Source organism: Rhinolophus sinicus, chromosome 18 (assembly GCF_057876585.1).
Source record: "Rhinolophus sinicus isolate RSI-liver-muscle chromosome 18, RSI-T2T, whole genome shotgun sequence".
Lineage (NCBI taxonomy): Eukaryota > Metazoa > Chordata > Mammalia > Chiroptera > Rhinolophidae > Rhinolophus > Rhinolophus sinicus.
In genome coordinates, this window is record NC_142518.1 from 7,823,973 (window position 1) to 7,968,151 (window position 144,179).

The 144,179-nt window shown below is 41.1% G+C and overlaps 1 long non-coding RNA gene and 1 pseudogene across 3 annotated transcripts; both read left to right on the forward strand.

Moving 5' to 3' along the window:
• The first annotated feature begins 42,950 nt into the window (after window positions 1–42,950).
• Window positions 42,951–99,960, forward strand: LOC109454989 (uncharacterized). Of its 3 annotated transcripts, XR_016019932.1 has the most exons (6): window positions 42,951–43,127; window positions 43,724–43,819; window positions 51,668–51,798; window positions 73,276–73,391; window positions 96,138–96,443; window positions 97,508–99,960. It is a non-coding gene; the product is annotated as an uncharacterized LOC109454989 (long non-coding RNA). The 3 variants fall into 3 exon arrangements; XR_016019933.1 differs by lacking the exons at window positions 96,138–96,443; window positions 97,508–99,960 and adding an exon at window positions 95,392–96,131; XR_016019931.1 differs by having other exon boundaries at window positions 42,952–43,127; window positions 96,138–99,960.
• Window positions 56,949–68,136, forward strand: LOC148754554 (glutamine synthetase pseudogene; annotated as a pseudogene).
• Window positions 99,961–144,179: the final 44,219 nt, after the last annotated feature.

Sequence of the window (144,179 nt, forward strand, 5' to 3'; positions counted from 1 at the left end):
TACTAGCATTTGACCTAGGAATTCTGTAAGATTCAAGTGTTGTTGAGGGGTCCCTAAATTGACCAATAGAATTTGTAGATGCCCAGGTAGAATAATACATGTATTAAACACATTTTTTTAACAATGTGTTTTTCAGGTTCAAATCAAGAGACCATAGAGAGTTTATCAATGGTAGGCAACATGGGACAATTTTGTATCCAGGTAAATGATGATGTGGGCCTAAACCACAGCACCCACCATCTGATCTTCACATATATAGGTAAATGATGATGGAGTCCCTAATATTTGTTAACATGTTCTTATTGTAGCTCTTTATGTAAGAAATGAGAGAGTCTTTACCAATTTTAGAACCCATGAGTTTTTACTTTTTATACTTTAGAGAAAATTTATTTTACCCTTCACATGTTGAGAGATTGCAGGTATATAGGTAATTATGATGTGGCTTGCCATGGTAGTAGCCATGGGATTTTTTGCAGGTGTACAGTTTGGAAGTGATGGTCTTACCTGGAAGCAATGTTGACCTTGGAATGCTGCTAGTATCCAGGTAAAGTTGATGTGTCCCATAATGATGGAAGTAAACAAGGTTATGTGCAGGTATTCTGGTAGAATAAATTGTGTTCTTTGACACACATTTCATAATATATTTTTCAGGTTCCTATCAAGACATCGTGATGACCCTAACAATGCTCATTAACAATGTTCCTTAATGAGCATTGTGATGTGTGTACATGTGATGTGGGCCTAACCACAGCACATACCGTCTGATCTTCAGAAATGTAGGTAAGTGATGATGGAGTCCCTAACACTTTTTGTGTATTTGTTACGGCTATTCCATTTAGAATGACATAGTCCTTATCAATTCTTATAATCATGAATTTTCACTTTTTTATGTTTTGGAGAGAATCTATGTTCAGCCCTATGAATGTTGAGGGATTGTACATATCCAGAAAACTATGATGATGTCCCATCACACTGTCTGATCCTCATATATCTAGGTAAGTGATGTTGGTTTGCCTAAACTTATTTTGCCATATGATTTTTCTTGCAGGAATTCAGGTAAGACATGATAGTGATTTCCCAATTCTAGTAACCACATTATCTTACTGTTTTATATTTTAGAAAAAAATGTATGTTTAATACTGTGACTGTTGAGCTGCTTTCAGGTATCCAGGTTATTATCATGGAGTTCCACACCAGAGTAGTCATCATGGGAGTTTTGCAGGTGTGCTGTCAAGAGATGATGGTGCCTCTAATGATGGTGCAGACCCTGGAGTACAGCAGGTATCCACATAGAGTTGATGGGTTCTTCCGTGATGGCAGTGAAGAAGGTTATTTGCAGGTGTCCAGGTGGAAAAGGTGTGTTCACAGACACATTTGTCACATTGTGTTTTTTTAGGTTCAAGTCAAGAGAACATGATGACTTCGTAATGACCACTGACAGGGACTTTGCTTGTATCCAGGTAAGTGATGATATGCGTCTTAAGCACCCTGCAGATCATGCGATCTTCTCATACTCAGGTAAGTCATGATGGTGTTCTTCACATTTGTATGACCATTTCTTTCAGGTATTCGGATAAGAAATGACATTGTCCCCACCAATGCTAGAAAGCACTAGAGTTTAGATATAATGTGTGTTTAACCTAAGCAGTGACTGAAGGATATGCAAGGTAAGTTATCCATCTATTCCACACCACAGTATTGACCATGAATTTTTTATAGTCAAAAGATAATGATGTCACTAACAACACTGTTGGTCCTGAAGTTCTGCCAGGATAAAGGTAGTGTTGATGGTTAACACAGTGATAAAAGTGACCAAGATTATTTGCAGGTCTTCTGATAGAACAAGTTGTGTTCTTAAACACATTTGTTGCATGAATGTTTTTCAGGTTCTAGTCAAGAGATCACTATAAATCTAATAATGGTTACTAATGGGACCTTGCTATTGACCAGGTAAGTGATAAAGCTGGTTTACTACAATGCAGACTGTCTGATCTTCATTATCTAGGTAGTTGAGGATAGTGTCCCTAACAGTGTTACCATGCTTTATTTTGCGGGTATTCCATTCAGGTCGTTGCTGGTATACACATATGAGATGATATGATAGCAAATGATTAGAGACTATCTTATTTTCAGATGTCTAGGTAATTAGTGATGTCCTCAAGAATTTTATATTAACTTTGTTTTTGACATGAAATTAAAGAATCAATTTGTCCCCAACAATGCAGAGGAAGCATGAGATTTGACAGTATTATTTTTCAGAGATATTGTGTATCTGGCATTCAAAGTAAGATTGATATGCAAATATCCAGGTAATTTATCATATTAACCATGGGAATGCACGTATCCCTTCATGAGAAGGTGTTTCTTACAATGGTTGATTACAGAGTTCTGTAAGTATTCAGGTAGTGTTGATGGGTCCTGAAATAATACAAGTGACCAAGGTAATTTGCAATGTTCAGGTAGAATAAGATGTGTACCAAACAAAATTTTCACAATGTGTTTTTCAGATTCATGTCAAGATAATCACAGTGAGCTTATCAATGATAGTTGATGTGGGATATTCTTGTTATTAAGGTAAGTGGTGATGTGGTCCTAAACCGCAGAACAGCCCATCTGATCTTCATATATATAGGTAAGATTGGTGGTATCGCTAACACTTTCTGTTACTATGATTTTTAAAAGTATTCAGTTAATAAATGATAAATTCCTAACAATTCTTTTAACCATTAGTTTTCACACTTTATATTAGAGAAAAATTGTATTTAACGCTGAGTGTTGAGGGATTGTGCATATCCAAGTAATTGTATGATGTTTCCCCCTTGTCTTCGTGGTAGTACCCATGGGATTTTTACAAGGGTCCTGTCAAGAAATCATGGTGTTATCTGACAACGGTGTTGACCTTGAATTAGTCCAAGTGTCCAGGTAGATTTGACGTGCTCTATAATAGTTGAGTGACTGTGGTTATTTGCAGATGTTCTGGTAAAAACATGTTGTGTCCCTTAACATATATATTTCACAAAGTGTTTTTCAGGTTCTTGTCAAGCTACCATGATGACTCTAACAATTGTCATTATTGAGGGGCAGGAGATTTCTGGTATCCAGGTAAATAATGATACGCACATCACCAATCATCTGATCTTCATGTATGTGGATAAATGATGTTGGATTGCCTAAATTTGTTTTACCATATGAGTTCTAAGCAGCTATTCAGGTAAGAAATGATAGTGTTTTGCCAATTCTAGCAACCATGTTATCCTATTTTATGTTTTATAGAAAATTTGTGTGTAACTATGTGAGTGTTGAGTAATTTGCATTTACCCAAGTAATTATCCTGGAATTCTGCGTCACAGTTGTAACCATAGGATTTTACAGATGAGCAGTCAAGAGATGATGGTGTCTCTGAATAGGGATAGACCTTGAATACTGCAAAAATCCAGTTAGGTGGATGGGTCCTGCAGAGATGGAAGTGAAGGAGGTTATTTGCAGGTGTCCATGTGGAAAATGTTTATCCATAGATACACATTTCCCACAATGTGTTTTTCAGGGTCCAATCAAGAAATCATGGTGACTTCATAATGATTGTGAACAAGGACTTTATTTATATTCATGTAAGTGTCAATGTGGCCTTAAGCACCCTTTAAATATCTGACTTTCAGTTGGGAATGGTTTTCTTACCTTTGTGTACCATGTTTTTTTAAAGATATAGGAAATTATATTGTTGCAACCAAATCTAGTAAGCATTAGCATTTACAGTGTAAGTATTTATTTATAATGTGTGTTTAACGTAGGTAGTAATGGAGATATATGCAGGTAAAGTATCCTACTATTCCACACCAGAGTATTGATCATTAGATTTTTACATGTGCCCCATCGAGAGGTGATGGTGTCTCTAAGAATGTAGCTGACCTTGAAGTACCGCTGTGATACAGGTAGTGTTGGTGGAAGAGACCAAGATTCTTTGCAAGTGTCATCATAGAGCAAGTTGTTTCCTTAAGCATATTTGTTGCATGTGTTTTCTTCATATTCTAGTCAAGAGATTACAGTGAATCTATTGGTAAGATATTATCAGGACATTGCTCATAATTAGGTAAGTGGTAAAGTGGGTCTTACCACAATGCACACTATCTGATCTCCAATATCTAAGTAAGTGAGGATGTTGTTCCCAACACATGTGTTATCATGTTTTTTGCAGGTATCCTGTTAAGGTCTTTGCTAGTAAAGAGATATGATATAATAGGACATTAACTCACTTAAGACTTTTGTTATTTTCAGACATCTAGGTAATTAATGATCTTCCCAAGACCCTTACAATAAACTTGTTTTTGGCATGTATACAGTTAAGAAATTAATTTGTCCTGAGCAATACTAGTAAGCATAAGAATTAACTGTGATCTTGTTTAAAGATAATGTGTTTTTTTATAGTCACAGTGATAACAGATATGTAGGTATCCAGGTAATTTATCACAGTGTCCATCACAACAGTATTGACTATGAAATTATTGCAGGTATCCCTTCAAGAAAGGAAGGTATCTCTCACTAGGGTTTAGCCTCAGAGTTCTGCAGTTATCCAGATAAAATTGATGAGTTCCAAAATGATATAATTGACCAAGGGATTTTGTAGGTATATAGATAGAATAGGATGTGTACTGAATATTTTCCATGACATGTTTTTCAGGTTCATGCGAAGACATCATGGGAAGCCTATGTAGTTAACAAGGTACATAACAGTTATTGAGGTAAGTGATGATGTGGGCCTAACCACAGCACACACCAACTGATCTTCACTTACCTGGGTAAGTGAGGATGGTGTCCCTAACATTTCTTGTTAGCACGGTTTTGTTGTAGGTATTCAGGTAAGAAATGATAGAATCCTTACCAATTTTAGTAAATGCAAGTTTACACTTTTTATATTTTAGAGAAAATGTATGTTTAACCCTGTGCGTGTTGAGGGATCGAGCATCCAGATAATTGTGGCATTTCTCACCATAGTAGTAATGATGGGATTTTTGCAGGTATCCAGTCAAGAAATGATCTCTGGTAACAATGTTGTTAACCTTCATTTAATGCAGGTATCCAGGTAGAGATGATGTATTTGATAATAATGAAAGTGAACAGTGTGATGTTCCTGGTAGAACAAGTTGTGACCTTGAACACATTTATCCCATGTTATTTTCAAGTTTCTATGAAGAGTGCACAGTGTACCTAACAATGGTTGATGACAGAATCTTTCTCTTAACCAGATAAGTGAAAAGTGGGTCTGACCACAGTGCAGACTATTTGATCTCCAATATCTAGATAAGTGAGGATGGTGTCCCTAACACTTGTATTACCATGTTTGTTGGCAGGTATCCTGTTAATGTCTTTGTTAGTCTACAGGTATGAGATGATGGGATATTAACTCATTAGAGACTTTCTCATATTCAGATATCTGCATAGTTAATGTTTTAAAGTCTCTTATATTTATCTTATTTTGGGCATGTATGCAGTTAGTAAATTAATATGTCCCTAATAATACTAATAAGAATGAAATTTTGTTGTTTCTTGATTAGAAATACTATATTTAGCACTTTTAATGATAGAACAAAATGCAGGTATCCAGATAATTTATCATATAGTGCACCACTGCATCATGGACTACGGGATTTTCACATATATTCCTTCAAAGAGGAGGGTATCTCTTCCTGGGGTTTGGCCTTGCAGTTCTGCAAGTATCCAGGTAGTATTGATGAGATCCAAAATGATACAATTGACCAAGAGAATCTGCAGGTGTACATGTAGAATACAATATGTATGAAACACATTCTCCACGATGTTTTCAGGTTCATGTCAGGACATTGTGGTGAGCCTATCAATGGTAGTTAAGAATGGATGTTGCTGGTATTAGGTAAATATGATGTGGGCATAAACCACAGTACAGACCATGTGATCTCCAGATATATAGTTATGAAGCAATGATATCACAAACACTTCTAACATGATTATTTTTGCAGACATTCAGGTAAGAAATTATAGTGTTAGCAACTCTAGAAAACATGATTTATGTATTTCAAAAAAAGTTATGTTTAATATTGAGAGTGTTGAAGGATATTGCACATCTAGTTATTGATCATGGTGATCCCCAACAAAGTACCTACTACTCATAGATTTTTTTACAGGTGTTCAATCAAGAAATGCTGGTTGTATCTATATTGGTCTTGACGTTAGATTACTACAAGTATCCAGGTAAAGTTGATATGTCCCATAATGACAAAGTGATCAAGGTTATTTGTAGGTATCCTGGTAGAAAAGTTAGGTTCTTTAATGCAGATTTCGTAATGACTTGTCCAGGTTTCTGTCAGAAGATCACCTTTTATACTTTAGAGAAAAAATTTTTTGTTTAACCCTGGGAGTATTGTGCAATGCCCATACCTGAGTAATTTTCATTATGTCCTCAACCACAGCAGTAACCATGGAAAGTTTGTAGGTGTCCCATGAAGAAATACTGTGTTATCTGGTAGTGCTTTGACCCTGGAGTACTGTAAGTATTGAGGTAAAGTCAATGTTCTCATAATGATGAAGTGACCAAGGTTATTTGCAGGTGCCCTGCTAGAACAAGTTGCATCCCTTTCCACATCTATCATAATGTGTCTTTTAGGTTCCTGTAAGGAGAGCACAATGAACCTGATAATGGTCATTAAGGGACCATATTTCTGGTATCCAGGTATGTGATGAGATGTACCTTCACTACATCGGACCGTCTGATCTTCATGTATCTAGTTAAGTGATGTTGATTGCTTGAACTTGTTTTTACCATGTGTTTATTTTCAAGTATTCAGGTAGAAATGATAGTATTTTTACCAGTTCCGGCAGACTTATTATCCTACTTTTTTGTATTTTAGAGGAAATTAATGTTTGACCATGTGAACATTGAGCAATGCATTAAACATGGAGTTGTGCGTCATACAAGTTACCATAGTATTTTTGTAGGTAAGCAATGAAAATGGGATGGTGCCTGACATGATGTAGACTTTGGAGTACTGCAAATACCCAGGTAGAGTTGATGAGTTCTGCAATGATGGAAGCAGACAAGGTTATTTGTAGTGTCCTGGTAGAAGAGGTGTTCATAGACACATTTGTCACAATTTGTTTTTCAGGTTTGTATCAATCACAGTAAACCTTGTAATAATCTATAATGGGACTTTTATCCAGGTAAATGATAATGATGGGATTAAGCGCCCTATGCAGATAAGTGTGGATAGTTTTTCCTAACTTTTCTGTTAATATGTTTTTATTTATAGATATTTGGGTAAGAAACGATATTGTGCCAACCAGTGCAAGTAACCATGCTAGTAATCATTTTGGAGCTTAGATATAATGTGTGTTTGACCTTAGTGGTGACGGAGTGTACGCGGGTGTTCGGGTAAGTTATCCGACTTTTCCACACCACAGTATTGAGATTTTTATAAGTACTCAGAGAAGAGATGAAGGTTTCTCTAACAATGGCATTGACCTCGAAGTTCTGCCAAGATGTGGGCAGTGTTGGTGGTTACTCTAATGATGAAAGTAACCAGGATTAATTGCAACTATTCTTATTTTTCTTCAGGTCAAACAAGTGTGTTCTTAAATACACTTGTCAAATGTGTTGATTTCAGGGCACAGTAGTCATGACATTACAGTGAACATAGTAGTGGTCCTTAGGGGGACCCTGCTAGTAAGCAGGTAAGTGATAATGTGGATCTTAAACCACAGTATAGACCAACTGGTTTTCAGATATCTAGGTATGTGAGGATTGTGTCCTAAACACCAAACAGTATTGCCAAGTTTTTTTTATGTAGATACTTTGTGAAGGTCTTTGCTAGTGTACAGGTATGAGAAGGTGTCACATTAATTTATTAGACCGTCATAGTTCCAGATATTAATGTAATTTATGATGTTTTAGAGACATAGTAACCATATTTTTGGCTTGTATAAATTTAAGATATTAATTTGTCCTAAGAATACTAGTAAGCATGACATTGTACTATGTTCTTGTTCAGAGATAGTGTTTTATACACTCCTACTGATAAAATGATATGCAGGCGTCCAGATAATATCTCATATTGTCCATCACCATAGTATTGACCATGGAAATTTTGCAGGTATCTCTTCAAGAGAAGAAAGTGTCTCTCATTAGGGTTTAGTCTTCAACGTCTTCAAGTATCCAGGTGGGTAATGGTGATGAGTCTCAAAACGATGCAACTGACCAAGGGAATTTGTAGTTGTCCAGGTGGAGTAAGAGGTGAATAGAACACATTTTACATAATGTGTTTTTCGGTTCATGTGAGGACATCACCAGGAAGCCTATCAATGGTAGTGATTGAGGTATATCGCAGGTATTGAGGTAAGTGATGGTGTGGGCCTAAACTACAGCACAGACCATCTGACCTTCGTATGTATAGGTAAGTGATGATGGTGTCCCTAACACTTCCTGTTACTATGATTTTGTTGCAGGTATTCAGGTAAGAAATGATGGAGTCCTCACCAGTTCTAAGAACCATGAGTTTATACATTTTGTATTTTAGAGATAAATTATGTTTAAACCTGTGAATGCTGTGGGTTGATCCTATCCTGGTAATTGTCATGGAGCTCCCACCCCAGTATTAACCACAGGATTTTTGCAGGTGTCCACATAAAAGATGATGGTGTCTCCTGGCAAATATTATGACCTGAATTATCAAGGTGGAATTGATGTGTTTCATAGTAATGGAAGTGAGAAGGATTATTAGCATGTGTTCTGGTAGAACAAGTTCTGTCCTTAAACACGTTTGTCGTATGTGTTTCTTCAGGTTCTTATCAAGAGAACACAGTGGACCTAAAAATGGCCATGATGGGAACCTTGCTCTTAACTGTTAGATAAGTGATAAAGTGGGTCCTACTACATACAGACCATCTGATATTCAAGGTGAAGTTAAGTGAGGATGATGCTTTGAACACTTGTATTACCATGTATGTTGGCAGGTATACTGTTGCTCTTTGTGAGTGTACACATAGGACATGATAATGACATTAACTTATTAGAGACATTCTTATTTTCAGATATCTATGTAATTAATGTTTAAGACTCTTACATTTATCTTGTTTGGGACATGAATTCTGTGAAGAAATTAATATGTCCCTAATAATGCTAGAAAGAATGAGATTTTTATTCTTGTTTAAAGATACTGTGTGATTAACACTTGTAGTGCTATAGGCATATGCAGGTATCCAGGTTATTTTATCATATAGTCTATCCCACCATTATCGATCAAGGCATTTTTGCAGGGTTCCCTTTAAGAGAGGAAGTTATTTCTTCCTCAGCTTTAACCTCAGAATTCTGCAATTATCCATGTAATGTTGAGGCACCCTGAGATGATAAAAGTGACCAAGAGAAATTCCAAGTACAGAGGTAGAATGATTCCTGCAGCAAACACATTTTCCACCAAGTGTTTTTCAGGTTCATTTCAGAACATTATGGTGAGCCTATTGTTAGTCGTTAATATGGGACATTGCTGGTGTCAAGGTAAGTGATGACGTGGGTCTAAAACACACCACAAACCAACTGACTTTCATATGCATAAGTAAGTAATGCTGATTTACATAAACCTTTTGTTGCCTTATCTTTTTTGTTTGCCATTTGTTTTTTATATTTTTTAGGTATTTAGTTAAAAAATGATAATATCCTCATCAATACTAGTAGCCATGAGTTCTTACTGTTTTATATCTTAGAGAAAATTTATGTTGTACCCTGTGAGTTTTCAGTGATGTACACATATCCATGTCATTATTATGAAGTTCTATGTCAATACTAATCGTGTATTACTTGCAAGTAAGCAACTCGGAGATGATGGTGTCTTTAACAATTGTATAGACCTTGCAGTCCTCCAGCTATTGAGCTAGAGATGAAATGTCTCGTAAAGATGATAGTGACCAAAGTTATCTGCAGTTGTCCTGGTGGAAAACACATGTCTGTATATACACCATATGGTTTTCAGGTTCCTGTCAAGAGGTCATGGTAAACACATCATAATGATCTCTGAGACAGACATTGCTTGTGTCCCAGCACATGCAGATAAGGCCCTTAAGTACCCACAGACCTTCTGACCTCAGATTACTACATAATCGATGAAGGTGTTCCTAACATTTCTGTTACCATGGATTTTTTAATAGGTATTCCGGTAAGAAATAGTTTTGTCTCAAACAATGCCAGTGAGCATTAGCCCTTTGAGGATTAGTGTTTACATATAATGTGTGTTGAATGTAAGTAGTGACTGAGATATATACAGGGAAGTTATGCTACTGTTCTTTACCACAGTATTGACAAGGAGTTCTTTATAGGTGCTCAGAAAACAGATGAAGTTTGCCCTAACCACGGTGTTGACCTTCTGTTCTGCCAAGATCCTGGTAGTGTTGACAGTTCCCGTAAAGATAGAAGTGACTAAGATTGTTTGCACGTTGTTTCTTTTTGTTTTTTTTGTTTTTTTTCAAATTCAGGTAAATCAAGTTTTGTTCTTCAACATACTTATCTTATGCATTTTTTCAGTTTCCAACAGTCATGACCATGGTGAAGCTAAGGGTAGATGTTAATAAGATCTCGCTAACAACCCAGTTAGTTGTAAACTGAGTATTTTCTCACTATAGATGATGTGATCTTCACATATCGAGGTAACTGCAAACGGTTTCCCTAACACAGTGTTACCTTGTTGCTTTCATAGTATACAGGTGTTAATTTATGTGACTTTAACTCATGAGAGAGCATCTTATTTTCTCTTTGTGTTTTTTTTTGCAGATCTGTATATTTATTTAATATCAAATATCTCATTTCAAGATAGATCATCAGTGATCGCTATGTATCTCTAAAAACCGTATTGTTTTAGACTTCTAATGGACATGGCACATGAAGGGATTTCTCATTTATAACTATATATTAGCAATTGCACAGATATTCCATTGACTTAACTTCTTCCAAATAACACCAACTAACCTTTACCAGATTATCAAAGAATGGCAGATCTGAAAGAGACGATTGCATAAAATAGGCCACAAATGACAGTGACATGAGGATTCTTCTTGCAAAAGCAACAGTTCAGAAAACTGGAAATCCTAGTTCAAGGTGTCACAGGGTTTGGAGACCATCTTATTTTAATGTATGTGACTAAGGAGGTTTTCAAGACTCTATGACCTGGGTGTTTGGCCTACATGCAGTTCAGAATTCACTGGACTAAGCAATACTACAGAGCATGGGATGTGACTGTCACCCTACTCAGGTTTTGCTCTCTATACGCATAATAATCGATGGATAGGCAGACGACAAGGTCATTTTCAGGTGATCCATCTCTGTGTTATTGACCATGGGATTCTTGGATGTATCCCTACAAGAAAAGAGGATGTCTCTTTTTTGACTTTGAACTGACATTTCTCCAACGATGCCAGTAATATTTGTGGATCTCACGTGGACCCCATTACCTTGGAAATTGAAGGTGTGCTGCTGAAAAAGGAGGTGTACAACATATACTAGCACTTTTTCTCAGTTTCTTGTAAAAACTCACGGTGAGCCTCTGAGTGGTCTTAGAGGAGGCAAAAAGCACAAGGTATTCAGGAAAGGCATGGACGGGGACCTAAGCCACAACCCAGACTACCAGATGTTGAAACCAGTGTGCCAGGATAATGTCAGACCACCTGTTTTGTCATATATACATACATATATATATATATATATATATATATATATATATATATGTATATATATATATATATACATATGTATATATATACATATATACATATATATATATATGTATTATACATATATATATATATGTATATATATATATATACATATGTATATATATACATATATATATATATATATATATATATATATATATGTATATATATATGAATTTTATTTTGCAGGTATCCTGATGCGTTCCTTGGTGTAGTACGAAGGAAGGAGATGATGTGACATAAACTGACTATAGGCCTTCTGACTTTCAAATGACTGTATAATAAGTGTTTTGAAGACACTTATTTTTGCCTCCCTTGTTTTTAGGCGGTGGAAGTTACACTAATTTCTCCTGAAAACTGCTGGCCTGCAACAGATATACCTGAAACAGATTTGTCCATCTTTGGTGACTGATTGCCCATATTCAGCGGGTTTCTTGTGCTGTGCTAACTGTGATATTAACCGGGGGTATTTGCAGGTATCACTTTGCAAGAGGGACATCCAGCGTCTTTTCTTTCAGCTCAGAGTTCTGCAAGTGGACAGGTTGGTTAAGGGTCCCATGATAATCACAGTCAACCGGGAATGGATGGGTGTGCAGGGAAAGTGATTCATGTCCCAACGTGTTCCACGCTACGTTTTTCAGGGCATCCCAGGACATGAAACGGAACCGATCTCCGACAGTTCCAGGTGGCCATCACTGGCCTTGAGGTGAGTGAGTGTGTGTGTGTGTGTGTGTGCCTAAGCACACCCGACGCCACGTGATCGTCCGATACCCAGGTCAGTTATGGCGTGGGCCAACGCGTAGCGTATGTGACCGGGAGTCTCGCGAAATGCCTCTGGTAACAAGCATATTGACTGTGAGCATGATTTGCCCATTCCCACCAGCCCTTCATGGAGACCCTCTCCATGGTGACCACGTTGGACACTGTTGCTATGGAGGTTAGTGAGGGGTGGGTGGGCCTAATGCACAGCAGCGGTCATCTCACATTCATCTCTCTCCAGGTGAGTGATTTTGTGTCCTCTCACTACTTGTTAGCAAGGATTGCGGGCTGGTCTTCAGCTAAAAATCATAGAGACCGCACAGTCCACCACTCTATTAATATGCCGTGTTATCGTTTAGAGAACATTTATGTTTCAATATGTGTGTCTTGAGGCCTCTGAGATGTCCATGGAATTGTCCTGGAACCAAAAGTCACACTAACCCCTTGTTTTTTTTTTCAGTGGAGCCCGCAAAAGATGACCGAGTCTCTACCAGTGTCCTGACACTCAGAGGACGGCAAGAGTCTAGGTGGTCGATAAGACCTAAACTTATGTCATGGAGCGGCCATTTTGAGGACCCAGGATCAGAACGTATGACTGAGACACGTTTGTCACAATGTGTTTCCCAGGTAACTCATGATAACACGCTGAACCTCATAATGACGCTTCTCGGGACATTCCTTGTATCCAGGTGTGGGATAACGTGTGCCCTCAGCACCCAGCAGCATACCAGATCTTCACGTGCTGAGGTAAAGTGCGTGTGGTTCGTCTACCACCCTGTTTTCCTTCTAGTTCTGCCAGTGTCTCGCTGAGTCTTTTTATTGTGAATATGTTTTTCCCTTTCCCACCCTCCTTCACGGTCCAACTACATTTTCACTGTTTTCTCTGTTTCTTGTGGCAACTCACTGTGAGCCTACCATTTTTCTTTGAGGAGGCACGTACCAGCAGGTATTGAGGTAAGGCAAGACGGGGACGTCAGCCACACCCCAGATTACCTGTCGTTGAAACCTCTCTGCCAGGATAATGTCCCTACCACCTGTTTTGCCATCTATATGTACATATATATATATATATATATATATATATATATATATATATATATATACGTTTCTTGCAGGTATCCTGATGCGTTCCTTGGTGTAGTACGAAGGTAGGAGGTGATGTGACATAAACTCACTATAGGCCTTCTGACTTTCAAATGACTGTGTAGTACGTGTTTTGAAGACACTCATTTTTGCCTCCCTTGTTTTTAGGCGGTGGAAGTTACGTTAATTTGTCCCGATCACTGCTGGCCTGCAACAGAAATTCCTGCAACGGATTTGTCCATCTTTGGTGACCGATTGCACATATTCAACGGGTTTCTTGTGCTGTGCTAACTGTGATATTAACCGGGGGTATTTGCAGATATCACTTTGCAAGAGGGACATCCAGCGTCTTTTCTTTCCCCTCAGAGTTCTGCAAGTGGACAGGTTGGTTAAGGGTCCCATGATAATCACAGTCAACCGGGAATGGATGGGTGTGCAGGGAAAGTGATTCATGTCCCAACGTGTTCCACGCTACGTTTTTCAGGGTATCCAAGGACATGAAACGGAACCGATCTCCGACAGTTCCAGGTGGCCATCGCTGGCCTTGAGGTGAGTGAGTGTGTGTGTGTGTACCTAAGCACACCCGACGCCACGTGATCGTCCGATACCCAGGTCAGTTATGGCGTGGGCCAACGCGTAGCGTATGTGACCGGGAGTCTCGCGAAATGCCTCTGGTAACAAGCATATTGACTGTGAGCATGATTTGCCCATTCCCACCAGCCCTTCATGGAGACCCTCTCCATGGTGACCACGTTGGACACTGTTGCTATGGAGGTTAGTGAGGGGTGGGTGGGCCTAATGCACAGCAGCGGTCATCTCACATTCATCTCTCTCCAGGTGAGTGATTTTGTGTCCTCTCACTACTTGTTAGCAAGGATTGTGGGCTGGTCTTCAACTAAAAATCATAGAGACCGCACAGTCCACCACTCTATTAATATGCCGTGTTATCGTTTAGAGAACATTTATGTTTCAATATGTGTGTCTTGAGGCCTCTGAGATGTCCATGGAATTGTCCTGGAGCCAAAAGTCACACTAACCCCTTGGTTTTTTTTTCAGTGGAGCCCGCAAAAGATGACAGAGTCTCTACGAGTGTCCTGACACTCAGAGGACGGCAAGTGTCTAGGTGGTCGTTAAGACCTAAACTTATGTCATGGAGCGGCCATTTTGAGGACCCAGGATCAGAACGTATGCCTGAGACACGTTTGTCACAATGTGTTTCCCAGGTAACTCATGATAACACGCTGAACCTCATAATGACGCTTCTCGGGACATTCCTTGTATCCAGGTGAGGGATAACGTGTGCCCTCAGCACCCAGCAGCATACCAGATCTTCACGTGCTGAGGTAAAGTGCGTGTGGTTCGTCTACCACCCTGTTTTCCTTCTAGTTCTGCCAGTGTCTCGCTGAGTCTTTTTATTGTGAATATGTTTTTCCCTTTCCCACCCTCCTTCACGGTCCAACTACATTTTCACTGTTTTCTCTGTTTCTTGTGGCAACTCACTGTGAGCCTACCATTTTTCTTTGAGGAGGCACGTACCAGCAGGTATTCAGGTAAGGCAAGACGGGGACGTCAGCCACACCCCAGATTACCTGTCGTTGAAACCTCTCTGCCAGGATAATGTCCCTACCACCTGTTTTGCCATCTATATGTATGTATATATATATATATATATATATATATATATATATATATATATATATATATATACGTTTCTTGCAGGTATCCTGATGCATTCCTTGGTATAGTACGAAGGTAGGAGGTGATGTGACATAAACTCACTATAGGCCTTCTGACTTTCAAATGACTGTGTAGTACGTGTTTTGAAGACACTCATTTTTGCCTCCCTTGTTTTTAGGCGGTGGAAGTTACGTTAATTTGTCCCGATCACTGCTGGCCTGCAACAGAAATTCCTGCAACGGATTTGTCCATCTTTCGTGACCGATTGCACATATTCAACGGGTTTCTTGTGCTGTGCTAACTGTGATATTAACCGGGGGTATTTGCAGATATCACTTTGCAAGAGGGACATCCAGCGTCTTTTCTTTCCCCTCAGAGTTCTGCAAGTGGACTGGTTGGTTAAGGGTCCCATGATAATCACAGTCAACCGGGAATGGATGGGTGTGCAGGGAAAGTGATTCATGTCCCAACGTGTTCCACGCTACGTTTTTCAGGGCATCCAAGGACATGAAACGGAACCGATCTCCGACAGTTCCAGGTGGCCATCGCTGGCCTTGAGGTGAGTGAGTGTGTGTGTGTGTACCTAAGCACACCCGACGCCACGTGATCGTCCGATACCCAGGTCAGTTATGGCGTGGGCCAACGCGTAGCGTATGTGACCGGGAGTCTCGCGAAATGCCTCTGGTAACAAGCATATTGACTGTGAGCATGATTTGCCCATTCCCACCAGCCCTTCATGGAGACCCTCTCCATGGTGACCACGTTGGACACTGTTGCTATGGAGGTTAGTGAGGGGTGGGTGGGCCTAATGCACAGCAGCGGTCATCTCACATTCATCTCTCTCCAGGTGAGTGATTTTGTGTCCTCTCACTACTTGTTAGCAAGGATTGTGGGCTGGTCTTCAACTAAAAATCATAGAGACCGCACAGTCCACCACTCTATTAATATGCCGTGTTATCGTTTAGAGAACATTTATGTTTCAATATGTGTGTCTTGAGGCCTCTGAGATGTCCATGGAATTGTCCTGGAGCCAAAAGTCACACTAACCCCTTGGTTTTTTTTTCAGTGGAGCCCGCAAAAGATGACAGAGTCTCTACGAGTGTCCTGACACTCAGAGGACGGCAAGTGTCTAGGTGGTCGTTAAGACCTAAACTTATGTCATGGAGCGGCCATTTTGAGGACCCAGGATCAGAACGTATGACTGAGACACGTTTGTCACAATGTGTTTCCCAGGTAACTCATGATAACACGCTGAACCTCATAATGACGCTTCTCGGGACATTCCTTGTATCCAGGTGAGGGATAACGTGTGCCCTCAGCACCCAGCAGCATACCAGATCTTCACGTGCTGAGGTAAAGTGCGTGTGGTTCGTCTACCACCCTGTTTTCCTTCTAGTTCTGCCAGTGTCTCGCTGAGTCTTTTTATTGTGAATATGTTTTTCCCTTTCCCACCCTCCTTCACGGTCCAACTACATTTTCACTGTTTTCTCTGTTTCTTGTGGCAACTCACTGTGAGCCTACCATTTTTCTTTGAGGAGGCACGTACCAGCAGGTATTGAGGTAAGGCAAGACGGGGACGTCAGCCACACCCCAGATTACCTGTCGTTGAAACCTCTCTGCCAGGATAATGTCCCTACCACCTGTTTTGCCATCTATATGTATGTATATATATATATATATATATATACGTTTCTTGCAGGTATCCTGATGCGTTCCTTGGTGTAGTACGAAGGTAGGAGGTGATGTGACATAAACTCACTATAGGCCTTCTGACTTTCAAATGACTGTGTAGTACGTGTTTTGAAGACACTCATTTTTGCCTCCCTTGTTTTTAGGCGGTGGAAGTTACGTTAATTTGTCCCGATCACTGCTGGCCTGCAACAGAAATTCCTGCAACGGATTTGTCCATCTTTGGTGACCGATTGCACATATTCAACGGGTTTCTTGTGCTGTGCTAACTGTGATATTAACCGGGGGTATTTGCAGATATCACTTTGCAAGAGGGACATCCAGCGTCTTTTCTTTCCCCTCAGAGTTCTGCAAGTGGACAGGTTGGTTAAGGGTCCCATGATAATCACAGTCAACCGGGAATGGATGGGTGTGCAGGGAAAGTGATTCATGTCCCAACGTGTTCCACGCTACGTTTTTCAGGGTATCCAAGGACATGAAACGGAACCGATCTCCGACAGTTCCAGGTGGCCATCGCTGGCCTTGAGGTGAGTGAGTGTGTGTGTGTGTACCTAAGCACACCCGACGCCACGTGATCGTCCGATACCCAGGTCAGTTATGGCGTGGGCCAACGCGTAGCGTATGTGACCGGGAGTCTCGCGAAATGCCTCTGGTAACAAGCATATTGACTGTGAGCATGATTTGCCCATTCCCACCAGCCCTTCATGGAGACCCTCTCCATGGTGACCACGTTGGACACTGTTGCTATGGAGGTTAGTGAGGGGTGGGTGGGCCTAATGCACAGCAGCGGTCATCTCACATTCATCTCTCTCCAGGTGAGTGATTTTGTGTCCTCTCACTACTTGTTAGCAAGGATTGTGGGCTGGTCTTCAGCTAAAAATCATAGAGACCGCACAGTCCACCACTCTATTAATATGCCGTGTTATCGTTTAGAGAACATTTATGTTTCAATATGTGTGTCTTGAGGCCTCTGAGATGTCCATGGAATTGTCCTGGAGCCAAAAGTCACACTAACCCCTTGGTTTTTTTTTCAGTGGAGCCCGCAAAAGATGACAGAGTCTCTACGAGTGTCCTGACACTCAGAGGACGGCAAGAGTCTAGGTGGTCGATAAGACCTAAACTTATGTCATGGAGCGGCCATTTTGAGGACCCAGGATCAGAACGTATGCCTGAGACACGTTTGTCACAATGTGTTTCCCAGGTAACTCATGATAACACGCTGAACCTCATAATGACGCTTCTCGGGACATTCCTTGTATCCAGGTGAGGGATAACGTGTGCCCTCAGCACCCAGCAGCATACCAGATCTTCACGTGCTGAGGTAAAGTGCGTGTGGTTCGTCTACCACCCTGTTTTCCTTCTAGTTCTGCCAGTGTCTCGCTGAGTCTTTTTATTGTGAATATGTTTTTCCCTTTCCCACCCTCCTTCACGGTCCAACTACATTTTCACTGTTTTCTCTGTTTCTTGTGGCAACTCACTGTGAGCCTACCATTTTTCTTTGAGGAGGCACGTACCAGCAGGTATTGAGGTAAGGCAAGACGGGGACGTCAGCCACACCCCAGATTACCTGTCGTTGAAACCTCTCTGCGAGGATAATGTCCCTACCACATGTTTGGCCATCTATATGTACAACATACATATATATATATGTTTCTTGCAGGTATCCTGATGCGTTCCTTGGTGTAGTACGAAGGTAGGAGGTGATGTGACATAAACTCACTATAGGCCTTCTGACTTTCAAATGACTGTGTAGTACGTGTTTTGAAGACACTCATTTTTGCCTCCCTTGTTTTATGCGGTGGAAGTTACGTTAATTTGTCCCGATCACTGCTGGACTGCAACAGAAATTCCTGCAACAGATTTGTCCATCTTTGGTGACCGATTGCACATATTCAACGGGTTTCTTGTGCTGTGCTAACTGTGATATTAACCGGGGGTATTTGCAGATATCACTTTGCAAGAGGGACATCCAGCGTCTTTTCTTTCCCCTCAGAGTTCTGCAAGTGGACAGGTTGGTTAAGGGTCCCATGATAATCACAGTCAACCGGGAATGGATGGGTGTGCAGGGAAAGTGATTCATGTCCCAACGTGTTCCACGCTACGTTTTTCAGGGCATCCCAGGACATGAAACGGAACCGATCTCCGACAGTTCAAGGTGGCCATCGCTGGCCTTGAGGTGAGTGAGTGTGTGTGTGTGTACCTAAGCACACCCGACGCCACGTGATCGTCCGATACCCAGGTCAGTTATGGCGTGGGCCAACGCGTAGCGTATGTGACCGGGAGTCTCGCGAAATGCCTCTGGTAACAAGCATATTGACTGTGAGCATGATTTGCCCATTCCCACCAGCCCTTCATGGAGACCCTCTCCATGGTGACCACGTTGGACACTGTTGCTATGGAGGTTAGTGAGGGGTGGGTGGGCCTAATGCACAGCAGCGGTCATCTCACATTCATCTCTCTCCAGGTGAGTGATTTTGTGTCCTCTCACTACTTGTTAGCAAGGGTTGTGGGCTGGTCTTCAACTAAAAATCATAGAGACCGCACAGTCCACCACTCTATTAATATGCCGTGTTATCGTTTAGAGAACATTTATGTTTCAATATGTGTGTCTTGAGGCCTCTGAGATGTCCATGGAATTGTCCTGGAGCCAAAAGTCACACTAACCCCTTGGTTTTTTTTTCAGTGGAGCCCGCAAAAGATGACAGAGTCTCTACGAGTGTCCTGACACTCAGAGGACGGCAAGAGTCTAGGTGGTCGATAAGACCTAAACTTATGTCATGGAGCGGCCATTTTGAGGACCCAGGATCAGAACGTATGACTGAGACACGTTTGTCACAATGTGTTTCCCAGGTAACTCATGATAACACGCTGAACCTCATAATGACGCTTCTCGGGACATTCCTTGTATCCAGGTGAGGGATAACGTGTGCCCTCAGCACCCAGCAGCATACCAGATCTTCACGTGCTGAGGTAAAGTGCGTGTGGTTCGTCTACCACCCTGTTTTCCTTCTAGTTCTCCCAGTGTCTCGCTGAGTCTTTTTATTGTGAATATGTTTTTCCCTTTCCCACCCTCCTTCACGGTCCAACTACATTTTCACTTTTTACTCTGTTTCTTGTGGCAACTCACTGTGAGCCTACCAGTTTTCTTTGAGGAGGCACGTACCAGCAGGTATTGAGGTAAGGCAAGACGGGGACGTCAGCCACACCCCAGATTACCTGTCGTTGAAACCTCTCTGCCAGGATAATGTCCCTACCACCTGTTTGGCCATCTATATATACAACATACATATATATATATGTTTCTTGCAGGTATCCTGATGCGTTCCTTGGTGTAGTACGAAGGTAGGAGGTGATGTGACATAAACTCACTATAGGCCTTCTGACTTTCAAATGACTGTGTAGTACGTGTTTTGAAGACACTCATTTTTGCCTCCCTTGTTTTTAGGCGGTGGAAGTTACGTTAATTTGTCCCGATCACTGCTGGCCTGCAACAGAAATTCCTGCAACAGATTTGTCCATCTTTGGTGACCGATTGCACATATTCAACGGGTTTCTTGTGCTGTGCTAACTGTGATATTAACCGGGGGTATTTGCAGGTATCACTTTGCAAGAGGAACATCCAGCGTCTTTTCTTTCAGCTCAGAGTTCTGCAAGTGGACAGGTTGGTTAAGGGTCCCATGATAATCACAGTCAACCGGGAATGGATGGGTGTGCAGGGAAAGTGATTCATGTCCCAACGTGTTCCACGCTACGTTTTTCAGGGCATCCCAGGACATGAAACGGAACCGATCTCCGACAGTTCCAGGTGGCCATCGCTGGCCTTGAGGTGAGTGAGTGTGTGTGTGTGTGCCTAAGCACACCCGACGCCACGTGATCGTCCGATACCCAGGTCAGTTATGGCGTGGGCCAACGCGTAGCGTATGTGACCGGGAGTCTCGCGAAATGCCTCTGGTAACAAGCATATTGACTGTGAGCATGATTTGCCCATTCCCACCAGCCCTTCATGGAGACCCTATCCATGGTGACCACGTTGGACACTGTTGCTATGGAGGTTAGTGAGGGGTGGGTGGGCCTAATGCACAGCAGCGGTCATCTCACATTCATCTCTCTCCAGGTGAGTGATTTTGTGTCCTCTCACTACTTGTTAGCAAGGATTGTGGGCTGGTCTTCAACTAAAAATCATAGAGACCGCACAGTCCACCACTCTATTAATATGCCGTGTTATCGTTTAGAGAACATTTATGTTTCAATATGTGTGTCTTGAGGCCTCTGAGATGTCCATGGAATTGTCCTGGAGCCAAAAGTCACACTAACCCCTTGGTTTTTTTTTCAGTGGAGCCCGCAAAAGATGACAGAGTCTCTACGAGTGTCCTGACACTCAGAGGACGGCAAGTGTCTAGGTGGTCGTTAAGACCTAAACTTATGTCATGGAGCGGCCATTTTGAGGACCCAGGATCAGAACGTATGACTGAGACACGTTTGTCACAATGTGTTTCCCAGGTAACTCATGATAACACGCTGAACCTCATAATGACGCTTCTCGGGACATTCCTTGTATCCAGGTGAGGGATAACGTGTGCCCTCAGCACCCAGCAGCATACCAGATCTTCACGTGCTGAGGTAAAGTGCGTGTGGTTCGTCTACCACCCTGTTTTCCTTCTAGTTCTGCCAGTGTCTCGCTGAGTCTTTTTATTGTGAATATGTTTTTCCCTTTCCCACCCTCCTTCACGGTCCAACTACATTTTCACTGTTTTCTCTGTTTCTTGTGGCAACTCACTGTGAGCCTACCATTTTTCTTTGAGCAGGCACGTACCAGCAGGTATTGAGGTAAGGCAAGACGGGGACGTCAGCCACACCCCAGATTACCTGTCGTTGAAACCTCTCTGCCAGGATAATGTCCCTACCACCTGTTTTGCCATCTATATGTACATACATATATATATATATATATATATATATATATATATATATATATATATATATATATATATATATATATGTTTCTTGCAGGTATCCTGATGCGTTCCTTGGTGTAGTACGAAGGTAGGAGGTGATGTGACATAAACTCACTATAGGCCTTCTGACTTTCAAATGACTGTGTAGTACGTGTTTTGAAGACACTCATTTTTGCCTCCCTTGTTTTTAGGCGGTGGAAGTTACGTTAATTTGTCCCGATCACTGCTGGCCTGCAACAGAAATTCCTGCAACAGATTTGTCCATCTTTGGTGACCGATTGCACATATTGAACGGGTTTCTTGTGCTATGCTAACTGTGATATTAACCGGGGGTATTTGCAGGTATCACTTTGCAAGAGGAACATCCAGCGTCTTTTCTTTCAGCTCAGAGTTCTGCAAGTGGACAGGTTGGTTAAGGGTCCCATGATAATCACAGTCAACCGGGAATGGATGGGTGTGCAGGGAAAGTGATTCATGTCCCATCGTGTTCAACGCTACGTTTTTCAGGGCATCCCAGGACATGAAACGGAACCGATCTCCGACAGTTCCAGGTGGCCATCGCTGGCCTTGAGGTGAGTGAGTGTGTGTGTGTGTGCCTAAGCACACCCGACGCCACGTGATCGTCCGATACCCAGGTCAGTTATGGCGTGGGCCAACGCGTAGCGTATGTGACTGGGAGTCTCGCGAAATGCCTCTGGTAACAAGCATATTGACTGTGAGCGTGATTTGCCCATTCCCACCAGCCCTTCATGGAGACCCTCTCCATGGTGACCACGTTGGACACTGTTGCTATGGAGGTTAGTGAGGGGTGGGTGGGCCTAATGCACAGCAGCGGTCATCTCACATTCATCTCTCTCCAGGTGAGTGATTTTGTGTCCTCTCACTACTTGTTAGCAAGGATTGTGGGCTGGTCTTCAACTAAAAATCATAGAGACCGCACAGTCCACCACTCTATTAATATGCCGTGTTATCGTTTAGAGAACATTTATGTTTCAATATGTGTGTCTTGAGGCCTCTGAGATGTCCATGGAATTGTCCTGGAGCCAAAAGTCACACTAACCCCTTGGTTTTTTTTTCAGTGGAGCCCGCAAAAGATGACAGAGTCTCTACGAGTGTCCTGACACTCAGAGGACGGCAAGAGTCTAGGTGGTCGTTAAGACCTAAACTTATGTCATGGAGCGGCCATTTTGAGGACCCAGGATCAGAACGTATGCCTGAGACACGTTTGTCACAATGTGTTTCCCAGGTAACTCATGATAACACGCTGAACCTCATAATGACGCTTCTCGGGACATTCCTTGTATCCAGGTGAGGGATAACGTGTGCCCTCAGCACCCAGCAGCATACCAGATCTTCACGTGCTGAGGTAAAGTGCGTGTGGTTCGTCTACCACCCTGTTTTCCTTCTAGTTCTGCCAGTGTCTCGCTGAGTCTTTTTATTGTGAATATGTTTTTCCCTTTCCCACCCTCCTTCACGGTCCAACTACATTTTCACTGTTTTCTCTGTTTCTTGTGGCAACTCACTGTGAGCCTACCAGTTTTCTTTGAGGAGGCACGTACCAGCAGGTATTGAGGTAAGGCAAGACGGGGACGTCAGCCACACCCCAGATTACCTGTCGTTGAAACCTCTCTGCCAGGATAATGTCCCTACCACCTGTTTTGCCATCTATATGTACATATATATATATATATATATATATATATATATATATATATATATATGTTTCTTGCAGGTATCCTGATGCGTTCCTTGGTGTAGTACGAAGGTAGGAGGTGATGTGACATAAACTCACTATAGGCCTTCTGACTTTCAAATGACTGTGTAGTACGTGTTTTGAAGACACTCATTTTTGCCTCCCTTGTTTTTAGGCGGTGGAAGTTACGTTAATTTTCCCGATCACTGCTGGCCTGCAACAGAAATTCCTGCAACAGATTTGTCCATCTTTGGTGACCGATTGCACATATTCAACGGGTTTCTTGTGCTGTGCTAACTGTGATATTAACCGGGGGTATTTGCAGATATCACTTTGCAAGAGGAACATCCAGCGTCTTTTCTTTCAGCTCAGAGTTCTGCAAGTGGACAGGTTGGTTAAGGGTCCCATGATAATCACAGTCAACCGGGAATGGATGGGTGTGCAGGGAAAGTGATTCATGTCCCAACGTGTTCCACGCTACGTTTTTCAGGGCATCCCAGGACATGAAACGGAACCGATCTCCGACAGTTCCAGGTGGCCATCACTGGCCTTGAGGTGCGTGAGTGTGTGTGTGTGCCCCTAAGCACACCCTATGCCACGTGATCGTCCGATACCCAGGTCAGTTATGGCGTGGGCCAACGCGTAGCGTATGTGACCGGGAGTCTCGCGAAATGCCTCTGGTAACAAGCATATTGACTGTGAGCATGATTTGCCCATTCCCACCAGCCCTTCATGGAGACCCTCTCCATGGTGACCACGTTGGACACTGTTGCTATGGAGGTTAATGAGGGGTGGGTGGGCCTAATGCACAGCAGCGGTCATCTCACATTCATCTCTCTCCAGGTGAGTGATTTTGTGTCCTCTCACTACTTGTTAGCAAGGATTGTGGGCTGGTCTTCAACTAAAAATCATAGAGACCGCACAGTCCACCACTGTATTAATATGCCGTGTTATCGTTTAGAGAACATTTATGTTTCAATATGTGTGTCTTGAGGCCTCTGAGATGTCCATGGAATTGTCCTGGAGCCAAAAGTCACACTAACCCCTTGGTTTTTTTTTCAGTGGAGCCCGCAAAAGATGACAGAGTCTCTACGAGTGTCCTGACACTCAGAGGACGGCAAGAGTCTAGGTGGTCGATAAGACCTAAACTTATGTCATGGAGCGGCCATTTTGAGGACCCAGGATCAGAACGTATGACTGAGACACGTTTGTCACAATGTGTTTCCCAGGTAACTCATGATAACACGCTGAACCTCATAATGACGCTTCTCGGGACATTCCTTGTATCCAGGTGAGGGATAACGTGTGCCCTCAGCACCCAGCAGCATACCAGATCTTCACGTGCTGAGGTAAAGTGCGTGTGGTTCGTCTACCACCCTGTTTTCCTTCTAGTTCTGCCAGTGTCTCGCTGAGTCTTTTTATTGTGAATATGTTTTTCCCTTTCCCACCCTCCTTCACGGTCCAACTACATTTTCACTGTTTTCTCTGTTTCTTGTGGCAACTCACTGTGAGCCTACCAGTTTTCTTTGAGGAGGCACGTACCAGCAGGTATTGAGGTAAGGCAAGACGGGGACGTCAGCCACACCCCAGATTACCTGTCGTTGAAACCTCTCTGCCAGGATAATGTCCCTACCACCTGTTTTGCCATCTATATGTACATACATATATATATATATATATATATATATATATATATATATATATATATATATGTTTCTTGCAGGTATCCTGATGCGTTCCTTGGTGTAGTACGAAGGTAGGAGGTGATGTGACATAAACTCACTATAGGCCTTGTGACTTTCAAATGACTGTGTAGTACGTGTTTTGAAGACACTCATTTTTGCCTCCCTTGTTTTTAGGCGGTGGAAGTTACGTTAACTTGTCCCGATCACTGCTGGCCTGCAACAGAAATTCCTGCAACAGATTTGTCCATCTTTGGTGACCGATTGCACATATTCAACGGGTTTCTTGTGCTGTGCTAACTGTGATATTAACCGGGGGTATTTGCAGGTATCACTTTGCAAGAGGAACATCCAGCGTCTTTTCTTTCAGCTCAGAGTTCTGCAAGTGGACAGGTTGGTTAAGGGTCCCATGATAATCACAGTCAACCGGGAATGGATGGGTGTGCAGGGAAAGTGATTCATGTCCCAACGTGTTCCACGCTACGTTTTTCAGGGCATCCCAGGACATGAAACGGAACCGATCTCCGACAGTTCAAGGTGGCCATCGCTGGCCTTGAGGTGAGTGAGTGTGTGTGTGTGTGCCTAAGCACACCCTACGCCACGTGATCGTCCGATACCCAGGTCAGTTATGGCGTGGGCCAACGCGTAGCGTATGTGACCGGGAGTCTCGCGAAATGCCTCTGGTAACAAGCATATTGACTGTGAGCATGATTTGCCCATTCCCACCAGCCCTTCATGGAGACCCTCTCCATGGTGACCACGTTGGACACTGTTGCTATGGAGGTTAGTGAGGGGTGGGTGGGCCTAATGCACAGCAGCGGTCATCTCACATTCATCTCTCTCCAGGTGAGTGATTTTGTGTCCTCTCACTACTTGTTAGCAAGGATTGTGGGCTGGTCTTCAACTAAAAATCATAGAGACCGCACAGTCCACCACTCTATTAATATGCCGTGTTATCGTTTAGAGAACATTTATGTTTCAATGTGTGTGTCTTGAGGCCTCTGAGATGTCCATGGAATTGTCCTGGAGCCAAAAGTCACACTAACCCCTTGGTTTTTTTTTCAGTGGAGCCCGCAAAAGATGACAGAGTCTCTACGAGTGTCCTGACACTCAGAGGACGGCAAGAGTCTAGGTGGTCGATAAGACCTAAACTTATGTCATGGAGCGGCCATTTTGAGGACCCAGGATCAGAACGTATGCCTGAGACACGTTTGTCACAATGTGTTTCCCAGGTAACACATGATAACACGCTGAACCTCATAATGACCCTTCTCGGGACATTCCTTGTATCCAGGTGAGGGATAACGTGTGCCCTCAGCACCCAGCAGCATACCAGATCTTCACGTGCTGAGGTAAAGTGCGTGTGGTTCGTCTACCACCCTGTTTTCCTTCTAGTTCTGCCAGTGTCTCGCTGAGTCTTTTTATTGTGAATATGTTTTTCCCTTTCCCACCCTCCTTCACGGTCCAACTACATTTTCACTGTTTTCTCTGTTTCTTGTGGCAACTCACTGTGAGCCTACCAGTTTTCTTTGAGGAGGCACGTACCACCAGGTATTGAGGTAAGGCAAGACGGGGACGTCAGCCACACCCCAGATTACCTGTCGTTGAAACCTCTCTGCCAGGATAATGTCCCTACCACCTGTTTTGCCATCTATATGTACATACATACATACATATATATATATATATATATGTTTCCTGCAGGTATCCTGATCCGTTCCTTGGTGTAGTACGAAGGTAGGAGGTGATGTGACATAAACTCACTATAGGCCTTGTGACTTTCAAATGACTGTGTAGTACGTGTTTTGAAGACACTCATTTTTGCCTCCCTTGTTTTTAGGCGGTGGAAGTTACGTTAATTTGTCCCGATCACTGCTGGCCTGCAACAGAAATTCCTGCAACAGATTTGTCCATCTTTGGTGACCGATTGCACATATTCAACGGGTTTCTTGTGCTGTGCTAACTGTGATATTAACCGGGGGTATTTGCAGGTATCACTTTGCAAGAGGAACATCCAGCGTCTTTTCTTTCAGCTCAGAGTTCTGCAAGTGGACAGGTTGGTTAAGGGTCCCATGATAATCACAGTCAACCGGGAATGGATGGGTGTGCAGGGAAAGTGATTCATGTCCCAACGTGTTCCACGCTACGTTTTTCAGGGCATCCCAGGACATGAAACGGAACCGATCTCCGACAGTTCCAGGTGGCCATCGCTGGCCTTGAGGTGAGTGAGTGTGTGTGTGTGTGCCTAAGCACACCCTACGCCACGTGATCGTCCGATACCCAGGTCAGTTATGGCGTGGGCCAACGCGTAGCGTATGTGACCGGGAGTCTCGCGAAATGCCTCTGGTAACAAGCATATTGACTGTGAGCATGATTTGCCCATTCCCACCAGCCCTTCATGGAGACCCTCTCCATGGTGACCACGTTGGACACTGTTGCTATGGAGGTTAGTGAGGGGTGGGTGGGCCTAATGCACAGCAGCGGTCATCTCACATTCATCTCTCTCCAGGTGAGTGATTTTGTGTCCTCTCACTACTTGTTAGCAAGGATTGTGGGCTGGTCTTCTACTAAAACTCATAGAGACCGCACAGTCCACCACTCTATTAATATGCCGTGTTATCGTTTAGAGAACATTTATGTTTCAATATGTGTGTCTTGAGGCCTCTGAGATGTCCATGGAATTGTCCTGGAGCCAAAAGTCACACTAACCCCTTGGTTTTTTTTTCAGTGGAGCCCGCAAAAGATGACAGAGTCTCTACGAGTGTCCTGACACTCAGAGGACGGCAAGAGTCTAGGTGGTCGATAAGACCTAAACTTATGTCATGGAGCGGCCATTTTGAGGACCCAGGATCAGAACGTATTACTGAGACACGTTTGTCACAATGTGTTTCCCAGGTAACTGATGATAACACGCTGAACCTCATAATGACGCTTCTCGGGACATTCCTTGTATCCAGGTGAGGGATAACGTGTGCCCTCAGCACCCAGCAGCATACCAGATCTTCACGTGCTGAGGTTAAGTGCGTGTGGTTCGTCTACCACCCTGTTTTCCTTCTAGTTCTGCCAGTGTCTCGCTGAGTCTTTTTATTGTGAATATGTTTTTCCCTTTCCCACCCTCCTTCACGGTCCAACTACATTTTCACTGTTTTCTCTGTTTCTTGTGGCAACTCACTGTGAGCCTACCAGTTTTCTTTGAGGAGGCACGTACCACCAGGTATTGAGGTAAGGCAAGACGGGGACGTCAGCCACACCCCAGATTACCTGTGGTTGAAACCTCTCTGCCAGGATAATGTCCCTACCAACTGTTTTGCCATCTATATGTACATACATATATATATATATATATATATATATATATATATATATATATATATATATATGTTTCTTGCAGGTATCCTGATGCGTTCCTTGGTATAGTACGAAGGTAGGAGGTGATGTGACATAAACTCACTATAGGCCTTCTGACTTTCAAATGACTGTGTAGTACGTGTTTTGAAGACACTCATTTTTGCCTCCCTTGTTTTTAGGCGGTGGAAGTTACGTTAATTTGTCCCGATCACTGCTGGCCTGCAACAGAAATTCCTGCAACAGATTTGTCCATCTTTGGTGACCGATTGCACATATTCAACGGGTTTCTTGTGCTGTGCTAACTGTGATATTAACCGGGGGTATTTGCAGGTATCACTTTGCAAGAGGAACATCCAGCGTCTTTTCTTTCAGCTCAGAGTTCTGCAAGTGGACAGGTTGGTTAAGGGTCCCATGATAATCACAGTCAACCAGGAATGGATGGGTGTGCAGGGAAAGTGATTCATGTCCCAACGTGTTCCACGCTACGTTTTTCAGGGCATCCCAGGACATGAAACGGAACCGATCTCCGACAGTTCAAGGTGGCCATCGCTGGCCTTGAGGTGAGTGAGTGTGTGTGTGTGTGCCTAAGCACACCCTACGCCACGTGATCGTCCGATACCCAGGTCAGTTATGGCGTGGGCCAACGCGTAGCGTATGTGACCGGGAGTCTCGCGAAATGCCTCTGGTAACAAGCATATTGACTGTGAGCATGATTTGCCCATTCCCACCAGCCCTTCATGGAGACCCTCTCCATGGTGACCACGTTGGACACTGTTGCTATGGAGGTTAGTGAGGGGTGGGTGGGCCTAATGCACAGCAGCGGTCATCTCACATTCATCTCTCTCCAGGTGAGTGATTTTGTGTCCTCTCACTACTTGTTAGCAAGGATTGTGGGCTGGTCTTCAACTAAAACTCATAGAGACCGCACAGTCCACCACTCTATTAATATGCCGTGTTATCGTTTAGAGAACATTTATGTTTCAATATGTGTGTCTTGAGGCCTCTGAGATGTCCATGGAATTGTCCTGGAGCCAAAAGTCACACTAACCCCTTGGTTTTTTTTTCAGTGGAGCCCGCAAAAGATGACAGAGTCTCTACGAGTGTCCTGACACTCAGAGGACGGCAAGAGTCTAGGTGGTCGATAAGACCTAAACTTATGTCATGGAGCGGCCATTTTGAGGACCCAGGATCAGAACGTATGCCTGAGACACGTTTGTCACAATGTGTTTCCCAGGTAACACATGATAACACGCTGAACCTCATAATGACCCTTCTCGGGACATTCCTTGTATCCAGGTGAGGGATAACGTGTGCCCTCAGCACCCAGCAGCATACCAGATCTTCACGTGCTGAGGTAAAGTGCGTGTGGTTCGTCTACCACCCTGTTTTCCTTCTAGTTCTGCCAGTGTCTCGCTGAGTCTTTTTATTGTGAATATGTTTTTCCCTTTCCCACCCTCCTTCACGGTCCAACTACATTTTCACTGTTTTCTCTGTTTCTTGTGGCAACTCACTGTGAGCCTACCATTTTTCTTTGAGGAGGCACGTACCAGCAGGTTTTCATGTAAGTTCTGCATGACCATCGCTATCCTTGACATTAGTTACTTTGTTGGCCTAAGCACATCCAATGCCCCCAGCTTGTCTTCTATCCAGGTCCGTAATGCTTGGAGCTAACCCTTCCCATTACCGAGATTCTGTTGCAAACATCAGGTAAGAAATTACAAAGTCCTTAGTGCATTTTCTTCCCAGGATTCAAAACTTTTTAGAGCTTAGAGAAAATGTATGTGTCACCCTGTGAATTTTCATTACCGATGTACCTGTGATTATCAAGGTTTCACCCACCACACCGTTACCCACCCAGCATGTGCATGTGTACAGTCTAGGAATGATAAACTTTAGGACGTTGTTCTTGAGTTCGGATTACTGCAAGCTTCCAGGTAGCATTTTGACTTCTTGGATAGCATAGGTTTATGGGTGGTATTTGCAAATGTCCAGGAAGATGAAGGTAGGTCCGGCAACACTTTTCTCACTGTCTTTGCAGCTTCCTGTCAACAGACAACATTGAACTTACCATTGCTCATTGATGGAGGATGCTGCTCTACACAGGGAAATGATGATGTGCCTTCTACCACAGCACAGGCCTTCTGATTTTCAGAAACATGCTCAGTGCTTCCAGTGTCCCTTTATGCCTTGTGACTCTGGTGTTTTTCTTTTTGTACCAATCCCGTTTAGTTGTTTTCTCGTTTGTAGATACAGCATGATGCGACAGTAACTCATTAAAGACGTTCTCAATTTCAGTATCCTGAAAATCAGTGTTTCAGACCGTCATCATTACCTCTTTTTTGTCATGTATTTACTGCAGAAATTAATTTCTTCCTCAGAATACTAGTAAGAATGAGATTTTGACATTCTCCTTTAGAGATAATATATATTTGGTACGAATGATGGCACGCAGATATGCAGGTATTGGTATAATGTATCCTCAGAGTTCTGCAAGCATTTGAAAATGGTTAATTGTAGAGGTGCAACTCCATCCTGCTAGGCATGGTCTCCCAAGGCCCAGCATTTGGCCACAGGTTGTGTTCCACACAAGGATGCCAGGCTGCAGCCCCTAAAGTAGGAGCCAAATTCTGGCTCACACTCTGCTCACCAAACCCCATCAGCTCACAGGAAGAAACACCTCAATTCAGCTTTGGTTTGCCTTTTAGATTTATGAATGTCAAGCTCCTGGAATACATGGTACCCTTGCCACAGTACATGTCAGTAAAAGGGATGTCCACTCCCTGCCTTTTTCTACAACCCTGACTCAGAAAAGGTCCATACCCAGAAGGGATGTCACGAAGGGTTCATTCTGTGCCTGGGAGCCCTATATTTTGGACACTCCTGGGGCCCTATGGCCTCTTACCCATCCCCTTACTATCTGACTCTCTCAGCAGATAAACCCTTAGCAGCTGGCAAATTCTGTGTCCTGGTTCTTACTCTGGTTTTGAAACTGTTGATTTCTTGTTTGAGCAACATCCGGGACATAAAACAAATAGAAACATTTCCGTTATTCAACCCCAGAAATAATTAGTTGCTTGAGGCTGCTCTGGATAGAAGGACTATATACAGCACGCCAGCTACTGAATGTATCATTACCTCAAGTGCCACCTTCCCTGGCGCCCGGAGTCCTGTTAGGACCTCCTCATCTCCTCTGTCACCCTTTGGTATTTCCAGTCTTTTCTGTTTCCCTCAGGATTAGTTAAGACAGATGCTAATGTGCTGATGAGATTTTGAAAATAACACTTTTCATAGCAGTGGTTTGAGTTAATGGTATTTTTCATCTCAAAAATGTTTTACAAACATTAATTAAGCTGCTAGCTCCCTGGTGGGCTTAGGCCAAGAGAATGCACCGTGGAGAGAGTTTCCGCTTTTCCCTCAAGCCACAGAAACTCCTCAAGGAAACAGAAGACCTGGGGGCTTCCGCCTAACAGCCCTTTTCTTGAAGGAGGGTTTAACATACCTTCAGAACTTTTTTTTAAAAAGATTTTATTGGGGAAGGGGAACAGGACTTTATTGGGGAACAGTGTGTACTTCCAGGCCTTTTTTCCAAGTCAAGTTGTTGTCCTTTCAATCTTAGATCAGCTTCAAGTTGTTGTCCTTTCAGTCTTAGTTGTGGAGAGCGCAGCTCAGCTCCAGGTCCAGTTGCCGTTTTCTAGTTGCAGGGGGCGCAGCCCACCATCCCTTGCGGGAGTCGAACCGGCAACCTTGTGATTGAGAGGACGCACTCCAACCAACTAGAACTTTTGTGATGCTCAGAAAACGAAGTCTTCTGTAATGTTTCATACAGCAAAACCCCCTGAAATGCTTTATTGAATGAAGTCCACCTACTAGAAACCACCATCAAAAAGTATTTTTTTTTGTTAATTGTTATGGAAAAGTGTATTATCTATTGAGTTTGTGCAGTAGGAAAATAGAATAAAGTGCAAACTTATATCAATTCAATAAGACAATACTGATTTCTCAATAGGAAGGGGTGGGGGGGAAACCCTAGCAGGTGTGAGTAAAAAGGAAGGATATGAGAGAATAGAAGATCCTTAAAAGCATTCTTTCCATTTCCTCATTCTGATGCAGGATTCCGAACAGAAAAGCTTTAGAAAAAACACCTGGAAAAACAGTATCTCCATATTCAAAATGCAGAAACACAGGCATAGTGAGGTGGTGAAATTCATTCATGGCCATTTTCTTCTAAATCAATGATTCTCAACCAGGTAAGATTTTGACCCCAGGGGCATTTAACAATATCTGGAGATGAGACATTTTTGGAAGTCATGATGTGGGGGCAGGTGGAATGATACTTACATCTAGTATATGGAGGTCAGGGGTACTGCTATAAACATCCTACGATATACCTGTACGTGACAACTCCCATCACAAAGAATGATCCAGCCCCAAATATCCACAGTGCCAAGGTTGGGGAAACCTGCCGTAAATCTTCATCTTGTCAGACCATGTCTCCAAATCCAGGTGAGGTTAGTGAAATGCCATTGATATGGTTGACCTCAACTTCCCCCAACTCCAGGCAGGCTCAACATGGTGATCTTTCCCACTGCTTGTTCTAGGATACCTTCATTAGGCCTGGGAACCCTATCTGTGCACAGAGTCTAAACTCTCACCCTTTCCCAGTTGCTACACTGTTGATTTTCTCAGAAGCCAATGGCCGCACTTTTATTTTGAAGTGATCCAGGCTCCGTTTAATTAGGAAGACATGCACATTTCTACTCAAATATGTTGGCCAGTTCATTTCATTTGAGAAGGAACAAAGTCAAGTGCCAGATCAGGGAAAGACCCCTCTGCTGAAACCCCTACAGCACCCGGTGTTAACTTGTCCATGCTGACTAATGTTGGGAAAGGAGAGTCTGTATTCTTCTTTTGCTCCATTGTCACAGAATCATCTGTTGACCTACTTCTGGCATTCTGCTTAAATAATCATATGCTGAAGTCTAGAGACAATGCAGAAAGGGGACCCAAGGGGGAAAGATAAAAGAATTATAACTTAAAGTGCATGGAACCTCTCTTTTTTTTATTTACAAATTTTACTGTGACACAAAAATATTCAGAAGTGGTGATTTCAATCAAAATTACATTCAAGTTAAAAAAGATCTGGGACCCAATCCCTATTTATATTTCTCATTCCATTATAGTCAAGATTCGTACACTATCTAAATTACAAAGACAATTAGAACAAAATTTCAGTCTTTGAGTCCAGCTAAGCTGGGAGCTAGGTAATAAAACAGCTGTCTAAGACAGAAAGTAGAAGAGAGATTACCAGGGACTGGGGGAGGGGTAAATGGGAAAATACTGCTTCATGATTAGTCTCTGGGGTGATGAAAATGTTTTGGAAACAGATAATGGTGATGGCTGCAGTTTCAGACTAAGAATGTTTTGGCCCGATCAATGGGAAGTCTTCCATCCTGTCTCCTCTTAAAGAAGTGTCTTGTCCCCCAGCAATGGGCCTGAATGAGTTTCTCTAGTGTGCTTCATTGTTGGCTGCCTGTGGCCTAGGGGAAGTGTCACCTCAGTACACACGCAGTGGGGGACCCAGAGGGCAGCAGCCAGTGCTGTGAAACACTTATCTTACTGCAGCAGGTTCTCTAGAAGGAGCTCTGGCTGGTACACTTCTGTGTCACTACATACCTGTCCTATTGACAAGCCATAACTCCTCTTCCAAGCATTTTATTATCTCCAGTTAGCAAAAGGAGAAACTGGGCTTAAGTAAATTGCCCCAAAGCCCATGCATGGCTCTTGACTGGTCAAGCCAGCTTCCAAAGCCACGTTTGAAAGACCTCAAAACCAGTGTTTTGTCTCCTCTAATATGGTAGATTAAATTATTGTTCAGCAAGTATTTAGTCTCCCACCCCCACCAATCTCCATGGAAGGGATCATTCTCTGCCCCGTTGACATGAACTTGGTGTGTGGCTTATTTTCACCATGGAACTTGGGTGTAAAGGACGATGGGACAGTTCTGAGCCTCGGCTTTGAGAGGCATAATGTGATTGTACTCATCTCTTCCAGAAGAAGGCCATGTCAGGAGAAGCTTACAGGCCAAGAATGAGAACAGCCCAGTCAACCCCCAGCCTGAAGCAGAGCACCATACCCCCCACCCAGTCAACCTGCTGACTCAAGAGTATAAAATAAAAGCTTGTACTTGTAAGTCATTGAGGTTCATGGTGATTTGTTATGCAGCATTCCTTTGACAAGAGTTGACTGATACATACTATGTTGCCTTTACAGGAGTAATTGGTCCTGCCTGGGGGAGCTGGCAAAGACTTCATGGAGGAAGTAGTATCTAAGCAGATCATTCTTAAAAATAATACAATAATTCTTAATCACATTTTTTAAAAATGCTTTATTTTCATTGTCAAAAATTTGGAAAATATGGAAAGTATTAAAAGGAAAGTCAAAGAGGTTAAATCTATGGATTTTTTTTTTATATCAGAATCCTTCTCCATGCACACTAGGCCTGTACATACTCTGGAACTTTGCCTTTTCTGCCTAACATCTTATCATCGTCAGTCTGCATTCTTACATATGATCAAGTATTCTTTGAAAACATAGTTTGTAATGGTTGCATAGTATTCATTGCAGCAATAACTTGAGCTTCAGGGAAAAGTTGAAGCATACCAGAAGGATGTTCTTTCATTCCTTTGTTTAAAATTATTTGTTGAGTACTTACTATGTGCCAGGCACTGTTCAAGGCACTAGGAAACAGCTGTTAAAACGTAGACAAAGTCCTAATGTCTACCAATAGGTCATTGATAAACAAATTGTGGTCTATCCATACAATTGAATACTGTTCAGCAATAAAAAAGAACTAACTACTGATACATAGTACAACACGGATGAACATCAAAAACATGCTGAGTGAAAGAAGACAGATACCAAAGCACATATACTGTGATTGCATTTTTATAATACTCTGGCTAATTCAAACAAATCTATAGCGATAGGAAGGAAACTAGCCGTTGTGGCAGGAGTTGAGGCAGGGAAAGGAGAAAGGAATTCTAAGGGGCATGAGAAACTTTGGGGGGTGATGGATATGTTCATTATCTTGACTGTGGTGATGTGTTCATGAATGTATACATATGTCAAAACTTTAAATATGTACAGTTTATTGCATGTCAATTATATGTCAGTATAGCTGTTTACAAAATCAGAGGAGTAGGTGGGGACTGACGAAGTAGAGGATAGGCATTTGAGCAGAAGGAAAAGCACATACAAAGACATAGAGGCATTTTATTTAATATGCACATAGGACTTACCATCTAGTACTAAGCAACGTTCCAAAAGTCTTTTTTTTTTTTTTTAATATTTTATTGGGGAAGGGGAACAGGACTTTATTGGGGAACAGTGTGCACTTCCAGGACTTTTCTCCAAGTCAAGTTGTTGTCCTTTCAATCTTAGTTGTGGAGGGTGCTGTTCAGCTTCAAGTTGTTGTTCTTTCAGTCTTAGTTGTGGAGGGTGCAGCTCAGCTCCAGGTCCAGTTGCCGTTGCTAGTTGCAGGGGGCGCAGCCCACCACCCCTTGCGGGAGTCGAACCAGCAACCTTGTGGTTGAGAGGACACGCTCCAACCAACAACTGAGCCATCTGGGAGCTCAGCGGCAGCTCAGCTCAAGGTGCCCTGTTCAATCTTAGTTGCAGGGGGCAGAGCCCACCATCCCTTGCGGGACTCGAGGAATTGAACTGGCAACCTTGTGGTTGAGAGCCCACTGGCCCATGTGGGAATCGAACCGGCAGCCTTCGGAGTTAGGAGCACGGAGCTCTAACCGCCTGGGCCACCGGGCCGGCCCCCAAAAGTTTTACAATTATTAACTCATTTTATCCTCACGACATCCCTATGAGGTAAGTATCATTAATGTCATCCCCACCTTGCAGATAAAGAAATTAAGGCACAAAGTTATTAAGTAACTTGCCCAAAGTAACAAGTGGTTGTCATAGCTAGGCTTTGAATCCACAGGCCTAGATCTAGAGTTCATGCTTTTAACTACAATGCCACGCTGCCTCCACAAATCTAAGAACACATTTAGTAGTATTTGCAGGTATACTTGGAAAAGCCACATGACGTAGCCAAAACTGAAGGGAGAAGAGAAGAAGGAGAAGACCTTGGAAATGTAGGTTGGGGTAAATTCATTTAAGTATGAAAAGTCCAGTCATACAACGTGAAGATGCGTTGGAAGCATTCTGAAAGGTATCTTTATTTTGCATGGACTAATTTTCATTATCAAATACTAACGATATTCTCAGTGGAACTCATCTGAAAGCAACTTTTTCACCACTCTTATAAAGGACTTAGTCTCAAATGCACAAATTGATCAGATAGTGTATTATGCCCCCCAAGTAGCTTAAGAATCCGGTGACACTACTCACAAAAAGAATCATGTTCCCTTTCAGAGCAGGCATGAGCGTTCGCAGGCTGTCCTTTATACCTACTTAGGGAGATGCAAATAGGAGGAGAAAGGCAAAAGCACAAAGCCTCCCCATTAGCAATTACGGAACTGCTATTGATTTTCTCTGGCTTTAACACAGAACACTTACAAAATCTCCTTTGCTTGCCTAAAACCCTAAGAAGGACGTGGCTGGAAATTGGGCTATTAAAGGCTATTAACCAAAAAAAGCAGGCTGCCAATGTTCTTAAAGTTTATACCAGTTCCAGAATATACCTTTAGCAGCAGATGTGTTAGGGACGAAAGAACCTTAATGTCCTGTGTCTTCTTGAATCCAGGAGGTCAATGCTGCTCATCTTGACTGGCCTTATGTCACTTCATCAGGGATCCCAGCCTCCAAATAGAAGACTCCTCCTAAGCCTTTTTTCTCTCCTTTTCATTTCCTGCCACGACAGCTCCAGAATGCTGAAGAGGTGTACGTGCCACAGGTAGCGTGCTTGTCTTGAGCTCAGCAGCTCATCCCTCATGGGGGCCTGGAAATTTGACTAAACCCCCTGTGTTACTCTGCTGCGGCCATCATAACAAAATACCATAGACTGGCTGGCTTAAACAACAGAAACGGATTTTCTCTCAGCTCTGGGCGCTGGAAGTCCTGGGTCAGGGTGCCAGCATGGTCAGGTTTGGTGCGAGAGTTCTTCCTGGCTTGTGGACCCCTCCTTCTCTTTCCTCACATGGCCTTTCTTTGGTTCATGCGCATGGAGAGAGATCTTCCTCTTCCTTTAAGGCCACCAACCCTATTGGATTAGGACTCCCCCCTCATGACTTCATTTAATTTTAATTACCTCCTAAAAACCCCATCTCCAAATACAATCACGCTGGGGATTAAGGCTTCAATTTATGAATTTGTGGGTGACACAGTGTAGTCCATAACACTCCCCCTCCTCCCAATTCTGTGCTGCATCCATTTTACAGAGTGGACCCCCCAGCATCTGTGCCCCTCCCTGTATGAAAACCGTCTTTCCCAACTCATGCATTTGAGATTGTAAACTTGAGACCCATGGGCTACATTCAGCTTTCACATATATTTTGTTTAGCCCATAGTTTTAAAATAAATTTAAATTAGTTATCAGCATTTAAAACTTTAATATACTGATGGATATAAATGATAAACGTCTAAGTTTTGCTTTGTCTTGTGCACCTGAAACTAATTAAAAAAATAAATAAATAAATTAAAAAAAAAACAAAAAAAACACACAAAAAAACTTTAATATACTTTTTTTCTTTAAAATGTGTATGCAGTTTTTGACACCTTCAGTATATATATATGTGTTTGCTGTGACAATGAATGAAGGAATAAATGAAAACGTGTGTGTGTGCGTGCATGTGTATTCTCAAAATGTCCAAAGAGAATTCCTTATTGAAGTCAAAAATAAATATAGCGTTTGAAAGGCAACTTACTGTTTAACAAAATCTTGAAAAGAACTATAATAAGGGGGGACATATCATTAATTAATGAATCTGTATGGCACTTCGCAGTTTATAAAGCCCTTTCCCATATTTCATCTCATATGTGGTTCATATCTGTGAACCATCAGGGAAGGAGGAGTCGATGCTTATAGCCCAGCTGTAAAGATGAGCTGCAGCTCAGATAAGCACATAGGTGGTTTATCCTTATTCTCTCACACAGGCCTGAAGACGGGATCATGTCATTGCCAAGAGAAGAGTCAGGACTCTGATAAAGACAGTTCTCAAAATGTTTGTCCAAGGCTCCTTCCTTGCATATGTAAAACACCGTATCATTCAAGTTGTCTTCATATTAATCTCATTAGGGGCTCAGAGGCTAATATTATTTACATTTAACAAATGTGAAAATTAAAACAGAATTATGAATGATGTGCCAAGTTCACACTGCTATTTGGTGAAAGAGGTGGAGCTAAAATCCTAGAGACCTGACCCCAAGTCCAGTTTCACTGCAGCACCCTAGTCCAAAGTATAGCTGGGGAATAGTAGTGCTGTGGGATGCCAATTGGTGGTATGCAAAACAAAGTTATGAAAAAAATTAAAAGCTCCATGATGCAATAGATTTGGGAAGTTTTGGACTTAACAAAGTCCAGCATTTTGCAGGACTTCTCAGAGACTTGAACATGCTACTGTCTACTGCCTTGTAAGTCACAGGCAGTGCCTTGCAGCTTGTCAAGTTACAAGGGAGAGTTTGGTATATAGCATTTTCCCAAACCATAAGACCATGCAAGCTATTCGTTAGGTATGTTTCACACAACTAGTGTTCCTGAGAATGTGCTTTGAGAAACATTTTCCTACATGAATCATGGGTTATATCCAGGCATGAGTGACATCACAGCCCCATGAACTGTTCATTCTCAATGCTAAGTATTATTGGGTACAGGAACAGAGAATTAGAACAGAAATTAACTTGAAATACTGGAGGTCTTCTGTGTTCATAGTCACAACACTCTCTAGAGAAGGGTCATCCTTCTGTACACCATTCATGTCAGGCTTGGCCGTATAACTTGCTTTGGCCAATGAAATGACAGTGGATCCAACTCATGTGACTTCCAGGCAGAGGTTTTTGAGCCAGCATGTGGCTTTCTATGCATGTTTCCCTCTGCCATGATGACAAGCCGTGATTCCAATAGAGCTAGCTCCATCAGCCTGGGGCCTGGAATGAGGACATGGAGCAGAGGTGTTGCCAACCTAACTGTTCCCAATAATGAGAACTAATCCTTTGTTGTTGTAAGCTACTGAGATTTGGGGGCATTTATTGTTGCAGTATAATCTATCCCATTCTGACCATTCCAATTTCTAAAACATTTATCACCACATATTTAAGTATTAATATGGTATTTCTTCCACAAACACTTCTTCATATGCAATATTTGAAGAGTCATTAGGACTCAGCAGAAAATTCTGTGGTCCTAAATTAAGGAGATCTGTTGGTAATTTGTTCACCCTTGATAATGTCCTTGAACTCCCCTGAACTTTAAAAAAAATGCCTACACAGCTCACCTCACATGGTTGATGAGACAATCATATATATGCAAGTATTTTAAAAATTGTGAACTGCTAAACAAACATAAGACCTATAAATCAATGTGCCATCCTAGGCTGGATTTCAGACATCCTGCCTTGTCAATGAGTAATAATGACTGAAGTAACCTCCAGTGAGGAAGCAGGAAGTCAAATGCCCTTGACCCATGTCTGTGGTTCCTTTTCATTGTCTTTCATGAATTTCATATAAGAGACTTCTAAATTAATGAATATTAAACTTTCTCTATCTCCTATCAGGATGCTTTGGGCTCTAAGTAAAACAAACCCCAGCTCACACAGACTTGAAAAATAAGGGAATATTTCATCTGACAAAACATCATGCCCGGAGGTCAGGGCACTTGAAAGGTAATCGACAGCTCGAGAATGTGAAAGACTCAGGCTCTCTCTGACTCCCCTTCCACTGCCTTCAGCACCAGCTTCATCCTAAAATTGAGTTTCCTCACGGTCACTAAATGACTGCTGGAAGAAATCACATCTAACATTTTCTCTGGTCACATCGAGCAAAAGAGAGAGAGGAGATACATTTCACTCACACGAGCATTGCAAGTCCTTCAGTTTACCGAGAACATGTACCAAGGGCTTGTCAGACTAATGGGGAAGGAGTTGTCTAGGAGCGAGATGATATCAGAACAAAATCAAGGTTTGTTAGGAAGGAGGAAAGACAGACAAGAAACATACTTTGCAAGGCAGCTCAACAGGAGAAAATCTAGCACCTCATGCATTTCCACAGACCTGTGAACTGTTTAATGTTCAGATTTGCAAACCTGATAATTGGGCATAAGTAAAATCTCCTAACACTTAGCTCTACCATCTGTTGCTGACATAACAATTTTATATAATATGAAAAATGCCAGATGGAAGCTACGCATTAACCACGTCCAAGATGTTTTATGCTCACAACATACACGGAACAGAAGAAATAGCTTTGTTCCATACACTGTTGAGGTCATTGTTCTCCAGTTATAATCCTGGCCACCAATGGAGAAGGACAACCCCAGAGCTTCCTAATCACCGTGTTCCCTTGGTGGTCAGAAAGCTGCCTGCACTGATGGCCCCAGAATTTCTATCCAGGACAGATTTAGAAGTCACAGTTTGTTTAGAGCTGGGGGCGGGGAAGGGGAAGGCATACCTATTGAAACCGTTTGCAAGGCCAATTCACAGTTTTCAGCTTAGAATTTATATTATGGTAAATAAGAATAGTAAAGTTTTCTACAGATGTTTTTATTTTTACTGTATGTAAGATTGAGAAAATAGCAGTTGTGCATGTCATCAAATAAGAAGTCATCGATCGAATAGTTGTTGTTTTGAAGCAAAGGTATGGAAAATATTCTCGGGGAAATATTTCCACCGGAAACTTTATATAAAGTACAAGCAACAATTTTCCCATTTTTATTATAAAATACTTCACACATATATTAATATAGAGAGTGATATAACAGATATCACCATGCTCAAAACTCAGGTGTAAACATTCTGACATTATCTACTCCTGATTTAGCCGTTTCCTCTTTCTGTAGATATTACCCATATCTGGTATCAATTGTCCACATATTTCATACTATTGTAATATGTGCATGTATCCATAATAAGACCATAGTTTTGAAAAGGGCATCATATGAGGTGTCATTCAGCAGCTTGCCTTTTCAATCGTTGTTTTGATGACTTTCCCCTTGTTACTGTAGTTCCCTCTTTTGAATTGCTCCATAATATTCCATCACCAAATACAGTACAATCTACTTACCTGTCTTCTGCTGAAATCTACTTACCTGTCTTCCATTTTTCACCATCACAGCAATGCTGCAGAGAGCAATCTGGTGTGTTATTCCTTGTGCACAGGTCAGAGAATTTCTCTAGGTTACAAAGTCACAAAGGTTGAGTGAGAAATTCCATTCCATCATGATTTACTGAGGAACATGTATACCAGCAATGGATGAAAGTTCCTTTTTCTTCATTTTGCCCGTCTGTTGGCATTTTCCTGATCACTAGAGAAATAAAGCAACTTTTCATTTATTTGACATTCGAGTTTCCTCTTCTGTGAATTTGCTTCTGGATATATTTTGCCCATTTGTGGGTATTTGTCTTTTTCTTGCTGAACTGTAAAATTTTTTTACATATTTTAGATACTAACATTTGTTGATTGTATGCATTGCAAATATATTCTTCCTGTCTATGACTTGTCTTTTAAATTTTGTTCAAGGTTTTTTTAGTTGTATTTAGGTTTATAATTTTAGTGTAGTTACATTTGTCTACCTTTCCCTTAATTAAGGGGTTTGTTTTTTTGTGCTTGTCTATGGAATCCTCCAAAGATTCAAAATTATAAAGGATTTTCCTTTATTTTCTTCCAGAAGTTTTCATGGTTTCTTTTGACATTTAGTTATTTGGTCTGTCTGGAATTTATTTTTGTAAGGTATAAGATAGTGACTTAATTTTCTTTCCAGAAGGACAACTAATTTTCTCATACTCGTTTGTTGATTAGTTCATACTTTCCACACTGATTTATAGGGTCTTCTCTGTCCTGCGTCAAGTCTCTATATATACCGGGTCTGTTTTGTCCAACTCAAATAGTGTGCTGTCTACATTACTACATCTTTTTAATCAGTCTTGATATCTGGTAGAGCAAGCTCGCTGACTGTGTCGTAGCTATCGTGATGGTTAATTTTATGTGTCAACTTGACTGGGCCACAAGATGGCCAGATAAACATTATTTCCAGGTGTGTCTGTGAGGGCGTTTCTGGATGAGATTAGCATTTGAATTGATGAACTCAGTAGTGAATTAATTAATGCCTTCCCCATTGTGAGTGGGTATCACCTGATCTACTGAGGGCCTAAGTGGGACAAAGAGCAGAGGAAGCAAAGGTTTACTCCCTTCCTGCCTGCATGTTTCCTAACTGGGAGAAGCATCTTCTCCTGCCTGTGGACTGGGATTTACGCCATCAGCTCCCCTGGTTCTCAGGACTGGAACTACACCACCAGCTTTCCAGGGTCTCTGGCTTGCAGACAGAAGATCCTGGGACTTCTCAGCCTCCATAATTGTGTGAGCCAATTCCCAGTTCCTCATGACAAATCTTTTTTTGTATCCCATAGGTTCTGTTTCTCTGGAGACTCCTTATTATTGTGGTCTCTTTTCTGTCCTGTAGAAATGTTAAGGTTACCTTATCAAATTCCATGGAAAACCCTGTTGGAACTTTCATTTTAATTCCATTGCATTTATAAATTAATTTGGGGACAAGTGTCATCTTCCCATCTCTTTCCTTCCATGAACCTGCTATATCTCTGCATATAATCAGATCTTTTTTTTATATCCTTCAATGCTGTTTTGTCATTTTCTCCATAAAAGGTTTTCTACATTTCTTGTAAATTTATTCTTAGGTATTTTACAGTTTTTGTGGCTATGATAAAGGAGAACTTTGTTGAAAACATTTTCTAATTGGTTGTACTCTGTATAAGAATGCAAAAAATGCTGGTGTGTTCAGTTGTATCCAGCACATTGCCAAACTTTCTTATCAGTCTAAAAGTTTGTTTTAGATTCTCTTAAATTCTCTATGGAGATAATCATATTGTTTACAAATAAGGACTGTTTTATCTCCTTTTAAAAAACTCTTAGACCTCTTATTTCTTTCACTTATCTAGAACCTCCAATAGAAAATTGACTCATTCTTTCCGTCCTGATAGAATGATTCCAAAGTTTCTGAGGAAGGACGATATGTGCTAAAAAGTTAATAACAGGTATGTATACCTTGTTGGGTAAAGGAAATTCCCTTCCATTCCTGGTCTGATGGAAGCAATTATCACAACTACTTTGTTCAATTCTTTCATTAATTGAGAAAAAATGTTTTTATGTTTTAATTTTATAACATGATATATAATTTTAATAGAATTCCAAAAGTTAAAATATTCATTTAGTGCCGAGAGAACCCCTACTTGACATTATAGATGTATAATATATTAGATATTATCAGATTATAGATATACAGTATATATTATATACTGATATATACTGATATATACTGATATATACTGATACATTATATACTGATATATACTGATACATTATATACTGATATAACTTCATTTGTGTTTTGTCTGGATTCTCCAGGCAGCTGATAAGCGCCCTGTGAAGACCACCCATCCTGTGCAAACACATCTGACACTCTGGGTCTCGTCTCCACAGCCCCTGGCACCAAGTAGGAAACCTAGTCAGGGCCAGAAAGAATGTCTTATGCTGGATTCTGGGGAGGCTCTCACAGATGGGGGTTGCTTCTTTCTGGATGTGGACATGTGTCCAGATACTTCTGTGCTCCAAGAACCCTGGAGTTTTAACTCCAGCCTTGAGCAGATACTTGGTTGGGTTTTCCTCACATGCTACTGCCTGTCATTGATGACATACTCAGGAAATGGAAATTGCAACAGTTGCATCAGCAGGGCTCCACATGACAGACTGAGAAAGATTCTAAACAGAAATATTTACTTGTTATAAAATAAAATATGTGAGATCCAAGTTTCCCATCAATCCTATCACCAGAAGTAAACACCATTAACTATTTGGGGTGTGTATGTCAGGCACGCACATACTACACATAAATACATGTATTTCTATACTTGTGTTCTGTGCTTTTCAAACATATGCACATGTTTGAAAAACGTGAGTCCAATATAAATATTGTTTATTTTTTTCAACAGCTGTATAATCCTCCACCATATGGCCATTCTATAATCATCCTTTCCCTTATTAATATGTATTTTCAAGTTGTTTCCTTCTACCTTGAATCAACATATATTTAGAACAGATTTCTAGAAATCAGTTGTTGAAGTGTAAGGTAAGCATATATATTTTTCATTTTGCTTAATTTTAAGAGATACTTGCAACTAGTCCTTCGTCCCTGAATTTAGAGTCTGGTCTATGAATTGTGATTTACTGGTCCATAATGAGTAAGTGTTTAGAAATGTTCATCATAATTTGATATGCCCATGATAACCAAACATATGGTTTTATATTTTATAAAAGTATTGGACTAAAAACCTTAGTTATTTAAAAATAGTAACAATAATAATAAAAATAATAATGTTAAAACAAAAAGAATATGGAAAGAGTCCATTTGAAGAATATGGATTAAGTGAGATCAAAAGCTTTTCATTGTGAAAATAAATATAGTTTAGGAAAAGTTTCTTAAGAGACATATAAGGGATAAATGTAAAAACTTATCACAGTTTTTTAAGTATTATACTGGGATAAACATATGCTGTATTTAGGACTGGATGTGGAATATGATCAGTATTATAATACATTCTTAGCAAGACAAAGAATAAAAGAATCTGCTCCCATGATCAGTCAATGAGAGTTTGCATTTTCTTCTCTAAATCCTTGCCTGCCACTAGTTCATATTGTCAAAGATTAAAATGTCGATTAATCTGCTGGTTATAAACACTCTTATTATTGTTTCTATGTGAATTTCCCTGACTGCTAGTGGTGTTTATGTCTGTATTGGTCATGTGGGTTTCTTCTTTCTACTTAATATTATTTGTGCTGTTTTTTTAATTGATTTGGAGATTCTTCTTTCTGGTATCTGTAGATTTCACATTCATATTTTTGAACTCCTCTATTATTTTAGAAGCATTTTTGTTATAATTTATTCAAGAATTCTATGTATTTGGAGTGTGAGGAATTGGTCATTACTAATTTAATGAACCGATAGAGATTTCTGTATAGTTTCTTTTCTCTGGCCTCTCTTATTGGTGACAACAGTTTTTGAGGGAAGACAATTTTCTTTCTCTTTCTCTGTGTCCCTTCTTTCGTATTCTTTCCTCATGGTAGTACCATATTTGCTGGACATACATACCCCTGTGGACAATTTCAGTTTCCCTTGATAGCACATATCATGGTCCATAGTCTGTCGACCTGTCATCACAGTCTGTAGGATGGTACCCAAAAAATTGAAAATATAAAATTGCTGTTCAGTAAGTAGAGATTATTTGGAAAAGGAAATGGTTGGGATCCCTGTGGGATCAGTCTCTGATGTTAGGACTGTCAGTTCTCTCAAACAATACTTCAGAGGCTTCCAGATTTGGCCTTGTTTCCATTCTCTGTCCATGAATTGTTTGCACTCACCACTTCACATCCTTTCCCTAAAGCCAAATAGCAGGTCAAATGAAGCCCTGAAATATAGCCATCGGGGGGTGTTGAAGTATAGATGATTGAGGTCAGCCCTGGGAAGCTGAGCATCTGTGTCAGGGGAATGGCTGCTCACAGATTTGTAAACAACTGCTGGGTGGCGAGCTGACAGAGGGCAAAATGTCCACATGGAAGCAAATGAAGAGCTTCGAGTGATCAAATGTCAGTGTAGACAGCTGAGTGATGAGGCTAGCTGACCCTGCCAGCTGGAGCACAGCTGTCAGGGAAGGGGAGAGCCAAGTGTCACAGTCACAGGCAGTGCCAGCCCAACAGGTGAAGGCCAGGACAGAAGAGCTCGGAAGCTCTGAAACACAAGTAGGTCATGACCTGGAATATGCAATCATGCTCCGTGCCCAAAATGAAATGCCAGCAACTTTCTCTCTCTCTGCTAAAAAAATCTCTTCCCACATGTCTTCATTAATTAAGATTTAGGGTCTTGGGGCAGCCTCTGAGCCACACCAGACATGATAAAGTCTGTAGCCAGAGCCACTGGCCTGAGTTCTGGGATTACCAAGGGTTAAAAAGTCCCATATGTCCTGACTACATGATAGTCTCCAATCAAGATGAGCTGTCAGTAAGAAACAAGGAGTTATGCCAGAGACATGGAAGAAAGAGGTCAGGTTCAGGGGCAAACGTGGACCTAGCATCAAACCAGCATGGCAAAGATTGAGGAAGACGCTTCCCAGGACCCAGTATTGGTGAACAGCGAAGTGGCAGTCACCCGGCAAGTCTGGCAGTCATATTGGAAGGGGTTGACTGGGAAAACTGACTCAGGAGCTAGAGTGTCACACAGTCTGTCCACAGGCTAATTTTGGGAGGCCCAAAGTCCCATCACCATGGACAAATCTTTGTGCTTTAAGTGTGCTCATTTCTGAACACAGTGTCTAATGAATAAGGTGTGGTCTTTTGATTTATAGGACTTGTAATTAAGTTAGACATAAAATGATAAACTACTCTGACAAGTGTCTGCTTGTTTGTTTATTTAATGAAAATGCTCAGTATTGGCAAAGGAGCAAAGAAATAGATGCCCTCATACACAACCTGTGAGAAGGTAAATTGAGGCCTTTCCAGGGAATGTGGTGACCTTCAAATGTGCATCCCCTTTGACCTAGCGATTCCATGTCCATGAACTTACCTCAAGGAAATGATCAAGGGTATACATCAAAGATGTTTGATGCTGTATAACAACAAGACAGGAAACCACTGAAGCAGACACGTGTATGATCCATCCAACCCCTTCAGCCCCCTTTCTCTTAGCGTACCTGTGGTGGACAGTTCCATGCATGGTACCAGACTCCCACCCCATGTTCACCTTGGTGGCTTGAGGCTTTTCTGCTTCAGGACTTTCTTGAAAGCCACAGCAGGCCATTCTGCCTGTGTAAGATAAGCAGAGAACTGAGGGATAGTTAATGTCCCCACCAATGGGAGAAAGAGATGGAAAATGAATGCCACAACTCCTTCCTCCAGTGACACCATTTCAGGGACTATTCTGCATGATTCCTGAGAAGGACCTAATGGGATTGAGCTCCATTTGCCCACAATGATCAACAGCTAACACACCTTTTTGGCTTTGCTCTTTCCCCTGAGTCTCTCCCTTCCCCTGCTGTTCTGCCTCCTGGGATCACCTCTCATATAAATTACCTGCACCCAAATCCTCACCTCAGACCTGCTTTCAGGGAACTCAAATCAAGAGTCAAAAACCGGGATTAAATGAACTGTGGTACATCATTAAAATTACCTTGGATCCAAGGAGGTAGAAAGCATATGACCATACAGACTTGTATATGAATGTTCACAGCAGATTTGTTTGTTATGGCCCCAAACCAGAAACAATCCAAGTGTCCATTAGCATGTGAATGAATAAAAAAAATTGTGGTTTTATAAATAAACATACAATGGAATACTATTCAGCAATAACAAGGATTGAACTATTGATACATGCAACATCATGAACCTCAAAAATAGGTATGCTGAGTGAGAGAACCTAGGCAGAGTACATAGTGTATGGGTTTATTTATAGAAAAATCTAGAAAAAGCAACTAATCTATAGTGACAGAAAACAGACCAGTGGTTGCCTGGAGGAAAGCAGCAAGTACAGAAAAGGGGAAAAGTGGGATTACAAAGAAGTACAAGGAAACTTTTGGGGGTGATGTATATGTTCATATATGATGGTTTCATGGGTATATACGTACATAAGAAAACCCACTAAAATGTACTCTTTAAATATATGTGGTTTATTGTATATCAATTATATCTCAATAAAACTGTTAAAGATGAAAAATGATCTTGGATAAAAATAATGACATGAAAATTATTCATATTATATTGTTAGGGTTAAAAAGGCTCGTTTTAAGTCAGTATGTACAATACGAGCCTAGGTACCCATACAAATTCATAGATTAATGGTCGAAATGAGAACATCAGAAATGTTACTAGTGTTCATCTGAGTCTGGGGATTACAGTGATTTTCATTTTTTTCTTTTTGTATGTATCTTCCAAATTTTTGTAATGAATATATATAACTTCTGTAATATATAAAACCAATAGATAAAACACAACACAAGGTATCTTATGTTACATGCCAGAAAAATGGTAGAAACTAATGATTGTCAGGTGTGTTTTTTTCTTAGCCTTGGGGTTTTCGTGAAGGTGTCTCAGGGTTTACCCCAGGAGGAAAATGAGGATACACAAGCCAGAGTCTTCACTTCTTCTCTGAGTAGCTATTTTCATCTCAGGAGTAAATTTGAAAGTCTAAAGGGCCAATTACTGAGGCCTGGGGCAGCTGTGGAATACTTTATGGTGAAGACAAAAGTTAGTAGGTAAAGGTGAGCCTTGACTAAGCAAAGAACAGAAAGTGGGTCTTCTAGAAAAGTCTGAGTAAAGATACTAATGGAACCTGTTAAACCATCTGCAGCATACTTTTATCCTACTCCCATTACTATTCAATTCTTCACTCATGTCAGAGCTAGCCACTGCAAAATGCCCAGCTGATTCTAGGCCTGCACAAGGTCACTCAGGCTGGGCATCTGAAGAACTCAATAGTAGTGCCAAGGGTATTGGGGATGGAGGATCACTAGCAAGTGGGGAGACTTTATTTCCTTCCCCAATCTCCATCAGATCCTGTGGGGACAGAGTCCCAGAGAGCAGTTTCCAGGCTCTCGGCCTCATGTGGAAAGGTGCTGGCTCGGGTAGTGGAAGGCCACCGGCTGTGACTGGTTGGCCATCCGCTGTAACCAGTTAGCCAATTAGCCACTGATATAACTGCCGTGGCTACGTTGATTGGTTGGTTGGTTGGCAGGCAGAGGGGCGGGCGGCAGATTGCGGATCGTGTGGATCCTACTTCCTGTGGCCACCAGTGAGACTGGGGAGCAGGAAGACCCCTTGTTGGGGTACTGGCGGATGTTTGCTTCCTGTGTCTCCAATCCAGAAGCCAGCGAGAATATAGTGGTATGACTCCCCTACCTATGGCTCAGTGGGTGTTCCTTTTTGGCCTCACCATGTCCTGCGTTCTTATGCGGGGAGTGGGACCCGAGACCCTGCATGACAGATCCCCTCCCACATTTTTTATACTCTCCAGATGGGTCACTGTTGTTCCTTCTAGAGCTGCCATGGAAAGTACTGAAAATTTGAAGAGCACCACCTTGAGTCATTGCCCTCATGAGAAATTCTCCAAAAAGCCTTTTGAGATGCCAAAAAGACCTTGTACTTGCTGTCTTTTCTCCCAGGATCCTTAAATGCCCTTGGGCTTGCGTCAGTAAACTCATATAACCATTTTGGAATTAAACCAGTGGGCCTAGGGAGGGTGTATGACGTGAGTTAGTTGTGAGACATACATGAGGCAATGAGCTGGCTTTTCAGGGACACAGCCCAGGGTCCACGAGCCTACATGAACCAAGAGGGGGGAGAAAGGGACGTGCACAGAGTTCACAGTCTCCTTGATCCTCATACTCCTAGCTCAATACTGGACAAAGTAGTTTGGCTAGCTCTGAAATCTGAGTGAAGTGCTTTCTTGTTAGGTCGATGTTTCAAAGACACTTGAAAGTACTCACTCCAAGGCTTGCCAAGGTAGGGAAAAACAGCTGATTTATCTCTTGGAGGATGGCCAGCTGCAAGGCTTCCTTAAAGGACAGCAGGGGTGCAGTAAATCAGGTACAATGGGGTCCTACCCATGGAGAGTCTCTAGAAAGTGTACTTCAAGTAAAATGGTCATGGACAGCTGGACTTGAGAATGACTTAAAACGGTATTTTCATGTGCTTGAAACTGAGTTCTATTAAAATAGGGAAGTATTAGTCTAATACAGTCCTCCACTGGCAAGCTCAGACGGTGCTCTGGGAGATTTGAAAGGAAGCACAGCCGTGGACTCAGAAATGAATTTCTGATTTACTTGCAGAAAATACAAAGTTCCTTTTAATCTCACTAGAGAGAGACAATCCTGTTAAAATCACAGTTTGAAATGCAGCATGCAGGACCAAAAAAAAGTGTCAGTTGAAGGCATTGATATTTCTCAGTTTAGAAGAGAGTGAATAGTTAAATTTAGCTTTATAAAAAAAAAAAAAATCCTTGTTCAAGGAATTTCAGTAACTTTCACATAGCGTTTGCATTGGTAGCTGCTTATTTTCTAAGTTGTGGCTTTCCAACTTTCCATGTCAAAGCACTCATGGAAAATGACCACACACATATTCAGAGAACCCTGGGGTAAAGTGAAGGGGCTGCTCTCAGGAGACCCCACTGGCCAAACCAAGGTGTGGGGGAAGGCAATATGTACACCTGCAGCTGCTCAGGACCGGATGAGTCGTGATGCTTCAGGCTGGGATACATGACCCATCAGTTTCCAGCTGGCTTGATCCTGAGAGGTTTTAAAGCAGGCAGTTTCAACCTTGGCTGCACATTGGACTCACCTGAGGAATTTTAAAGTCATGATGTGAGGGTCACACCCCCCAGAGATCCTAATTTAATTGGTCTGGGATGTGGCCTGGGCACCAGGAGATTTAAAAGCCTCCCAGGTGGTACTGATGCACAGCCACAGTTGAGAAGCAGTTTTAGAGCAGGCTTCACTGGACTGTTTCTGCAAATAAAGTTTTATTGAAACAGTCACCCTTTGTTTACATATCACCAATGGCTGCTTCCCTGCTACAGTGGCAGAGTTGAGTAGGTGCGACAGAGACCTTGTAACCTGCAATGTAAAGCATACTATCTGGTCCTTTACAGAAAATACTTGCCAAGCCTGCTTTGGAGAGAAATTTCAGGAGGGTATTCAGTATTGTGTGAAAAATAATTTTAGAAGCAGTTTTGCTCAAGGTAGTGTCAGAATTTCCCTAAAGGACAAAATATTCAGAGTACCTAAATATCAAGGCACTGTGAAGGTCAATGAGCCCTCACAGCTGGTCCTGTTCTCCCCTTCCAGGAGCAGCGAGACAGAACTGGGAGGAAGGAAAAGCTAGGCGGCTTTACGTTGGAGAAAACAGGAAGCTGCTCTTCGGAAGAAGCAATTCTGAAAGGAAAAGACTGAGGCAGAGATGAGCCAGGGAGCTTCAGGTAAGAGCTAGGGGGGTTTGGGGCAGGATACTGGAGTACTGTCACCCCATGACGAGTGACACTAGAGGTGGGTGATTTGGGTGATGTTTAGAAATCTGTGCTATGAATCATATCCCCTTTGGTCTAAGAGACTTCTGTAAAGTTACATACATTTCCCATACATTTTTAGATGTCAGTTCAGTCTTTTGGCAACGCGACTCTCTGCTGTGATTGGCCCCAGTGGAAGCTGGAAATCTTTGGGCTACAGAATGAATATGCCTTAAAACCACCAATCTTCAACAGCATCATAGCAATTGGAGTAAAACATCTAGAGACTTAGCAGCTGGAAAGTAAAATAGGAATAAGATGGGGGTCTAAAATCTTACAGAAGAGCAGTGTGACATCACTGGGTCAGTTTTCCTAACTCTAAGCTCGAAGTAGCTCCACTAGGACCTGTGTAAAGGAGTATCTGCTCTGCTCCTGGTCATTGGAGTCCAAGACCACAATATTCATGCATCTCCATAGTGAGGACTAGAGCCCGGTCCTCTCAGTGATGGGCCAAGTCGGCAACATCACCACAGTAACAGCCTCAGATAATCCCCTTTCCCATCTCAGGTTTCTAGCACCCAGAGCCAAGGCTTCTAAAAGATGGAGGAAAGGAGCTGGAATGAATACAAATGCTTGCCCCGAGAAGGTTTTCTGGAATTATCAGCAAACACTTGTCAAATGACAGAACTACAACAATGTAGTAACAGTTTGATGTCCTTTATTCAAGGGAAAACAACCCGTGGACTGGGCAGTCAGTCCAGTGCGTCACACGCGGAGCGCTCTTCCCGAGGGATTTTGGGCAGGAGGGAGTTTTATAGAATATTAGAGGAGGCAAGGCGGAAACAGGGCGGGATGGGCTAGGAGGTCGGGGTTTTTCTTGTAAGGCTAGCAGGCCCTGCTTTCTAAGGTGAGGTGAGCCAGCTAAAGCTGCGTGGGAGGACTGTGATTGGTGGTTAGGTTTCCTGGACAAGTGTGTCCTGTAGGTGCAGGCTGCGTCAGGTTTAGGTTTGTGATGCGGGCCGGGCCACTGGGGTGGCTCTCGTTTTATGGGTCCCGATATATGAATTAACTTTATCACACTCCACTCTTTTCCTGGTTTGTCAATTCTCCCACAAAGAGGAGTGGCTTAGGAGCCTGCATTCCTCAAGACCCTGAAAGATCTGGTGAACATGGAGGTGACTAAAGTGAATAATGGGGCTGTCCACCTTAGGCTGTCCACCAAGGGGTAAATCAGAGGTCAGGGGCAGGAAGCAAATCTGGGCTTCCAGCATTCTGCACAGCCAACATGAGCTAGGTGTTCACATCTCCAGTTCAGAAACCAATCATCATCATTGCCATTTATTCGTCGTCATCATTATCATATTCCTACAGGTTGAATCCTGAGAGCATGTAACTCAAACAAGTATTGCAGTAAAATATCAATAGGAAACGTGCATGTATAGGGTGTATTTCAAAAGTAGAATCCTCAGTTTCAACTATTTTCCCATTTCTGTCTGTGCTTGGTTATCTCTCTGTACATGTTTATCGCAGTGTTTCATAAATACTAGAAGTCTTCATTATCCAAGGATAATTTGTATCCAAAAAAGGCTGTTTAAGACAAATCCACCTGAAATAGGAAACAAATGTCATAGTAAGCATTGAAGAAAAGATTAGACGAGGATTTCATTCTGAAAAGAAAACCAATTTGTTTTAAAAAGTAGGAAAGTAATTTTATACACTCTCATATATTAAAAATTCAGGATATAATTGCCATATATTAATTCTTGAAATGAACAATAGCACGTGTTGATTTTTCTTTTGGCATAATTGTTCTGGAAAAACTGTATGATAGTTTTGTATGGCCCTCTATTCACAGTTGACTTTTAGGCACAGACATAAAGAAGTTCATCTTTACAAAAACATTTAAGGGTTGCACTAGTTTTCTCCAAAGATCTCTCCGAAGCCCTTGATGTTCAAATCTTTTTTCACACCCCATATTCTGACCTTGTAAGGGAGAAAAAAAATCATTTCCCCTCTACCATTCTAGGTTCTTGGCTGAGACTCCACTATCACAAAAGACAGACAGACTAACAAACAAACAGAACTTTAATAACATGTATTCCTCCTGTATACATGGGAGAGACCCAGGAAAACGGTGAAACTTCCTGAAATGGCCCAAGCCACCACCTTAAATACCATCTCCAGCTAAAGAGAAAAGAAAGATGTCGAGGTATGGAGAGGCCAATTGTGGGAGGTCACCAGGAAAAGGACAGTGAACAAGGTTAAGCCTGCCTTCTCCATTGATAGGAGTTTCTCTTCCTGATACACAGAGGGAAACGCCCTTAAAAATAGAGATTTCCCTTATAAATGTAAATTCTTCTTATAAAAGAGTAAATTCTGTTTTTAGAGCTTCACTTGGGTCTGCTTTTTCTCAAAAACAACCAGCTCAAAATAATTCTTATGCCAGAGAGGCGTATTTTCTTCTGTTATTTTTCATTTGGAGACAAGGATGGGGTTGCTGCTGTCAGGTGAGAAGCAGACACAAGACATGCTCTCTGAATGACTTTCATCCTGGACAGTGTATTTGCAGACACCCTGCGTATTCCAGAGCATCCTTGTTCATTTTCTCTTCTTCCAATGTTAACGCTACCAAATCCTTATTTTGGCTTTGCCAATGGTTTCAGCCATTCTCCTGCATCATCAGCTTTGTAAACTCCTTCATGTTAACGAGCTTTGTAGTTTTGGTTTAAAAATGATTTGCATTGCATTATTAGATTTTACAACATCCACGTTCAATGACACAGTTTCTTACCAGGCTCCTTCCTTCCCTAGATTAAGAACTCTTTAATGAAAAGGATGTGACTTATTTTCTCCAGCCAACGACTGCCATAAAGTAGGCACCAATTAAAATTAGCTGAATTTAATAGCTTTTTCATTTAAGATCCTCATCTTCAAATATTAGCAAAAACACTGACACAATAGGCAAGGATATGCCTTTGTGTCAAATAAAGAGGGATGCTTAGTTGGGGACGAACTTTATTAAGTGGTCAATTTCTCAGTATGTATTTTTCATGTTGTGTTGACTTTTGCTTCTTTATTCAATCTGTGAATATTTGGGTAATAAATATTTGGACCACTGATACTGTTTAATTACCATCCTCTACCTTTTCTTCTACCTCATCTTCTACCTTTTCACTTAATATCTTCACCTTCCAATATTTCCAGGCCATCCAGTAAAGACTTTATTTTACCTACAACCTTGCATGGAAGTCTTGAATGACCAAAGTATTATAGTAATTCTTAACTCCTTCTCTCTCTGTCCTTCTCTCTCTCTCAGCATTGACATCTGAAGGACCAAGGCAGTTGCTTGCTTGCAAGGGCCAAATATGTCAATGTTTATGACAATAGACATTCAAAATGTCCCCAAAGAATATTTGCTAATCTAGGCACTGTGTGTACTTGCTTTCAGTGGAGAGATATTTTAATGTGCTGATTCATTTCTCCAGCGTTTAGGAGATTCTCCAGCCATTTGGCTTAGTTGCTGACTCTTTCCCTTTCACAAAGCAGCCATAAACGCAAAGCTCTCAAACAGGAAAGTCAAGGTTAGGAAGATGGGAGATAATGATCCTTTCCTATCCCCCTTCCATTTAAACACACAAATTAAAAAGCACATTCACTCGTTGTTGAAAAAGAAAACCACAATGTCACAAAAGGCAGGAATAATTCAGTGCAGTTTAGGCTAATGAGGGAGCTATATTCTTGCACTAGTTTGTTCTGGGATCTTTTCAATCAGTTAGCATTGGCAAATCTTCTGAACAAAGACAGTAATTAGCAAATAAAAATTGCCTTCAGTACATTGTCGAACTGTGTTCACGGTTTGGCATAAATGGATTTCTGATCCTTTTCTTCCAACAGGAACTACCAGCACTCTCTCCACTTCAAATAGCCTATTCATCTCAGCATAAAAACCGCTAAAATATCCCAGCAGAATATGCTGCCTCTGCAACCCAAGCCACAGACAGCAGGAGTCAGCTTCTTCCAGCAGGCACAAACAGAACAGGCTTTGAAAAACTACAAAACAAACACTGTAAAAAAACTCTTAAATAATTTTTTTAAAGGCAATTATTTGGTTCCAGGTCTTTTTAACTACTTTTTGTCTTTTGTCCAAAATTAAATTAATTCCATTTTGTATAAAATGGTCAAAAATGCAGATTACAGTAGGGGAATTTATGCTTAAATAATGATCTCTGGCTGCTACTCAGAATCATAGATTAATACTTTCTACTCCTTAGGGGTAAGTGGCACAGATATATACATATGTATATCATAAAGAATCTCTCTATCAGAAACAACCTAATTGGTGGTATTATCAAGCAATTCAATTCATGCATTATCTTTTTCTACCCTCTAGCCCATGCTTGAGGTAAATGTGTATATACTATAAACCACATATTAGAATCCTGGAATAGTATTCATAAAGGAAGTGTCTACAGAAAATCAAAATCTTCACACACAAATTTGTGTTGCAATATAATACAGGACATGTTAAAATGTTGACCTGAGATTGTCTACAAGTATAATGTTTACAAGATCAGGTCGCATTGGTCAATAGCACATTATATTTTCATGGCATCGTGAGCTTAGCAATTGATCCCTTTGGCTTTGGTTGTCAGCATTGCTCCACTGGATGTATACCAACTGTACACATTGGTTTTGTCCCAGATGTACACTGGACATGGTAACTATTTGGCTAACATGGGTGTATAGCAATAACAGAGTGGGGTCTTGAAAAGGGCACTCTCCCAAAAGTTGGGAGACTTGTTCGCACGCCTCAACCTGTTACTGTCTATATATGAAATCAGGTAACTCGCTACCTCTCTGAACTTCAGGATGCTATTGTTAAAAGACAGGAGGGAGTTGATCTAAAACATTCTTTTTGTCTCAAAGTATATTTCACAGAGAAATGATCTGATGAGATACATCATTACATTTGCTTGTTGCTATGCCCTTCTAGAAGAATCAAGCCTTTGGATATCCCTGCAATAAATGAGTCTGTTTAACTTCTTAACATAGTATTATATGAATTTGCATAACCAAAAAATTCCTTTTTTCCTTTCTTTCTTTCTTTCTTTTTTTTTTTTTAGTGGAAGACTCATAATATCCCCACTCCAATCGTTTCTCAAACACACTTAAGGAAGCACTAGACTAGCTTCCTTTCAGGTCGAACATTCCAGGCTTAATCTCCACTTGGTGGACCAATGACAATGGACCTCCATCATGGCCAAGACAGTCTGAGAATTTTTAAAAACTCCATGCAATTTGTTCTGTCCTCCAACATTTATAGCGGCAGAAAAGATCTCTCCTTCTGTATTTTCCATCCTCCAAGCACATGCAAAGTGTCTACATTCACCAGGCAATAGGCTAGGGCCCCTAGTCACGTGAATCCAAATTTTGCAAATATATCTTTGTTTGTAGTTCCTTGGTAGATGTAGATAAAGGGTCAACCCTGGTCATCTGAATATATATGAAGTGATAATATTTTGCCTTGTCTCTCTCCCATCTTTTGAAATCGATATAAATTATACCTTTTAAAAACCTACACAGATACCATAATCTCAACTCCTAACTTCCCAGCATCTCATGGATCTTGCCAGGACTTTGCCTGCACATCTGTTTTAAATCCTAACTGTTCCTATGTTTGCTCACTCACACTTTTCTCATTCTGGATGCACCCAGAGTACAACTGTCAGCTACCACCCATATAATAGCAATTTGCATATTTAAAGTCTAATTTTTCCCTCAGCCTTCTTTCTTCATTTACCATTTTTTTTCGAGAATTCCACCACCCTAACTTTTAATGGCTTTGATTGCTTTCTCTGAACTCTCTCCAAGTTCTACATCTCTCCTTTGAGCTAAAAGTTCCTGGTTTGAACACACTGCTTCCATGGAGATATGACTAATAATGCATTAGCTCTTAAATCTGGCTGGACATCAGAATCAAATTTTTAAACTATATGTTACTGAGTTCTACACAGCCATGTATGGGAAACATTAATTTAAATTGTCATATCGCTTTCCATTGGAATGGCTTCCTTCCAAAAGTCCAGGCCCATCTCAATTGTTACCTCTTTGGGAAGCCTTTCCTGACCAATGCAACTCGACTTAACCCACATCCCTCACTGTTTGTAAGTGCCCTTGGGGTTTGGACCATAATGCATTGCATCGCTAGCCATGTATAGTAACACACCCTTTAGAAGCTTTTAGATTGGGCAGCCCCTTACTCTTCCAATCCCAGTACTAGGAATGAATCAATTTCCATTAGAACCAATACTTGGGGCAAGTCCTCACCAGATTCCTCTGTACACATTTCAAACCAAATAGCAGCGAAAATGGAGGCTCCTTCAAGTCTGAGCACAGAGCACTTGTAATCCGCCTGTCACCACCACATGATGTAGCATGTAATAGCTATTTTTTAGTTGAAATATTTTTTTCCAATTAGATTTAAAGCATTCTGAAGGTGAGTGTTATGGCTTAGACATTTTTGCATTTCCTATAGTGACTATACCTAAAACATCGTCCTCAGTAAAGATACCAGCAGAATGCAAAAACTCAAAGTAACTTAAGGACTAAGCATTCTAAATCCTCATTTTACAGATAAGGAAACTGAGGCCCAGAGAATTGAAGTGATTTACCCAGATAAAGATGGTCTCAAACTAAACCTCAGGCTACCCTACTCCCTGGGCTCTTTTTGCTTACTCTGTTTGTCCTCTGTTAATTGAGTGGCATTGCTTGGCTTCCTGGCTCTATCTCCAAGAACTCTTAAGTAAAACTCCATCAGTGAACTTTTGAAAGGCATGTCTTCTGAAGGGTGGAATTTCCCATCAAGGAAACAGGGAAATGCCATTGGTAATAAGCTGAAGACCGATTTCGATTTCTTCTGCTAGGTATGATTTTAATGACTAACCACTTGTACACACAATATAGTCTACACCAACAAGGGGTAGATTTGAATAAATTAGGTAATCAGTTATGAAAATATAAGCACGAGCTAAGCCAGGTTCAAACACCTGGTCTCATATCAGTCAAAACCATCATATCTAGAATACTAGTAGAAAGACGATATCCATTCCATTGAATTCAGTGGGAAACAGTCCAATTTCAATTTAGCAAGATTTCATCAAAAGGTTGTCCTGCAAAGTGAGTTCCATCTTACTGTTATTTTTTGGATCCTTTGTGTGTATGTGTAGTTTGGAATATGGTATTGTTGCTACCACTGCCGTATCTATTATTGTTAGATGCTGGGACTCTTATCTCCAACCATGTTCACCCAGCTGAGTAGCTTCCATATCACACTCCTTGCTGGTGAGTCAGATCATTTAGATAGAGTCTCCAAAAGAAACACCCAGTGAGGATGGGTCAACCAGAATGGCTGCAATCCAGTCCTTGTTAGCCCAGGACCTGAGCACAAAAGGTTATTTGCTACACATTTAAAGGAATTGTGGGAACAAATAAACAGCAGCGGAATCTTTAACTTGTAGAATATGTTCTTTACAAGTGGTCCCCAAAGCTCTGCCAAACCCCCTGACTTGTCCAGATCTTGAAAACCCAAAGCAAAGCTTCTTGTGTGTGTCTCCTGTTTGGTGGGGTCAGGGAGGTCAGAGAGAGTGTGGCTCCTTTGGCAGCATATGCCTGAAAAATTCTTCAAGTCCAACCGCAAATGAGTCAGCACAGTTTTCTGGAACAGCCAAGGAGAGGATGCTTTCTTTAGGAAACTATTTATTTGGTTGCTACATAATACTGTCGATTAATTAGGAATAAGAATGAGTGAAACTATTTGGAAAAAGTGATAGCAGCTTGAAAGCTTCACCCACCCGTTACCTAATGGAGGAAGAAACATTACAGTCCCATGCAACTCATTATTTTGAGGGGGAGTAAGAAAGTGACATCAACCTAAATGTTATTATCAAATCTTTGATCATATTGATCCAGATATCAGCCTTTTAAGGTCGAGATTTTAGAAAAAGTGAATTGTTTCAAAATTTAAAGGTACAAAATTTGATATTTAAAGGTGCAAAATTTGATATTAAAAGGTGCAAAATTTGTCCAGTGTGGCCCCCAATATGTTAAAAATATGCATCAAGAGCAAAATCTAGGCAAAATATAAATAAGTATGGCTTAGAAATATCTTTTCTCATTTTCCAAATGTTTTCATATCTGGCAAAATGACTAGGGTGGAGAGTGATGTTTTCAAAATGCTCAAGATTCAAACTGAGTTTATAGTGATTGCTTGAGAGACTCTAGTCTCTGAAATCCATCTTCTGTCATATGTCCTTGAATACTTGCTTGTTAGGCCTATTTCTTCTCTCTTCTTAGTCACCAATTGCTCCAGTTCCACTACACCATTCCCATGAGCATACATACACTTTCATGTATTCATCACCAGTTGAAAACAATTATCAACTCGTGGCCAACTTTATTTCATCCGTACCCTTTCCCCTGAACTATTTTGAAGCACTTTCCAGAGATTATATTGTTTTATCCACCAATAGTTAACCATTTATGTCTAAAAAATAAAGATCATTTTAAAACGCATAACCATAATACCATCATCCCACCTAAAAATATTAGCACTTTTAATAGTCTATTACTGAGAACTAGAAACTATATGAGAAGCTAACCAGAGACGAAAGAAAGCTCACGTGGTTCTCTTCTTTGGACATTTGCTTGCGAAGCATCGCAAGTCCACCTAAAGAAGGCCCAACCCTCTGTTCCACCAGTGGAGGCAGCATGACATATGGGGATGAGGAGTAAATGGAAATGTCATCCCTCTGTAATGCTGTAATCTGGAAACGCTGATCTTAAAGGGTGGGTTTTTAGGTTATTGTTCCTTTGGTTTTTAAGAGAATATATACTGATAATTTTTTAAATGAGGGCCTACAACAAAAAAAATCTTCCCTTAAAAATTGGTTCTGCAGATTAAAGAAAATGGACCTTTGTGGTGAGACTGGCTTTGTAGAAGCTTCGTGGCCAACTAGAAAAAGAAGGCAGGCAGATCTGTGAAAACCTTCACAGGGTTACGTGTTCTTCCCAAGCCCAGCTGGTCGCACTTTTTTTTTTTAACTGAAGAAATCAATCTGAAAAGATCTTTCATTTGTTTTATGTATATCGATTCTTTCTGCTTCTTAAAGAGCATGGTTAAGCTGTATGAGGGGACTATAGGCTAAGAAAATCCTTAGTCTTGAGAAAAGCTCTGAAGAAGAAGGTGGAGACTTCAGGCCCCAAGACACCCACCAAAATTAGACAGAAATTGTCTGGCAGAACAGACAATTCTATCACCTTATGCCAGCCCCTAAATTCTGGTTGGCCCCCAGAAAGTAGTCAAGAGAAACGTAAAAGTCTGGTTTCTCAGGTGAGTCTTCACCCAGGTCAAACCACTCTGTAAGAAGGATGGCGTGATACCTGGAATCCCACACTCTCAGTCTTTCCTTTTCAAGAAACAGGGGCTCATCAGAATAACTTGTCAGCATGGCAGTGGCATGATTAATGGATAATCTACTAGAGCTGGGCTTTTCAACCTTGGCATTATTGACATTTGAGGCCAGGCAAGTCTTTGCTGGGGGCAGAGGTGTGTGTGTGTGTGTGTGTGTGTGTGTTGCTGTCTGTACACTGTAAGATGTTAAGCAGCATCCCTGGCCCCTACTACTAGACACAGTAGGGTACCACTGATCCCCACCCGCCCCCCATTGTAACAACCAAAATGTCTCCAGACATTTCTAGATGTTCCCTGGGAAGCAAAATCAACCCTGAGAACCATTGCAATCGAAGTCATATTTCATCAACTATATGAAGTGTAAAGGTTGCTAAAGTATATAAAATAGACTATTTTAGATGTCAAGTCTTAAAAGGGACCACTACAATCCTTACTGAGGGAAAAACAGTGCTAATAATTAGACATAAAATAATAGATGGAAATGACTATTGCTTTGAAATATTCCCTCAAGGAAGTGAAGTATTTGTGTAGATTCTGCCCTTTTGCCCGTGACGACTGTGATAGCAGGTGTGGTAAAAGGCATTGTTCAGAATCCTGTTCCAGATTTGCTGGTGGGAATAGTCCGTGGCTTAGGGCTGCAGCTGCCATGCATAGTTTCTCTGCTGACAGTCTTTCTCAATCACGCCTGGAAAATCCCCACGTTATTTGAACTTGAGTATTGTAATTACAGAGACAGGTTCTGAGAGCCAAAAATGAAGCAACTTGACCAGAGCAGTAGAATATAGAGTAGACCATTGGGACTGGTAAATTTTAATTTTTGTGGTTTCAAAGTACTCATAATTGTGGTCGGAAAGGGTTTTGGAAATAATCCTCAACTTGTCAGAGGCCCTGTCATTTTTTTCACCCATAGCCATGTAGACAATCCAACCCGAGTTGAAGAGTATTGTAGAAATATTCTTTATGAGCCCGGGTTGTTGTGTGTGAAAGTTAAAAGGAATAAAGTTATGTGTGTGCATACTGGTCATTATATATATATGTATATATACATATATACATATATGTGTGCATACATAGGTATACATATGTAGTATACATTAATCTCTATAAATGCCTAAGGTGATGAAAGTGATGGGGTTAGTTTAAAATGTTAAGTACAAATTGGGGCTGAGACACCGATCAGAGAAAAATGATCTGTAATGCTGAGAAACAGCCATCTGTTATGGCTGGAGGCTCAAGCTGAGAAGACATAAGTGGGGAGGTTTCAGGAACAGATGGGGAGGCTGAACCCCCACACAGAGCAGAGGGTCCAACAGCTGGGCCTGATTAATCCAGATGGCTGACTATTACGTCATGTGTCAGATTACACCCAAGTGAGCAGCTACGTTCCAGGCAAGTCCAGGCCAACATGGAGGGGCTTTACGGACAGTTTCTACATTGGAATTCCATGAGAGATGAGAAACACTGCTCAGCTCTGCCTTGGCGTCCTCTGTGGAAAGAGCAGAAGTAAGGGGTATACGCTTTTCCTGCCTCTTCTTTATTCTTTTTTTATTCTCAGGGTAAATGGGAGTAGAGAGGGAAAGAAATTGAGCTTTTAAAGAAGCTTGTTGACCTCTGTCCTTGTTCTCTGCCCACTAAATTACATTACAGAGGGAAAGATAAGGAACTTCAATGTGTGAAATTCAACCCAACAAAGTGATTCCATAGACCAAGATATGGGGGGAAGTTTCTGAGGATGAACTTGATCCACATGTGCTTCTGAGTGATCCCACAAGCACTTGAAACAACATGTCAGAGGCTGAACTTGATACCTGTCCTGCTCCAGTGTTCCCTTCAAGTCAGAAACTCAACTCTCAGTAGCCGTCTTAGGGAGTCTTGTAGATTCTATCTCCTTAGCATCTCTTGAAGCCATTTTGGCTTCTCCATCCTCATTGCAATTGCCTTAACTCCAACCTTCATTAAATCCTGCCTGGACTGTTACAATTGGTTTTTTTTTCCAGCTAGTCTCTTTGCTCCAATGCATTGTTTTCATAACTTCTAGAACAATCTTTTTAAAACTCTTATGTGTTCATATTATTTTCCTATTTACAACTTTTGTATGGTTTGCCCATTCTCAAAGGTTTTTAAACTGTATTTTGTCAGTATAGATGAAATTTATCAGAGCAACAGAATCTTTATAGGCATGGTCAGATTTTGACCAAACTCTATTATTTTTTTTTTAGGGAAATAAAGCTCAACACAGTGAGTCAAGATGCCTCATTACAGGGTATGGTGTAGAAAACATAGACTAGACAATGTGCACAGTTGCCTTTGTGCTAGGTATAACACATCACCTCGCTTTCACAAAAGGATATGTATTGGTGCCAATGTTGATTTCTTCATTTTGATAAATGTACCATGGTTATAAAAGATGTTACCATTACGGGAAGCTGGGTGAAAGGTATATGAGAACCCTCTGAACTCTCTTTGCAACTCTTCTGTAAATCTAAAATCATTTCAAAATGTTTCTATATTATCTACGTTCTATTTAGGTCTGTTATATCTGAATAGTGGAAATACCATATAATGATGTTCTATTGTGCATCTCTCCCCAACTTCACATTCAGTGTCTAGTTGGTAGTTTGATATCAGACAATATGGGGGTATTTACACCATGACAATTGGTAAATGTTATAAACATCAGCATACCAAAGCAGCCAGATGTTACTCTGTCTGCCTGAAAAATGGGAAGATATTGGTAAATATGGGTTTGCAAAAGAGTGAGGGAGAAGAGAAAATGGTAATTGTGAAAGCTAACTCTCGCTTTGCTCTGCAAGGGCTCTTTCAGACTCACTGGGCAACCTGATCACAGGTATATGGCCAAGGTCCCTGTGCTGCTCCCAGCCCCCAGGAAGGCAGGATGTGGAGCCCACCGTTTGAGATCCTGAAGAATTTGCACAATAGGATGGGGGTGGAGACAGTGGAAGGCAAAGAGGAAGATTCCCATAATTTAGCCATTATAAGGAAATCAAGAAACATTCAAAATACTTAAAATTTGGCATGGGGCAGGGCTCATCAGTTTTACAGAGCAGCTACCAACACAATACTGTCTAGCATGGATTTCTGTCCATTAAACATCTGTTAAATGTCCTTTAAATAATATTATGCTGCACCAAAATCATTAGAAAGATTTCTCTAGTGCATAGAGAAAAAAGGAATACTTCCAGGGGCCACACATCTAACAGAGTAGGATATTGAAAAGATTCACCCTCCGCATCTTTCAGGGCAAAGATGATCTGCGGTGAGGGTATATTTTGGTCATTTTTAAGGCACAAATACTATTCAACCTTCCATACGGATAAGGTTTCATCCTTGGGGAAGAAAAGGCAGGGATCAGAGGTGGGGTTAAGTATTCAAATCAACCTATAGGGCAAAAATGGTTCATAATCAAAATGACTCTCTAAAATCTCTTAAATCAGTGGTTTTGCAAAGAGGGTACACCCCGTAGGGGGATTTTAGGGTATTTTGTTGTGTGTTTCTGCTTTTTACACCAATAGGGAGGGGGAAGTTGCCTTAGATATTCATGAGCCACAGCCGGGCTTTTAGGCACCGTTCATTGTTCATGAAGCCCACAACAAGGAAAGACCCTCCCGAGTCCTGCATGACTTCTCCATGTCCTGCTAGACATTTGTGTGTGCAAAAACCTCCAGATTATCTGAAGATAGATGGCGCATCATTTTACAAATAAACAAAAAATATTTGGGGCACAGTTTTAACAAACACTAATTTTTTTCTAGAAGTAAATTACTGCATAAATCCGAAGATCGTGTTTTGTTTTATATGGAACTTTAGCACAAGTTGTTCACTGTTCCAGAAAATCCTGACACCGCCAGTCTTCAATAGGACGCACCTAGATCGACTGGCATGTGCAGCTATCGCCTTCTTGGTGATCCTACAGACAGGCACAGGCATCTGATGACTTTATTTCATTTCCTACTGCAGATTTGAACAAATCAAAATGCATATTATCTTATTATCAATTATCTTTTTATTTCTCCCTGATATAATCATAACATTATATTGATATTTTTAAATTATTTGTATAGTTTTATTATCGATGAATTTTATTTCAGTATAGAAAAAGAGCTGTTATGAAATATTTGTTATAAAAATGGAGCACTGGGTCTGAAAAAGTTGAGAATCATTGCCTTAAATTCCTTTAAATCACTGGAAACTGGGCTGCTTGAAACCAATTCAAGAATGAAATTTGCTATTTTTTTCATTGTGCATTCAGATTGTGCTCTCCTTTCACAGGGATACCAGAGGCTCTGGGTTTGCTTTATTTAAGGCAAAATTTCTCAACCTCAGGACTGTTGACATTTTGGGTTGGATAATTCCTTCTTTGGGGAGGGGCGAGATGTCCTGGGCATTGTAGGTTATTTAGCAGCATCTGTCCCTGGCCTCTCTCCACCAGATGCCAGGAGCAACCTCCCTGCAAGTTGTGACAACCAGAAATGTCTCCAGAAAATGTCTTCTAAAAGGCAAAATCACCCTGGTTGAGAACCTCTGATTTTAGGTGACACCACTCTGGTGTTTTTTCCAGAGTGAGTGGTATTTTGGTCATATTTCTCAAAGTATGATCTGCAAATGAAATAAAAAAATAGGGTCTGCTGGGATGGTGGCAAAAAGTGCAAATGGGTATCTGGAGTGCGGGCAGAAATCTGGAATTTCATGTCCCTGTCATGAGGTGGGGATATGCACAAATACAAAGCTACAAGGACCCTGACTTGATCCCAGTTCGGCCTGTTAGTAAGGGTGTGACTTTGGCAATTAAACTGCATTAAACTTGAGGTTCCTCATTGACAAGCTGAATGAAAATCATCCCACATCTCAGGGTTGTTGCGAGGATTAAATGAGATACTGTATGGGAGGGGTTCACAACCATGTGGTGTTATTTATCTTTGTAACGTCTTCCCATCCTAACACAAGCCAGGCACATACCAGAGGTCCAAGGTCAGAGACCCTGGGAGCACGGGCTGATGAGCCAGCCCTGACCTCAAAGGTACAAATGCTTTGAACTACTGTTCCTGGCCGTGGGCTGCAGTGCTTCTGAGCTGCCAGCCCTGACCTTGGAGGACAGCCGCTATTCCATTTCCTTGGGTCAAGGAGCCAAAACTCATTCCTCCTTTTTGCTACTTTCCTTCCAAGGGGTCAACTATAGCTCCAGGAAGCAAAGATGTTTGAGGTCACAGAGCTTTGGGGTCGTAACCTTAGCTACCAGGTGCCCAGCTCTCCTTTGTGACATCGTCTGCCCTTTCAGCCAGTAAACCCTGTAGCAACAGGAAGGGGCTAGTCTCATCCATCCCATGGCCATAGGCAGTGGTCACTGTTACAGGGCTCAGAACAGTTAAGTCAGCCAACATCACACAGCCAGCAAGGGGAAGAAGTAAGCATTTGAACCCCATCAGGCTGACCCGAGTCCATGCTGCAGAAGATATAAGTGAGGCAGAACTGAGAAAGGGAGAAAAGCAGAGCGCCTGAGCAGCACCCCTGGCCGCCTCTCCTCTCCTGTCCACACACCTTGCTCTCGCAGCCTGCCCAGCCTGACACCTGCTCACCACCCGAGAACATCCTCCACCATGGCCACCTCGGTGAGTTCCCACTTGAACAAACGTGTCAAGCATCTGTACATGGCGCTGCCTCAGGGCAAGAAAGTCCAAGCTACGTATATCTGGATTGATGGTACTGGAGAAGGGCTGCGTTGTAAAACCCGGACCCTTGACAGTGAGCCCAAGCATAGAGAAGAATTGCCTGAGTGGAACTTTGATGGCTCTAGTACATCTCAGTCTGAAGGTTCCAACAGTGACATGTATCTCATCCCTGTTGCTATGTTTCGGGACCCTTTCCGCAAGGACCCCAACAAGCTGGTGTTCTGTGAAGTCCTCACGTATGACCGAAAGCCTGCAGAGACCAACTTACGGCATACCTGTAAGCACATAATGGACATGGTGAGCAGTCACCACCCCTGGTTTGGAATGGAGCAGGAATATACGCTCCTGGGCACAGACGGGCACCCTTTCTCTTGGCCTTCCAATGGCTTTCCTAGGCCTCAAGGTCCATACTACTGTGGCGTGGGAGCAGAAAGAGCCTATGGCAGAGACATCGTGGAAGCTCACTACCGGGCCTGCTTGTACGCCGGCATCAAGATCGCAGGCACAAACGCCAAACTCATGCCTGCTCAGTGGGAATTCCAGATAGGACCCTGTGAAGGAATTGACATGGGAGATCATCTCTGGGTGGCCCGTTTCATCCTGCACCGGGTGTGTGAAGACTTTGGAGTGATAGCAACCTTTGATCCTAAGCCCATTCCTGGGAACTGGAATGGTGCTGGCTGCCACACCAATTTCAGTACCAAGGCCATGCGAGAGGAGAACGGCCTAAAGTGCATTGAGAAGTTCATCGAGAGACTGAGCAAGCGGCACCATTACCACATCCGAGCCTACGATCCCAAGAGGGGCTGCGACAATGCCTGCCGTCTGACTGGATCCCACGAGACCTCCAACATCAACGACTTTTCTGCAGGCGTGGCCAACCGGAGCACCAGCATCTGCATTCCCCGGACTGTCGGCCAGGAGAAGAAGGGTTACTTGGAAGACCGTCGCCCTTCTGCCAACTGTGACCCCTTTGCGGTGACAGAAGCCATTGCCCGTACCTGTCTTCTCAACGAAACTGGCGACAAGCCCTGCCAGTACAAAACCTAACTGGACTACACTGGCGGCCATGGGACCCCTTCTAATTCCTCTTCCCATTCCCACTCCCGCCCCGCTCTCAATTGTAATTATAGCTGTAACTTGAAGAGCAAAACAGCAAGGTCTCTTGTTTTATTTCTCGTGCCCACTTAATATCTCTTGCTTTCTTTGGCCAGGATAGAGGGGTCAACTTCTTAATCTCTTCACACACACACACCCTTCTCTCCAGCTATCACTGAAGCTTTGTACTGCATTAGTATGGAGGGGGGTGGGGAAACATAACACTGCTTCCATTTAATCAGGTGTGTTTGTCCAATAGGCGTAGCTATCGGGACAGTGAGCATAGTACTTGTGAAGGGAGGGGAAGGACTTTTTCTTCCAGATGGCTAAAGAGGGTGGGAGAGCGGGGCTGACTCCCTGGTGAGGTCACTACATTCCCCTCTCAGTGGGAAGTTCCAATTCTTAAAAGGTTATAACCAGCTTTCTAATAAAAGTGAGAATTAGGAGAGAGGAAAGGGTGGGAGTCCGGCAGGCAGGAAAATGCCCTTAACCTGGTGTGCTTCCCTTGCCTGGAGCTGAATGCCATCACTTGAAGACAAGCTCAGCATAAAGGGCTGGGATGGCTAGCCCTACCTTAGAAGAAAAAGTTCTCATTGCTTGGACTTCCATTTATACCGCAAAGCAGAGCGGTGTTTTTATATTTAAATGCAAAAACAAAAACATTATATACATGGGTGTGCAGATATGTGTGGCTTATTCTAAAAGAGAAAAACCGTTCTGGTCACCGGAAGCCAAATTTAAGGGGAGTAGTCTGACTAGAAATGAGGATCTCCTGTTAAGTGGGGGTGAGGGTGGCGGTGCTTGAAAAGTTGCCTGTTTGGGGCTGTTATTCCCTCACCACCACCTAAGGGTTTCTCTGTGCCCTGCCCAGCCTTCTGGAGGGAGTGGACACTTGTCAGTTCACAGATGGAAGCATGTTATAGCAGCAGCAGTCACCCGAGCTCCGTGGCTTTGCTTTCAAGTACACATGTACCTGTACACACAGGGTATAGAAATAGGAGTTGGTTGGTCACCTTGAGCATGTTACTCACAAGGGGGCATTGGGGTTATTTTCTGGAGGGACTAGCGTGTCACTAAAGCTGGCCTTTTGTTTTATATATATTTAATTTTAAAGCGCTCTCTCTATATCTATATCTATATCTATATCTATATCTATATCTATATCTATATCTATATCTATATCTATATCTATATCATCTATATATAAACAGCAAGGACAAATCAAGACTTTAGATCAGCGCTATCGATACAATAGTCCCCAGACATATGTGACTGATTCAATGTAAGTGTATATTAAATAAAATTAAAAGTCAGTTTTGGGGCCACACTGGCAACATTTCAAGTACTCAATAGCCACACTTGGTTAGGGACTACTGTACTGGACAACAGAGATACAGAACATTTCTACCATCATGGAAATTTCTATGGAACAGCCTTCTGCATTATAAATAATCACAGAAGCCCAGCTCAGTATTTTGGTCATTTTTATTAGGCCTATGTTAAACTAAAATGAAAACTTATGTTAGGAATTTGGGGGGAAACGCCACATTTGCTCACCTTTAATCATTTTTTGTCACTTTGAGGAAATATACCAGAGAGATTGACTCTTTATTAAATTAATAACTGAGTCACAGAAAAGATAATTGCTTCCACAATACTATTTGTTAGAGCTCAGTCTGTTTTCAGAGAAATTATTGCAAAAATGCCCTAGTCAGAATGATCATGTTTTCCTCAAATATGAACTTCTGTGTAGTTTTTAAATGACTACAAGTTCTACCACATCAACCTAAGGGGAATTATTCATAAACATCCATATATTGTTTTCTTCTGGTTATTTCCAGGAAGAGCAAAGAGAAACAAGGTGTATTAGATCTTCCATAACTGAAAAAATTTCCTTCGCAATCACAGTGCTAATCAAGAGAAACTATCGATGTTTACCGAGGAGAACAACTCGTACAAGTACCCAAATAAGCAAGCTGGATCCACTCACTCCATGGAATTGGAGCCTCTCAGAACTTACTGGAGGAATTGTGGTATCATAATGTGTCAGAGCTAGAAAAGATTAGAGAAAACATCTAGGGATAAAGAGATCGAGATGCAGAGTGAAGGGACACAGCCAGTTAGTAGCAGAACCAGCACTTCAGGGGCAACAAGGATCTGTTTGGCCTCAGATCACTGGTGTTTTCCTTTTCAAAGCCTGGCCAGAACAGTGAGTGGCCTTTGGCTGAGATACTGAGGACACATCGGAGTGTCTGAGGTGTCTGTTTTATCCCACGTCAGGTTCAACCACTTCTTGTAACTTCCACAGATGGTAATTGTCCAATTCCTGACATGAACAGAAAGTTACAAACAGCCCTTTGCATTCACCAGCTCTCAGTGTCAGAAAACAGAGATCAGCCACTTTTGCCCTTCAAGACCGTCTGCTGCTTTCTTCAAAGGAGGCAACAGTTCAAAGGAAAGTAGCAATGTGGGGGCTCATTGTTCTGGCAGGAGTGCGCTGGGTTTCCGAAGCCTCAAGGGAATTGGGGTTGAGGACCATGTCGACTTGATCAGGCCTTCAAACAGCCTTTCCTGATGTAATCCTTGAGAAGGTCTCACTCGGGAGCAAGGAGAATACCTTTCTCCCTGCCTCGATGCCTTTTTTAATGCCTTGCTTTTTTTGTCTCTTCTCCAGTGCAGAGGTCATGGGATATTTATGAGGAAAATGCACAAGACTTTTAATATTCCTCCAAATTTTGTACATCCCTAAAACATTTCAGTGTACATCTCTAATATTTCAATCCCCTCAGCTTTGAGATCAGGCAACTGCATCACCTACTATATCAACTACATTCTCAACTACAGTACCTACATCACAGGATTGTGGCAGGAGCAAGTGCAATCTTTTACTGAGTTGGAGATTCTGGGTTTATGAATATGAATTTCCTAAGAGACTTTCTGCTGCTAGAAAACATGCTAGCCAAGAGGTGCTCCTCCCCCAGATGGAAAATTACTTCAGCAAAAACCCTTCAGATTCAACAGGGAAGAAGTAAAGAGTTACATGTTATACCCACCAATACCAAGAGTTTGGGGATGTCTCTTTAGTGCCTTTTTCTTGTATTAAGCCTTATATTGCTATTGCATAGGTGGATGAGATGGAAAAAATTCCCAGACCCTGAAGCGTGACAACTGGACCCAAATAATGACACTAGGAGGGTCTGTATTAGTTATCTGTTGCCTTGTAACAAATTACCCAAAAACATTGTGGCTCAAAAAAATATTTATTAGCTTACATTTTCCAAGGGTCAGGAAACTAGTGGTTCTGGCTCAGGGTCTCGTGAAGTTGTAGTTAAGAAGTTGGCTGGGATTGCAGTCATCTGAAGACTTGACTGTGGCTAACAGATCCACTTCCAAGATGGTGCACTCACAAGGGTGTTGGCAGGAGGTCTCAGTTCCTCGCCACATGGACCGTCTATAGGGCTGCTTGAGTGTCCTGATGACATATGGCAGCTAAGCCATGAGAGAGACAGCAAGGAGGACACCACCATGCTGAGACCATCAGTCTCAGAAGTCACACGTCACTTCATCATATTCTTTATTTAGAAGTGTCTTTAAGTCTGGGTCACACTCAAGGGAAGGGGAATTAGTCTCTACCTTTTGAAGGGGAAGAGTTTCAAATAATTTGTGGATATACTTTAAAACTACCACAGGTACTAGACTTATAGGGGAGATCACTTTGTAAATTATATAAATGTCTGACCATTATGCTGTACATCTGAAACTAATATAAAATAATATTGAATGTCAACTGTAATTAAAAAATAAAAATTAAGAAAAGACTGCCACAGGGCCCCTGATTGGGTGGCTCACCCCTCAGCTTTCTTGCAGCACCCCATATGAGCTCTGTACCTGCCAAATCTCCATGATCATAAATGCATAAGCCTGGTCATATATAAAAGGCTTTGGAAAATTGGATAGAGAAAACATGAAATAGTATAACATGAAATAGTATAAGAAGCTTTGCATTGTTTTGTCATTCTCCTTTGGTTAGGTATTCATTGGAATGTACATATCCACAAACTCTACATATTAAAACTCCCTTTATGGCCTATTATTAATCTAAAACATATGGTGATTGAGACGGGTTGGATTATAAGATAACTTTGTCCACGAGAACAAATAAAAATGTATAAATGAGATCCAAGAAGTAGCGTTTACATACTTTCATGAGGTCATTGCTTACAGGCACTTTGTGGGCAAATATTTCATTTAATTGAATCGCAGAGGATAGATTTAAGCGACACATAGAAATGTTCATTAAAAAAATTAATCTTCTTGTACCCTGGATCTGAGGGAAAGACACTGAAGTCTTAAGTATATGCCATATACACTACCATATTTTGAGGAAAGTGGATCAGCTATTTTTTTTAAAAGCTATTTCTCTTTATTTGTTATTTTCCCTAAAATTCTATTGTGAAAAATTTTAAGCATGCAGAAGAATTGAAAGAATAGGACACTAAATATTTGTACTTCCTCCACCTAGATTTGATCATTTTGACATATTTACTTCTCTCTCTCTCCATATATATGTGTGATATATATGTGTGTATGTATGTATAGATCTATGTCTATCAATAAATATGTGTAGATATATATATATATAAATCATGCAAAAATATTGCCTTTTTTGTTGCTGACTCTATTAAAAAGTAAGTTGCAAATATAATGGCACTTCACCCCTAAATACGTCTCCCATGAAAAGGGGACATTCTCCTAGATAACCTTAATACCATTGTCATACCTAAGAAAATTAATTTCATTGTATAGTCTTCAGATGCAAATTCTCCCCATGGACGTGTTAAAAAGACACACAAGCCAGCTTGAAGGTGCTCCTACTGACAAAATCAGGAAAAACTTGAGCATCAAAATAAATAATGAAAATAAAGGATTATAATCCATTGAACAAAATAAGAAACCATGAGTTCATATTGATATAAATAAATGGAAGTGGAGGGAAGAACAGGCCTTGTCCTTATAATAATAGAAAGCCCAAAGGAATGAGAAAAATCATCAAAATAATAATTTGTGGCAAGAATCATCCACAAATACTAAAATCAGTGGATGAAAGGTTGAGGAGTATAGTCATTTTTAATTGCTGCTGTAACAAATTACCACAAATTGTGTGGCTTAAAATAACACGAATCTATCATTTCACAGTTCTGTAAGAAGTCCAAGGGGAATCTCACTGGACTAACATCGCGGTGTCAGCAGGGCTGCGTTCCTGCCAGAGGCTCTAAGAGGAGAATTTTCCTTGCTGTTTCCAACTTCTAAAGGTATATTAATCATGCTTTTTTCTTTTCTGTATTTCTGATGCTTTGACATCTTGAGACTTAGCTAACCCTAAAGAAACTGCCTCCCCCAGGACTAGCAAATTTCTAGAGGAAATAACCTGAGTACCTCCAAAGAGGCCTTTCATATGCAAATCAACCAATCCAGAGCCCACACCCCAATCACCTCCCTTACGGGCCCTTACACTCTCAGCCACTATTCCTTTGCCCTACTCACCCCTTGGCATGTACTAGACAACTAGAGACAGGCCTACACCCGAAGCCCACTGAAGTGATTCATATTAGCCAATCCTAAACCCGCCTACCCTACCTCGCCCTTTTTTTCCCCATGGAAACCACAATGAAGGCTCTTGCTCTTGTCTTCCTCTCTCTCTCTGCTTCTTAAATAACCCTGCTCCTTCCCTGTGTAACCCCCCATGGTTTGGCATGTCCCCTTCTCTTGGGATCTGTGAGGATAACAAACTATCTTCTTAATGGTACTCATCTCCTGATCTCTTGGCCTCATCGTACCTGAATCATGATAAAATCTACATTTTAAAACAAGGGTCACTTGCATTCCTTGGCCCATGGTCCCCTTCTTCCATCTTTAAATAGTAGGTCAAATCCTTCTCACACTGTATCACTCCAACCTTGCACTGTCATTTCATCTCCTTTGACTCTGACTTTCCTGCCTGCCTCTTCCATTTTAAGGATGCTTGTGATTATGTTGGGCCCACCAGAATACACAATAACCTCCCTATTTTAAGGTCAGCTGCTTAGCAATCTGAATTCTATCTGTGACTTTAATCCCCCTTTGCCATGTAACCTGATATATTTACAGGTTACAGGATTAGTACGTGGACATGTTCGGGAGGTCATTCTGCCTACCACAATGAGTAAGAGGATATTTGTATAGTCTCAACATTTCTCCCCACAAGATATTTAATTGCAAAGGGGAAAATAGTAGCTTTATAAGAGAGAACACTGTCATACAGCACTTTAATCAAATTTAACATCACCAGTAATGGGGCCAACCTGACCTATGATATGCTGCACTGAGAACTCAACATCACTTTTATGTTCTTCCTGACAAAAATGTAGAACCTGAGTCAAACCGTGAGAAAATAGACAAACTCAAACTGAAGAACACGATACAATAACTGGCCTGTATTCTTCACAAATGTCACGGTTATGGAAGACTAAGACTAAGAAAGACTGAGGAGTTGTTTAGGACTAAATGAGATTAAAGAGACAGTACTAAATGGTGTACTAATCTGGAAATTTCTTTTGCTGTAAAGGACATTATTGGGAAATTGGCAAAATTTGAATAAGGTCAGTAGATTATATAATAGTGCAGTATCCATGTAAATTACTTGACTTTAATGATTATAGTGTGGTAATATAAGAGAAGGTCCTTGGTTTTAGAAATTTTCACTGAAATATTTAAAGAAAAAGAGTGTCACGCCTGCAACAAACTTTGAAATGATTCAGGAAGAAATATATATGTATATATATGTGTGTGTATATATGTATATATGTATACATATACGTATTTACATATACATGTGTTTGTATATATTAACGTGCGTGTGTGTGTGCAGGAAAAAATTACTGTGGCAAAATGTTATATGATTTATATGATAATTTTTTGTATTGCCACTTTTTATGTCTGAAATTATGTCAAAATAACAAGTTAAAACTTTTTTCTAATTATTTTTGAATTACATAGTTACTTTTGTTCAATCCAGAATCCAATCATGGTTCACCGAACCATTTGGACATGATGCTCCTTTAGTCTTTTTTATTTTTTTTAAGTTTTCATTCAATTTATTTGAACTAAAAAAAAAGGTCACCTGTTTCTCCATGCCCCTCATGATCCCCTCCTCTGGCAACCACCAATCTGTTCTCTGTATCTGTGAGTTTGTTTGTTTATTTGTTCGTTTAGAGTCCACAAATAAGAGACATCATATGGTATTTGTCTTTGACTGACTTATTTTACTTAGCATAATTACCTTGAGGGCCATCCATGTTGTTGCAAATGGCCGTATTTTATTCATTTTATGGCTGAATAATATTCCATTGATGGATGCTTAGGTTGCTTCCATGTCTTGGCTATTGTAAGTATTACTACAATGAACATGGGGTACAGATATCTTTTCGAATTAGTGTTTTCATTTTCTTCAGATAAATACTGTGTTTCCCCAAAAATAAGAACGGGTCTTATATTAATTTTCGCTCCATTAGGGCTTATTTTCAGGGGATGTCTTGTTTTTTCATGTACAGCAATCTGTATTTATTCAAATACAGTCATGTCATCTTCTTTTGGAACATCATCATAATGTACTAAGTGCGTCCTTCTGGCTAACGATCTTAACTGAGGCTTATTTTCGGGGTAGGTCTTATTTTTGGGGAAACACGGTACCCAGAAGTAGAATTGCCAGATCATATGATAGTTCTATTTACAATTTTTTGAGGAACCTCCATACTCTTTTCCATAGTGGCTACACCAATTTACATTCTCACCAATAGTGCACAAGGGTTTCCTTTTCTCCACATCTTCACGAACACTTCTTATCTCTTGTCTGCTTGCTAATGACCATTCTAACAGCCGTGAAGTGATATCTCATTGTGGTTTTGATTTGCATTTCCCTGATGATTAGTGACATTGAGCATCTTTTTATGTTCCATCTGTATGTGTTCATTGGAAAAATGTCTATTCAGATTTCCTGCCCATTTTTTAATCACATTGTTTCTTTGCTATTGAGTTGTATGAGTTATTTATATATTGTATATACTAGCCCCTTATCAGATATATAATTTGCAATTATTTTCTCCCATTCCTTAGGTTGCCTTTTCATTTTGTTGATGGTTTTCTTTGCCGGTCAGAAGTTTTTTACTTTGTTGTAGTCTCACTTGTTTATTTTTTCTCTTGTTATTTTTGTTTTTTGTGTCAGATTAAAAAACATCACCACCAAGACCTATGTCAAGGAGCTTACTGCCTATGTTTTCTTCCAGGAGTTTTATGGTTTCAGGTCTTACATTTAAATCTTTAATGCATTTTGAGTTAATTTTTGTGTATGGTGTAAGGTAGTGGTCCAGTTCCATTCTTTTGCACATGGCTGTCCAATTTCCCCAATACCATTTATTGAAGAGACTGTCCTTTCTCCATGGTATATTCTTGGCTCCTTTGTCAGAAATTAATTGACCGCATATGTGTAAGTTCATTTCTGTGTTCTCTATTCCATTGATCTATGTGTCTGTTTTCATGCCAGTACCATACTGTTTTAATTACTATTGCTTTGTAATATAGTTTGAAATTAGGGAATGTGATGCTTCCAGCTTTGTTCTTCTTTCTCAAGATTGCTTTGGCTAGCCTTTTAAAATCTATAATAGTCTTCCCCAGTTTTTCTTTCATGACATTGACTGTCTAAAGCAGGACTGGGCAGACTCATGTCATATTCAGGGGCCTCTGAGAAGAGGAGGGCCATGTGGTCACTGCAATGTAAGACCTTAAGAACTCACATGTTGTTTTAAACTATTGGACATAAAGGATGAAGTGAGGTAACTCAGGGATGCCCCTAGAGAGCAATCAGGAATAAGGCCAAGAATGGCTTGTGACAGAAAGATCCTCAGATTCTTCTTCTACTCCAATTTCCACTAGCACCTTTCAAGCCACCCAGTTATATACATTCTTCAATATGCAAAATTGGCATTATCTTTTTTAAAAAATACATTTTATTTTGAAAAATCACAAACTTACACTATTTCCACATGACATGATATTATATATAGAAAATCCTAAAGTCTCCATCGAAAAACTGTTAGAGCTAATCAACAAATTCAGTCAAGTTGCGTGACACAAAATCAATGTACAAAAATCAGTCGTGTTTCCGCATACTACCAACAAATTATCTGAAAAAGAAATAAAACAATCCCATTTTCAATAGCATCAAAAACAATGAAATACTTAGGAATAAATTTAACCGAGGAGGTAAGAGATCTATACACTGAAAACTATAAGACAACAATGACAGAAATTCTAATAAATGGAAAGATAGCCAGTGTTCATGGATTGGGAGAATTAATATAGTTAAAATGTTCATACGCCCCAAAGCAATCTATAGATTCAATGCAATCCCTATCAAGATTCCAATGACATTTTTTACAAAAAATAGAAAAAAAATTTTTTTATTTGTGTGGAACAGCAAAAGACCCCAAATAGCCAAAGCAATCCTGAGAAAGACAAATAAAATGTAGGTTTTATTATTATTCATGTACGGTGAGGTCAAAAGATCAGGAGATGATTACCACTGAAGAGATAATTTGTTACGGCTCGCAAGAGGAGAGGGCATGTCACACCACTCAGAGCCACATAGGGAAGCACTGAGGTGGTTAGAGGCAGAGAGAGAGAGGGGAAAACAGAGCATAGCCTTCATTGGGCTTTCCACTGGAAGAAAAGGGACACGTAAGGTAGGCAGGTTTAGGACTGGCTAGTATGAATAATTTCAATGGGCTCTGGGTGTAGGACTGTGTCTCATTGTCTAGTACCTGCTCTGAGATGTTTGAGCTCCAAGTGTTAGGAGCTTCATAAAGGAAGTGCTTGGGAGTGTGGGCTCTGAATTGGTTAGTTTGCATATGAAAGGCACATTTGCAGGCAAGCCATTTGCTATCTCTAGGAATTGACTAACTCTGGGAGTGGCAGCTGCTCTATGGTTATTAAGGCCCCAAGATGTCAAAGCATCAGAAACACATGGTTAGTACATATATCCAGAGTTTGTAGCTACCTGTTTGGTCTTCCAGGATGGCTCAGTCACATGGCTGGTAGCCTCAGTTCCTCGATAGGTCTTAAAAATCTGCCTTTTCTGAACAAGAAAGACTTAAATGGAAACAGCTAAGCCAAATGGAAGACCTCCAGTTTCAGCAATTGATGCTACATCCTGCCCTCAAAGCAGGTTTTGACAGACTAGAGAAAGGACAAGACCCATGTCCTGAAAGGGAAGGGAAAGTTTGAAGAAAACAGAAAAGGGAGATTCATGTCTGCTTTGCCATTTTACCCAGGGCTCCACCTGTGGCCCACTGAATGTACTTGAACGTTATTATACTGCAGATCCCAAAATAAATTGCTTATTTTAAAATTAAAATTCCAAGTCTGTACTATATTGGTATATGGCCTTTTATCCCATTCGTCTGGATTGTCAAGATGTCTCTATGTTAGCACCGTGCTTCATGACACAGTATTCAGTCATTTAGTCAACAACTATTTATTGACTACACATCATATGCCACCCATTGTGATGGATGTTGGGGATCAAGTGGTGAAAAGACAAATACAAATATGGTCCCCTCCTCCCTGAAGATTACTTTACACTCTAGTGGGGAAGCCAGAAAATCAAGTAACCAACAACTACATGTAAGACTGCAACAATGACAAAGGCTGGTAGTCATGGTAACCACAAGGCCTGAGAGTGTTGAAGAGGTGGCTTCACCGAAGGAAGTTAGAAGGAGGGGAATATCAGATGGTGGTCTCCAAAACAGTACATCCATTACTATGTTGAAGCCACCCAGATTGACACCATGTTTGGAGGTGGGATGAAGACTGTGAGCAAGTGGCAAAAGTGTCTTATCAATGATGGGGAGTCACCAGGAGGTCAGCAGGAGAGACCGAAGGTGGTATAGCAGTAAAATGTCGTGACCTGGAAAAAAGTTTCATTTTATTTTTAATGAGAATATGGAGGAGAATGACCAGGAAGAGATCGTGAAGAACAAGGGGAATAGTAATTTGGAAAAAATGAATGCAAATTTTGTAATTTTCTAAAAATGCCCATGGGCCTCCCCCTCCCTTCATTGGAAGGTTAGGACAGTGTGAAATTGATTTCTGAAAGGACTCAGTGTTGTTAAACATGGCATTCAGCTGTTTGTTAATGATCCTCCCCATGTCTGCCCTTCCTTCCTATGACTTCATGTTTTGTCTCTCTTCCTGATAAGCATGTTTCTGAATTGTACGTTTTCCGCTGCAGATTGACATTCATAATTCTAGTGCTTTCTAATGCACAATTTGTTCCTCTATTTCAGTGTACTTCTTTCAGCAGTAGATCTGTTTACAGAACAGCAGCCTTAAGAAACACCTAGCACAATAAACGATCCATCAACCAGAGAGCATATTTCTCAGCAGCCCACTTGTATTTCATAAATCATGGAGCAGTTGTTATAATTCATTTGCTCAGAAGTCCATTTTATTTTCAATCTAGTTATTTTGATTGATAAAAGTAAGATGGTTAATGGTTTCTTTTCTCTAAACTTGTAAAAGACAGGTACATACTTACTAGCTTATTAAAACAGTGAAATCCATGGCACATTGCATCCGTGTGGTGAAAAATCATCATTTAAGAAACTAGATTAGCCTTTATACCTGGTGAGAGAAAGTGTTCAAATTCAAGACCTTGTGGCAGAAATCTTGGCTAGGCTAAATTCAGCCTTTGACTTCCTTCTTCAGTGAATCTGGTGTCTCCATCCAATTCAATGTCTGCCATTTAAAACATATACACAACGATAGTTGGAATTTTCAAGGAAGCAAGTAATACTAATGACTAGAAATGCCTCCTTATACAAGCTCTCACTTTTACACCTTGCAGGAAACTCTTATTTTACCTTCTGAAAATTATTTTAAGTATCTGTGAGAACAACTATTACATAAAACAAAGATCGTAATAGATATGGAGTTTAAGTTGCAAAAAACAGAGAATTGAATTTTTAAAGGGGACATCAGAAAATGAAAGCCTTCCTTTTTACCTAGCTTTTGGAGACAAAAAATAAATAAATAGGCAGAAACTTTCATAATCCTTATTAGATACCATCAGCTAATGTATCATTAGTACAGATGGATATGAACAAGTGGTTAGTTATGTTTATGGATACATGTATATAGGAAAAAACAGTCTTGCAAAACTATAGATTGAAACACTCATTAGAATTGAATCTGAAACACAATCCAAACTTCCTGGAAGTGTGTCCAAATAAGTGAAAGGGTTAATGAAACATATCTGGCTGTGGCTTGTAAGGACAGAGGAAGCAAACAGCCTAACAAAAAGAAAAGCAGACAGGAGAGCATAAGATTGTTGAGACTGTTCTTATTAACCTCCTGCGTTCATATTGGAGATAATCTAGAAGGGTCGAGTCAATAATTTCCTACTGTGAAGAGAAGAGGTAACCATTGATTTGTGCCTTGTGACTCAGGCTAACTGCCCAAGAACCTTTTCAGCATCCAAGAGTATATAAATGAATGCTCTGTGATGCAGGAAAAAGGTAACAAAGGATAAAGCAAGGCCATGGAGAGAAGCAAACTGCTATCATGGCAGTATCTCAAGCCTGCAAACTTGATATTCCCAACCCCATTCCAAAAGTAATGTTCAGAGACCACAGGTACTACAAGCACGGATGATTTCATACTTCTGTGTAGAAGGGATTAGCATATGGCATAAATGCATGCAGCAGCTTTGGGCCCTCACAGTTGCTGGAAATGATTCAGGGGTCAGGTTTTGGAGGCCAGGCAGGCTACACTTTTACTGGAATGCTATGAGTCATGTGTTAGTTGGCTGGGTGAGGAGACCACACTGGCCTCATTCTTATATTTCACACAATCCAGACTGGTAGCCACCTGGCCAAGATTCTAACAAGACTCACTAGCAGATAAGAAGAAATTATATAAAAGTTCAACCACAGAAGAGAAAGACTGAACATTTTTAAACCTCCAAACCAAAAACTGAAAGCTAAAACAACTTTCTACCACAGGACTTTTATATGACCAGTAACTTCTGTGCTCCTCCCAAAGTATTTAAGAAACTATTTGATTGGTGTGAAGTTTTGATTATTACCCCATTTAAATACTGTCTTTAAAAGATCTGCCCAGGTACTTGTTTAGATTGGAAAGAACAAAAGTCAGATGTTTTGAATACCTCAAAGTCCTAGCTCTGGATGTCTTAGTTATGTGACTGTCAGTTATGATTAGGTCAGTTGATTTAAGATAGCACCCAGGGTTTATCTTCTCATATTGAAAAGTCCAGAGGTGGTCAGTCCAGACTGGTGTGGTGACTTAACAAAGTCACTGGGCAATCAGAGTCCTTTCTGCTTCACCATTTGCATACATACCTAGCTTTCATCCTCACTATCACAAAATGACTGCTCCAGCTGCAGCCATCACATCTACATTCCAAGAGACAGGAAGGTAAAAGGAGGAAGGCAACAAGAGACACATCCCCTTCCTTTTGTAGGAGACCTTCTGGAAGTGCCACCCAACAGCTTTCAGGTTAGCCAGAACTCAGTCATATGGCCACACCTAGCTGGGAAATACATTCTTTGAGTTGAGTTACCACCTTGAAAAATATCTGGACCCTTTGACTAAAGAAGGGAAGAATGAATATTAGGTAGGCAACAAGCTGTCTCAGAGTGACATTTAAAGCTGTTAACTTCTCTGAGTCCATAGCCTCATTAAAATGGGTAGATAACGCCTACATCATGTTGTCAGTGAGGAGAAAAGCACCCTGCAAATATTAGCTGTTAATAGTCTCCCCAAACCTAACTTAGAATTATCAGCATCCAAGTGTACATTCAGCATTACTGCACTTTCTAGAAAACTCAAGTCTCTAGTCAGAAAGGGCACCGAATCTGTTTCCCTTGCTGCCTCATTCTAGTCCTAGTAACTGGACATCTGCTTTTTTCCTGTGATTTCATTCTTATAGAATAATTTTAGGAAATGTCTCTGTCTCCATTCCGTCTTCCTAGTTCTCTAGTTCCTCCATAACTGGGCCCAGCTCTTCCTGCTATATTGCCACCTACCTTTAAAACCTTATGGTCTCTTCCATTTTATGCACACGTTTCAGCGGTTTCTAATGCATCTCAAGTTTTCATAGGATCGTTACTTTCTCATTTTCCTCATGTCTCGTTGAACGTCCTGGGAAACCATCCGCAAGAACTTAGTAAATATATGTAATGTCATGTGTATTTCTAAATACAAACCATTACATTAGTTCCTACTTAGAAATGTGTTAGTGACAACTAGTGTGCTTTGTTCACTACCATGCTTTCCACCTGGTGTTCTAATAAAGATCAATCTGCAAATTTTTAAAGACATTTCTAATTTAAATTCTTTAATTTTCTATAAGATATGCTCTTCAGGCATTCCATGCAGTGTTAAAAATAGTTAAGATTTACAGGTGTTACAATTGTAGTTTAAGGGATTCAGTGAATTGTTTCTGAATTAAAATAGCTCATCCATGACCTTCCAGGCTACAAGCAGTAGGGTAAGACCTATATCCACTGTCTGTTTCCAAATCCATGCACTTTTCTTTATTCACCAGACAAAATGCCCAATTCCCCTTAAAGTCAATGTGAGTCACACTGCTCTTTTAAATGATGCATTGAGAATATTCAAGGTTTAAAACTTAGGGTTATAAAATCTGCTTCCATCATGATAAACTATACTATTAGCATTCATGATTTCAAACACTGAAATAAAGGGGAGGGCATGAGGGGAAAATCCATGCTACTCATTAATTTATAAGGCTTTATCGTACACTAGTCTATTTGATACACAGACAGGTCAATCAATCTTGACTATAATAAAAAAATCTTGCTTGTCTAAGAATAGGTATATCACCCAGACCACATTTTCCTTAAAAAATTATTTTCCTGTAGGTAGCTTTATAAGAACAGAGAGACATTTGTAATGTCAGAAGATTTGGGAATTATTGGTGAAATTTCAAGCTACCAAGGTTAAAATAATTGTTTCATATAACCATGCCTTGCAGGCTGGTGTGTAAGGTTGGTATATTGTTGAGGAAAAGAAGGTTCTAACCTAATAGAGCCAGACATTTTATATACAGAAGATGCTGAGGAGTAGGCACAGAAAATTGACTGCATGAATGCCTGGAGCTAAATATATTGATTGAAAAGGTCAGCATATTTCACGAGTCTCAAGCCTTCTCATCCATTAACCCAAAATATTGAGTGTAACCAGGGAAACCAAGTGGAAAATGGAAAGCTCTTAAACAATAAAAGGGTTTTTGTCTTCCTGAGATGAGACCTGAATATCTTTATCTTCATCCCTGGAGCGTTTTCACTGGAGCCCTAGAACTCTTGACTGGGGTGGCTATGACTGCATGAAAAATGAGAAATCCATTATGGATCACAGCTAAAATGTGAAAGCTTGTTGAAGTCTCACTAGCATGCTTAATCAAATGAATCACTTGGTCACAACAATAATAAATATTAGTCTTTAGAGCTAAGAATATAGGAATTTACAGATAATGACCACCAAATACGGATAATATTATACATTTATTATTTATATGTAGTGTTTTACAAATTAACCATATTTATCCAGTACATGACAGGATACAAGAGCTGCCTGTGGGAAGCAATTTATGGTCCAGGAATATTGGCCAGGACAACTCCATTGAACTGGCAAAGGGTATGGCCCTTGGCTTCCCTGGTCTGTGTGATCTCATACAGACAAGAGAGACTAAGAAGACACTGCTGGAACCAAGACATGGCTTTGCTAATTGAAGGATATGGAAGGCTTCCCTCCCTTCCACTGCCTCCCTTAGGCTCTGAAGACCTCATTGTGCAGGAATGAACAGACCAGAACATTGATTCACCACCACGCCCCAGGCCTTCTCATCTTTCAGTTCCATTGCTTGAATTACTCTGTCTTCTGCTCCTCCTTAACTAGGAGGTTTCACTCAGATGAAGTCCAAGCACATCTGTTCAGGGGTCCCATAAGTTCTCTAGAACTTTCTGGAACATAAATTCTCTGTGGGAATCATTAAATTTCATTTGTTTCGAAGTTTGTCTTAAAAATACCGGGGGTGCCAAAAAATGTACACATTTTAAGAGATGTTATCTATGTATTACTTTTCGAAGTGAATTGACTTATGATAGCAATGTGTAGTATGATGTTCGTTCAAAAGATGGCGTTAATCAAATGAATGTTAGCGTCATTCACTGTATTATAATTTTAATACAGTTTTTTCCTTTCTTAAAATGTGTATACGTATTTTTGGCACCCTGTGTATAATAACACAAGTATATTCTAGGTTATCTGGTCAACTATCTTACAGCCCTGTACCGCCATACAATTTCAAGATCCACGTTTGCATTTCTCTTGATGACTGCATTGATGCCAAGTGATCTGCTTGTGTGACAGGTTTGACTTTTGATGCAGTTTCTCACACTAGGGTTAACACAGAAATCCACATACATAATTTTAGGACCTGAAAATCCTCAGAATTCCACTTTCCCTCATTCATCCTCTCAGCCCTTGAGTGTTTTGTCCTAGACAGCTATTTGAGTTAACGTGATCTCCGGGGAAAATTTTTGATGTCTAATTAATGTCTGTCAACCTCATGTCTCACATAAAGATGCTCAGTTTCTTGATTGACACTGTGTCACCAGTGTTTTTCTTTCACTGTACTGCATTTAATGTTATAAATTTTGAAAGACTATCATGGCCAGATTTAGAGAATTGGTGATGGGAGTTGGGGATGCCACAAGTAAGAGAGAAAAGGATCAGTAAGACAATGGAGGGGTAGGTTATTTTTGTCTGCTTAGGAGGAGCAGGACAGTATGAGAGGAAATGGTGATGTTCTCTCATATTTACAATTAATATAAAAAGTGTTGAGGCGGCCAGTTAGTTCAGTTGGTTAGACCGCAGTGCTCATAACACCAAGGTTGCCGGTTCGATCCCCACATGGGCCACTGTGAGCTGCACCCTCCACAACTAGATTGACAGAACTACTTGACTTGGAGCTGATGGGTCCTAGAAAAACACTCTTAAAAAAATAAAATTGCTGTGATGGAAGAAAAAGAACATGGATTTTGGAGTCACCCAGACAGTCATGTGACTGGGGCAAAATGCTTGGCTGTTTCAAGTCTTGTTTTCTTAATCTAAATAATAGGAATAAAAATACTAATACCTTTTTAATCATTGGCACTAGAAGAATTAGATGGACATATTTTTAAAGATAAGAACTTTGACTCTTACATCACATGCCAAAAAACGAATTCAAGATGAATCATAGATTTAAATGTAAATGCTAAAATTATAAAGCTTCTAAAATAAACAGAATATCTTTATAGCCTTGAGATGGGTAAAGATCTCTTAAAGAGGGCACAAAAAGCTTTGACCATAAGAGGAAAAATTGATAAAATGAACTTTATCAAAATTAAGGATTTCTGCTTTTCAAAAGACACTGTTTACATCTCAGTAAATTTACATTTCAGTAAAATTATCCCTTTAGCACTCAGATACCCTACATCACTCTGAACTACAAAGGCATCTCCAAAGGCCAAACCCTATGATGAGTGATGCTAATGACCTGAAAGCTTTCCTTTTGAGGTGTTGATGAAAGAGAGAACAATTAGTCTGGGGAGGCAAGATTTGGGGAATGGAGTTCCTTCTGGTTGTAATGAAAAACAAGTACTTATTTTCAGTTTTATAAAACCAGTTGCATGTCACATTTTCTGAACTTGCTTTGTGTGTCTTTGCTGTGGCAAAAGGGACAAATAAAGTAGTATTTCTGAGCACAAAGTCGAAGACCTGTGGGCAGCTCAGAAGCAGACAGTTGAATACTGCAAGAGGCAGGGAGAAGAGGATTAAACTTGGAGCAAATTGCAGAACTAAATTACTGAAATATGCATACTTAATTATCCACATATAACCCTCTTGAAGTCTCAGCAGTTGCAATAGACAGATTTGCATACTGAAAGTTCCATAATGCTTCAAAATATTGATGATTTTGTATTGATATGAGGTGTGATCAAATGATATGGTGAATGTTTAAATTTTAAAAAATTATTACAGTAAAAGACACATTGCCATTAATCCCCCTCAAAATATTCCCCCTTGCTTCAAACACACTTATCCCATCATTCTTGCCATTTTCTGAAGCGGTTCTGGGAGTCCTCTTTTGTGAGTGTCTTTAGTTTTGCTGTCGTGGCTGTCTTGATATCCTGAATTGATTCAAAACGTTTACCTTTTATGACCATTTTGACTTTGGGGAAGAGCCAGAAGTTGCATGGTGCCAGATCTGGTGAATAAGGTGGATGAGAACACACCGTAATGTTTTTATTTGACAGAAACTGTCATGTACCAGAAGCGATATGTGAGACAGAACGTTGTCATGATGGAGGATGATTTATAGCACACTTCAAAATACACCTTCTCTCAACCATAGCTCACACCCAACTGACTGCACCGAACAAGCTGAAACTTGTCACACACTGTTACTAAGGTTTGACATGCTGCTTCCATATTGAAGATCCCTGCCTTTCTGTTGGATGGCACTCAGCAGCCATATTTTGTGATCACAATGAAAAGACTTTGTGTCACATATCACTTCTGGTACAGCAATTTCTGTCAAATGAAAACATCACAGTGTGTCCTCATCCACCTTATTCACTGGATCTGGCACCATGCGACTTCTGGCTCTTCCCCAAAGTCAAAATGACCATGAAAGGTAAACGTTTTGAATCGATTCAGGACATCGAGACAGCCACGACAGCAAAACTAAAGATACTCATGAAAGAGGACTTCCAGAACTGCTTCAGAAAGTGACAAGAATGATGGGATAAGTGTGTTCAAAGCAAGGGGGAGTATTTTGAGGGGGAGTAATGGCAATGTGTCTTTTACTGTAATAATTTTTTTTTATTTAAACAGTCACCATATTTTGTGATCATACCTCACATATCTTTTTTTAAGGCTTTAGATAATTAAAATGTTTCTATAGTATTTGGGAACACAGAGTGAAATAATAATTGTGTAGTTCTTGCTGTCTTGTTTGCAAATGATTATAACTATATTAGTGAAACCCTCTCCTGGGTTGGATTACATGTTTTACAAAGTGACAAGGTCAATCCCACATTTCGAAGAATGATCTTCTTTCCATTATTCTTTTTCATATTCCCATCCAGTAAAAGGTATCCAAGGGTGCAAGTTAAGTAAGGGTTGATTGTAGCAGGAATCGGTCCACTTTTACTGCTACCGGTCTTTGTGGACCATATGGTCTCCGTCACAACAACTCAATTCTGCCACTGAAGTGCAACAGCATATATAGATAATGCATAAATAAAAGGGCATGCTGTGTTCCAAAAAAACTATTTATGGACACTGAAATTTAATTTCATATAATTTTGATGTGTCATGGAATATTATTCTTTTTTATTTTTTTAAAGCCACTTAATCATGTTAAAACCATTCTTAGCTTGAGAACAATACATGAACAAGTGACTGCCTGGATTTGGCCCAAAGGGGGATAGTTTGCTACTCCGTGGTGTCCAACGAACTTAAAAGAGTCTGGAACCTTTGCTACAAATAAATGATAGAAATTTATTCAAGGGTCTTGGAGTTTGCATATTGGGAACACAGCTAGGCAAAAACCCGGAAGTGTTCCAAGGAAGAAAGAAAAGTTAAAAGTTCTTACAGTAAAAAGTAAATTCTTGAGAATTATCAGTCTTGTATTCTTAGCCCTACCATTGATCTCAGATGGTTATCGGTCATATGTCAGGCAGTCAGGATGATGGATGCCAGGTGGGCTGCTCAGTCCTGATGGCCTGGATAATAAATGTCAGGTAGTTGCATATGGGAGTCATTCAGGGGGTAATCAGGTGGCCTGGATGCTTGTCCTTCAGGTTAAAATGTTCTAAAATTAGTTGTGGAGATGGTTGCATAATTCTGTTACCTGGAGGTCTAGATGTATATCCAGGCAATGAGACTGGACTACAAGGTTTTAAAAAGTTTAAGTTCCCAGGCTAGTTAGAACAAGAATGGAGTCTTTCCTCATGCCTCAACCTTCATAATGTTAATAATTTTAGCAGCTTGTTTAAAGTGACTCCATTTTAGATATTCCTTATCTTCACCTTTTTCTCACTAGATTAGAGTAATACTGATATTTTCTAGCTGCGTGACTTTTACTAAGTCATTTAACTTTCCTGAGACTTAGTTTCTTTATCTGTACAACTTGGGTTGTCAGATACACCTTAGAAGGGTGCTGAGGATTAAATGAATAAAATATGGAGAGGTTCTATGTATGCTGAAAAGCACTTTAAAAATTAAATATTAATCTACTTAAATATTATTAAATAATGTGTTGCTATATTTATACATTGGATGTTATTATACAAGTGGTGAGCCATAATACCATTATCATATCATCTAAAAGAAACATAATAATAAAAACTAGCAATGGCGAACCTGATGCAAAACTATCCTAAATAAATTGGAATTTCTTTTTTGTTGTTGTTTGTCTTGACTTTTTTATTGAAAAAATTTGACATGTAACATTGTGTAGATTTGGAATTTCATTTTTAACAAAAGAAACCTTGAACTTTGTCCATATTCTTGTTTTCTCTCTCTTAGTTGATGGATAACATGATAAATTGGGGACATTGGGGAGTCAGGCAAAAGTGAAAGATGGGTAAAAATTGAGTTAAATTCCTGTTTGAAACTTCTTGCTCATATGTTCAAGCTGCATTTTCCTCCCTGAAATCATTTAGGTAAGAAAGAACATGTTTTCTGGATGATTCAGACCTCTACCTGCCTCAAGGCAGGATGAGATGATCTCTTAATGCCTTTTTCCTGTCAGTGGTAGACATGACCAGTTACTAACTAAAATTAAACTTAAATTGCTGAGCACTGATGAGATCACTGCACATATTGCTGTTCTTTATATAATTTCTGTTTGGGGACTATCCAAACAGAATAAGCTCTTGTTCAAAATCTTTCATGTCTTAATTTTTGAAGAGCTAGTTTTCAAGTTATTAGAATTTATATAGATGGAAACTTACCAGCCTCCTTTTTTACCTTCTGTTCTTAGTCCTCTAGCTATACAATGCCAGCACAACCAATTAAGAGAAAAATGAATTTAATCCACAGACTTATCTACTTACCCTGGAGCACCTAGGGCCTTGAACACTGTAGGAACTTAATAATATTAAGTTTAAAGAATTGCTTTTAATGAAGCAATTATTTCCTACTGAATAAATAAATCGTTTTAGAATCACGTGGACCCATACTTGGTGTCACTACCCTTTTCCTTGTCTCTTTGTTTCTTCCTGTCTTCAGCTATAGAAGTCATTTAAGCCAGAACCACTAGAACAGTTTTGCAATTTAAAATGGGCCCCCAGGCCTTGGTCTCCTGCAAACAGTCTAGACAGAGATGGATATGGAAGCCTCCAGCAAGAACTTCTTTGCTTGTTCTTTGTACTATGTTGAGAAAACCACATGGAAATAAAATCTTGATTTCAACGATTTTTCTTATTTGCATGTTGTTGCTTTTAACAAGGCTTGCTGGTATCATTTTACAACTAGAAAGCAGATTAAAGCTTTTTAAATGGCATAAATTCACTCTAGGCTTAGCGTTAGCATTTTTTATACATTAGCTCTAAAGTAGTTTTGATAATGTGCATTTCCTCTTTAGCTAATGCCATTCGAGACAAGATAATTAATCCTACAAATGGTAACTGGTTAATACAGAACTGATTAGAACCTTGGGAAACCCTTTAATGATATATATTTGAGATAGAAGTAAATAAAGGGGGAAACGCTTCAGACTTGTGGCAGACGCAGGTCTGACCTTTAATAATATAAACAATAGACTATTTATTGTAATGCCTCCCAACTTGCCCTCACACTGCCCAGGGGAGCCCCAGAGCTAAGCTTGGGTATAGTAAAACTCTCAAAAAGTGTTAGACTCTGTTTCAATCCACTTTAATTTAAAATATATGAAGAATGGTATAGATCAAACCTCACTAGTTTGGGATTGTCTTTCACAGAAGGTTGAGCCCCTCCATGACAGCCTTAGAGAATTCCCATCCATGGGGACAACAGTTCTTGACTCCTACTGACTCCCCTTTTATTTGGAGCCCAGCTCTGTGCCAGGTGATTTATATTCTCTTCACACACAAAAAAAAAGAAAAAGAAAAAAATGCACTGCAGAAACAGAGGCTTATATATGGGTGTTTGTTACATTGTTCTCTATATTTTTAATTAGCATAATAGCCAAAATGTTCAACAACTAATAACTAAACAAAGTGTGGTATTTCCATATAATGGAATATTATTCAGCAATAAAAAGGAATGAAGTAGTGATGTGTGCTACGACATGAATGAACGTTGGAAACGTTATGCTCAGTGAAAGAAGCCAGGCTCAAAAGGTCACATATTTTTTACCAGAGGAAGGGTTGGTGGGAAATGGGGAGTGACTGCTAATATAGGTACTGGGTTTCTTTGGGGTGATGAAATTGTTCTAAAACTAATTGTGGAAATGGTTACATAACTCTGAATTTACTAAAATACATTGAATTGTACACTTTAAGGGGGTGAATAGTTAGGTGTGTGAATGATACCCTAATAAAGCTGTTATTAACAAACAAACAGACTGGGACTGAGAGTTGGAGTTAGATGTGGAAGTGCTGGAATTGCCGTGGTAAAGTATTTGAACTCTACTGTCCACGGGCAGCCATCAATATTTTCAAAAAGCAGGATTGCAAAATCAGGTTTTCATTTCAGAAAAACCACTGTTCCAGTGGCATGCATGATAGATGGAAGCAAGGAAAATCTGATGTAGAGAGCGCAATGAGAATCTGCCCTATTTGTGGAGATTTTATGAAAATGTTAGTTTGTGTGTTGTTCTCATGGTATTTCCCCCTCTATATCAGGAAGGTAGACCCTCATCACTTCATTCACCCAGAGAAGCATCTGTTGCAGGGTCAACAGCAGAATTTGTTTGGAGACAACTCTCCAAACAGCTTCACCTCTTTGTCAGCACTTGGTATTGTCGTCTATTTGATTCTAGCCATCTGAGTGGGCATGAAGTAGTATCTCATTGTGGTTTTGATTTGTATTTCCCTAATGACCAGTGATGCTGAGCACCTTTTCATGTACTTACTAGTCTTCACCCTCCCTCTTGCTGGAGTGTCAGTTTCACAATTAGAGACAGATTCCTTTCCTCTCTCAAAGTGGAAATACATAAACATAGAGGTTGTCAAGCCAGGCAATTTTGGCCCCCAAGAAGGGTTGCCAGGTAAAATACAGATACCCAATTAAATTTGAAGTTCAAATAAGTAACAGATAATTTTTCAATATACGTATGTACTAATATTGCGTGGGACATACATACATATACTAAAAACTGATGAGTTGTTTATCTGAAATTCAAATTGAACTGGACACCCTATACTTTTATTTGCTAAGTGTGGCAGCTTTACCCCCAAGGAAACGTTTAGCAATGTCTGGAGACATTTTTAGTTGTCACAGCTAAAAGGGGGTGGGGAAGGAGGCTGCCGGTAAGTAGAGGCTAGGTAACTGTTAAACATCACACATTACACAGGAAAGTTTATCACAACAAAGAATCGTTTCAGCCCCAAACATCAGTAGTTTAGAGGTTGTATAACCTGGCCTTAACCACTTAATGAGACCGAGTCCGTGAGATGAATAGGGTCTACTAGGAGAAGGAGCTGATGGCATCAGGAAAGGGAGGCCCCGTGGAAAAAAGAAGCAGAGGCAAGTTCTGAGGTGAACAGGTGGGGGATTTGCCTGAATTCATTCCCTTTTCAATGAGGATTAAGACGGGCCTTGGCCGCTCTGACACAGTCAAATGACAGGAGCCCTCTGTAGCCTGCAGACAGGCAGGGAGGGACCCTCTTGGCCGTCAGAGGAGCTATCACCAAGCAGACAGAGCCCCGAACAGCATCATGTTCTCTGGCTGCTGCTGCTGCTGCATCCCAGAGCACAGCTTCGACTCTGCAACTGAGAAGGACCTGAGCCAATAATGGCGGGCAGAGTCAGCACAGCTGTCCACCTTCACCCCAACCCCAGCCCACAGGGATAATGAGCCCCCCACGTGGTTCTGTTCATGGGAAAGGAACAAGTTTGGTTTGAACAGCAGACAAGCTGAATGAAAGATTGCTTCCCCTGCCTTGTCAGAACTGCGACACTGTCATTTTGCCATTGTCAATTTTCGATCAAGTTCCTCTGGGCCTGGATCCTTCCCAGTAACAGCATCATGAACATCAGCTTCTCGTCCCTCATAGAACAGAGATGAGATGTTAATAGAGTTGATTAACCCAAAACCCAGCACACAGGTTCCTAGAAAAGTCCTTCTTAAAAACGGCCTCTGTTGGATGCTTTCTCTTTATTAGCCGTGGTTTATTCAGCATCGCCATGGTAAACTGGTTCATGTGAGCAATTCTGTGTGCAGGGACACAAACAATTCAATAATTCAAAGGACTCCTCCTCAACCAACCGTGTCAAGTTGCCTCAAGTAGTTCTGTCAAAAATAATTGAATTGCTCAGAGCCATCTTCAGACTCCCAAGATGCCAGACAATTGCTTCCGTGCAGCGATATAAACAAGCACAAAGCTCATCCATCTCGAAAGTGCTTGCTACCACGAGGGCTGTAGAAATTCTTTCGAGTGATCTTGGTATTTTTATCATACCAGTGTTTGTGGCCATGTTTCATTAGGACGTTTTGGCTTTTGTTTCACAAATCTGTTCCAGAAAGTGAAGAAGATATCTGAGATGATAACTGAGTTTTAAAAAAATGAAAGCAAGGAAGATATTCGAGATGATGACTGTGCTTTTAAAACATGAGTATCCGGTTAAATTGCTATTGATGAATCAGAAGAATTGGTGCTGCACATATCATTTTTTTAGAAAATAATTCATAATCTCTCTTTTAAGTTTGCTTTTTTTTTTTCTTCTACTAAACATTTTTTATTCCTGGCTGCCTTAGAGGTCTCATGTTTCTGTGGTATATTTGGATGACAAATTGAGGATCCTGGAAAAGTTACAAATAAATGATATTGTACTGTGCTCTGTGCTCTGCAGAGTTGCTCTTCGGAAGCAGGTGATTATTTTCTAGATAATGGAATTTTTGGTGGGACATGGAAGTCATTACATAAATCAACTGTCTCTGCTCCCACTGGCTTTCTGTTCGTGACAGCCGCACCCACTCCGTGGGAAAGTGGTGTCCGATCTACTTGTATGGAGACTGCGTTACAGGGTCAACGTGTGCGTGATGGGCTCAGGGTCCCGCACAACCACTTAGCTTGGCAATGACTTTCTACTTCGTATGAACTCTTCATCCCCATGCTACTGTTTTAGGACTTGCCAGATCTAGGAATATTCCTTTGCCCAGATGGCACCTTACTTTTGTTGCAACAAGATGGAAAATATCAGATACCTGGGGACAGAGTTTGTTGTCCCTTTATCCTCCAGCCCAGGAGGGGTCACTAGTATGAAGGGATCACCCAGGCTGCTCTTGCCTCCGGGATTCTTCCCTGCTTGAATGGTTCTGGGCCCTGAAGGAGGTGGCCCTCTCTACACAGGGGCTGAGGACAGAGCTTGCCAACACCCACAAGCACGTGGGTGGCCAAGCAGATGTTCCAAAGGCCAGGTGTGTATGCTCTCTTTCTGTTACCCCTGGGGTCCGTAAGTAGACAGATTGTTTTAGTTAGATTGTTTGCCTTTCCACAGACCTTGGGTCAGTAACCACACCAGAATCTACTAGGCTGGGAGAACAGTTCTCGACCCTCTCTGTCCTAGGAATCTACGTGTATCCATGCTTTGTAATTTTAAATTGAGTATCACCTCCAAGTACCAGTGTTTCCAACCCCATCTTTGAGCACAAAAGTACATGCTAAGGCTGGAATCTGTTTTCTCCTCTTATTTTTCCCCTTCTACCTGCGGAGAGCGGAAATAAAAATCTGGTCTACAAAAGAGTCTTCCTAGACTGGACCTAAACTTGCTACCTTTGTATAATAAAAGAAATGGAAAGAAAAATTAATTGTGCATTTTAAAAGCATGGTAGAGAAGATAGGAGGAGCCCTAGGGAGAAGGTACTGGACCCCAGCCCCTAGCCCCACCTACTCCCAGAGAGCCTCTGCCTGACAGCAAGCACAGCGTATTAAATAGGATACTGACAAGACTGTGGGAAGAGGCAATTGGGGAGGTCAGTTCCGCTGAGACAGGTTCCCATGTGAACCACCTAGAGCAACGCTACTCTTAAATTCAGGATGGGCCCCCGAGTCCATTCTGACTGAAAGTGGTGGCAGTGAATCTGCACCCCGTGCCGTGTGTCCTTGGGCATAAAGCACCTTACTCGTCACAAGAGACAGTGAGCCGACAAGGGTTGTGTATGCATTTAAAGGCCAAACTTCAAACACAGTCTGAACAATGCATTATTTTTAGAACATGATTAAGAATCATCTTTGGCTACCCAATTTCCTATTTCCTTCTCATCAGCCTGTTAAAAGACAGTACTGGATTCCTGTTGGGAAGGCTTAAGAAGTGGACACAGAGGGCGAGGGATGGTCTCTGGGACTGTTTTGACAGGTGCCAGGGGTCAGGAATCACTTAGGACAAAGTTCGCCAGTTAGAGAACTTTCTGTTGTTCTTGAGGGCCATTATACAATACCTGGAAACTTAGCACACGTTGGAGTAGATGTATTGTGTATATAGGAAGGTGGGAACAAAAGCTACCAACCAAGAACTTGCTCATTTGACCATAATGACTCTGTCATAACATTACCTAAGTAAATTAGAATTTAATACATACCCAGTAGGGACACAGATCTGAAACTGTGTGTCCTCTAAATAGAAAAAAAGAAAACATAACTATGGCACAAAGTAATATTCTAGCCAAGGAGGCAGAATTAAAAGAAGTAAGCACATACAGTGAGAATACATATAAACATATAGATGGTCACTTGCTGTTCAGCTAGGTCCTTGGGGCCCAACATACAAAGTCCCAATCCTTGAAGAAGAAACTGGGACGTTTTTTGGTTCTCCTTGACCTTGAAGGTATGACAGGATAGCCTGAGAAGAAAACTTCAATAATCCTAGAAATTTGCTACCAATCAGGAGCTGGTTGGTAGCAAAGGGTGTTAGAAATGGCCACTTTCCTTCTTGTATGCGTCCTAATTTGTGTTTCTTGATCTGTTCTTCCTCCTAAAGGTGAATTCAATATCACACGTGCATCTTAAATTTGCGTAGAATGGACACTTCCAGAGGCAAGGACTGTTTCATTTTCTCCCGCTGTAACTTCCTCACAGAAGGACTTGGCTGTCTATTTAGTGAATAACAAACGACGAGCAATTAAGTGCCAGTACATTTCAAGGAAACCCATTCTAGATGCTCATACTTCTTCACTTACATTATTTCATTATTTTTAAAAGTTCTCTGCCCTCAGGTCCTAAAATCCTGTCCACTGGGACGGGGTCTAAAAGCATCAGGGAAAGGAGGGCTGTCCAGGGTGCAGCGACTTAGTGGAAGGCCCTGGGAGGCTAAGGGAACCTGAGAACCAGGACTGTGTGAGTGGAGAGAAAATCCCACAAGATCATCTGAGCAAATTACTTCACAATTTGCCCCAAAGCCTGCCCTGCTCTGAATGCCTCAGAAGCTCTGGAAAGACACTTTGCCTAACCACGTCCAGAGATAAAGCACCCTCCATTCCCTTCCGTGCACTGGCAGCACACACTGAATCCTTACAAGGAATGGGCCGCTCTGTCCCCGAGCTGTTTCTCTCCCCAGTTGATTTTGTAAGCTTCCCTCAAACCAGTTGTATTTATTCCCAAATCTGTGTATGCCAACTGTGCTTGGAACTTTAATTCTGTCATTTTTTTCCAGCTTTATTGAAGTATGATTGACAAATACAAATATAAATATATTTAGGTTGCACAATGTGATTTTTTTCCCCAAAGGTATACAACGCAATGATGTAATACGCAGTTGGACAATTACATTAGCGAACTCATCCTAGAAAAAGTGCTACACACCTCATTGCTGAATATCACTATGGTCACCTTCGAAGTACTCCCCTTGGGAAGCTATGCACCAACGCCAGTGCCTAGTCCACCCTTCAAAGCAATTTTGGAACTCTTTTTCTGGAATGGTCCTCAGAGCTGTCGTCGTATTACCCTTGATGTCCTGAATGTCATCCAAATGTCTTCCTTTCAATATTTCCTTTATCTTCAGGTAAAGAAAGAAGTCATTGGGGGCCAGACCAGGTGAGTAGGGAGGGTGTTCCAATACAGTTACTTGTTTACTGGCTAAAAACTCCCTCACAGACAGTGCTGTGTGAGCTGGGGCATTGTCGTGATGCAAGAGCCATGAATTGTTGGCGAAAAGTTCAGGTCGTCTAACTTTTTCACGCAGCCTTTTCAGCACTTCAACATAGTAAACTTGGTTCACTGTTTATCCAGCTGGTACAAATTCATAATGAATAATCCTTCTGATATCAAAAAAGGTTAGCAGCATCGTTGCAACAAGTTTGCTAAGTCAACTATCACACCTTGTATAAATGTACATTGTGCAGTGATGACCACAATCAGGTTAATTAACACATCCATCACCTCACATAGTTACGTGTATGTGTTTTGAGAACGCATAAGATCTACTGTCCTAGCAACTTTCAAGTAGACAATACTGTCATTCTGCGCTTTTATGAAAGTGATCTGAGCGTGATTGTTCTCACACCACACAGAGGAGCACTCTGAAAGTGTTCAAAGTTTCAGAAGAGCCTGTAGTCTAACACTCACTCACCCACCTGTGGATTTTGCCCGTCTGAGGGAAGATAGACGCAGGGCACACAGAACCCAGTGGCTCTGCCTCTCCTCCCAGCATCTCTGAGAACCAACAAGAGGGAGCCCTGCCACATACCCTGGAACCAGAAGCTGAGAATCAGATTCCGAGCCCCAAATTTCTAAAACTGCAGGAAGTGATATGTTCTTTTGGAACTTACAACAACAATACAAAAGTAAATTTTCTTTGTCTTACAAATTGAAGAACAACATTTGTGTTTATTAAAATGATTCAAACTAATTTATAGCTATTACTTGGAAACTCTCAAAGGGGAAAGGTCTGTGTTTGTATTTAAAAATTCAAAATAGTGAAATACGTAGAATGCCAATCCAAATACTTGCTCTAGCAAATCGATATTAGTAAATATTTCAGCATGATGTTTCTTAAAGAAATTGGCATTAGAGTTTTTTACCCACATTCAGTATTAAATGCAAAAATTGTATATCAAAGCAATGAGTAGAAAATCATTCTGTGTTTAATTTTATTTCAGATGGATGCGAAATAAAGCATGATGTGACAAGCCAATGCTATTTATTATGGAAAAAGAAAAATTGGCCTTGGTAGAAAGACTCTTTGGTATTTAAAATGATTGCTAAAATAAGAATATGTCATAGGCATTATACTTGAGTTTTAAATACTCCAAGGTTAGCTATTTACATGCCTTCCATTATGAAAGTACCCTTGAAATTAGAAATAGAAATTTTTTTTAGGATGGTCATCTATTTCTGGGAGGTATCACGGAGTTGTTGGTGCCCAAATGTTGCCTTGTTCTTGGTACACTGTAGAGTCTTTTTAGAACAAAGAGTTATTCTCAATTCAAGCCGTACTGAGCTTCCCCAACTGTACTCTAGCATTGTTTCAGAAATTCTGTATTCACTGGGAGGATGCAACAAAATAATTACGAGATGGGGCTCAGAGACCTTCAAGGAATGATATTCTTGCGGTGTTCCCCAGTTTTTTCTTTCTATTTCTTACTCTACCTTTTGCCATCCCTCCCACCCACTCTTCCTAGAAGCAAATAGACGATCCTGGAGAATAAGAGCATTGTATGTTCACTAGTAAGTTTTCTTGGAGTTGATATCCAGGCACCACAAATCTAATCATTCTGGGGTTTCCATCAAACTTTTTGCAGCCTGCTAAGAACAGTTGCTTGTAAGAACTACTGATTCTGCTTCGTTTTACATACCAAATATAAAAGGGAAAAATGCACCAGGTCTTTTTGACATTTAGGTCACTCTGTACTAAATCAGACAACATTAGTCACTTTCAAGGTCTGGTTTCTGTCTCTGGCACATGGGTAGTTAGGCTTACACAGTTTAATTTAAATGCTTCCTTCCTGTACAGACTAGCTTACAGGGGCAGCTACATGCAACGTTACAGAATATAAAAATATGGCACTGGCTCTCTTTATCAATGACTGGTTTGAAATCGAGGCAATTCATTAATTCAGCATTTACTGAGTGTCTACTGTGCATCAGGTTGTGAAAAATTATATAACCGGAGCCATTCCAAAATGGAGTTACAGCCGCCATCCCAGAGGAACTGCCTTGTACTCCTCAAAGCTTTGAAATGTTTGAACTGGATAAAATAGCCTTTGGACTGGGCCAAACAAACATGGTACCAAACCAGTTGTTTGGACCTAACCAAACAACTGTTTGTAAAGCTAATAGGAAAGCAGACTACGAGGACCTAAAATTAAGGACATTCTTTAGAATTAGCACCACCATCCATAGCTAAAGAATAATTTTGCTTATTAGCACCAATAGAAATTCTTTCCTTCTATTCACATAATTATTTCCCTTCTCTTTCTCATAAAAACCCTTTGCCTTCCCCTCATAATTGGAACACTATTTGGGTTTCTGCCCAAATCAGTGCTTCCCAGAATTGCAATTCTTTGCATCTCAAATAAATGCTTATTGCCTCTCACTTTGGCTTTTTATTTTTAGGTTAACAAGACCATAAGCTGAGCTCTGGGGAATTTTTTTTTTAAATGCCTGGTAGTTGCAGTCTCTAACATAGATCACATTTTGATTTTGTGCTTTAGGCAAATTCATAATCCAGCTGGGAAACAGACACCCAAGCAAGTAAGAGTATTGGTGATAGTGGCGTGAAACAGGTGCTCACAGAGCCCAGAAAAAGGAGGGACATTGGCACTGGGCCTTGGTTGCATTCATACACGAATCTTTTTGTAGACATTTGTTTTCATTTCTTTTGGCTAATATCCAGGAATAAAATAACTAGTCAAGGGGTAATTTCATTAGAAACTGCCGAATTGTTACAGTCCCACCAGCAGTGTATGAGTTCCACTTGGTCCACAACCTGACTGACATTTGATATTGTCAGACTTTTTCATTTTACCAATTCTCATGTGTGTAGTGGTATCTCATTGGGTTTTAATTCACGTTTCCCTAATAATTAATTATTAGTTATATGATATATGTAATTATATATAATATTTAATGAATATAATTATATAGATATTCTATGTATTAGTTACACATCATTATATAGTTATACATTGAAATTTTCACATGCTCATCAGCCTTTTGGATATCCTATTTTGTAAGGTGCCGGTTCAAAATTTTGTCCATCTTTAAATTGTTTTTTTTTGTTTGTTTTATTGATTTGGGAACATTCTTTATTATATATGTACGAATATATATATATATTCTCCTTGAAATGAATGTCTTTTGTACTTGGTAAGGAAACTTCAGGATTGCATTTGGGCAAGCACTATTCATAAGAATAGAATACATTCTATATAGATTTTGGTTATTACCTGACTGCTCCAACGTGCCTATATAGGCCATAGGCCGTAAATGAAATGGAAGTCTGATGTGTGATAAGATATTGAGTTTTAATCATGTGCTTGGTGGCTCTTCAGTCATGTATATAGTGAGTGTTGAGCATGATTTGTTGAATAAACTAATAATTGGAAAGAAAGGTGGGGTCTTTTGTTGTTGTTGTTGTTTTAAATATTTTATTGGGGAAGGGGAACAGGACTTTATTGGGGAACAGTATGTACTTCCAGGCCTTTTTTCCAAGTCAAGTTGTTGTCCTTTCGATCTTAGTTGTGGAGGGTGCTGTTCAGCTTCAAGTTGTTGTCCTTTCAATCTTAGGGTTGGAGTGCGCAGCTCAGCTCCAGGTCCAGTTGTCGTTGCTAGTTGCAGGGGGCGCAGCCCACCATCCCTTGCGGACTGGCAATCTTGTGGTTGAGAGGATGCGCTCCAACCAACTGAGCCATCTGGGAGCTCAGCGGCAGCTCAGCTCAAGGTGCCGTGTTCAATCTTTAGTTGCAGGGGCTGCTGCCCACCATCTCTTGTGGGACTCGAGGAATTCAACTGGCAACCTTGTGGTTGAGAGACCATGCTCCAACCAACCGAACCGGTGGCCTTCTGAGTCAGGAGCATGGAGCTCTAACCACCTGAGCCACTGGGCTGGCCCAAGAAAGGTGGTTTTTAAAAATGAAGCTTACTTTAAAGTAAGCCCTCTAAGTGAAAAAGTACCATCAGAGCAGACACATTCTTGAAATTATTTTCAATTAAATCATTCATTTGTTTGTTCAATAAATAATTGAGGGCCTGCTAAGGACAGGGTACTTTTGTTAAACTCTTTAGGGGATATAAAGATACATATAAAAAATTTTTTTCTTTAAATAACAACTCACAATTCATAACATGCCCTCAGAAACTGTATTTGAACTTGAACATTAGCCTCTCAAATTCTGCATTGCTTATTTATTAATTGATAAAAAAATATCTATTATGTGCCTGCTGTGAGCCGGAACAAAAGTTTTGGAACAAGATGAACAGTAAATAATAAATATGTGAATGGTGGACTTGCACTAAAACCATAATCTCTCCATCCCTCCAATTGCATTAACCACCTGCCTCCATGACACTTGAGAACTTTGGACAAACCTTTGTTTGCTTTAATTTTACTTATTTTTTAAAGTAAGTAATACCTTCACACAATTCAAAAATCAAAATGGTATAAAAGAGTATATATTGAGAAGTCTTACGTGCATTCGTGGGTTGGTCTGTCCCATCCTCCAGCCCCGTCTCACTCCTGTCCAATGTTTCTTTATGAAAATACTGACAAATACAAATATATGTTCTTGCTTCTCCCTCACTCTTACATAAGAGTTGACATGTTACATATTGTTATTATATATTATTGTTAATGTATAAATGGGTGAACGGTGGCTCCTGCATATATCATTATATAGTTATTACATGTTGAACTTTTCACACGCTGTTTACTTCTTCGCAGCAGGCTAGGACTGTTAGCTCAGAGCCCACCAGCGCCAAATGAAAATTTTTACACAACCAATTGCTTTAAAGATAGCCCAAATGAGCATATGAGCATTTAGAGCCTACATGCTTTGCATACCCAGTGAAACGGCCCCCAGAATTTGCTAGCCATAGGTAAGATAAACCCTGGGTATATAAAAGTCCCCAACATGCGCCCATTGGAGGTCTCTGACCCAGCGACTCCCCACTTTGCTGCTGTCACCTAGACACATGAGCCCTCTCCCCAATTCCCCTCTTCCTGGGATTTCCCTGCCCTCTTTCTCTTCTGGGTGGTGGCCCCAAGCTGCTACCTCTGGAAGCTCTCCTCACAGGGACTTCCCCTCTCACACCATCTGCCCCCAAAATCTATATCTCAGAGACAGCACAAAGGCATATAAAATGAATGGTAAAGTAGCAAAGCAGTCTCACCTGCATGGTTACTGTGTACCAGGCCTGTTGGAAGTGCTTTTTGTGTACAGATTCATTTAACACAAAACCCTATAAGGCAGGTCAATTATCATCCTCCATCGTTCACAGATGAAGAAAATCGAACACAGACAACTTTCCAAAGGTCACACTCACCCACGTCTGACCTCTGGATTTCTGCTCATAGCCCTCAAACTACACTGCCTCTGAGGAAGTGCCAGAGAAATTCTAGAAGTGACAGATTACTGTTGGCTTTTGGCAGCAGGAGTCTTGAAAAGAGAACATGAAATTATGCCTAATTAAGGACTAATTCTTTCTTGTGCCATCAAAATACTCATTCATGTCAGGTAGGATATTTTCAGGGGCAGAAACTAAGTATCTAAGTAAAAGTGACTTAGACAACAGGGGTTTACTAATAAATCTCACAAAATTAGAGATCTGGTGGCAGGAGGTTCCAAACGTAGTTAACTCAGCAGTTAAATGACATCAAAGCAGCAGTGACTCATAACACTCATTCTTTGTTTTCCACCCAATTCCATCTTTTTTGTGGTTCTCCTTGTTCTTCATCATGGTCTTTCAAAGATTGCCCTAATTTCAAGTAGCAACTATTATGGGAAATGGAAGAGGAAATTAGTCCCAGAATCCCTCCTAAGACATCCCTTCTTGTCCGATTGTCCAGGACTGGGTCACACGAACTAGACGCAGGGGAAACTGGGATGATGAGTCTCTGGCATTCTCTGTCTCCATTGCGGAAGGCAGATTCTCCTGGAAACAAAAAAGTGGCCAGAGACTGGCAGGGAAAGGCAACCAATCCTGACACTACATTGCTTTAGGTCCCACACTGAAGCCTTCTTTTCTGGCTGGGCTGAAATTTGGAAAAGCCAGAACCCAACTACTTTGCAAAGACAGTCATGGGAAAACAAGTTGAGATGGTGCTCAGGATGAGGGTCCGAGACGGCACCATCTGATGATGTCATATTTTAGGGCAGGATGTCAGACAGGCGGGAAACCAGGACCAGAAGCAGTCAGTCCTGTTCCAAACAGAGAGGCACTACGTTGACCATATTTAGGAGGCTTCAGAGACGGGCTACGAAATCCAGACCAGAGCCAGGAGAAGTGGGATTGCTGAACTCAGCCAACCAATGGATGTTCGGTAAGTGTTTGCTCTGCTTAGGGCAGTATATGAAGCACTGCAGAGTGGGAGTGGGGGCTGGGGTGTGGATATTGAGATAGTAGCGGATGTGCATGCCGACTTCAAGAAAGACATAAAAATCTAATAATAGTCAACATGAATTGAGCACTTACTATCTGCAATGCCTGTTTAAAGCAATTTACATTGTTCTAGACACTAAAACATATATTTAATCCTCAGAGTAACCCGAGGAGACAGGTTATATTTATTAGCCCCATTTACCAATATGGAAACTGAGACTAAGGAAATGGAGACGTGGAAAGTTTACATAATCTTGAGGTTAAGATATTCAATAGTTGTTGAATGCCTTTATAAAGTAAAAACCCAATTAAGTATGTATTTAGCCAATTCCCTATGTTTAACAATTAGGTTATTTCCAATTTACAGCATTACAATGATTGGAGAGATTAACATTTTTGTTTGCATTTCGATTATTTTCTCAGAATAAATACCCAGAAATGAAAACATAGGTGAAGGGTCACAACAATTTTGGGATTTTTGTATGTATTAACAAATCACTGTTTGGAAAGTTTGAACCAATTTGGACTTATGGTAGCAGTAGATAAGACTACTCATTTCATCACACACTTGACAGCAGTGAACATTATTTTAAAAACGCTTTTGCCATGTTGATAGAATAAAATGTTATCTCTGTTTCAATTTGAAAAAAAAAATTTAAGACAGTGGCTGTAAACTCTCTCAAAAAAGGCTGGGTAGACTATTATATGGCATTGTAAAGATTGGGGCATACGTTCAAATTGACTTTTTAAGAGAGGTTGAGACTCAGCCCAAGACAGGTAGGCAGAGAAATCAGCACCCAGGGTGATACAACAGACAGGGTTCTCCCAGTTTCCATGACTATTATAAGGAGCTGCAAACACAGAACCTGGTTCCCTAGTTAGAGGGAACCTGGAAGGTCATTGTATGCAAGGGGACAATTTAACCTGATTCAGGGAGGCAGGACAGTCAGGAGGCCAGAGACCTTCAAAACATTTAAGAATATAGCAAAGCCCACTGGCCAGGCTCCAAGGACAATTCCCAGAATTCCAAGTTGATAGAACGTGAAATCCAAAGTAGCTTTCAGAGATACTGCTGAGAGGCCTTTAGGTTTACAGCTACCGTTGAGTTCAGAATGGAAGCAACACACAGGCTCTTCCAGCAGCACTTAACCGTTTCCTCCAAATTTAGTGACCAATTCATCCTGGCTTGCCTGTGTCTTTCCCTGTTTCGTCACTGAAAGTTCCACACTGGGAAACCTCTCAGTCCTGGGCAAATCCGAATGGTTGGTCATCCTACACACTAGGTTGCCCTGATAACCAAATGATGGATAACGGAAAAGGAAAAGTTCGAGACTTGAGAGATGGAGTTTGCCTCACCCTCAGTAAAGTTCCCATAACAAAAGCCCCTGAAGTTAGAATCAAAGAGTTTCTATGAACAGTGGGTTTCTTGCAATCAAAAGATTCTCCACTCGCTGATGTTATAGCACACAAGCTGTCCACAATGGTAGCGGTTAGCTACATGCGGCTACCGAGCACTTAAAATGTGAGAGTCAGAATTGAGATATGCTGCGGGAAATCCAGTGTAAAACAGTGGTTTGATTAGAAGACTCACTACCAAAAAAAACCCCAAAAACCCAGAAAAGAATGTAAAGCCTCTCATTAATATGCTTTATATTGATTACATGTTGATATGATAATCTGGATATTTGGGGTTCATATAAATATATTGTTAGAATTAATTTTACCTGTTTCTTTTTACTTCTTTTAATATGGCTGTTAAAATTTTTAAATTACGTGTATGGCTCACACTATATTTCTGTCGGACAGCGGCCTTGTAAAAAGATAATTCTAGGGAGAATGTGTCTATTAAGAGGGGATTCTTTGTTTGCTTGCTATTGTTTACAAAACCAAGTTAAGCATTAATTAGTTAAAATTATGCAAATCATGCAAAGGCCTGAGAGGAGGTTTGCAGTGGGAGGTTTGCATTGCCTTGTAAGCGTTGCCTTGGAGCTGTTTAAGGCAGAAATGCTGCCCAGAACACACTCATTCTTTCTTGTGACCAGTGGTTGCAGGCCAAGCTACAGCGCATATAAAAATAACACTGATGAGTTCATTGTTCTGAACTTATGGCCAAATGGACTGCTGGCTCTTTCCATACAATTTGAATCTTTTATGACCAGAAAATAACAAAACACATTTTTTAAAACTAACTAATGCAATCCAAGTCATTTTTAAAAAACTTCTGGGTATTGAGCCACTTTTGGCTCTCTAAAGATGGTAATGCCTTATATTCCTATAAATTTTTATATTTTCCAAGTTCTTTACAGTTTTTCTTTTGTTATTTCCATTTGAATGTAACTAGATATCCCCATGAGGCAGTGTGAGCTGTTGTTTGGTGCACATTTTATGGGTGAGAACTGTCCCAAGTCCTCTTATTCCTGCCATGTGGTCTTTTGGCCACACCCAGTGGTGTGATGGAGCCAGATCCTACCCACTCATGAAAGCCAGTCAAAAAAAAAAAAAAAAAGAAAGCCAGTCAAGCACATCTTTTCACAACATAGCCTTCGTATCATGTTGGTGGCTTGAAATTAGCCATGGTGTATTTATACCACGGTAATTGGTAAATGCTACCAATCAGGTTTGTTTATTTAGTTGGTTTTTTTCTGGAGAGCCAGTTATTAAACATTTAATAGCATTCCACTAGGTACATGTCCAAGAGTGAGAGAATTTCAGTATTAGAAGATGGGGGTTAGAAAACTGAGCAGATACACAAATTCTGTGAATCCAAGAACTGAACTCTATAGAAATAAATCTTTTAAAGTCAAAAGAGCATGCTATCTTCAGTTTGTACATTGTATGGAAATGGTGCTCCTTCTTTACCTAGATAAGGCGAGGCCAAAATCATTTCCACCTGAGTCAGCACTACTTCGGAAAAGATGGAAGTCACTCTCCCAGCTCCAATACGATTGCTTGCTTCTGTCTTTCTGGTTTTTTTTTCTCTCTCTCTGTCTGTATCTCTATTTCTCTCCTTTTCTATTCCTCTTTCTGTTTTTCTTTTTCTGCCTTTGTGTGTGTGTGTGTCTTGTAGGGGACAGAAAATAATTTTCTGAGTTCTTAACTCAGACTGCTGTAATAATAATAAAAAAATATTAGAAAGCGGAAAAAAACCACAGAAGTTTATTAACACGTATACCTCATCTATACATGAGAGACACCCAGGGAAAAATGAGTAACTCCCTGAGGTGGCTTAGAATTCAGACTTACATACCATCTTAATAGTGAAAGGGGAGGAGGGATGTAGGTCTCTTTGAGGAGAGGAAATGATTTTGAGGGATGATGAAGGGGCCCTTAGAAAAATAGATGGAAGATATGATAGTTTGTGACAAAGTTTATCTGGGTGTAGTGACTTCTAGTTTCCTCTCCTGTGATAAGCAAGAGTCTATCTTCCCTGGTTGGTGAAACTCCCAGGATGGGGATTTTATGACAATTGAGTTCCTTTTGGAGGCTCTATCTTGAGGCAGATAAGGGCAGTTCAGAGAAACTCTCCTCCTGCATTTGCTGTTTTTCAAGTGCCTACAGCTCAAAATCATCAGTATACCAAAACAGCATATTTTTGAGTGGCTTGTCCTGAACTTCTACCATTATATTTTGGGGTGATGTATTCTGCTACCCTTCAGTCTCTATGATACACACACAAATACACCATTTTTACTACATAGCTTACTATGGGATAGGGCTAGAAATTCAAGAAACCAAATAACACCAGTGTAATGCATTCATTCAAAAAAAGCTGGGATAAAATGCTTCATTTTCTTCAGTGGAAAAACAATCAAGCACTAAATTCACTGGTGAGGGGGAAATCTTTGAAATCAGAAAAGAAAGGAGAATATTTGAGGTAAATATATATAAATATATATATATATATATTATATATATATATATATATATATATATATAATATATATATATATATAAAAGGAAATCACTTCAATCATCTGTGGTTGTCTGATATCAAATCAAGCCCACTTTTACCTCAATTACTTCATTATTTCCCAACAAGAGAGCCAGATTAGATAATCACGTATGAATTTCAGATTGTGCTTACTAACTAGAGTTTGCTCTTGGCAGTCACTTGAAAAGAGCTGCTCTAAGACAAACTATTCTAAATGAGAGACTTTGGGGGTCATTTTCTTTTAACTCATCCCCTCCCTTCCCACACATCAATGAACTAAGCAGAATGCTTACCAGATGGTTCTAACTCTGAAATTTGGTTAATTCTGAAGTTTACGTATTAGAGAGTCTGGAAATCAGTTGATGCTGAAAAATGAACCAAGAACCAAAGGTCTCAAACTGTATGCCATCAGTCCATAAAAGTATGACCAAATACTGTTTTATTACAATGTCTTTATTTTAAAAAAAAAGCTAACATTGAAATTGATTAAAACAATTCCATATACATTTTTAAAAAGCTAACACTGAAAACTTAGGAGGTTTTGAGTAAAAATACAGATATGGAGCTTTTCTATAGGAATCAGAAGCTGACACCGTGGGCGGGTGCCCCTCAAAGCAAGAGCAGACAGAGCTTCACTCATTGCCTTGGAGACACTTAAGTTTGCAGCTCCACAATAGAACAAAATGATGCATCTTATCACCCAAAACTGAGAAGTAAAGGAATAAGTCACATCATCTATGGCTTTTTGGATTCTCAAAACCTGCTGCAATTCAGTGGCTTTTGCTTCCAACAGGCCCGTCTAAACCAGCCACGATCCAGAATTATGGTTACAGGTCCACCACCCCCATCTGCCCTTCTGAAATCAAAAGGTTCTGCAAGCCAAAAGCTTTCTCATGACTCCTTTGGTGGCAAAACCTAATGTGAACTGATGGGAGGCTGTTTATCGTCTTTATTTTTCACTTAGTGTGAACGTTCGTGTATGTACCTGCAGAAATGATGAATACATTTGACTATGATGTTGCCCCCCGCCAGCCCCTGCTGGTGGTATTTGGTAATATACAGCATAGGTACCACATTACCTTTCAAAAAACCCCCAAACTCTGCAGTCTGAGCATAGCTAGCCCTGAGGGTTTCTGTCAGGGGCCTTGGGATCTAAATATATAAAGCACTTGAAACAGTGTCATCATTTGGAAAGCACTAGATAAGTGATTGCTATTAAACAATTACAATCACACTGTTCCCAGTCCATAAGAATATCACGGATAGGGAACAGGAGTCAGAAATGTAAAAATGATAATATTGTGGCTGGAAGTGGAGTACAAGTGCTGGCCAATGGTGATTCCTTGGTGACAAGAAGAGGGATGGAGTTTTAAGCATGAGGTGGTCTAATATCCCATTTTAAGTTGCTTGCTGTACTGCTGATGCAATAACACACACTGCCATTACCCAAAGCATTCACTAAAGTCTATTATAAAGAAAACCTTGAGTTGGGGGCAGTACTTGCATTAAAAAGGAAGCAGGACCACCCAATGCAGAAAACAGTGGCCATGAGCAGGGGTGAGTAGCATGTAGAGATCATGGATTCAGCAGAGCCAGGAGCGTTAAAAGGAAGGGACACTGGGCTTCCAAAATTATATGTGAATTTTTTACTTCAGCCTTATAAAGCAAGCTGGAAGTTCAGGGGACTTCCCCTGCTGACACTTGGTTTGTTCATGCAAATAGCATCGTTTCATAACCAATGTCACTATGTGTGTAAAAACTTTAGTATTTCTACCTCACCGCACTGAAGGACCAACCCCCACCCTTCCTTAGTGCTTTGAAAGCACTTTAAGCATATTTAAGTCTAACCTGTGTTACAAATATTTGTGTTACATATGTGTTTGTGTATGTGTATATATAATATATATTTTACTATGTGTGTGTCCATAGTTTTTTCTTTCCTGGAGTAGGATAAAAATTTCTCAAGGCAGAGACAATTTCTTCATTTATCTTTGTTACTCCAAAATCTCATGCAGTGCCTGGAAGACACTTAATGTTTGTCGAATGACTTACAGAGTCAGCTTGACTTGGCCCGTCTTCATTTCCCTCCCCTTCATCCCCAAGGACCTAGCCCCTAGCCCCTAGCCCCTGAAGGACCGAGGGCTTCTCCAGCTGGTCATGGCCAGGGCCACATAGCTCAAGCTGGAACTGTCTTGGCTGGCAGCTCCTTAAGGCTCGGGATTGTTGGATCCACCCCATTTGTTAATGATCTTATAAAATAGATCCACAAATCATAGGCCTGTCTTTTACGGTCTTTGCTTCGGATGACCATCAACTCAAGTGATTTTCTTGGTTCTTCCTCTGGTTCATTTAGTCCCTCTCTTGCTGTCACTCCACCTTTATCCCTTCTTCCCCATAAGAACTTTCTTTAACACTTTTCTGTTCCTTTTGATCCCATTATGTCTTCTCCACTCTTGTTTAGTCTCTTTGTACATAATTCCTGGTCCAGTGAAAAAAATCCATCCCTAAGATCAGTATTCCTTCATTCATTAGTGTATGTAGCAAGTATTCGGCACCTACTATGTGCTGATGAAAAGTACAAAAAGCTTAGACCTGGTCCTTGCTTTTATGGAACTTACAATTTCATGAGGGATTCAAGCATTAATCAAAGAAATGCACAAATGGGTATATGATTGAAAACTGAACAAGAAGGAAACAAAAATTCTTCTATGAAAGCATATAAGGAATGAAGCTGACCTAGACTGGGAGGCTGGGCTAGGCTTCCTTGAGGAAACGAAATGTGAACTGAGCTATGAAGAATAACTAGGCACTAGGGAAGGAGAAAGAGAAGAGGATTCCAAGCAAAGGGAAGACTGTGTACTTAGGCCCTGCAGCAGGCAGGACAAAAGCATGACTAAGGAACTGAACAGTCAGTGTGGTCTAAACCCAGAAAGCAGGACAGAGAGGAAATAGGGGCCAGACGCCACTGGGTCTTGTCATCATGCTCAGGATTACTGTAAATGAGAAAGCTTGAATGTACCACAAAAGGGAGTACAGCTGGAACACACATGTAATTACTGAACAGTGCTACCGTGTTTCCCCGAAAATAAGACCTACCCCGAATATAAGCCCCAGTTAAGATCTCAGCCAGATGGAAACATTTAGTACATTATGATGATGTTCCAGAAGAAGATGACATTACTGTAACTGAATAAATGTAGATTGTTGTACATGAAAAAATAAGACATCCCCTGAAAATAAGCCCTAATGGAGCAAAAAATTAATATAAGACCGAGGCCTATTTACAGTACTTACTTTGGAAGGAAGAGTTACTAGAGAATAGAAACTCACTTTATGTATTTTGTATATAATTATGACAGATTCACTTTCCTCGTATGAAGGGAGATTCTAGAAAATTATTGTCTAACTTGCTCTAAAAGTGTTCTGTTGAGTTCTAGTGTTTTGGAAATGTTCAGTAGGAAAAAGGTTTAAAACCCACTTAACACTCCTTTAAGAGTCCAATTGAACTGAGCAGACTGTAAAATTATAGACTCTTGCAAAATGGAGACTACATGCTAATTGTCTATTGATCAAGGAAGAGCAAGAGAATTAAAATAAGCAAGGTATTAACATCTTTGCTAAAATAGTTTCTTTTCCTGATTGGAAGGTAATTGTAACAAAATTTTATATATGTATGACTATGGTATGGTTTAGTGAAAACCAGAGCTGGAAAATGAACAAACCCACATTCCCTGGTGACTTGCTCTGGACCAGTGATGACCAAGCTTTGTAAAGCAACCCTTCCACTTACAAAGATGTGTCAGGGAGGAAATCCTGGCTGAAAAATTTGATCATGTTAAAGCATATTTTGATTTCATAGCTTCTGCTGATTCTTTGTGTTGCTGGGGGTTAACAATGGGTGTCGGAGGCAATTTTATTTATGGCGTTGTCTAACTATGCAAAGTATGCCCCTAGAGCTTGTATGTAGGGAACAACGTTGTTCTGCTTAATAAAGTAAAAGTCTGTCACCATTGAGGGCAGGGAATATCCTTGTAAATTATTGCCTTTAGGAAAATGTTTTCCTTCCTTAATTTATCTGAAGTATATTGTCTACAGTCAACTTTGTTCATCCTTGGGAGACATGGTTTGTTCAAGATCTATTTTTATCTCATCCTAGTGGAGGGTGTCAACTGAGTGCCAAAGTCTGTCCATGCCAGACTGTTCCACTAAGGCTCTGTACCCTCCTGTGGTGTTATTTAAACTGAGAAAGTCAGATTTGATGAAACTTGTAGATTAGCGTATTTTATCTATGCTTACCTAGGTAGGAAATGGTGATGGATCATAAGAGTAAACCAAACCCTATGGATTAGGGAAGGGATTACCTTGGAAGTAAGGGTGGTTGAGATTCATACAATAAATAATTAAAGGAGGACTCTCTGAGGATGGAAGGAAGTAGTCTTATCTGAAGGTTCAACTGGAGAAGGATTTGTTTCCAAGCTCACATTCAGTCTCACATTTCACAATGAATGAGAAAACAGGAGAGAGATACTCAGACTCACCTCTCCTCTGAAAATAGAACCATCCTATCCCATGTCTGACCTTGCTGACTCTTAGATCCAATTCATTGTTGCCCAGATTTTGTCTGACTTTCAAGATCTGATGGTATTGCTCATCCATAAGGTGATGTTGCATACTAGTTACTTACATGGACTGTGCTGCCCACTGCTTGGTTCTTATCCCTTATTTCACCTCTTATTAGTTGGGCAAATTATTCACACTCTCTGTGAATGCTTATTGACTGTAAAATAGAATCATAATAGCAACTACTTCAATAAGTTGATGGAATGAAACAAGTCGCAATATGGAAAACACATAGAACTGGTACCTAGACTCAGTAAATGGGAGCTACTACTGTTGTTCTTTGAACAAGGATCGATTGGGTGTCTGTTATGTGTACAATTAAACAATCTCTTTCACAAACCTATTATTATAGGACCGCTTGCAAATTTCATCATGTGTTTCCCTATGTGACAATGCCATTGTCATGGCCTTAGTAATGCAGTGTTTGACTGTCTCACAATTTTATTTTCTTATAAAAAACTGACTCATCGCATCATAAAGTTCTATATTGATCTAAAATTACTGTAATTCATGCAATAGCACTTAATGGATGTGGTTCAGGCAATTTATTTTACCCCTCTTCAAAAAGAAAAAATAGGATCCATAATCCCTCATCTGTCATTAGGCGTGTAGTCAGCCTCTACAGAATGCCTGACCTGTAATGCAAAACCACTCACATCCATAGTGGTAGTCACCCCTTCTGCATTCTGACCATGAAATCCAACCTCATATTTATCCTTCATTTTCTGTCTCCCTTATATTTAAAACTACAGTCATGATAATGGTTCCGGTATGTTAAAACATTTAGTCATAGTAACCCCTAGGGCCTAAAGAAAGCTATGAAATCTGATGATTGTTACTCAGTTTGGGGATATATATAACTCCTGACATAGCACCTCACTGCTCAATCTGGTAGCTCTCAGATTACATTCTCTGCTATATTTTTGTCTTTGCTTTACAAAATCCTTCACCTATTGCATTTTTGCAAAGATCAGTTTAAAGCAGTTCTTCTCCAACTAATTAATGTGCACACAATCGCCTGGAAATCTAGTTGAAGTTCAGATTCTGCTTCAGTAGGTCTGGGTGGGACCCGAGATTCTGCATTTCTGAGAGCTCCCAGGTAATGCCCATGCTGCAGATCAAAGGACCACACTTTGAGTAGAAAGGATTTAAAGGACAGATGCCAGGAGCAGTTACAAAATCAAACGTGGATGAACCTCTTGAGAGATTGCAAACCACTCTCAACCGTGAAGTCAGTTCTCAACACTGAAATTCAATCCTGGCTACTTTGTGAGCACCACCTGTCATGGCGTTGCCTAAACAGAGGTGTCCTATGGGTGATGGACCCTGAGAAAGCGTGTTGGCCTCATCTATAATTAGCCTTTTAAAAGCAAAAGTTCTCTTCAAGCCAAAGAGGATTCGCCTCATATTTATGGTTGTAAAAATTGGGTTTTGTTGGGGGACGTGAGGGGAATAGAGAGAAATTATCATTGATCTTCTATTTATGCTCCGAAAAGATTATGCATCCTATCCCCCAGCTCTGATCTTGAGATTGTGTTTCCTGAGGGCATGTGTTTTGTTCACCTTTTGCCAAGAAGGACAAATGACCACAGATGGGCCTGGAGATGGCTCTGAGCTTTGATCTTCCAGAGCCTGTATTAAGCGCTTGAAAAAAATGCCCTACGAAATCAACGAGTTTAATAGTTTTGAAATGAACTCCTGAAAATGGGAAAGAGACAACTAGGGCACAGACATGATCAGCGTAGCCCCATCTCCATACGCTTTGAGAAGAAAATAGAACCCAGCTGTGGGGACAGAGCCAGGAGTACAGTTTCCAGGCTCTCGGCCTCACCTGGAAACGTGCTGGCTCAGGTAGTAAATGGCCATCAACTGTGATTGGATGGCCATCAGTTGTAACCAGTGAGCCATTAGCCAATAATATAACTGCCGTGGCTACGCTAGCAGCAAATGGGGGCTAGCAAGAAGATGGTGGCTGAGCTAGCAAGCGCGGATTGCAGTTAGCTCGGAGGATTGCAGTTAGCAAGTGAGGTTGGTTGCCAGAGAGAAGTGGGCAGCAGGTTGCAGATAGTGTGGCTCCTGCTTCCTGTGTCTCCAACCCAGCCGCCAGCGAGAATATAGTGGTATGGCTCCCCTATCTATGGCTCTGTGGGTGTTCCTTTTAGGCCTCACCTTGTCCTGTGTTCCTATGTGGGGAGCGGGACTAGAGACCCCACCTGACACCCTGCATGACACCAACTGTCTCTTTAGATCTGTGTCACAAGTTTGTGTGCATGTCCGAATCACTGATGCCTCAGTCCTAACCCCAGACTCCGTTGTCAGTGGTCTGGGGTGGACGCAGGTGGTTCTAATATGTAACCAAGGCTGAGAAACACTGTTCTCGACCAGTGAATCTCAAAATTGAGCAAGCATCCCAATGACCTGAGAGTCTCCTTAAAACAGATTCCTAGATCCTACCCCCAGAGTTCCTGATTCAGGAAGTTTGGAGTAAGCCTGAGAATTTGCATTTCTAATAAGTCACCAGGTGATACTGCTGCTGCTGCTGCTACTTTAGAACCATTGTTATAGATCAGAGGCCAGCCAGTTATAGCTCTGGGGCCAAATCCTGCCCTCCACCTGTTTTTGTAAATAAAGTTTTATTGGAACACAGCCTCACCCATTTGTTTACATAATACCTGCGGAAGGGTTGGGTCCTTGCAACAAAGACCATTAGGCTGGTAAGTCCTAAAACACTTACTATCTGGTCTTTTACGGAAAAAGTTTGCCAACCCTTGCTCTAGGTGCAAAGGGTTTTCCACAAGGAAACTACATTATCCGTCTTAATATTTTTACTCTATAGGGAGATGGGTTACGACAAGTATTGGTAGACAAGGGGAAATGGAATGGAAAGGGGAAGAGGAGCCAGGGAAAGGGATATATTTTACAATTTATCAAGCTATAGTACCATCCTCTCTCTCTTTAAAGAAACTCATAATTATAATATATTTGTTCAGCCCAGTGGTTCTCAAAGTGTGGTCCTTGCCTCACCGCATCACCATCGCATGGAACTTGCTGGAAATGTGAATTTTTAGTCCCAACTAAGACATACTGCTTTAGAAGCTCTGAGGGGGGAGCCCAGTAATCTGTTTGAAGAAGGTGATTCTGATAGACGCTCAAGCTTAAGAACCAGTAGCATAACACTCAGATTATAACGGACGTGCACTTCATTTAAATTATAATCACAAGACGAAAACCTTAGTATCACTTTGCTCTTCGAGTTAATTCAACTCTAACTTAAACTGGAGTATATCATTCTTTTATGGAAATATAAACAAATGGTATGACCTTTTGAAGGAATACTTTGGTTAATCCAAACAAGTTAAAGGAAGTTAATCCAGAAGTTAAAGGAAGTTAAAGGAAGGTACTAGTGAGAACAGTGTCTCAAATGTTAGGGTATCAACATCAGATGAAGGCTTTGTGACACACAGATTACTGGGCCCCAGCCAGAGTTCCTCATTCGGTAGGCTTGCCTGAGAACGGGCATTTCTAACAAGTTTTCAGGTGATGCTGACGCTGCTGGGGCAGAGACCACACTCTGAGAACCTCTGAGTTTAAGAATTATCTTGAGCATTCTGTAAAAGTGGACTTTCTGATGAGCTCTGAGGCTGAGAAGGAGTGTGAATGGGTATGTAGTGGGTCTAGTGAAGACCAGGCCTTTTTCACAAATCTTTGTCAAAGAGTAGGAGCAGAAAAGAAAGGCTGAGATGTGACTGGGATTCGAGGCAGGGAGAAACTCCAGTTGCAAAAGCCTGTTTCTTCTTGCAGGTATGAGCTTGAAAGTCAGAGCTAGCAGCAGGAGGCAAATTATTCTCTTCTTTGGAAAGCTGTAATTAATGATGATCTGACATTGCTCAGACACTCAAGCTGACATGACTAGCTGTTTTAGATTTAAAAAAACAACTGTGAAGTAGGAGAAGTTAGAAGGAGCAAGCCCTGAGGTCTACAGCTTGGTGGCAATGAGAAATCAGACATTCTAAAAGTAGAATGCAAAAGTTCATACATGTAGAGATTGACAGCAAATGAGTCCAGCGAATGGAGACCTTGATGAACTCATATTTTTCCCATTCTCTTAATTGCTCCCTCTACTTTGAACTTGCCACTCTATGACATAGAGAAAGCTTGTTAACAACAGGCTGTCTCTCAGCTCAGCTTTCCTTTGTGTTTCCTTCATTCTCAGCCATGCTCTTGGTGGCCCCATGCTTTCCCAGGCTTGTGTCTTCACAGCTCAGCAACCTCAGCCAAAAGACAGCTTCTCTTTCCCAAGAGCTGAGACTCAAGTCCAGGCATTGGTTTTGGTGGGATTGACTTTGGTCATTGCCCGTCCCCCAACATTCAATATGTTTGGAATACCCTGGGATTGTCCCTGGTCGCTTGGGATGGTGTCAACCTTACCCAAACCCCGTGGGCTGGGAGTGGCAAAGGAGTGGTCCCTAGAAGACAACCACGGGGAGTGGAAGCTGGGAAGTACGTGCGACCACAGAGGTCCACTTCAACCTCTCTTCACTGGGGAATGGGATGCCGCTGCTTTCTTGAGAGTCAGCAGCAAGGGGTTCCACGCTGGCCTTCGTTTTCAGAATCCTCAAGTTTGAGGCCAGTATACAGAGGACTCTAAAAAGAGCCTAGATATTTCTGTTCCTACTAGTGGAGAGCTAATAACAAGGTTTGGGAGCCACATAATAGTATAATGAAGTAATATATTTTGGAGGAATTAATTGAATTCGTTTTATAAGAAAGCTTAAAAAGTAGGGAAACCATTTAAGGGACTACCGAAACAGGTCAGAAGTAGGGTGCTATGGAAAAGGGCTATGACACTCACGGGAGGAAACGTACTTGGCAGAGACAATCTTTTAACTCTAGGAAGTTGGTAGACATGTTAGAGGTAGATGTCAACCCCATGTATTCACTCCTCTGAGCTGGAGTTGAGATGCTTCACGTTTGGATCTTTCTGGCTTGGCTGCGAGAGCCACCACTCAACCAACTTCTGCTCCTCAGCCTCCCATGGGCACTTTTACTCCCTTACACCCCCAAACTCCTGTCCCCTCTTCCTGCATCTTGGTCTCGGCTCAACCTGCATCACCAATTTGTGCTTCTGTTCCATTTCTGCCTTGCAGGGTTGTTTACCTTATTTTAAAAAGGTCTTTAGATTTTTTAAATTCTACTTTTGTATTAAGTTAATGTGAAATGTTTGGAACTGAAGAGTCCTCAAGCTACAAACTTACAGTGCCATCTTGACCAAAAGTCTGCCCACTTCTCCTCTCAAAAATTTCCCAAGCATTTCATACGTTCCAATCCTGCTTGCCCAATGTTGCTTTTTTGTCCCTTTCAATCGCAAAGGGAAAAGCAGAGGAACTATATGCATTTTACTTTATAAAAAAATACAGCTGGACAACTTATTTTATACATATAAATTTTTTAAAATACCGTGATTAGAACCAGAGCTGTAACAGATCATGGTAAAGTAATTTTCAAAGCATACTCTATAATTGTGAATAATTGTGCTGACAGTGAAATAAGGAGGACATGGAAAATTTTACTACAAATATGAAAAGCTTATGATTTCCATTAGTAGAGGAATGAAAGCAGGGTAGTATGTCCTGGGAGGGGAGGGACAAGTGCCAATCAATATCACTATTGAGTTTGTTTCTTTTATCATCATTCAATAGTGGGTCTCACTATGCAATTTACTGAAAGGCACATGGTCCCATATCTGCCGGCCACGCTCAACTGTTGTCCCATTGCACCCCTATTAGTGCCTTTGTCTTTTGCTGTCTGGTTCCACAAGATGACTGTGTGGGTGAGCCGAAATGGAGGAAAAAACTGGATAGGTTATATCGTGGGTGTACTTTTGCAAATGTGGTATTTCAGCAGCCTGGAGAATTACCAAGGCAAAAAGGATGATTCTGCAGGCAAATTTAATTACTTTTACAGACTGAGCAATTCCAAATTCCAAGTGTCAGATGAGGTTCTTATCTACTTTCTCAGGTGTTTAAACAGGACACTTTCACTTGGAAATCTTAGCTTAGAGGAAAGAATTAGAGCTGATTTAGAGTTTCTTTTTCTTTTTTTTAATTACAGAGGTACTTAAAAAATATTTAAAACAGTGTTTTAGAAATTATAAAATGCAAGCCCTCTGCTTGTTGAACACATCCTTCATCTTATGGTGTACCTTGTTAAAAGAGCTTTCAGTCCATTTTCTGAGGTGTGATCACAAAATACGGTGAATGTTTAAACTTTTAAAAAAAAAATTATTACAGTAAAAGACACATTGCCATTAATCCCCCTCAAAATACCCCCCCTCACTTCGAACACACTTATCCCATCATTCTTGCCACTTTCTAAAGCAGTTCTGGAAGTCCTCTTTCATGAGTGTCTTTAGTTGCACTGTCATGGCTGCCTCGATGTCCTGAATCATTTTGACTTTGAGGAAGAGCCAGAAGTCGTGTGGTGCCAGATCCGGTGAATACGGTGGATGAGGACATCCTGTAATGTTTTTATTTGACAGAAATTGCCATGTACCAGAAGCTATGTGTGACACAGAGCATTGTCATGATGGAAGATGATGATTTACGTCACACTTTAAAACATACCTTCTCTCAACCGTAGCTCACACCCGACTGCACCGAACAAGATGAAACTTGTCACACACTGTTACTAAGGTTGGGATGTGCTGCTTCTCGTATTGAAGATCCCTGCCTTTCTGTTGGATGGCACTCAGCAGCAACATTCACTGTATTTTATTTTTTTATCACACCTTGTATATCTATATCTGTAATTATATCTGTAACTATAGCAGTAGTTCTCAGCCAGAGGTGATGCTGCGCCCCCAGAAGACACTTTGGAATATCTGGAGACATTTTGGGCTGTCACAGTGGGACAAAGGGAGAGATGCTACTGGCATCTAGTGGGTCGAGGCCAGGGGCGCTGCTAAACATCTTGCAATGTACAATATCGCCCTACCACAAAGAATTTTCCTGCCCAAAATGTCAAGAGTGCCATGGTTGAGAAACCTGAATCTACAGATTTAATTCATATAGGAAAACTTTAAATAGGAAACGATTAAAGCACCATTATTTCCTAGACGTTCATATGGGGAATCTACCTACTAATGATCTAGTATTATTTTCTTTTTCTTTGTAAAAGTCTTTAAATCATTTTTAGAGCAGAGATTGGAATACATTTACTCCCAGTTCTACTTAGTCATTTAGGCAGAGAAGGTCACCTTGGGGATTTGGCCAGGTTGTTCCTAAGTTGGGGAGAATCAAGACAACAGACCTCAGGTTTGGGGACCCACAGGGACTTGGATGAATGTCCCATGCTATAACTGGAGAGTCACAGCTTGAGTGCCGCTGGGGTTTGGGGGCTCCTGGCTGGGACTAGACAGGATCTGAGGCACAATGAGCGCATAATGAACCTTGCCTCCTTGATGGCTCGAAAAAGCCAGCAGTCCCATTTTTACCTACCTCCTACACCTCCAGGGTACATGATGATTTGGTGTCCATTTTTCCCCCCCTTTATGCTTATTTTGATGGTCACTTGAATCAAAATGTCAGGAGGTGGGTAAAGCAGGAAGTTTGAAGGCAGTAGACCCTAAAGGTTTTTTCCTTAGGCTCCAGACTCCATAGCGTGCATTCTAGTGCAGAAATTCTAGCCCCAGCCTGGCCTTGGAAGGGAGAAGTCTCTTTCAGCCCCAATTCATGAGTATAAACAGCAGCCACTACGCCACTGCCAACAGGATGGCTGCAGCACAGAGACTGGACAGGCAAGTCTGTCCCTTGAGGAAGAAGAAACAAGCTTTCCATGCACACCAGAGGAAAAGGGGAGATTTGACAAGGCCTGAACGACTCCTGTCCACACGTGGGACCCTCAGTTAGGTTTCCTACAGTTTGTGTCACACAAGCCTTGAGGGCTCAGTGATGAGCGCCTTCTGGGAGTGACTCCATAAGGAGGTGCTGGCCGAACCATAAACCCGCCAACACGTGCCACTTTTACCAGCTCTGCAGGGTCGTCTCCAGTCCACTGAGATGAATTGTCTGGGCAGATTCCATTCAGAGGAAAGGAATTAGAGACCTGGCTGGGAGTTTGAATGCCCTGGGTTAGGAATAGTCATGGCAGAGCTGTAGGTCTGAACTGGTCTTAAATACCCAACTGCAGAGATTCTTAGTGATGGGTAAGAAAATTCTGAGGGGGGTTTATGGGTATGATAGGTTTTTTTTCTCTTCCTTCTTTCCTCCTTTCCACCCTTTCTCCCTCTCTCTTCCTCCTCTCTCCCTCCCTCCCTTCCTTCTTCCAGAGAATAATATCATTGAAAAAAACTTTAAACTTCTTAGGAAACTAGTTATAGAGAAGAACATATATGCAGAATGAGAAAATTTCAGTATGTACCATTCTAAAGCATGGAGAGTATTAAGGAGCAAGACATAGAAGAATCAAGTTTAAGGTCATTCATGGGTATTTTGAAAATTGTGTTATATAAATAACATGTTTCATAATACACTTCTGGTTTCAAAATATATTAAATCATTAATTAGCATTTTGTCACCAATAGATTTTTATTAAGCATTTAATGGAGGCCTAGCAATTTGCCAGACACAGTGTATATTTATTCTAGACAAGTACATGTGAAAATCCTTTCTGTGATCTTTATCAAATGCCATGATTTGTCACTCCACATGAAATCTAAATATTCTTTATCCTGAGTTTAAGTTTTGTCATTGAAAACAGATATATGGTTCAAGTGATAAAAATCAGAGCTTTGAGTCAGGAGTTCCAGCTTTGATTCCAAATTCCATTGTTAGCTTGCACTAGCAAGGAACTGCATTTTCTTGGAACAAAGACATCCAAATTTTACCCCAAGGTAGGTGTCACTCATGACACCTTTCTCCCAGCTCAGGCAGAGCGATTATCTTGAGAAGGAAGAAAGACCGTGTCATGCCTCTGCTCAGAAACCTCCGGTGGCTCCCATTTCCCTCGTAGTTAATTTTCCATCTCTGTTCCCTCTCTCCTCCGGGCCTTTGCACCTGCTATTTCTTCTACCTGGAAGGCCTGTCCTGCCTCGTCAGACAGGGCTCACTCTCAGCTCCAGCATCACTCATCAAAGGCCTTTGCCAATCGCCTTCCTGAGCAGCTGCTCCCCACTGCCACAACTCCCCCTATGCTCCTGTCCCTGAAATTGTTTCCCCACATCACTCACAACTCACCCGATGCACTTGCTTTATTTACTGCTCATTATCTGTCTGCCCCACTCGAAGGAAAGTTCCATGAGGGCAAGAATTTTGACCTGTTATGCACAGCTGTATCCCCAATGCCCAGCACTGCCTGGTACAAATATTTGTATAATGAATAAAAACCACACCACTTCAATAAATGCTTGTTTTTCTACCTCACTGAAAGTACAGGTAGACACAATCATAAGACATGCTAAGCATTTCTTTATATCCAATTTCACATTAAACACATCTAGTTAAGATTCTTTGAGCAAGTTGCTAATCACAAAATATTTTCAATAATAGGTTAATACCTGCAGCACGCAGAAAAGTGCAACCAGATGTCTTAAATATATGCAACTAACCACAGATATATCTAAATAAACTTTATATTTGAAAAGTCAAGTTTTACCACCAAGCAATCCATTCTCTTTGAGCTGTGGGCAATGGTTTGCCAGCCTGTTGGAAAAAGGGCCAAATATCAGTTAATCTCTCAATTTTTCTTTCTCTTTCTTTCTGTCTGCCAAAATCACTAACAGCAGGTCTCCTATTTTTGTATGTGACTACCTGTTTGAATGTTGAAGATAACGTATAGACCAGCACTGTCTAGGAGAAACATAATGTGAGCTACATTGAAAATGTCTAGTAGCGCAATAAAAAATGTAGAAGGAAACAGGTGGAAATGATAGAATTTAAATAATATATTTTATTTACCCCAGTATACCCAAAATATTACTTCAACAAGTAATCAACCTTTAAAAGATTAACGAGATATTTGACAACTGTTTTCTATACTAAGTCTCTAAAATCCAGTGTGTATTTGACACTTAAGAGTGCATCTCAATTTGGATACATTTCAAGTGCTCAATAGCACATGGGGCTAATGACCACTGTTATGAATGGAATGTTTGTGTCCCCCCAAAATTCATCACTTGAAATCCTACCTGCCAATGTGATGATATTAGAAGGTGGGGCCTTTGGGGGTGAGTAGGATTAGATGAGGGTAGAATCCTCATGAGTGGGATTTGGGCCCTTCTAAAAGTCACAAAAGAACTTATTGCTCTGTGTTCTCTGCCATGTAAAGATACAAGAAGACAGCAGGCTATGAACCAGGAAAGAGCCCTTACCAGACACTGAATCTGCCAGCGCCTTGATCTTGGACTTCCAGCCTCCAGAACTGTGAGCAATACGTTTGTTATTTACGCCTCTTGATCTATAGTATTTTGTTACAGCACCTGAACTGACTAAGACAGTTATCGTGTTGGGCAGTGCAGAGATAAGCTTTCTATTGAAATGTCTCGATGTCCCATGTTAATAATGTTTCTACTTATTCAGTCAATCAAAACAAATGTTTGAGTGTCTACCATGTGTCAGGAGCTGTTCTAGGCTCACGGATACAGCCGTGAGCAAAGCAGACAAACTTCCCTTGCTGTCCAGAAGTTACATTGTAGTCATGAACAGAGGGCGTGGTAACAGGATTATACCAAGGAAGGTGACGGGTAGTGCCATGGAGGGGGTGATAGGGAGAGCCTGGGTTGTGGGGGAGGGTTGAAGGAGTAAGAGGATGATTTTAGAAGGCTTCACTGAGACAGTGGCACCTGAGCAGCCTGAGGGAGGTTAAGGAGGAAGGCATGGGGATAGCTTGTGGAAGAGGACTCTAGAAAAGGGAAGAATGGGGACAAAAGACATCCTTGGAGTGTCCACGGTCCTGCAAGAGGGCCACTGGGGCTGGAGTGGGGAGAGCAAAAGGCAGTAGGGGAGGGAAAGGGAGCATCATCTGAATTTGGTGAGACTTTGCCTTTCCCTGAATGAGCTTAAGGGTTTTAAATGGAAGGGTAATAAGACCTACATTGCACCAGCACCTTCTGGCCGAGCCCATACATTTGCTGCAAATCCTGGCGCTTTCTCTTCTCCCCGATATTTATTTCTGCACATAGCCCGAGGTATGTGGCACTAGAACGCACTGTTGAAATGTGAAATGCAGTTGCTTTCTTCAACGTGCCCCTCTTCCTATTAGCTGTTCTGCACCTCTTTCTTTGCCCATTCACTACGTACAAGGACAGAGGAAGTGTACATTTAGCTCTCAGGAAAGCTGCCATGTGGGAGGGAAAAGGTCAGTTTCTGGGCAGTGTCTTCCCCAAAGCAGACGCCTGTGGAAATAAAGCAAACGCCCTCCCAATAGGGCATTTCATTTGTTCAGATTGAAACATCTCCTGGCTGGAATGAAGACATCAGCGATCAGAGACCTGGCTCTGAGACACGGAGACCAGAAGAAAGGCCCTCTAGGCACGTGCTGTTCAAAGTGTGGTCCCGGACCAGCAGCATCAGCACCAACTGCAGAATCTCCGGCCCCAAACTAGATGTGCTGGGTCAGAATCTCATTTTAACAAGATCTGCAGGTGATATGTCCACACAGTAAAGTTTGAAAGTGCTGCTCTGGGCCTTTTAGTTCTTGATTCTCTCTGAATTTCTCCACAATAATAGTCTTATAATGGTTTAAAACAGCAATAGCCATTTATTATTTTTCATAATTATGATGTTTGACTGGACTCCACTGAGTGATTCTTCTGCTCCCATGGAGTCACCCAGGGCTGTGGTCATCTAGAGGCTTGATTGGACTGGAATGACCACGATGGCTCGTGTACATGGCTGGCAGTGGCACAGGGATCATTCTGTCCCATGTTTTGTGAGCTAAGGATATAGCCATCTGGGGGTCTGACTGGGCTGGCACACCCAGATGGCTCCCTCACATGGCTGCGAGTCAGTGCTGGCTGCCAGCTGGGGCTTTCGACGGGAGAGCCTCAGTTCTCTGTGTGGAGTCTCCATGTGGCTTGTCTTTCCCCGAGCATGGCGGCTTGGTTCCAGGAGGGAGCTTTCTGAGGGATGAAGGTGCTTAAGGCCCAGCTTTGGAAGTTAGCCAGTGAGACTTTGCTCCATCCTATTGGTCAAAGCGTGTGACAAGGCCAAACTAGATTCAAGGGGAGAGGAAAAGACTTCATTTCTAAATGGGAGGAGTGGGAAGGAATTTGCAGCCATCTTTAATCCATCCCCAAAGACAATAACTGACATTTATTGAGCAATTGTCATGTAAATACTATTATCCAGGATTATCCAATTTCATTAATTTTGAAATGCACCTTTTTTTGTGTGTGCTTTTTATAGATCCATAGAAAGTTGTTAAGCTAGTACAGGAAGGTCCTGTGTATCCTTACCCAGTTTTCTCCAATGGTTAAACCATACATAATTTTAGTACAACATCAAAGCCAAGAATCTGACATTGGTACAGTGGTGAGTATGGTTCTATGTCATTTTAAAAGGTGTAACTGACATTTATTGGGTGATTACCATGTAAGTACTATTACCACATTTCACAATTCTAAGATGCACATTCTTTCATATCTATCATATTTATCTTCTCAGAAATGAGAATGTATCTTATAATCAAACACATTGTCATGCAGGGTGTCATGCGGGGTGTCTGGTCCCTCTCCCCACATAGGAACACAGGATATGGTGAGGCCAAAAAGGAACACCCACAGAGCCATAGATGGGGGAGTCATACCACCTCCCAGCTGGTGGCTGGGTTGGAGACACAGGAAGCAGGAGCCACATGATCCACAACCCGCCATCCACTTTTCTGCCAACCAACCTCACTTGCTAACTGCAATCCACCGTGCTAACTGCAATTTGCCTCTCGGCAATCCGCAATCCATAATCCTGGCTTGCTAGCTCAGCCATCGTCTTCTTGCTAGCCCCCATTTGCTGCTAGTGTAGCCACAGCAGTTATATTAGTGGTCAATGACTCGCTGGTTATAGCTGACGGCCAACTAGCCACAGCTGATGGCCATCCAATCACAGTTGATGGCCATTTACTACCCGAGTGAGCACCTTTCCACGTGAGGGCGAGAGGCTGGAAACTGCACTCCTGGCTCTGTCCCCACATACATCTTACAATTAGAAGCATCATTTTTCTTAGTGGTACATAAAATAATGGTGTGCTCTACAATATCTGTATATATAATGTCTTAGTTTCAATCAAATATTGTATTAGCCCATTTTACAGATAAAGAAACTGAGGTACAGAGTGGTTAAGAAATGTGACCAAGGTCACACAGTGAGTAGGGTTAGTGATGGGAACACAGAGACAGAATTCAAACCCAGGCACCCTGATCCTTAGAGCCAACATGCTTCACCTATACTCTCTTGGAAGGTAACATAAGACCTAGCCAGACAATAAGCTCTAATGTGTCTTTTGGAACAAAAATTAATATAAGACCCGGTCTTATGTAATATAAGACCGGGTCTTATATAATATGATATGATATGATATGATATGATATGATATAATATAATATAATATAATATAATATAATATAATATAATATAATATAATATAATATAATATAATATGATATAATACCGGGTCTTATTTTAATTTTTGCTCCAAAAGACGATTTAGAGCTGACTGTCCGGCTACGTCTTATTTTCAGGGAAAGACGGTAGTTACAAAAAGGTTAAATATAGCATCTTATATTTTTAGCAAGCCATCAGTGGGGGTTAGTGCAAAGTATTTAAGAGACAAGTCAACCCTTATTGTCTGGATCCAGATCTAGCGTACTACCGTACACTGCATTACTTACACAGAGTTAGCATTCCGTGCATTCTGTGGATATACCTTTCCTGATCACAAAACTATATGAATTAGAAAGTTCACAGGAGCAACAAGCTCAATAGCTATGTGACTGTAAACTCTAAGCAGCAGTGTGCTGCACGTTTTTGTGGCTGCTTGTTGAGCAACAGACTCTTACCTCGTTTGCTTTCTGGTGCAATGAAACTTCTTTCTTTAGTAGAACACATTCATCTGTGTATTAAATCAGTCTTCTGCAGGGATTAAAAATTCAAGAGGGAAAAATGAAATAAAGAAAATGAGGAAAAAAAAGAAACTGGAAAGGAGGTGATTAGTTTGATTTTCACATGTGATGGAAATAATGCAAGTTCTGGAGACAAAGAGACCACCTATGGGTTGAAAAAAAAATTTTTTTAATTATAAAGCTGTTTCAACCACTTCTTACAGATGATGCCCTCCCCCCTTTCTAAGCACCAGAAAATTATAAAAACAAAATCTGTTCATTCGTAGGTTGGAGCTAAAAATGATGCTTACTACATAAACCACTACCAAGAAAAGAGGAAATTAGTTTAACCAGATGGGATATACACAAAAATAATTACAGCTCATAAGTTTAAACTTTGCTCCCTGGGAAGCTCTTTGAAATCCTGATCTCTAACTTGGGGCTAACAAACAAAAATCACTTCTCTTGGTCATTTAAGAACGCAGAGTTTGGATACCAGTTACCTTGCATTCTAAATTCGACAGACCTACTTGGTTCAAAGTATACTCGTTCTTCTTTCATCATTCTTTCTTTGATATGAGCTATTATGTAGGTCAGAAATGTAGCAAAATCCAGAAAGATTTAGGTGTATTGAAAGGTAAAGGCTGTTATCTAGACCAAGTGGGAATTTGTTGATTCGACTAATCATTTCTGTATAATCAGTTATATCCTGTCTAGGCTGTGTGGTCACATAGTATACTCGAAGCAAGCAAGAAAGATTTTATCAACTTAGCCAAATAAAGAGGGGCCAAATACACAGGACTTTGCGTATAGTCAAGGCTCAGTTTGTAGAACTTGAAATACAGAAGAAGGTGTCAGAGGAAAATAGAATAGCTATCATTTGTCTAACACTTAACTCAAAGCCACATCATCTCATTGAATTTGTACCATAACCCCCTGAGGTAAATACCATCATTCCCATTTCACAGGTGAGGAACTTTTAGAAAGGTTAAGTCATTTATCCAAGGCCACACAGCGAATAAAAGGCAGGTCAGGCGCCAAAGCATTCTATCATATGTGGCTCATTATATATGAGGTCGGACCATTAAATTCGCGAACTCATCCTAGAAAAAGTGCTACACACCTCATTGCTGAATATCACTACAGTCACCTTCAAAGTACTCCCCTTGGGAAGCTATGCAGCGACGCCAAAATCTAGTCCACCCTTCAAAGCAATTGTGGAACTCTTTTTCTGGAATGGCCATCAAAACTTGTCATATTACCCTTGATGTCCTGAATCTCATCAAAATGTCTGCCTTTCAATATTTCCTTTCTTTTCGGGTAAAGAAAGAAGTCTTTGGGGGCCAGATCAGGTGAGTAGGGAGGGTGTTCCAATACAGTTATTTGTTTACTGGCTAAAAACTCCCTCACAGACAGTGCCGTGTGAGCTGGTGCATTGTCGTGATGCAAGAGCCATGAATTCTTGGCAAAAAGTTCAGGTCATTTTTGTCTTTTTCATGCACCCTTTTCAGCACTTCCAAATAGTAAACTTGATTAACTGTCTGTCCAGTCGGTACAAATTCATAATGAATAATCCCATTGGATATCAAAAAAGGTTAGCAACATTATTGCAACAAGTTCGTAAACTTGTCAGACCTTGTATGTATTTCTGTTTTAAACGTGTAAATACAAATTTCAAAACATATCTGGCCTCAGTAATTTTGAGTAAGGGATTGTGGGCCTGTATTTTATTAAGATTCCCATTTATATTTTTTGTATTTCAGCAATTAGATTTCAGTGAGGTAGAAAATCCAGCCAGAAAATAACAGTCCATTTGCTGCACCTGGGACAGATAACTGTGGTGTTTTTGCAGAACTTGTCTAGTGGAGTTAATTGTATAAAGGCAGTCCTCACCCACACAGACCAAAATATATATATATATATATATATATATATATATATATATATATATATATATATATATATATATTTTTTTTTTTTTTTTATTTTAGAAAGGCAATAGAGTGTATATAGTGTCTGTTATTGAGTCCCTCAGTAGGGTCAGGGTTAGCTGGCCTATAACCTATAATCAAACACATTGATATTTCTGCAGTGCAATGTATGAATATTTACCCTAAATGGGAAAAAGACTGTAAGTAGTCTGCAGATAATCGAAGTCAAATTTTGCTAATAAATCTGATGAAAAAAACTTTGAATTTTCACAGAGGTTAGATCATGGAATTACATAATACATAAAGAATTGTGGACCTGTATATTACATACTCTTTACTGTAAGAATAGAATTTTGAGGGACCCCAGTCACTGGCTCCAGAAAGTTCTTCCTTTTCCTGTAAATGTGTGGCATACTGGGCTTCTGCTCTATGGGACCCCTTCCCCAGTGTGTTCATCTCAACCATGCACCATCTTCTGTGAGTTCATGGGAGCTCGAGGTGGAGGGACTGTATGAAATCAGCTTGTTATCTTTCTGAAGTTTCCCTCCCAATAACGCCGATTGGATATTTATACCTTATAGTGCTAGTGGTGTTTGTGGCTGTGTCCCCTCCACACATGTCAGCTAGAAAGAACCCTTAAGTTCATCCAGTCTAATTCCCTGTGATAGCAGCCTCCAAGATGCCCCGACGGTCCCTACCTCCTGGTATTAATATCCTAGTATAGTGCCCTCCCACAGAATACAAGAAAAAGCATAAGTCACTGCAGAGATCAAGTCATAAAAGACACTATGGCTTCGATCTCTCTCAATCCCCTTCCCCCCCCTCACTGTCTTCTTCCCTTCCCCCCCCATCATTAGTTCTGGGTCACTAGCTCTGAGGGAAGTCATGAGGACACTCAAGCTGTCCTATGAAGGGCCCAGGTGGTGAGGAACTGAGGCCTCCTGTCCACAACCATGTGAGTGTACCACCTTAGAAGCAGCTGCAGTCAAGCCTTCAGATGACTGCAGCGCAGCTGATACCCTGACTGCAGCCTAATGAGAGACCTTGAGCCAGAACCTTTAGCTAAGCTGCTCCCCAATTCCCGATCCACAGAAACTGTGAGATAATGTCTGTTGTTGTAAGCCACTAAATTCTGACAGCATTTTGTTATACAATACATAACTAATACATTCGCCCATTTCACAGATGAGGAGATTGAGTCCTAGAGACATAAGGAGATGCTCCAAGACCCCTCCAGTCCTATGACTTCAAGAGCCAGCTCAGCTCATTCTGCTTATGTGGAATGGGTAGGACGTCTCTAATTTTTTATGATCTTGGGTGCCATTTCCCAGAATCTTCTTTTTTCTCCCAAAGAAACTAGAAGCCCCTGAAAATCTGGCCATTAACTCAGCTGTGAAAAGGAAGGTGGGCACAGATGTCCTTGTTCTGCAGGGAGTCTGCCCACTTGCTGAATTTCCCCCAATACCCTTCTTTTGTGGGTTTGTTTTCTAGGGGTTTTTTTTCCTGTAAGGGGAAACTTTCTAGATTGCAGTTGTTAAGTCAGGGAAAATGAGAAAGCATTTCACCCCCTTCCTTTCCTTGGTGTTGAAGACTATGTTCTTAATAAACTGTCCACTCTTCAAAGATTTTATCTGAGCATTGGCTCTGGCCTAGCCCGTGAGATTGCATCAGACAGCAAAGCCGCAGCTGTCACCCTAGTTTTGTTACTGGATGAGTGATTCCATTCCCTGCTCTAATGCTGAGTGTCTTCTCTCAGCAGCTGCAGTTTACATACAGGATGCATTTCCTGTCTGAAGCCCCTGTCTGCCTCTCATATCTCCATAAGCCATATGCTTATATGTTTTAAGCACAGATGGAGACATTAGTCATGTAATTCATCATATGGGAAAATTCAGAGGCTGGCTATTTTATTTCAGTATAAGTATTAATTTCTACCTTTGTTTGGTACTGGTAGAAGCATCCAAAAATGTCAATGTACACTATCTACCCTGACTTAAATTGTACTGGATTCTTTAAGGTTAAAATGTGGCCTGACGCATCCAGAAATTATAGAAAGCCTAGTATGGTAGATTTATTGCAATCATGGCCCCAGCCCTTCACCCCTTCACGTATCCTCACTCTTCGGCCTGTGGCTTTGCAGAGCCTCTCTCTAAACATGCAGTGTCTATTCCCAGTCCCTTGAATCTAGGCTGGCCTTGTAACTTGCTTTGGCCAATAGAATGTGGCAGAAGTGACTGTGGCATTTCCAAGCTTTGGCCTCAAGAGATCTTGGAGCTTCGGTTCCCTTTCTTGGGACATTGCATCTACCACATGAACGTGCGTAGGCTAGCTGATGATCAGCTGCCAGCCAGCCAACCCCCAGACATATGAGGAAGCCCAGCCAAGATCAGCAGAGCCACCAACTTGACCTACGTCCAACCAGAAATGCGTGCAGAAGCACAGCAAAAATAAAGAACCACCCAGTCACCCCGTAGACTCAAGCAGTAATAAATGGTTGTTTTTTAAGCCACTGAGTTTTGGGGTAATTGTTATGCAGCATTATTTGTGGCAAGAAATAACTGATGCACGAGGGTGGGCGGTTAGCTCAGTTGGTTAGAGCGTGGTGCTGATAACACCAAGGTTGCCTGTTCGATCCCTGCATGGGCCACTGTGAGCTGCGCCCTCCTTAAAAAAAAAAAAAAAAGGAAGGAAGAAAAAATTGATGCACATAGGCCAGTTTTCTGGTATTATGTGGCATGCTTCGACCCTAGGCAGGAGTGAGGCTATGAGAGGTTTGCAGAGAGAGCTTTGTCATGACCTCTCAGGGCATAAGCCTGACTGAGAGTCTGAGACTCCAATAGAAGGCAGGGCCTTGGGGACCACCCATCAGTGTGCAGACCTCCAGAATACTGTCCTGTTTCCAACGCAGTACTACTACTACCCTTGACTGGGTGTAGTGTCCTTCTTCCAGCGTCCAGTCACACTGATTAACATTTCTGGGGTAAACATCTTCTACCCTCTGCCGGGATCTAACTACATCTTACAGAGATGTTTAACAAATCTGCCAGCTTTCTGGTGTACCTGCCTCCTGTTTCAGAGGTACCTGGTTCCACCAATTCCTGAACATTTGGTGTGAAGGGTGTGTGTGTGTGTGTGTGTGTGTGTGTGTGTGTGTGTGTGTGGTGGGAGGTGGCGGGGGGCTCTTGTTCTGGCTTGAGTTGGTTTTCAGCTTTCCCTACTGTCAGCTTGGAGTTCTCTGGTCAGATGAGGCAAAAGTCTGAAGACAGAACAAATGCTCAGGCTTCCTTCCTGGAAAGGGCTGGACATCTACATAAGGCAGGGAAGGGGGAGCCTGGGCCATGCGTGGGCTTCTCAAGGTCATGGGCAACGATGATCCAGGACAAAAGAGGATTGATTAAAGACAAGTAAGGGATAGTAGAGAAAATAGCCATAGAAGAGATATTTAGAGTCTTTAAATTTAGCTTCAGCAGCATTTTCAGTGACTAGCAAAAACAAAAATGCTAAATTGAAATTTATAAACAAGGACATGCTTTCATGAAACCTCTCAACCATTTACAGCTCATATCTTCCCAATTCTGTCCCAATGGCCTAAAGTTCACTTACACCCTAAAACTATCAATGTGTACTTTGTGGCCTAAGTTTTTCCAAAAGTTGAGTTTTCATATCATTGGTCATGTAGAAACTATTACATACTTAGTATTTTTATTAACTATTATGCTTGTTTGTGCTTTTCTGGGTTTTTCTTCAATACTGTTTCCTGAGTGCTGTCCAAAGAAACAAAAAGGAGAAAAATGTTCATGGTCACTGCTAAGTACAAACAATTCCATAACTTTCTTCCTCTTGTCGTTCTTCCCCTAGCTTCTTTTCCCACTGGATCTGGTTCCTCAAATAATCATTTTAAAATAAATGTTGCATGAAGAGAAAAATACATCCTACACTAAGATGACCAGACCACTTCTTGCAAATATCCATCAAAGGAGAGACAAATTATTTGGGGTCAATTACACAGCGCCATTACAATAGATGCTTTGTTATATTCTACAGATTTTCGTTTAGTTGTCTAAGGGCTGCTGCTAAGAGATCCATGCCGCAAGGTCTCATGGGACTTCCCCCCAATCTCTCCCTCTATCCAATATCCTCTGAACCTCATTGCAGTGTTTGTTTGCACTGTTTTCTTAAATAGGTAGAAATGTCGTTTTCCTGATCATTTTGCTTTTGCACATTTGGCAAGTACTGTCTTGCCTTCCTCGGTGATCCTGTATCTGGGTCTTCCCTTAATTTGTAACCAGAACTGACATTTTATTTGTCCTTCTAAATTCTAACCCCATTTCAGAAAGTAGGCTACTGCATGATTTATTTAGTACTTTTTAAAATTGAGGTATAATTTACATATAACATTATATTAGTTTCAAGTGTGCAACTAAATTATTCAATAAATTTGTATATATTGTAAAATGATCACCATAAGTCTAGTTAATATTTGTCAGCTTAGTTACAGTTTTTTCTTGTTATGAGAACTTTTAAGATTTATTCTCTTACCAACTTACAAATACGCCGTAAGTATTAACTATAGTCACCATGTTGTACATTACATCCCATGACTTATTTATTTCATAACTGGAAGTTTGTACCTTTTGACTCCTTTCACCTATTTTGTCCACCTACCCTGCCTGCCTCTCACAACCAATCTATTCTCTATATCTATGAGCTTGGGTTTTTGTTTTTGTATTTTCAGATTCTACATATAAGTGAGATAATGATATTTGTCTTTCTCACTTAGCATGATGCCCTCAGGGTTCATCCATGTTGTAACAAATGGCAGGATTTCATTCTTTTTCATGGCTGAATAATATTCCATTGTATATACCGGGGGTGCCAAAAATATATATACACATGACTTGTATTCATCTTTTATTATCGGTATATATTGAGTATTACAATTTTAATACGTTTTTTCCTTTCTTAAAATGTATGTACATTTTTTTGGCACCCTCTGTATATACTACATTTTCTTTATTCATTCATTTGTCAGTAGACACTTAGGTTGTTTTCATATCTTGGCTATTATAAATAACGCTGCAATGATCATAGGGGCGCAATTATCTTTTTAAGTTTGTGTTTTTGTTTCCTTTGGAAAAACACCCAAAAGTGGAATTGCTGGATCATATGGTAGTTCTATTTTTAATTTTTTGAGGAACCTCTGTACTGTTTTCCATAGTGGCCGCACCAATTTACATTCCCACCAACAACAGTGTACAAGGGTTCCCTTTTCTCCACATCCTCACCAACACTTGCTGTTTGTTGACTTTTTGATAATAGCCATTCTAACAGGTGTGAGATGATAGCTCATTATGGTTTTGATTTGCATTTCCCTAATGATTCGTGATGATGAGTGCCTTTTCATGTACCTGTTGGTCATCTGTATGTCTTCTTTGGAAAAATGTCAATGTAGGTCCCCTGCCCATTGTTTGTTTTTTGCTGTTGAGTTGTATGTTTAGTATTTTTATTAAAGATGAGTGATGAGTGGTTTGATAAAGGTTTCCAAGATTAGGGATGGTTCTAATGCTCATGCTATATTTACTCCCTGCCTTGATAGCTAAAGACTTCTACATGGCTCCCTAGATTTCCTAAGATGAAGTAGATATAAAACTTAAAACTCAGAGCTTTCAAAAATGCATGTGGACAAAAACAGGGGGAAAATAGGAAAAGGATTATGCAGGCTCCACTCCAAAGATGAGCCAAAAATTTGGCTCTAAGCTTTCTCATGACCCACTCAAAAAGGGAAAATGTAGTCAAGTGTGTGATTCACATTGCCTAAGAAAGCCTGCCAGTAATTCTGAGGAAGTAGAGCTTCTCCTAGCACGTAGAACTAAAAGAACATTCCCATACAGGTATTCACATGGGGAGCACATCACCTCTATAATAAACATGATTGCTGGTGTGCTAGGGGTGTTTATTAAAAGACCCATCAGTATGAAGCTAAGAAGGGTGGATATCAGTGCACTTTCTAGTAGCAAAAGCAATTTTTCACAGGAGTCTTCCAGTGTGACCTAAGTCTTCAGCTCTCCAGTGGCCTACCAAGAATAAGATGAGGAGTGTCTGGAGATAAATAGCCAGCACATTTAAAAAATAAACATTAGTATCATTTCTCTCAACAGACTTTTGACTTTTCTTCATAATGTTTTTGAGCAGGGAAGATCAGTAGACAGTTCTGCAAAGGCAAAATAAAAGGAAGTTAACTTAATTTGCAATGTGAAACTTTCAGGTTTGTGCAAAAGAATGTCCTGACAGTGAGAACTAGCTTTTACAGTGGGTTCCTATGAGAATAGATTCTTTTAAATATAGTTTTGTCTTGTTCATCTTAAAGCATGGAAAAGTCTGCATAAGGCTTTCCCCAATCCCATGAGATGGTGACTGTGACAATTCACTTCCACTGTGCCGGAAACAGAAAACTGTATCATGCCGATCCTTAACTCCTGCGCTGGGTCAAGTAGGAGAAGGAAAAGGAAACAGAAATGTGGCTCCTGGTCAACCTAGAGGTGAATTTCATCTGGCGTATGGCTCAAGTTCCACAAGCCCAGAATCAAACTTGCAGCCATCTGTGTGAGGTTTTGTGGGAACCAAGCATTCCAGAGCCCAGGGAGGTGGGAAAGCATCCCGGAATAGACTCTTCATTGAACCTTGTTTCCATTCCCCGATGAGAGCTCCCTAGGGCTTCCTTCCCTCATGATTTTAGGGCTGGGGAGGAGCTTAATAGGCACCTTTAGAACTCCAACTTAGACATATTGTGGTCCTTTCCCACAGAAGAGCTGACCCTTGGAAAGTGATCTTCGGACATTCCATATGTGCCTCCTGAGACGAAATGACCCAAAACAAATGCAGTAGATCTCTCTAATGACCACAGTGAATTCCCCAATTATTTCCAACTTCAATAAAACCAAACTGCATATTACACATCCACTAGTGACTCTGGCTGGTTAACAGGAGACCATCTGTCACCCAGTTTCTTTCACCTAGAGTCAATTTGTATGAGATTGAATTACTATCTAGTCAAGGAAACCTTGAAAATTATAGGTGAGATGTGACAATTGTGGATATGAGCCTTAAAGGTTGGCCAGACCTGGGTAGAGTAACTTGCTACAAATGTTCTTCTTATATGTCCAGCCCCGAGTGTTCATCCATAAGAGGAATATCTTTGAGGGGAGCTTACTCATTGTTTTGGGTCAGGTTCCCCGGAAGCAATGCCTGAGCTAAGGGTCCTTGGGCAAGTAATTTATTGGGGGTTGCTTGCAAGAGAAATCTGTAAGGGAGGGAGGAAAGCAGGACTGGGAGAACAGCAAGGATGTGGTTTAAGAAGTCTAGCCTCTCTCTGCCTAGGTCCACGGGGAGCTATGGAACATAAACAGCATAACAGAGTCTGTCCCATCTCTGGAGGTAGGGGGGCTTTGGTAACCTGCACCAGTCCGTCATGGCTGCCAGGCATCCTTCATCCTGCATGTGTGTATGTGAGGGGACCCCAAGGCAGCTCTAGTTGTCCAAAAGCATCCTCCAAGAGAAGGTTTCAGGTGTGAGCTCTTAGCCGCAGCACTTGTAGCAGTTTAGAGAAAGGGACACCAGGATCTGAGGCCAGACACCAACATCAGCTGCTAACCCAGCACTTCTCCATCTTGTGTGTGCTCCAGAATCCTCCAGAGCACCTGTTAAACGCAGGTTGCTGTACCTCACTCCGAGTTTGAGGCAGCAAGTCTGGGATGGGGCCTAAGAATTCCCACTCTCTGGGTGAGGCTGCTGCTGCTGGTCTAGGGACCATACTTCGAGAACCACTACACAAAGCAATCAGTCACCTTTGAAAAGCTAGGTCATGGATCTCTTCACTCTGTGGGCATTTGCACATCAACATACTTACAAAAGTTAAGTAGTAAAGTGATGGTTGGCTCATTGGAAATGTAGACTGCTATTATCAGGCCATTGACTCAGCTAAAAATTGCCTTCTCTCATCCATCACCAATCCCAACTCCCATGAAAGAATTTCAGCAAAGAATCGAAGGACAGTATCATTGTACCTAGGGATAAACCCCTGAGCAGTTCAGTGACTGGGTGGAAAGAAGGCTGGATTGGGGGTTAGGAAGCGTGGGCCCCAGTACCTGCTCTCCCCTGAATGACTGTGGGGTTATCGGCAAGTAACCTCAACCTGCTATGCTTCAGTCCTCCCAGAGATGATGTAGAGACCTTAAAGTTTACGTCCAGCCCTGAGCTCTTCTGCCAGTTTCGCAAATATTTATTTTGGGGACCCCGAAGCAAGCCACTTGGGTCACAACTCTTTGTTTCTTAATCTGTTAAATGGGTATGGCGCATTCAGTTGTCTCTCCAGCACTTCCACCCAGCCTTCTCTGAGCATTTCTTACCCAAAATATGTTCACGACCCAGAACTTGAATGCCAGGCTCTTTCTTCCCAGCTGAAAAGGGTCAGATAAAAGCAGCAACGCCTGAAAACACTTGTTTGAGTTTTCTTTGTGTTACAAAAGAGGAAGCAAAGAGTCACTGCTCTCCTGTTGGACTGTGTTGGGTGCTGTCTGTCATTCGATACTATCACAGTTCCTGGAATCTTCTTAATTGGGATCATTTGCTAAGCTGACTCCCGGGCCTGACAAATCACAAGGCAGGGGGCACTCCCCATATGCTCCAGGGCTTTACTTTAATCCTCTGGGACTCCATATGGAAATCCATAATGGTTTCTTCAAAGTGGTGTGGTCTATTGTGTGAATGCATCCTTAGGAATCCCTAATGAGTGGATTAGGTGCACAATGCACCACATGACATGAATGGAGACACTCCTATTTAAAAAGTAATGAACTTGGTAATTCAGAAAGAGCACTGCAGCACTGACCTTAAAGGTCCTCAGGAAACAGAAACAACTGTGCATCTAGTCCCTTTAGTTGTCATATTGATGAAAGAAAGTCACACAATGGGTATGGAATGCAGCATGTTTCTTTATTCAGCCATTCAGTTGGATCTCAGTGTGTGTGTATGTAAACAGATGATGACAAACAATGACTATTATGTGCTATGTAAAAATAGCTATGTGTGAAGTGTGATGAAGAAAAGAAAAGCAGGGTAAGGACAGGGTGTGCTGGGGCAGGCTCAGGGAGTGGGCAAGGCGACTGGGGCAAGTGGGAAGGAGTTGCTATCCTGTAGGGATGTCAGGCAGACCCTCAGACACAGGGAACTTCAAGCAGAGCCCAGAAGGCAGTGAGGTGTGAGCTCGATGGCTATTTGGAGGGGCAGTGTTCCCGGCGGAAGGGACAGCAATACATAGCCAGTGGAATACTCAAGAAACAGCAAGAAGGGGGGGGGGGGCCTAGAGCAGAGTGAGCCAGGGGGAGTGACGTGAGTTGACTCTGAAAGGATCCCTCTGGCTCTCTGCAGGAGTCACGGGTGGAGGTGGGGGTTGGGGCATGAAGACCATGAGGAGACAAGAATCTCTGCTAATCAGATATGGCTTAGCTGGTGGTTACCACTGGAGGTGAAGTGTCCAACTCAAGATATATGCCTATTTTGGAGGCTGAGCGAGCAGAATTTGCTAATGATCTGGATGTAGGATGTGACAGAAAGAAAAGAATCAAGGACGAATCCAGTGATTTTAGTGGGAGCTACTGGAAGAATGAAGTTGCCATGTGCTGACATGTAGAAAACTGAGGGGGGGGGCTGAGCTTATAAAGCGTGGGGTAGAAAACAATGGTTTGGTCTAGAATGTTCCAAATTTGAGATGCCTATTAGACACCCATGAGGAGATGGCATATAAGCAGTTGGACTCCAGAGTCCAGAAGGGAGGTCTAAGCTGGAGACATAATAGTGAGTGGTATCAACTCCATTCTTTCTATAAACAACCTGGATAGTCTAAGCTCAATGGTAATTGACATATTCCAGCCAAGAACCTCTAGATTTATAACAGTAGATTTTCTAACATAAGAAAACTTGTAAACAACTAAAATATAAAACTATGATGGTTTTAAATAAAAGTGGTGTTCAAATGAAACCTGTGGGTGCCATTTTGCAACCAGGACAAGCATAATCCAACATCATTCTGAGGGTCAAGTAAGACAGCTAGTCAGCTAGACTCAGGGAAAACTAGCCTCTTTTGACCATATCTCCGTGCCTTTGTGTAAGTAAGGATCAGTGAAATTGGACGTCATCAAAATTAAGACCTTATTGCATCAAGGGACATTGTGAAGAGAGTGAAAAGACAATCAACAGAATGGAAGAAAGTATTTGCCAATCACATCTGATAAGGGTCTAGTGTCTAGAATACATAAATAACTCTTATAATTTAACATAAAAAGACAAATATTCCAATTTGAAAATGTGCAAAGATTTAAATATGAGACAGGTTGGTTAGTATGATTACTAGGTAGATAGGGAGTCCCTGATGGAATAAACAAAAAGCAGCCATATCCTGAAACTCCATGTCCTGGAATGTGTCCTTCACTCCAGGACAGAGACATGAGAATACGCCTTAAGGTTAATAGATAATCTCAAATCCCTTCTGGCCGGACAAAGGAGCAGATCTGATAGATAGAAATGGGTTGGTTCGTTAATCCCTTCAGGATGAGCAAACAGGACAAATCTGATAGATGAATTCCATTAGAAGGCTCCAGCCTCCTTCCCCAAGCAGGCAAGGGAAGGTATAAAAGAAAGAGCTTTTGCCTCAGTCACTGGGCACCCCTATTCGGGACCCCCTCCCGCTCTGGAGCTGTAACCTCTGCTCCTGCCTCTAATAAACTATCCTCTTTTTAAAACTTTTTGCCCCTCCCTGGTCCGTGTTTCCATTCTTTGGCTTCATGAGACATGATCCCGGCCCGCACTTAGAAACTGCTGGCAGATCCAACATCACCTACATCATTTGGGGAGTTACAGGAAAATATCCCCACATCGAATAGACATTTCTCCTAAGAAGATAGACAGATGGCCAACTAGCACCTGAAAAGATGTTTGACCAAAAGCACCTGAACTAAATATCATTAGTTGATAGGGAAATGCAAATCAAAATCACAATGAGATAGCACTTCTAACACACTAGGATTATTGTAATGAAGAGTGTGTGTGTGTTGGGGGGACAGTGCTGGTAAAGACATAGAGAAATTGGGACCCTTGCGCTCTACTGGTAGGAATGTAAAATGGCACAGCCACGGTGGAAGAGTTTGGTGGGTCCTCAGAAAGTTAAAGGTAGAATTACCATACGACCCAGCAATTCTATTCCTAAGTATATCCCCCCAAAAGTGGAAAACAGGGACTCAAAAAGATACTTGTACACCAGTATTCATAGCAGCATTATTCACAATATCCAAAAGGTAAAGTGTTGAAAAACAAAATTCAACTGAGTAAATGTGAACATCTAATTAACTTTAATTAAGCGATTCATGAATGTGGCAGCATCCTATCTACCAGCCAGAAGGGATCTCTGAGGGGCTGTACAAAATGGAAGGTTTTATAGAGAGAAGGGTGGGGCAAGGGGGCTATTAACAAAAGAAAAGAAAGGATTATTCTTGGGCCTAGACAGCTTTTCTTTGAGGGAAAAGAACCACAAGGGTTTTTATCATGCAGATCACTCTTCTTTCTGTGGGGGGTGGAGAGGGCCCACATGACAGATTACTGGTGCTTGACCAGAAACTGCCAGTACTGGTAAATGTTTCTGGGAGGGATTGAAACTGCAATTAGATCAGGTATTATTAGATCTAGGTTTGGTATTATGGACTTTTAGCACAAGTAACACCACTTTGGGCCTATGGTGTGTTTTTTCTTGAACAGTAGAAACAACCCAGATGTCCATCAACTGCAGAATGGATAAACAAAATGTTGTATATACATGTCATGAATATTCAGCCTAAAAAGGAATGAAGTTCTGACACATGCTACAATGTGGATAAACCTTGAAAATATTATGTTAAGAGAAGAAGCCAGACACAAAACACTACATATCCAGAACAGGTAAATCTATAGAGGAAGAAGGCAGAAGGGTGGTTGCCAGGGGCTGGGGGGAGAGGAAAAAAATGGAGAGTGAATGCTTAATGGCTACAGGGGTTTCTTTGGGGGTGATGGAAATATTTGGGAACTAGATAGAGATGGTGATTGTACATCGTGAATGTAGCAAATGCCACTGAATTGTTCACTTCAAAATGGTTAATTTTATGTTATGTGAATTTCATCTCAATTTTTTAAAAACCTTGGAAATTCGAAAGGATCAGTGAAAGAAAAAGCTTTGAAAAGCAAATGTCAGGCAGAGGCAGATCCTGCCTCTGCAGGGGAGATATTCTTCAACAAGTCCTTTTAAATAAGCCCTGGGTATCCCATACTGACTCAAAGTCTACACAACAGTTTCCTTTGTGCCAGAAGTGCCAACACCTTCCAAACATGCAAGCATTGCAAATTGGTTGTTTTCCTGATTTAAATCCATTGCATTTATATATTACGTTGCTTCCCATGGTTGAAGTCTTTTGACAGTAACTCCTAACCAACTGAACAAAATAGCCTGATTCCTTGTTTACCCGAAAGGAAAATGAAAGAGAGGGAAAGGCAGGACTGAGCAAACTGTGCCTTTGAAAGCACAGACTGTACAGGGAGGGACTGCTGCTATTTTCAGGCTTGTGTGGGTGTGAGGATAACAGGCTTCTGGAAACAGCTGTTTAACAACAGAATGTGAGAAGTCCCCTGGGACTCAAAGACCCACCCTCCACAGTGAAGCAAGGGAAAGTTCATGAGAGCTAGGAGAGTTCAATGCATTAAAAAAAAAAAAAAATTGAAATGGGGCTCTAACACTGGGGTTTGATTGAGCAGCAGTATTTAGCAAGGCTTTGCGCCCTCTGTTCAAAAGAATGACTCCAGGAAACTGAAAAGCCAAACCAGAAACAGACATGGTGTACTTTCCGGAAGAATAACTATCCTCAAAGCCACTCCTGTAGGGAGCCAGCCTCCCTCTGGGGGTCTGACATTCTGCCCACTTCTGGACGGAAACTGACTTGGGTGGAGGGACAATTGACCCCTGTGTAAACTTTGTTTCAGGATCCAGCATTAAATACAAACTCTTTGTTATGATGAAAGATAGAAGATGGTTTGAAGTCTGAATTTGCTTTCATTTTTGTTTTAATGAATCATGATTATCTACCTTTCAAAGGTTGTTCCCATGCACTGGAAAGTAAAACGAACCCATTTCCACCCAGCTACAGAGAACACACGATAAGTAGGACCCAAATAGTGGTTCTTGAAAGGCTAGGTAGCAAGTTGACCCATTTCTTTTTGTTTTTCCTATAAAACCTTGCATCTTAAACATAACAAGAGTAAGAGAAAAGTCTTATAATTTAAGATATAATTATTTTGAGTGCTATATCTTTAGCCATACTCTAGTCAACAGTTTTAGCCTTGATTCATTCTCTCATTCATTTATTAAGCAAATGTATATTTGTTGCTTGCAGCATGTTAAGCATCATGCTAGATGCAGAGATACAGTAATAAGCAAAGCAGACACAGTCTCTGCCTCAGGGAGCAGGTAACACACAGAGGAATATAGAGAACTATTTACCCAGTTGGGAACTGAGATAGAGGGAGACATTTTACCATCACCCAACTTCAAGGCTTCCTTCCTGAATCCTTATTTTCTGTTCTAAAATTAAACTCTATCCATAATGAAGTACAGTGGGACCATCCACTCCCTAGAAACACAGGCCCTTAAAATCACAGAAGAAAATAGTCTAACTTTACATTTCCCAAGGTCAGGATGATTCAGAGTCAAACTATGGCAGTGGTCTAGGCTGAGCTAGAACTCATGCCTGCAGGTCCTTTCAGTTCTCAGGTTCTCAACTCTGGGTTTTCTGTAAACAGCTACTAGAAAAAGAGCACACATAACTGCTCAAACAAATAACTTAGGTTAAATTTACTGAGAAAAGTAACAGCTCATTCCCCAGAAAACCTGCATGCATTTTATACAGTCAAATAAGAGTCCTGGGTTTCCCAATAAAATCTGGGCTAGCCTTCCCCAATAACAATAGTATTATTTGCTTCATATTTGCGTAACTAAAAGGCTCAATAAGTAATAGTTTTCTCAAAACAAAGGAATAATTTACCTCAAGTATAAATCCACATCTCTACCTCTGAGGAAGCAAAATACAATTCCCAATTTTTAACCATGTATTTTTTCAGTGTCTGCTCTTAAAGACCCCTCCTCCCCAAAAGCTTTAAATAAGGTCCAGTCCTAAGCAGGATCACTGTGTTATATTTGTTTACAAAATTTGCAAGTGGTACAAAGCTGAGTGTGGATTGGGGAATGGGCTGAAAGAGCTATGATCAAAATAAGACTTGACAGGCTGGTTTCAAGCACCAGGATTACTCAGATGACAGGTAACCTCCCATTTAGGGTCCTCCCCTTCCGGTGGAGCACATCAACCTCAAAGGGATCAGATGGGGAAGCTGCCACTTAGCCACCATGCACAGGACTTCAGGCCTAAATTGACAGGAAATTCTACATGAAAAAAACAACTTGACAGAAAGGTCACAACTTTGGGGATTGCAAAATGGGGTTCTCATCCTCTATTTAACCTCTCATATTCAGTTTCTTTAAACACATTCTCATACTCCTTTTACACCCTTAGGTTCTCTGATTTTAGTAATTGGAGGATGTTTTCCCTTCTTCAACACTTGGGGACTAGAAATCATTTTCTGTGTCCTAATATTAAATTATTTTAGTGAATATTTGGGTGGGGTAATGGAGAGGCAGTTGCCTTGAGGTTAAATTGAGGTCCTTGAGGTCCTGTTGCAGAATCCAAGACCAGAAAGAACCCAAGCGGCCCTCAGAGAGTTAGGAGAGTCAGCTTTATTACGCCGGCGGGCTCAGCGGGATCCTTCCCAAAAGACTGAGCCCCTAGCAAGGTTTTGAGCAGGTTTTTATGGGTTGGGGACTTCCTTGAGTCGAGGAAGGGGTAGGTGTCGTCTGGTGACTGGCTCAAGGTGTGGCTTGGAGATGGTTATACGGAAGTGGGCTGGGGCTTAGGCTGGGGACTTCTCTCTCCATTCAGGCCACCATTTTAGGTCAGTTCCACGTGGCAGGGAACCATTTTAGATCAGTTTCCCCATCAGTCGAAAGCCACTTGAGCAATCATTGAACAGTTTATCACAGTGAATAATTGACTTTCCTAAATTTACATTTCAGAGACGCTGTCAGATGTCCTAAGGGAGGTCAGGGACAGGGTTACATGGCTACAGAGCCCTCATTGAAAACAATTTAGATAGAAAAACAACAACAACAACAATAGTGGCAAATCTCTGTACCTTCTTGTTCATTTTACTGTGAACCTAAAACGGCTCTAAAAAAATAAAATCTTTTAAAAAACAACTACAGCAGCAAATCCTCCCATGAGTGGTACATAGCCTCTAGAATAGCCTGCCTTTAAAGGGTGAGCTGGACCTAATGACTTCCAGCTAAGTGGCTTCTAACTGAGAGGATACAGCAGAAATGATGAGATGTCGCTTCTGAGATTGGGGTTACAAAAAGACGGTGGCTGCCATCTTGCTTTAGCCTCTCTTCCTCTTTCACTGGCTCAGTCTGATGGAAGCCAGCTGCCATGTTGTGAGCTGCCCTATGGAGAGGCCCACATGGCAAGGAGTTGAAGGAGGCCCCAGCCAACAGCCAGCAAGGAACTGAATGCTGCCAACATCGCTTGAGAGAGCTTGGAAAAGAATCAAGGGATTTAGTTATGTAAAGTTTTATTGGTGGCTGATCGATAGGAAACCAGAAGTGCACACATGCTCTCCTCTTCTTTTCAAAAGAACAGCATATGCCGGAGTGCAGTGTTTTCTTCTTCCTCCTCCTCCCGCTCATCTTTTTCCTTCTAATGAAATCAACCGCCCTTCTTCCCCCCAAAAAAGAAAGAAATCCATCCCAAAGAAAGACCTTACATTTGTGGCATTCTTACTCTGTAACAAACACTTTGCATTTGCTTCAGAGTCGATTTAGGGCAGTTTGAGAGTAGAGAGCAGAGAGCAGAATGGGGCACTGGGGAATCACCTGAAGGACACCTCACAGGAGCGCCAGACAGCTTGGGGCGATTAATCTTGAAGCTGTACAGCAAACGAGAATGATGACTGACCATTTACACACCCGGCAGCCTTCCCGTCTGTGTTGGCAGCCTGGATTTATTCCCAGTTGTCAGGACCCACATTGGAAGTGCTCGCCATCTAATTTGTTCTGGACAACTGCTCAGATCACCAGGCAGCCTTCTCACTTTCTTCTTGGCTGGCGGCACAAGGACGGTCAAACACTGAATGGGTATACATGTGACCTCCACTCTGTTCCTGATAGCATGACCGTGAGCTTATAAAAGAATCAAGGGATTTAGTTATGTAAAGTTTCATTGGTGACTGATTGATAGGAAACCAGAAATGCACACATGCTCTCCTCTTCTTTTGAAAAGAACAGCATATGCCGCTGTGCAGGGGTTTCTTCCTCCTCCTCCCTCTCCTCTTCTTCCTTCTAATGAAATCAGTCTCAAAGAAAGACCTTGCATTGGTGGCATTTTTACTCTGCAACAAACACTGCATTTGTTGCAGTCGATTTAGGGAAGTTGGAGAGTAGGGTCAGGCCTCCAAGAGGTCGTGGGCCACCTCTGATAGATTCA